At 46.4% G+C, this 136,394-nt stretch overlaps 3 protein-coding genes across 4 annotated transcripts in view; all 3 read left to right on the top strand.

Moving 5' to 3' along the window:
* GGA1 (golgi associated, gamma adaptin ear containing, ARF binding protein 1) overlaps positions 1 to 48,162 on the top strand; it is a 56,888-nt gene extending 8,726 nt beyond the window's left edge. The window contains exons 3-17 of the mRNA XM_083155908.1: positions 1,566 to 1,641; positions 3,616 to 3,714; positions 5,695 to 5,818; positions 6,127 to 6,230; positions 9,193 to 9,273; positions 12,777 to 12,914; positions 12,994 to 13,075; positions 23,875 to 23,982; positions 24,069 to 24,230; positions 26,973 to 27,034; positions 27,945 to 28,078; positions 40,963 to 41,117; positions 41,207 to 41,376; positions 41,483 to 41,593; positions 44,308 to 48,162. Of these exons, the coding sequence (XP_083012034.1) occupies positions 1,566 to 1,641; positions 3,616 to 3,714; positions 5,695 to 5,818; positions 6,127 to 6,230; positions 9,193 to 9,273; positions 12,777 to 12,914; positions 12,994 to 13,075; positions 23,875 to 23,982; positions 24,069 to 24,230; positions 26,973 to 27,034; positions 27,945 to 28,078; positions 40,963 to 41,117; positions 41,207 to 41,376; positions 41,483 to 41,593; positions 44,308 to 44,418 (1,717 nt within the window). The 3' untranslated portion in view covers positions 44,419 to 48,162. The remainder of the gene's footprint in view (positions 1 to 1,565; positions 1,642 to 3,615; positions 3,715 to 5,694; positions 5,819 to 6,126; positions 6,231 to 9,192; positions 9,274 to 12,776; positions 12,915 to 12,993; positions 13,076 to 23,874; positions 23,983 to 24,068; positions 24,231 to 26,972; positions 27,035 to 27,944; positions 28,079 to 40,962; positions 41,118 to 41,206; positions 41,377 to 41,482; positions 41,594 to 44,307) is intronic.
* A 10,360-nt stretch (positions 48,163 to 58,522) lies between these two features.
* LOC146025822 (SH3 domain-binding protein 1-like) lies at positions 58,523 to 115,065 on the top strand. 2 transcript variants are annotated; one of them, XM_083155906.1, is made up of 18 exons: positions 58,523 to 59,289; positions 77,953 to 77,995; positions 89,745 to 89,849; positions 90,011 to 90,087; positions 96,020 to 96,131; positions 98,011 to 98,087; positions 101,597 to 101,720; positions 102,081 to 102,149; positions 104,171 to 104,261; positions 106,036 to 106,175; positions 108,917 to 109,028; positions 109,121 to 109,202; positions 109,287 to 109,367; positions 110,534 to 110,647; positions 110,727 to 110,824; positions 111,764 to 111,884; positions 112,087 to 112,202; positions 113,707 to 115,065. In XM_083155906.1, exons 1-18 carry the CDS (start codon positions 59,234 to 59,236, stop codon positions 113,979 to 113,981), a joined length of 1,893 nt encoding a protein of 630 aa, XP_083012032.1. In that variant the 5' UTR covers positions 58,523 to 59,233; the 3' UTR covers positions 113,982 to 115,065. The 2 variants fall into 2 exon arrangements, with proteins under 2 accessions (XP_083012032.1, XP_083012033.1); XM_083155907.1 differs by having other exon boundaries at positions 58,527 to 59,289; positions 89,749 to 89,849.
* Positions 115,066 to 119,381: 4,316 nt separating this feature from the next.
* LOC146025820 (galectin-1-like) lies at positions 119,382 to 132,217 on the top strand. The gene is made up of 4 exons (XM_083155905.1): positions 119,382 to 119,490; positions 123,056 to 123,135; positions 130,322 to 130,493; positions 131,943 to 132,217. The coding sequence occupies exons 1-4, from the start codon at positions 119,479 to 119,481 to the stop codon at positions 132,084 to 132,086; spliced, it is 408 nt and encodes a 135-aa protein (XP_083012031.1). The 5' UTR covers positions 119,382 to 119,478; the 3' UTR covers positions 132,087 to 132,217.
* The last annotated feature ends 4,177 nt before the right edge of the window (positions 132,218 to 136,394 follow it).

The following is a 136,394-nucleotide window of genomic DNA, read 5'->3' as shown; positions in this document are numbered from 1 at the left end:
TGTTTTCCAGGTCCCGACAGCTGAACTCGTTATTCACTGACACATTTTAAAAGATCCACAAGTGAAGGGAATGTTTTCACCTGTGATTCTGTGTGGAGGCCTGGGCACCTGTGATTCTGTGTGGAGGCCTGGACACCTGTGATTCTGTGTGGGGGCCTGGACAAGGTTGAGAACCACTGATGTAGTTGGATTCTTAGGGCTAAATTGGTACTTGTTTCCTAGCACGGCCACAACGATCATGATCGTGGGCATCGTGAGGAAAAATCGGGTGCGATGGTCGCGACGCGATGCCCGCGATTTCCCCATAGGGAACAATGTTAAATGCCTCAATTTAGCCGCGATGCCCCCGATTTCCCATAAGAAACAATGTTAAATGGGTCAATTTACCCAAATCATCATAGGGAACAATGTTAAATGGGCCATAAACCCCCCCCCAAAACACCCCTGAACAGTGAAATATCCCCCCAAAAGTATTTTACGCCACCCCACGATCAACGCGAACCCGAAGTGTGGCGAGCGGCGGCGGTACGCGTCCTACAACCTTTTCATACCCCCACTATCCACGTCGGCGTGGAGTTGAGAATAGAATAGTGTGGCGAGCGCAGCGAGCCACCAAGCCCGAAGCGTGGCGAGCGCACGCGGATACCTGCGAAGGGACGCGTTTACCTGTGAAGGTATCCGCGGGGCTCGCTGCGCTCGCCACGCTTCGGGTACGGTGGCTCGCTACGCTCGCCACACTATTCTATTCTCAACTCCACGCCGACGTGGATAGTGGGGGTATGAAAAGGTCGGAGGACGCGTACCGCCGACCCTCGCGGGCTCGCTGCGCTCGCCACGCTTCGGGTTTGCGTTGATCGTGGGGTGGCGTAAAGTACTTTTGGGGGGACATTTCACTGTTCTGGGGTGTTTTTGGGGCTTTCTGGCCCATTTACCATTGTTCCCTATGATGATTTGGTGAAATTGAGGTATTTAACATTGTTCCCTATAAGAATCGGGGGCATCGCGGGTACATTGAGCCATTTAACATTGTTTCCTATGGGGAAATCGTGGGCATCGCGTCTGGACCATTTAAGGCTTTTTTAGCCGCATACGACGCGACCGACGCGATTTTGACTATTTTCAATGCATTTCAATGGGAAAATCGGGGGCATCGCGTCGGTCGCGTCGTATACCACTAAAAATGACACACGATGCCCGCGATTGTGGCCGTGCTAGGAAACAAGTACCGCTAAATTTACTAACATTACCCATACCAGCCAATCAGATTCTACTTCTCTATCTAGCTAGCACCTTCTAGAGCGGGCATTTCCAAACTGTGGCCCTGCAGCTGTTGTAAAACTACACATCCCAGCATGCCTTGCCAAAGTTTTAGCATTCCCTAATAGCAAAAGTGTGGCAAAGATAGGACTTGTAGTTTCCACAGCAGCTGCAGGGACATAGTTTGACCATGCCTGTTGTAGATAATAAAAGCAAGAATCTGATTGGTTGATGTAACAACTCTCACTTTAGTAAATTGACCCCTTTTTATTGCTCCAGTATGATGATGATTTGTACCTCTTATATAGGCCTCAACTCGCTACCAGACTTTTGGCACATAAGATCCAGTCCCCGCAGGAATGGGAGGCCATACAAGCTCTTACGGTAACGCTTTCTACTCCACGCTCATACCATTTCCATGTTACCATTCTTCATCTTCTTCCTTATTCATTAAATGCCTCATTCGTCTTTGTTTCCCGAGGATAGAGGTTATACTTTCTCTAACGTAGGTTCTGGAGACATTAAAGTACCTGATTACCTCATGTATTCTGCTGGTATTGCACCTGTGACTTCACACTAATCCCGCTACACGCCCTCCCCTGGGGTACAGCCGTGTGCAAGGACTGAGCCTTTGTATACGCTATAATACTGCTACACGCCCTCCCCTGGGGTACAGCCGTGTGTCTGCGTGTGCCAGGACTGAGCCTCTGTATATGCTGTAATACTGCTACACACCCTCCCCTGGAGTACAGCCGTGTGTCTGCGTGTGCCAGGACTGAGCCCCTGTATACGCTGTAATACCGCTACACGCCCTCGCCTGCGGTACAGCCGTGTATCTGCGTGTGCCAGGACTGCGCCTCTGTATACGCTGTAATACCGCTACACGCTCTCCCCTGGTGTACAGCCGTGTGTCTGCGTGTGCCAGGACTGAGCCTCTGTATACGCTGTAATACTGCTACACACCCTCCCCTGGAGTACAGCCGTGTGTCTGCGTGTGCCAGGACTGAGCCTCTGTATACGCTGTAATACCGCTACACGCCCTCCCCTGGGGTACAGCCGTGCGTCTGCGTGTGCCAGGACTGAGCCTCTGTATACGCTGTAATACCGCTACACGCCCTCCCCTGGGGTACAGCCGTGCGTCTGCGTGTGTCAGGACTGAGCCTCTGTATACGCTGTAATACCGCTACACGCCCTCCCCTGCGGTACAGCCGTGCGTCTGCGTGTGCCAGGACTGAGCCTCTGTATACGCTGTAATACAGCTACACGCCCTCCCCTGGTGTACAGCCGTGTGTCTGCGTGTGTCAGGTCTGAGCCTTTGTATACGCTGTAAATACAGCTACACGCCTTCCCCTGGTGTACAGCCGTGTGTCTGCGTGTGCCAGGACTGAGCCTCTGTATACGCTGTAATACCGCTACACGCCCTCCCCTGGGGTACAGCCGTGTGTCTGCGTGTGCCAGGACTGAGCCTCTGTATACGCTGTAATACCGCTACACGCCCTCCCCTGGTGTACAGCCTTGTGTCTGCGTGTGTCAGGACTGAGCCTCTGTATACGCTGTAATACCGCTACACGCCCTCCCCTGGTGTACAGCCGCGTGTCTGCGTGTGCCAGGAGTGAGCCTCTTTATGCTGTAATACCACTACACGCCCTCCCCTGGTGTACAGCCGTGCGTCTGCATGTGTCAGGACTGAGCCTCTGTATACGCAGTAATTCCGCTACACGCCCTCCCCTGGTGTACAGCCGTGCGTCTGCATGTGTCAGGACTGAGCCTCTTTATGCTGTAATACCGCTACACGCCCTCCCCTGGTGTACAGCCGTGTGTCTGCGTGTGCCAGGACTGCGCCTCTGTATACGCTGTAATTCCGCTACACGCCCTCCCCTGGTGTACAGCCGTGCGTCTGCGTGTCACTTCTTTAGTCCGCCAACCCTTTGGCAGTTGCATATTATCTGTCGTCTTATCACCTCTATAATGGCTTACTACCGCCACCAGCCAAGTCTCCTGTACATACTGCAATACTCCTGTTCCCATGACTAAAGGCCAACAGTGGCTGCTGCGCCAACCAAGGAGTGCAAGGGGAGATTGTGGTACACACATATTGCATACATGATCACCTGTATTTACTGTATGTGCTGGAACTACCTCCCGGGGATCAACAGCGCCGATTACAATAGGAATCTGGATGGGCTTGACACTAATTGTTTATGCTGATTCCTGGGCGCCCTATGCAAACAGCGCCGGAGATCACCCCAGAGATCGATCCAGCACATATTACATGATTACATGCATGTATGTATGTGCTCTGCGATACCTTTCTCATTGTATTGCCACTTGTTAATGTATAGTTTGTATTGGTCACAGGTGCTGGAAGCATGTATGAAGAATTGTGGGAAAAGGTTCCACAACGAGGTTGGGAAATTCCGGTTCCTTAATGAGCTGATAAAAGTTGTCTCTCCTAAGGTGAGTGTGAAAGCTCTGGGTCTGCTGGGTAGGTGAAAAGACGACAGCTGGTAGCAATAACAAAAATATAGAAAACCGCTCTCCCTCCTTATGCGTGCCACCATTTCCCCCGTCCCAGAGAAAATTCCCTGAAGCTGTAGGTGCATTTTACTGTGCCATGGTAATACGGCAGGCTGGTGAGGTCACTGGGTGAGCTGTTCCTATATGCTGGAGATTGGGAATAGAGCTTGTGCTACGGCTATGCCCATCAAGTACCCCGATAGCAGATCCTGGTCTTTCGGTAAATGGCCAATAGGGAAATTTCCTGTTCCAGTCAGTGGGGGGGAGGGGGGGACGATCATCGCCACCACCAGACTCCTACCATCTGGTGCCTGGAACCATGGTTACCTCTTCAGGCCCACCTGCTGGCACCTCAGTACGACCTGCTATGGTGTATGCATAGACACGCTGCTAACACAGCTGACTGGTGTTGGCTGGTTCCCAACTTGTCACTGACCGGGACTCTGCAATGGTGACTGGCAGAGGGCGGAGCTTGGAGATGCTGGATCCATTACCCTATACAGTAGTGACAAGAAGGGAGAAACAACCCCAAACTACTTTTGCGCCTTCACCAAAAAACACGTATTTATAAAAAGATGCTTAGAAATGCGGTTAACACTTCATGCTCCAGAAAACTCCAGTGTCAAACATGTAAAAGAAGCATATAACAGCATCCATAGCGGAATACAATTTTTTTTTAATACATATAATAAAAAACGAATGTAGGGAAAGGAACCCTTTAAAATTTTCCAATAAAATTCCAATGTAAGCAAAATGTGGAGATATACTTCAGATGTTAACTGGGGGACTGTGCGGAGGCTACTTTACCACTTGGAGACGGGAGATGCCAGACTGGGATCTTTCCTGCAGGAGACCTGGGACGGACGTTTATGCCAGTATACCTGTTTGAGAACTTTTCCAAATAGTTCTCCACGCCACTGGGTAATTACTAGCAAACCCCCTCTGTTAACATCTGAAGTATATCTCCACACTTTTGCTTACATTGAGAACGTGTTTAACCACATTGTTCTCATTGGAATTTGGTAATTTGCCATTGTTTGATCAGTTTATTGGAAAATTTGAAAGGGTTCCTTTCCCTACATTTGTTTTTTATTATAAGTATTAAAAAAAAATTGTATTCCGCTATGGATGTTGTTATATGCTTCTTTTACGTGTTTGACACTGGAATTTTCTGGAGCATGAAGTGTTAACCGCATTTCTAAGCATCTTTTTATAAATACGTGTTTTTTGGTGAAGGCGCAAAAGTAGTTTGGGGTTGTTTCTCCCTTCTTGTCACTACTGTTGTTATCACGGAGGTCTTTGTGGGATAACCTCCATAAACTGCCCTTGAGCTACACCTGTCAACTTCATCTAGGTGCGCACTATCTGTGAACTCAATCTTCTACTGTACATTACCCTATACAGGCAGCGAATGGGACTACTTTTATAGTATTCCTTTTGGTTACAAGATGAAGCCGTCGTCTTGAGGCAAAGGATGTTTTATTTGCTAATATATAAATCTTTAAAAGGACCCTCCCCTATTGCTAGGGGGCACAGCATACAGATGTTACAGCAGTCAGACACAAGGAGATGTACCCCTTACACGGGGCCATAGCCCTCCTTTTATCTTACTGAAACACACAATACCACACACACAGCACATGGTTGGCAGAACCAAGTAAGTGCACTTTACATTTAGATATAAATTTGTTTTACACTTTACATTGTGCCAAGCTCCCAAACCCTATAACACATTTTAATACATCTTAAATGCAGTCCTGCAGCCCAGAAGAGGCATTCCGGCTGCAGTGGCTCCTTTTCCCCTGCACTGGGAGCCGGCTATCTCGGTCTGTTTTACACTGGCGTTGTGTCAGTTTGTACTTAGACTTGCAGATGTATTAGACTATGTGTAATGCTCCTTACTATCTCGTTATTGTATAGTATCTTGGGAGCCGTTCTCCAGAAAAAGTAAAGCTAAAGATCTTGGAGCTACTGTACAGTTGGACCTTGGGTCTCCGTGATGAAGTGAAGATAGCAGAGGCCTACCAGATGCTGAAGAAGCAAGGTGGGTTGGTGTGAAGTGAAGGCCTTTTCCATACATGTTCCTGGCGGGTGGGAATGGGCGGTCCCTGTGCTTCCCACAACCTAACCCTAATCACCACCCCCCTAGTCTAGCGCTGCAAGACCGCACGTACTTACGATTGGCGTCGTCATACTAATCGGATGGAGTTCCAGCGCTGGTCTTGTGGCAGCTGTCAGGATTCAGTCAGAGGCATCCCGACAGCCTGGGTTTTACTGTATCCCTTTTATAGTAATTGTTGCAGGGTGACTACAATTCTAATCTCCTACAAGTAAATTACTTTGTTCTTTTAGGGATTTTAAAGGAAGATCCCAAGCTGCCAGCAGAAGCCATGCTACCTCCTCTACCCCCTCGGCCTAAGAATGCTATTTTTGATGAGGATGATGAGAAATCAAAGGTAATGATTGCTGGTTGGCACCACTGATGTACAGGCATTTTCCCATTTTCTATCAATCCAAGCCAAAGCGAAACAGCTGATCCCTCCCCACATAACCACTGTTACCTTCCTACGTCTGCTTTTCGTGTCTTAGAAGAAAGTCTTGCTATAACAGCTTAGCTTATAGTCAGGGTTTAGTTCAAATTTATTCTTCGGGGCAAGTCAGGGGCCACAGGGATAGCGCTGGGTAGTGGAGTGGGAGCGAGCGAGCGCATTCCAGCACCCGAAAGGTTAAACTTCTCCTGCCTCCAAGGGAGACAAGGCTCCTCCCCTCCTCTACCCCGCCTCCCGGCCAGGAAGCTCTGTTTTTTAGGTACTGGCAGGAGCCAACATGCACCTTGCATTTTGCAGCCTTATTTTTTAAACTTTTTTATTTTTTACACTGGAGTTGTGTCTGTTACATGGCAGCAGCGCAGGGGGTCTATCGGACCCCAGCGCTGCTGCTACATCACCCAGGCCCGGCAACTGCAGCACCATGCATCGGTGTGTGGCCTCGGGCACTTGGGAAACCACAGCCGTGGCCGAACACTGAGGACAACAGAATTAAGGTAACGCGATCCCCGTTGCTCCTGCTGGACCACCAGAAATGCAGGTGTGTGGGCTGGTAGCAGGGCCGCCCGGCATGCGCCGAATCCCCACCATTTTACCGAAGCTGCATGAGGTCCTCTTCCCTGGCAGAAATTTACTAGCAGGGGGAATGGGCTCTCCCTATACAGCCCCTTTCCTGGGGACAGTAGGACGGCATGCCCATACAGGGTCCTGCCACTGATCCTTTCCTGTCTGCCCACAGCACATGCAGCAGGGACACGGAGAGCTTATCAGCCACCCGGTGTTCCATTCCTTCACTGCCAGTCCTCCCTGTACCTCTGCTCCAAGGACACAGGTTACAGAGTTTATGCCCTGGGCAGCCATAGCTGCCGGACAGAAGTATTATTGTGTTAACTGTGCCTCTTTAAGCTGCCTGTTCACCGTGCAATAGCACTGCAATGTCTTCCGGGGGTAACCGTCCCAGTGACTCTGGGGCCCCAGCAACGAATGCCTTGTAGATCCTGTAATGCTGCCTATCCCCCCAGGACTATATCCAGGACAACTTATGCAGAAGCTGCTACAATGCGCAGGCGCCGCCCACAGCGGGAGTGGTTTGTAATCCCGCCTAAATACCGACATGGGGGGATGTGGATCGCCCCCCCCCTTGCTGGCACGGTGCCTTGCTACACTCAGCACACTAATTTATTCTCCCTCTATGGGTGTCGTGGACACCCACAAAGGGACAAAGTGCCGGGATTTCGGCAGTCGGGATTTCGACCGCCGGGATTCTGACCGCCGGCATTTGAACTGCATCCCCCAACAGCTACAGCCTCCTCTCAGAAGCCTGCTTGGGCCACGTCCCTTACTCAGGTGATGGCACAGCTAGTAGCTCTCATCTGCACTGCCCCAGCAGCTTGCGATGCTATTCTCGTCCCTGGCATCCACCCCCCCCCCCCTGTAGTGAAGCCCCCTTGGGTGAATGCTTTATCTGCCTCCGTACAGGGTCTCCAGAGAACCTTACAGGGTAGGACTGATAAGCACAAGGCTCCAGTCAGGGCTACCCCTTCTCATCAGCACACTTATACGGAGGAGGAGGATGAGCAGGATGACGAGTGGGGGAACTGGTAGATGATCAGGACGATGAAGAGGACCCCCATTCAGAGGGGGACGCCTCGTCACGCGTTGATGTGATGGCCTTGATCACAGCGGTAAAAGAGGCCCTGAATTTACAGGACCCATTTGATCCTCCGGCCCTACTTTTAAATGTCCTAAGCGGACCCTGGCCGTATTCCCCAAGTTTAAGGACTTGGAGGATACCCTCATGGAGGCCTGGGAGATACCCAATAGAAAGTTTACACTTCCTAGAAGGTTCACCTCCCTTCACCCCCTTCCTCAGGAGGATAGAGTCCGCTGGAAACGTCTACCAGAGTAGTCGCACATGTCGCAAAGCTTGTGGGATCCTCTACGCTCCCCATACTGACTGTGTCCCTCATCAGTTGGAGGAATTCCTAAAGCTCATTTATACCACTTCCGGTGCGGTGGCTAGGCCTGCCCTGGAATATGCTAAGGCCATGGTGGAATGGACAACCACCCTCGTTGCTACTGCTACAGAGGGGAGGGGGGGGGGGGGGCATGCAGATGACCTTTTGCCTACTATTGACATGATGCATCAGGCCACACTCTTTTTAGGAGAGGCTGCACTTGATGCACAGGTCACCTGTGACAGTTAGTGATTGGATTACATAGTGCACCGGCTGGGTGACTTGGAAAAACCTGAACTGTTGGTGGTACTTGGGAACCATTGCTCTATGGCAGGCATGTCCAAACTATGGCCCTCCAGCTGATGTGAAAATACACATCCCAGCATGCCTTGCCATAGTTTTAGCATTCTCTAATAGCAAAACTGTAGCAAGGCATGATGGGACTCGTAGTTTCACAACAGCTGGAGGGCCATAGTTTGGACATGCCTGGTCTATGGCATCTAATTCTTGACGAGTCACTTCAGCCATTCATCAGCCTTACGTGTCAGCACGTATGTGCTGGTCTCTGAGATTCGAGATCTCTTGACTTGAGCTGATGGGCTGCTCGCCATGTTGTATAGGTGGATCAGTTGTGCAAGGCAGGTACCTGGGCATCTGTACACCCCTATATAGTACCACCCCCTACTGACTGACGCCAGTGTGTAATATTCTGTGAGCACTATCTTCTGGTATTCTCTCCCGTTAGCTTGCTTTGGGTGATCCCGCATTCCTCAGATTGACAATAAAGCAAAGTTGCTGGAAAATCCCTTCCTCAAAGTCCATCTGGGGGCGCTTCCATTTCTTAGTGGCTTTGTTTTGCTTTGAGCGCAGATTTTGTGTGTGACGCGTACAAATAATGTTCTCTCCGTCCGCAGATGTTATCCCGCCTGCTGAAGAGCACTCACCCCGAGGACTTGCGCGCTGCTAACAAACTTATTAAGGAAATGGTGCAAGAGGTAAGAGATTTCTATCGTCTTCATTTTAATGTGGTAGAATGTCCACCATCCAGAACCCAGTTTGGCACAGATGCCATTTTATCCGCAGCACTGTCACAACCAAGGGGGTTATTCAGACCGGATCGCCGGGCTGCAAATAGGCGGCCCGGCTGATTATCGATTGACTGCACACGCATACTGCCATCCTGCAATAAAATCTAGCATCTTTTTTTGATCGTTGGCTGTTCACAACTTGATTGACGGGAAGCGGGCGGTTTCTATAGCACAGGCTGAGTAGGTCCTTATCACCATGGCCCCTATGCGACTTCTCCCCTCGGAGAGGTCACATACAATCCCCTTACAGCCACCCAGGACCCTCCTGAGCTGCATGATCGCATACGATACATCACATGCGGCCCTTCTGCCTGTGAGGTATTGCATGCGAACCCCGCTCCCTGCCGCCGGGAGTGGTTCCGACACAGAGGCCATACAGAATGTATGATGTCTGGATCCGACGCTCATGGGACCACTCATCAGATATTGTATGTAATACTGGCCGATTGTTGTGTTTTATTCACTAGTGGTAGCATGAGACTGAGTGTACAACCCACACAAGTGGCTCAGGTAGTGCAGCTCATCCAGGATGGCACATCAATGCGAGCTGTGGCAATAAGGTTTGCTGTGTCTGTCAGCGTAGTGTCCAGAGCATGGAGGCGCTACCAGGAGACAGGCCAGTACATCAGGAGATGTGGAGGAGGCCATAGAAGGGCAACAACCCAGCAGCAGGATCACTACCTCCGCCTTTGTGCAAGGAGGAACAGGAGGAGCACTGCCAGAGTCCTGCAAAATGACCTCCAGCAGGCCACAAATATGCATGTGTCTACTCAAACAGTCAGAAACAGACTCCATGAGGGTGGTGTGAGGGTCCGATACCCACAGGTGGGGGTTGTGCTTACAGCCCAACACTGTGCATTTGCCAGAGAACACCAAGATTGGCAAATTCGCCACTGGCACCCTGTGCTCTTCACAGATGAAAGCAGGTTCACACTGAGCACGTGACAGATATGACAGAGTTTGGAGACGCCAAGGAGAACGTTCTGCTGCCTGCAACATCCTCCAGCATGACCAGTTTGGCAGTGGGTCAGTAATGGTGTGGGGTGGCATTTTTTTTTTTGGGGGGGGGGGGGGGCGCACAGCCCTCCATGTGCTTGCCAGAGGTAGCCTGACTGCCATTAGGTACCGAGATGAGATCCTCAGACCCCTTGTGAGACCATATGCTGGTGCAGTTGGCCCTGGGTTCCTTCTAATGCAAGACAATGCTAAACCTCATGTGGCTGTAATGTGTCAGCAGTTCCTGCAAGACAAAGGCGTTGATGCTATGGACTGGCCCGTTCCCCAGACCTGAATCCAATTGAGCACATCTGGGACATCATGTCTCGCTCCATCCACCAACGCCACGTTGCACCACAGACTGTCCAGGAGTTGGTGGATGCTTTAGTCCAGGTCTGGGAGGAGATCCCTCAGGAGACCATCCGCCACCTCATCAGGAGCATGCCCAGGCGTTGTAGGGAAGTCATACAGGCATGTGGAGGCCACACACACATCCTGAGCCTCATTCTGACTTGTTTTAAGGACATTACATCAAAGTTGGATCAGCCTGTAGTGTGTTTTTCCACTTTAATTTTGAGAGTATTTATAATTTTGAGAGTATTTAATACAAATATTTCATTCATTCAGATCTAGGATGTGTTATGTCTGTGTTCCCTTTATTTTTTTGAGCAGTGTATTTGGACTGCTTACTTCAGGGGTGTCAAACTCAAATTCATCGGGGGCCGCATCAGCAGTTTGGTCACCCTCAAAGGGCCGGTTGTATCTGTAGGACTATGTGTCCACTCTTTATTATCATAATAGTGTCCTTCATGCAAGTATGTCCCAAATAATACCACTGTAACTCAGCAGTAGCATTTCCCTCCTGCTATTGCTGTGAACTGCAGTGCATTAAGGCACACGCTGCCTGCACAGGGGGGCAGCACTCAGTCTTAGGGCATATGTCCTGCTTATTATCATGGGACACAGCAATTAATGATGGGCTGCAATGTGCCAGTGCACACACACACACAGGCAGAGAGTTTGACACTTACCTGCTCTGATGCGTCCACTCCAGTCTGAGCTGCTCCTCCACCAAGGATACAGCTGCGCTCTCACACAGGCGCATTTCCCCCTCCCTCCTGTGAGTAGCGCTCCTCGCACTATCTATCCAGGAGTGGGGGGCAGCGTGCTCCCGGTCACTGTGCAGTGCACACTCAGCAGTAAGTGACCTGGAGCGCACAGCAGCAGCAGCACCATTCACCACGACGGACCTGCTCTTTCCTCTCTCTGGCTCCTATACAGCAGGTGGGAGCGGAGGAGGGGTTGATGACCGGCGGCACTGCGCTAGAGGGCAGACGTTCTCTGGCTTGTAGGCTGCCGCGCATGCGCTGAAGAGGCGGCTTTCTTGTTTGAAAAAAAAAATCGAGAATAAAAGGTGAAGGCTGGCGGCGGCTGCGCGGGCCACATGAAGAGGTCTGGCGGGCCGGTTTGGCCCGCGGGCCTTGTGTTTGACACCCCTGGCTTACTTTAATTGGTTTCTAACCTATGTGGGTTGAGTATATCTTGAGTTGAAAAATTGCAAGTAATTAGGTTGCACTGAACACTAGCCTGTGCCAGGACCTTTCTTCCTCTAAAGAACTGGCATGATGGGGTTTCTGGGGGGGAGGAGAATACCTGACAGTGCCAGCTCCAGAACCAACCTGCTATTCCATGGTCCAGTGTCTCACAGACTTCTTCTGGTGATAAGTGACCAACAATCTTATTTTCTCCCAGAGGGCTACATCCCTGCAGTCTCTCTGGCAAGGTCGTTGTCGCGTTTACAATGGAATGGGTGCTTTCAAAGCCACCATTTTCCCTCCAGCGGTCATCAGTATTCGATCCTGCTCAATTTATTGTGATTGGATCAAACAGACAGTATTTGAGGATTTCTACGTCTCATCTGTCCAGAGCGTGCCATGTCTGTGAATGGATTCTTTTTGTGCCAGTCTTTCAGGGTCCAGGGCGGGTTTGTACAGGGAATTGTCTTCCTTGCCTATCAAAGTTTTGGAACTGTAGGTGGTCTTGAGTGCTGAAGCTGCTCATACACTTGTGCGACTTCTCAGAGGGGGAGAACCGCTTCCCGGGCGGTAGGATTGCATACAATGCTCTTTTTGGGTTCTCTCTCCTCTGCCTCCCCCTTGTGTGGCTGCTGGGAAGCGGAGACTTGTGGTGGTCACAGATGGTCATCACCTGAATGCTCTTGTTTGGTTCTCTTTCCTCTGCTTCCCCCTCTAGGTAATCCCCCACCAAAATCTCGACCTCATATGAATTATATGATCTGTACACCTGTTGATACATACAGGGTTGTTTGATAAATCAGATTAGGTAAATGCCCCAGCTAGCACCCATGCCTGTCTGCGGTTGTTTTTTAGTTCTGCTTTACTCTTCTCTTCCAGGACCAGAAACGCATGGAGAAAGTCTCCAAACGAGTAAATGCCATTGAAGAAGTGAATAACAATGTGAAACTGCTGAGTGACATGCTGTGCACGTACAGAACTGGACAGTCTTCTGAGGGCAGTGAGGACCTCATGAAGGTTAGTGCAGTATTGTGATAGCCTAAGTCATGGGTTATGTGAGTACTGTACAGCAGTAAGTGACTCTCTCTACTGGCAGGAGCTGTATCAGCGCTGTGAGAGGATGAGGCCTACTCTGTTCCGCTTGGCCAGTGACACAGAAGACAACGACGAGGCTTTGGGTAAGAGAAGAAAGTGGGTGGGGAAAAAAATTCACCTGAAGAAAGCAAATAATCCCAGGGCTGTCTTAAAGTTAACATTTAGCTGATCATCTTCCCACCATTCTCCATAACCCGATGACACAACTATCTCTTTTAGCCCTAATACTACAGCCCCTAACACTCCATTTCTGCCACCCTGGTGGTGATATCTCAGTGACATGTTCCCTGATGCAGCACTGCTTATTGTGTACTTGTTCTACATGTCTTGTACTTAGGCGCTGCCGAACCTTTGTGGTGCTGTATAAATAATATATATATATATATATATATATATATATATATATATATATATATATATATATATATATATATATATATATATATATAATTTCAGTCAGCCATAACATTAAAACCACTGACTTAGGGAGTGAATATTATTCTTTGCTCTATAGGAGACAAAGGGCTGATGCTGGGTATAGGTTGGATGTAGGACCTGTCACCAAACAAGTTAAATCATCTATATTCATGTCTAGTGTCTTTGTGTCACCGAAACACAGCAACCAAGTGAAACTACATATCTTTCTCTCAGATAAGCTACCTTACTAGATTTCGAAGCATTTGCTTTGAGTTTGTTTTGTGTGTGTATGTGTGTTTCCTCTGGGTACTCCAGTTTCCTCCCACAATCTAAAAATATACTGGTAGGTTAATTGGATCGTGACTAAATTTAACCCAAGAAAATCTGTGTGTGCGTATACATGTGGTTGGGAATATATTGTAAGCTCCACTGGGGCCAGGGACTGATGTGAATGTTCAAATATTTTCTGTTTGCGCTACAGAATATTTGAAACATTTTTGAAAAACTTTCCCGTGAAGTTTATATCTCTGTTATAGAATGCATTATGGCGTTTGTTAGCAGAGTGCGTGCTTGCGCATTTTGCGCAATAAGGTACGATGCGTGTTCCGGAGGGCTGGAGCATTTGCTGACAGCCCTCCCTGTCGCCCTATTCAATGCTGCAGGGGCTAGCTGCTCCTGACAGCGATTCTTAACCCGCCGCAGGAAGCCGGGGGACGGCGGCAGGCAGGGAGATGGTAGCCTCCCTGCCTGCGCCAGACACTGTGGGGCAGAAACAGGGCTCCTGGGGACACAGGCAGCAGAAGCGCCCCTCCCCCCGGGAGAGCTGGCAGGGGACTGGGGTAGGGAGCCGCTCGTGCATATGTAATGAGCGGGAGCAGTGTGAAGTTAATATATGAATATCTAATGAGCGGCTCTCGACCACCTGCTGGCTGTTATTTGTAAAAAAAATAAAAATAATTAAATATAGATTCATGTGCAGTAAGCACATTAAAAAAAATAGCATGCCCCTTCACAGAAAACAAAATACTGATTTTTTTTACACCAAATAATAAAAAAACAACTTTATTTTAAAAGATCACAATTCAGTTCACCATAAAAAGATGGTGATTGCTACACGGTGACACACAGCGAAAATCACTTAGAAAGCAATTCGCCGTCTGCTCATTGAATACACTCACAGTGATTCACATTGAAAAACCACAGCGAATTGCGCCGGACGGCGAATTGTCCATCATTCACTCTTCGCAGTCGGCGAATAGTGCACATTGAATAGGGCGAATCACTTTTTCAGTAAAAAGATTTGCCTTAGAGCATGAAAATAGCACACATTCGCCGTAGAACATGGCGAATCAGCCTCAGTGAATACTGCCCTATGAATATGTGTTTTTCATACTGTACAAATTACGGTGACATACTGTATGTATGTGTTCTTCATGCTGTACAAATTACGGTGACATACTGTATGTATATGTGTGCTTCATGCTGTACAAATTACGGTGACATACTGTATGTATGTGTTCTTCATACTGTACAAATTACGGTGACATACTGTATGTATAGGTGTTCTTCATAATGTAAAAATTACGGTGTCCTACTGTATGTACGTGTGTTCTTCATACTGTACAAATTATGGTGACATACTGTATGTATATGTGTTCTTCATACTGTACAAATTACAGTGACATACTGTATGTATATGTGTTCTTCATGCTGTACAAATTACGGTGACATACTGTATGTATATGTGTTCTTCATGCTGTACAAATTACGGTGACATGCTGTATGTATGTGTGTTCTTCATGCTGTACAAATTACGGTGACATACTGTATGTATTTGTGTTCTTCATGCTGTACAAATTACAGTGACACACTATGTATGTATGTATGTATGTGTGTATGTGTGTACTTCATGCTGTACAAATTACGGTGACATACTGTATGTATGTATATGTGTGCTTCATGCTGTACAAATTACGGTGACATGCTGTATGTGTATGTGCTACATACTGTACAAATTACGGTGACATACTGTATGTATTTGTGTGCTTCATGCTGTACAAATTACGGTGACATGCTGTATGTATATGTGCTACATACTGTACAAATTACGGTGACATACTGTATGTATATGTGTTCTTCATGCTGTACAAATTACGGTGACATACTGTATGTATATGTGTTCTTCATGCTGTACAAATTACGGTGACATACTGTATGTATATGTGTTCTTCATGCTGTACAAATTACGGTGACATACTGTATGTATGTGTGCTTCATGCTGTACAAATTATGGTGGCATACTGTATGTATGTGTTCTTCATACTGTACAAATTACGGTGTCCTACTGTATGTACGTTTGTTCTTCATACTGTACAAATTACGGTGACATACTGTATATGCGCTTCATACTATGCAAATTACGGTGACACACTATGTATGTGTGCTACATACTGTGCAAATTACGGTGACATACTCTATGTATGTTCTTCATACTGTGCAAATTACAGTGACATACTGTATGTATATGTGTTCTTCATACTGTACAAATTACAGTGACATACTGTATGTATGTGTTCTTCATGCTGTACAAATTACGGTGACATACTGTATGTACGTGTGTTCTTCATACTGTGCAAATTACGGTGACATACTGTATGTATGTGTTCTTCATGCTGTACAAATTACGGTGACATGCTGTATGTATATGTGCTACATACTGTACAAATTACGGTGACATGCTGTATGTATGTGTGTTCTTCATACTGTACAAATTACGGTGACATGCTGTGTGTTCTTCATACTGTACAAATTACGGTGACATGCTGTATGTATGTGTTCTTCATACTGTACAAATTACGGTGACATGCTGTATGTACGTGTGTTCTTCATGCTGTACAAATTACGGTGACATACTGTATGTATATGTGTTCTTCATACTGTGCAAATTACGGTGACATACTGTATGTGTGCTACATACTGTACAAATTATGGTGACATACTGTATGTATATGTGTTCTTCATGCTGTACAAATTATGGTGACATACTGTATGTATATGTGCTACATACTGTACAAATTACGGTGACATACTGTATGTATATGTGTTCTTCATACTGTGCAAATTACGGTGACATGCTGTATGTATGTATGTATGTATATGTGTTCTTCATACTGTGCAAATTACGGTGACATGCTGTATGTACGTGTGTTCTTCATACTGTGCAAATTACGGTGACATACTGTATATGCGCTTCATACTATGCAAATTACGGTGACACACTATGTATGTGTGCTACATACTGTGCAAATTACGGTGACATACTCTATGTATGTTCTTCATACTGTGCAAATTACAGTGACATACTGTATGTATATGTGTTCTTCATACTGTACAAATTACAGTGACATACTGTATGTATGTGTTCTTCATGCTGTACAAATTACGGTGACATACTGTATGTACGTGTGTTCTTCATACTGTGCAAATTACGGTGACATACTGTATGTATGTGTTCTTCATGCCGTACAAATTACGGTGACATGCTGTATGTATATGTGCTACATACTGTACAAATTACGGTGACATGCTGTATGTATGTGTGTTCTTCATACTGTACAAATTACGGTGACATGCTGTGTGTTCTTCATACTGTACAAATTACGGTGACATGCTGTATGTATGTGTGTTCTTCATACTGTACAAATTACGGTGACATGCTGTATGTACGTGTGTTCTTCATGCTGTACAAATTACGGTGACATACTGTATGTATATGTGTTCTTCATACTGTGCAAATTACGGTGACATACTGTATGTGTGCTACATACTGTACAAATTATGGTGACATACTGTATGTATATGTGTTCTTCATGCTGTACAAATTATGGTGACATACTGTATGTATATGTGCTACATACTGTACAAATTACGGTGACATACTGTATGTATATGTGTTCTTCATACTGTGCAAATTACGGTGACATGCTGTATGTATGTATGTATATGTGTTCTTCATACTGTGCAAATTACGGTGACATGCTGTATGTACGTGTGTTCTTCATACTGTGCAAATTACGGTGACATGCTGTATGTACGTGTGTTCTTCATACTGTACAAATTACGGTGACATGCTGTATGTACGTGTGTTCTTCATGCTGTACAAATTATGGTGACATACTGTATGTATATGTTCTTCATGCTGTACAAATTACAGTGACATGCTGTATGTACGTGTGCTTCATGCTGTACAAATTATGGTGACATACTGTATGTATGTATATGTGCTACATACTGTACAAATTACGGTGACATACTGTATGTATATGAGTTCTTCATACTGTGCAAATTACGGTGACATGCTGTATGTATGTATGTATATGTGTTCTTCATACTGTGCAAATTACGGTGACATGCTGTATGTACGTGTGTTCTTCATGCTGTGCAAATTACGGTGACATGCTGTATGTACGTGTGTTCTTCATGCTGTGCAAATTACGGTGACATGCTGTATGTACGTGTGTTCTTCATGCTGTACAAATTACGGTGACATGCTGTATGTACGTGTGTTCTTCATGCTGTACAAATTACGGTGACATGCTGTATGTACGTGTGTTCTTCATGCTGTACAAATTACGGTGACATGCTGTATGTACGTGTGTTCTTCATGCTGTACAAATTACGGTGACATGCTGTATGTACGTGTGTTCTTCATGCTGTACAAATTACGGTGACATGCTGTATGTACGTGTGTTCTTCATGCTGTACAAATTACGGTGACATGCTGTATGTACGTGTGTTCTTCATGCTGTACAAATTACGGTGACATGCTGTATGTACGTGTGTTCTTCATGCTGTACAAATTACGGTGACATGCTGTATGTACGTGTGTTCTTCATGCTGTACAAATTACGGTGACATGCTGTATGTACGTGTGTTCTTCATGCTGTACAAATTACGGTGACATGCTGTATGTATATGTTCTTCATGCTGTACAAATTATGGTGACATACTGTATGTATATGTTCTTCATGCTGTACAAATTACAGTGACATGCTGTATGTACGTGTGCTTCATGCTGTACAAATTATGGTGACATACTGTATGTATATGAGTTCTTCATACTGTGCAAATTACGGTGACATGCTGTATGTATGTATATGTGTTCTTCATACTGTGCAAATTACGGTGACATGCTGTATGTACGTGTGTTCTTCATGCTGTGCAAATTACGGTGACATGCTGTATGTACGTGTGTTCTTCATGCTGTGCAAATTACGGTGACATGCTGTATGTACGTGTGTTCTTCATGCTGTACAAATTACGGTGACATGCTGTATGTACGTGTGTTCTTCATGCTGTACAAATTACGGTGACATGCTGTATGTACGTGTGTTCTTCATGCTGTACAAATTACGGTGACATGCTGTATGTACGTGTGTTCTTCATGCTGTACAAATTACGGTGACATGCTGTATGTACGTGTGTTCTTCATGCTGTACAAATTACGGTGACATGCTGTATGTACGTGTGTTCTTCATGCTGTACAAATTACGGTGACATGCTGTATGTACGTGTGTTCTTCATGCTGTACAAATTACGGTGACATGCTGTATGTACGTGTGTTCTTCATGCTGTACAAATTACGGTGACATGCTGTATGTACGTGTGTTCTTCATGCTGTACAAATTACGGTGACATGCTGTATGTACGTGTGTTCTTCATGCTGTACAAATTACGGTGACATGCTGTATGTACGTGTGTTCTTCATGCTGTACAAATTACGGTGACATGCTGTATGTACGTGTGTTCTTCATGCTGTACAAATTACGGTGACATGCTGTGTACGTGTGTTCTTCATGCTGTACAAATTACGGTGACATGCTGTGTATTTGTGTGCTTCATACTGTACAAATTATGGTGTCATACTGCATGTATCTGTGTTCTTCATACTGTACAAATTACGGTGACATACTGTATGTATATGTGCTACATACTGTACAAATTACGGTGACATGCTGTATGTATCGGTGTTCTTCATGCTGTACAAATTATGGTGACATACTGTATGTGTGTATGTGTTCTTCATACTGTACAAATTACGGTGACATGCTGTATGTATATGTGTTCTTCATACTGTACAAATTACGGTGTCATACTGTATGTATGTGTGTGTGCTTCACACTGTACAAATTACGGTGACACACTGTGTGTGTGCTTCATACTGTACAAATTACTGTGTCATACTGCATGTATCTGTGTTCTTCATACTGTACAAATTACGGTGACATACTGTATGTGTGCTACATACTGTACAAATTACGGTGACATACTGTATGTATATGTGTTTTTCATGCTGTACAAATTATGGTGACATACTGTATGTATATGTGCTACATACTGTACAAATTACGGTGACACACTATGTATATGTACTGTACTTCATACTGTGCAAATTACGGTGTCATACTGTATGTGCGTGTGTTCTTCATACTGTACAAATTACGGTGACATACTGTATGTGTTCTTCATGCTGTACAAATTACGGTGACATGCTGTATGTGTGTTCTTCATGCTGTACAAATTACGGTGACATACTGTATGTATATGTGCTTCATGCTGTACAAATTACGGTGACACACTATGTATATGTACTGTACTTCATACTGTACAAATTACGGTGACATGCTGTATGTACGTGTGTTCTTCATACTGTACAAATTACGGTGACATGCTGTATGTACGTGTGTTCTTCATGCTGTACAAATTACGGTGACATACTGTATGTACGTGTGTTCTTCATGCTGTACAAATTACGGTGACATACTGTATGTACTTGTGTTCTTCATACTGTACAAATTACGGTGACATACTGTGTATGTGTGCTTCATACTGTACAAATTACGGTGTCATACTGTATGTATGTGTGTGCTTCATACTGTACAAATTATGGTGTCATACTGCATGTATCTGTGTTCTTCATACTGTACAAATTACGGTGATACACTATGTATGTGTGTGTGCTTCATACTGTGCAAATTACGGTGTCATACTGTATGTATGTGTTCTTCGTGCTGTACAAATTATGGTGACATACTGTATGTATGTGTTCTTCATGCTGTACAAATTACAGTGACATACTGAATGTATGTTCTTCATACTGTACAAATTACGGTGACATACTGTATGTATAAGTGATCTTCATACTGTACAAATTACGGTGACCTACTGTATGTATATGTGCTACATACTGTACAAATTACGGTGACATACTGTATGTATGTGTTCTTCATACTGTACAAATTACGGTGACATGCTGTATGTATGTGTGTTCTTCATACTGTACAAATTACGGTGACATGCTGTATGTATGTGTTCTTCATGCTGTACAAATTACGGTGACATACTGTATGTATATGTGTTCTTCATACTGTGCAAATTACGGGGACATGCTGTATGTACGTGTGTTCTTCATACTGTGCAAATTACGGGGACATGCTGTATGTACGTGTGTTCTTCATACTGTGCAAATTACGGTGACATGCTGTATGTACGTGTGTTCTTCATACTGTACAATTTACGGTGACATGCTGTATGTACGTGTGTTCTTCATACTGTACAGATTACGGTGTCATACTGTATGTACGTGTGTTCTTCATACTGTACAAATAACGGTGACATGCTGTATGTATGTGTGTTCTTCATGCTGTACAAATTACGGTGACATGCTGTATGTATATGTGTTCTTCATGCTGTACAAATTACGGTGACATCCTGTGTATTTGTGTGCTTCATACTGTACAAATTACGGTGACATACTGTATGTATATGTGCTTCATACTGTACAAATTACGGTGACATACTGTATGTATATGTGTTCTTCATGCTGTACAAATTACGGTGACATACTGTATGTATATGTGTTCTTCATACTGTGCAAATTACGGTGTCATACTGTATGTATATGTGTGCTTCATACTGTACAAATTACGGTGACATACTGTATGTATATGTGTTCTTCATACTGTGCAAATTACGGTGTCATACTGTATGTATTTGTGTGCTTCATGCTGTACAAATTACGGTGTCATACTGTATGTATATGTCTTCTTCATACTGTGCAAATTACGGTGTCATACTGTATGTATGTGTGTGCTTCATACTGTACAAATTACGGTGACATACTGTATGTATATGTGTTCTTCATGCTGTACAAATTATGGTGACACACTCTGTATATGTACTGTACTTCATACTGTGCAAATTACGGTGACACACTATGTATATGTACTGTACTTCATACTGTGCAAATTACGGTGTCATACTGTATGTACGTGTGTTCTTCATACTGTACAAATTACGGTGACATGCTGTATGTACGTGTGTTCTTCATACTGTGCAAATTACGGTGACATGCTGTATGTACGTGTGTTCTTCATACTGTACAATTTACGGTGACATGCTGTATGTACGTGTGTTCTTCATACTGTACAGATTACGGTGTCATACTGTATGTACGTGTGTTCTTCATACTGTACAAATAACGGTGACATGCTGTATGTATGTGTGTTCTTCATGCTGTACAAATTACGGTGACATGCTGTATGTATGTGTGTTCTTCATGCTGTACAAATTACGGTGACATCCTGTGTATTTGTGTGCTTCATACTGTACAAATTACGGTGACATACTGTATGTATATGTGCTTCATACTGTACAAATTACGGTGACATACTGTATGTATATGTGTTCTTCATGCTGTACAAATTACGGTGACATACTGTATGTATATGTGTTCTTCATACTGTGCAAATTACGGTGTCATACTGTATGTATATGTGTGCTTCATACTGTACAAATTACGGTGTCATACTGTATGTATATGTGTTCTTCATGCTGTGCAAATTACGGTGTCATACTGTATGTATGTGTGTGCTTCATACTGTACAAATTACGGTGACATACTGTATGTATATGTGTTCTTCATGCTGTACAAATTATGGTGACACACTCTGTATATGTACTGTACTTCATACTGTGCAAATTACGGTGACACACTATGTATATGTACTGTACTTCATACTGTGCAAATTACGGTGTCATACTGTATGTGCGTGTGTTCTTCATACTGTACAAATAACGGTGACATACTGTATGTATATGTGTGCTTCATGCTGTACAAATTACGGTGTCATACTGTATGTATATGTGTGCTTCATGCTGTACAAATTACGGTGACATGCTGTATGTATATGTGTGCTTCATGCTGTACAAATTACGGTGACATGCTGTATGTATATGTGTGCTTCATGCTGTACAAATTACGGTGACATACTGTATGTGTGTGCTTCATACTGTACAAATTACGGTGACATACTGTATGTATATGTGTTCTTCATACTGTGCAAATTACGGTGTCATACTGTATGTATGTGTGCTTCATACTGTGCAAATTACGGTGTCATACTGTATGTATATGTGTGCTTCATACTGTGCAAATTACGGTGTCATACTGTATGTATGTGTGTGCTTCATACTGTACAAATTACGGTGTCATACTGTATGTATGTGTGTGCTTCATACTGTACAAATAACGGTGACATACTGTATGTATGTGTTCTTCATGCTGTACAAATTATGGTGACTTACTGTATGTATGTGTGCTTCATACTGTACAAATTACGGTCACATACTGTATGTATTTGTGTGCTTCAAGCTGTACAAACTACGGTCACATACTGTATGTATGTGTGCTTCATACGGTGACATACTGTATGTGTGTATGTATGTGTGCTTCATACGGTGACATACTGTATGTATGTGTGCTTCATACTGTGACATACTGTATGTATGTGTTCTTCATACTGTACAAATTACGGTGTCATACTGTATGTATATGTGTTCTTCATACTGTGCAAATTACGGTGTCATACTGTATGTATGTGTGCTTCATACTGTACAAATTACGGTGTCATACTGTATGTATATGTGTGCTTCATACTGTGCAAATTACGGTGTCATACTGTATGTATGTGTGCTTCATACTGTACAAATTACGGTGTCATACTGTATGTATATGTGTGCTTCATACTGTGCAAATTACGGTGTCATACTGTATGTATGTGTGTGCTTCATACTGTGCAAATTACGGTGACATACTGTATGTATGTGTTCTTCATGCTGTACAAATTATGGTGACTTACTGTATGTATGTGTGCTTCAGACTGTACAAATTACGGTCACATACTGTATGTATGTGTGCTTCATACGGTGACATACTGTATGTATGTATGTATGTATGTGTGCTTCATACGGTGACATACTGTATGTATGTGTGCTTCATACGGTGACATACTGTATGTGTTCTTCATGCTGTATAGATGGTTTGCCGTAGACAATCTTCGTTAGCAGCACAGTTCTAATTCTCGAGTTGTTGTTTATTTCCATTTTCTTATTCTTTATTTTGTAGCGGAAATCTTGCAGGCCAATGATAGCTTAACACAGGTCATCAATACTTACCGACAATTGGTGACAGGGGAGGAAGTAAATGGAGAAGTGTCATCTGCCAGCATGCCAGGTAAGGGGGGTCAGCAAGTCATTAGATGCCTCTTTTTCTGTGAGCTCCGTTCTTGCTTTAATCTCTTGTGTTTTCTTATCACTCAGCCAGCTCTTCTGCATTGCTTGATCTCTCAGGACTGGACATGACTCCAACAGCCACCCCTTCCTACCCTTCTGTTCCATCACAGCCCCTGCAGTACCCCTCCACGCTCCCTACGCAGCTCGCCACATCAGTGTCTCTGCTAGATGATGAGCTCATGACTCTAGGTAAGGAAGAAGGCTGTGGATGGAACATTTGACATTGCTTTTATATCTAGTAATGTTTAGATAAATTGATGATTTGTTAGTTGGAACAGACTGTGTCCTGTCCCCGTTCCATTCGGGGACAGGACACAGAGTTAATGATCAGGGTGGCAGAGGTTTGATATATTCTAAGAAAAGCAGATGAGGAGAGAGGGCCCTGCTCGTGAGAGCTTAGAAACATAGAATTTGACGGCAGATAAGAACCATTTTTCCCATCTAGTCTACCCCTTACATTCTAAAGGGGAGGGGCAGACAGACATGGGTGACACAGAAGGGGAGGGCCAGACAGACATGGGTGACACAGAAGGGGAGGGCCAGACAGACATGGGTGACAAAGAAGGGGAGGGCCAGACAGATATGGGTGACAAAGAAGGGGAGGGCCAGACAGACATGGGTGACAAAGAAGGGGAGGGCCAGACAGACATGGGTGACAAAGAAGGGGAGGGCCAGACAGACATGGGTGACACAGAAGGGGAGGGCCAGACAGACATGGGTGACACAGATGGGGAGGGCCAGACAGACATGGGTGACACAGATGGGGAGGGCCAGACAGACATGGGTGACACAGAAGGGGAGGGCCTGACAGACATGGGTGACACAGAAGGGGAGGGGCAGACGGGGGGGGGGTGACACAGAAGGGGAGGGGCATACAGGGGTGACACAGAAGGGGAAGAAGTGAGCAGAAACTAAAGGTTAGGCTCAAGTGTGCTCAGTTGAAGATCCTGCTTAATTGAGAATGCCCACCTAAGGTAAGGTGACTGCTCCTATTACTTTCCTGCCTAAGGCAGTCATCCTCATAGCCAAGCCCAACGCTACCCGCTCAGCACTGTTGCCGGCTCTGAGAGCCGCTCCGAGTACCGCCCGCCAACTTCCTCTGCCGCTGCTGCCGGGAGCCGCAGCCCGAGCCTGTCAAAATATGACAGGCAGCTGTGCCGGCAGCGGGCTCAGCACACCTCACAGGCAGCACAGCGGTGCCCTCTCGGTATAGTGTGTAGAGACGTTGCTGCTGTCAGTGGTCAGCCAGGAGGAGGCAGGTGCAGGAAGTGACTCCTTACAGATGTAGACACATTAAAGATTGGAGGAGCTGAGTGTAAGTAAGAAGATAACTAACCACTAATGAAGGGGGCCAACTGTGCATTGTAGAGCAGGAGGGGGGCATTCTGTATATGGGGAAATGCTCTGGGCGTTCTGTATATGGAGAAATGCTCTGGGCATTCTGTGTGTGGGGAACTGCTCTGGGCATTCTGTGTGTGGGGAACTGCTCTGGGCATTCTGTGTGTGGGGAACTGCTCTGGGCATTCTGTGTGTGGGGAACTGCTCTGGGCATTCTGTGTGTGGGGAACTGCTCTGGGCATTCTGTGTGTGGGGAACTGCTCTGGGCATTTTGTACGTGGGGAACTGCTCTGGGCATTTTGTACGTGGGGAACTGCTCTGGGCATTTTGTACGTGGGGAACTGCTCTGGGCATTTTGTACGTGGGGAACTGCTCTGGGCATTTTGTACGTGGGGAACTGCTCTGGGCATTTTGTACGTGGGGAACTGCTCTGGGCATTTTGTACGTGGGGAACTGCTCTGGGCATTTTGTACGTGGGGAACTGCTCTGGGCATTTTGTACGTAGGGAACTGCTCTGGGCATTTTGTATGTGGGGAACTGCTCTGGGCATTTTGTATGTGGGGAACTGCTCTGGGCATTTTGTACGTGGGGAACTGCTCTGGGCATTTTGTACGTGGGGAACTGCTCTGGGCATTTTGTACGTGGGGAACTGCTCTGGGCATTTTGTACGTGGGGAACTGCTCTGGGCATTTTGTACGTGGGGAACTGCTCTGGGCATTTTGTACGTGGGGAACTGCTCTGGGCATTTTGTACGTGGGGAACTGCTCTGGGCATTTTGTACGTGGGGAACTGCTCTGGGCATTTTGTACGTGGGGAACTGCTCTGGGCATTTTGTACGTGGGGAACTGCTCTGGGCATTTTGTACGTGGGGAACTGCTCTGGGCATTTTGTACGTGGGGAACTGCTCTGGGCATTCTGTACGTGGGGAACTGCTCTGGGCATTACCATTAAAGCACTGGAGTTATGGTTGCTGGAAATGGGCCTCTATATACCTATGTAGATATTCCTTTAAAAAACAGACTTTGCAGCTAGTATAGTAATTTACCACATTAACAATGTATAGTGTATTTCTGATTAATTTAATGTTATCTTCATTGAAAAAAAAAAAAAAAAAATACTTTTCTATCAAAAATAAGGACATTTCTAAGTAACCCCAAACTTTTGAACGGTAGTGTACTCCAGAAATGACAGCAGCCTCCTGATTGGATGGCTGAACACACTGCTAGTACTGACAGCAGCTTTCTGATTGGATGGCCCTAACATGCTTTAATACAGTACAAGTAGTAATTTTATACAAAGTGCTGTCTCCCAGTGTAATCGAGCTACAGGTTCATACACTTTATTATATTTCTTCAGTCAAAATTACTTGGAGTTTTATTCTGTTCATCCATTCAGTAGTGAAAGCTCCCCACACAGGGGGCTCAGATATTGGTTTGGGAAATCATGTGCAGTTTATGCATTATGAAAACTACTGGGGATATGCAGTGCGGTCACAATGTGAAAGTGAGATGAGCCGGTTATATAATGTGATGGGATTGTTATTTACAAAATAGCATTGTAGATGTGTTACACTACTCTGTGCTCTTCTTTTAGGTATAAATGATCCTGTCCCTGCTGCCCAAACTGTAGAGTCTTCATCGTGGAACAGTTTTCAGGTAATCGCCCGCTTTTGGCTGAGGGTCAGGTCAGCCCTGTATGGGAATAAGCAGCCCAGAACCACCGGCTGAGGGTCAGGTCAGCCCTGTATGGGAATAAGCAGCCCAGAACCACCAGTTGAGGGTCAGGTCAGCCCTGTATGGCAATCAGCAGCCCAGAACCACCAGTTGAGGGTCGGGTCAGCCCTGTATGACATTAAGCAGCCCAGAACCACCAGTTGAGGGTCGGGTCAGCCCTGTATGACATTAAGCAGCCCAGAACCACCGGCTGATGATCAGGTCAGCCCTGTATGGCAATCAGCAGCCCAGAACCACCAGTTGAGGGTCGGGTCAGCCCTGTATGGCAATCAGCAGCCCAGAACCACCAGTTGAGGGTCAGGTCAGTGTTGTATGGCAATAAGCAGCCCAGAACCACCAGCTTCCGGCTGAGGGTCAGGTCAGTGCTGTATGGCAATCGTCAGCCCAGAACCACCGGCTGAGGGTCAGGTCAGCCCTGTATGGCAATAAGCAGCCCAGAACCAACAGTGATCCTTTGTGACATCCTGTCATATTTGATAGCAGCTATCTGGGGTTACTGTTAAGCTCCGTACACATGAAGCAATATGATTGCTGAGCAATATATTGCTCAGTGTCTCAAGAGATGGTCTCTGATGAAAAGGAGACACTGTTGGAGGAAGCCGCAGGGGGACACAGCTCGTTGCCGGGAAGCTGCTCATGGTCCTGCGACCATTGCAGGGCTGGTCATGGGAGCGCGCTCCTAGGGACAGTCGCACCGTATGCACCAGGATATGCCCGGTGACTGTGTGTACGGGGCTTTACTGTGCCTATAGAGTGGAAGGTGTTGAGCGCCAGGGGTTGGTGTTCCCTTATTAATCTCACTTCCCACTAACCACTGATCTTTCTTCCATAGTCTTCAGAAACATACACTGACTCGTCCCTCCCTCAGACGGCAGCCCACGCTTCCAAAGCTTTGGACGAGCTTGATCTACTTGGAAAAACCCTTCTTGAGCAATCCCTGCCAGCCTCCACATTGCATGTCCGATGGTGAGGTTACTGTTATTTCTGTATTACTGAGATATATGGAAATAACTGGACTGTTCTTACTCGTGTGAGAGGGACAGAAATGCATCAAGTCATCCGTTAAGATCCGGTGTTCAGCGACGTCTTGTCTGAGCTTTAGTTAACTTAAAACCTTTTGTCCTGTATCAGGCTAGGGGAAGGTTGTGACCTTGGAGGATAGCTTGTAGATGATGTCATCAATGACCACATTCTACTTGCATTTCATGCACTGAGCCCCTAATCCAGCTTTATTACACTGTGGTCTCAGTTATCCGGCCTGTCACATGGTAGTGACCTGAGGAACAGCTAGGGATTACTTTAGTGCACAGTTTTCCTCTGGTTATCTGTCAAATCCCCAGTGTGTATGGACCTTAATACTACGGTAGATGGTCTATTGAATGGGACTCTTCATAATTTGGTCACTTTTTGTGGATGTCTTCATGTTTTCTTTTTTTTTGAATAAATTTTTATTTCCGGATAAAATGAAAGGAATACATGTAATATACATAATGCACTGTGATATAATATAGATATCAAGATACAAATCAGAATTACACATCCTCGTACGTTTAGCTCAAATTCAATTGACAAAGATATTAAAGCTCAGTTACAAAGGGAGCATTTCAGTATTCATATCAAATTCTGTAGATTATCAACATTTCACAGTATTTTCATTACCCGGGGTTTTCTAAACTATCTATCTATTAGATATAAGCAGAAAGACAAGAAGACGTAACAAAACAAGACAAGACGAAAGACGGGATGGGTAAGGGAAAGACGGTGGAGAGAGGGGACATATAAAATACTTATTCAAATATGGAATGTTAAGCATTATTTAGAAAATGGAAGGAGATAGTAGGGTTAGAGTTAGGGATATATCAAATACATCAGAGAGTCAGGATATATGAAAAAAAAATTTTTTTAGTAGTGTTTTAATAGTGTTCGAGCCGGGAGCCTTGCACTGGGTGTATTGAAACTTATTTCACAAAAATAGAGAGTTTTGGGCATCATCCAAGGTCTCAATAAAAGGGGACCATTTTTGACGGAATTTCCTTGGACCTCTCAACGGGTCTACACAAAAAATTTTCCATTCAAACAGAGCTGACTGCAGTAGCATATGCTTGACCATTTCAAGCCGAGGGGCATTGGGTGTGGTCCAGTGTTTTAGAACAGATTTCCTGGCCACTGTAATTATGATTACGATAAGTGGAAGAAAATTAGTATCTATTTTATTAGTGGGCCATTTTGAAAAGTTAAGGCCCATCAATGCTGCCGGCTCGAACGCAAAAGAAACATGGAAAATATCTTTAAGATATGACAATATTTTATTCCAGAATTTTCTTACTCTATGACAACCCCACATACAGTGTTGAAAGTCTGCTTTTGTCACAGAGCATTTGGGGCAAATACCGGTTTCAGAGGTGACCATATGACGTCTTCTATAGGGAGAGATATAAGCTCTATGAAGCGTATAAAAATGGACTTCTTGGTAGTAAGATGCCATTAGGGCTTTGTGTGAAACAGATAGAAGAGCGGTAAAGTCCTCCGAAGAAATCAACGAGGGGATGTCTTGCTGCCATTTGATTAAGAGGTTATTAAGCTGGGTGTTATTGGAGATATCAGGGTCAACAACAAGCTTATATAGAAATTTCAATTTATAGTTTCTGAATTGCAAATAGTCGAGTAATGAGTCAATGTTCGTGACTTGTGAGAGAAGTTTGGTTTTTCCAAGAGGTTTGTTAATGATCTGGAAAGACTTAAGATAGTGGCATATTTGTAGATACATAAATCTGTGCTTCTCCGGTAACTTGAATTTAGTAGAAAGGGTTTCAAATGAAAGTAGGCAGCCGCCTGGGTCGAAAATTTTTGAAGATGTGTCGAGGCCTTTTGCTTTCCACTGATAGAACCATGCATTTTCCAGGGATGGGGCAAAGTTAGGGTTACCCCACAGTGGTATAAATTGTGAGCTGTGAGGATTTCTAGATAATTTTTTATTCAGCAACAACCATGACTTATAAGTATCGGTAAATAAGATATGTGAATAAATTTCCTCAGGGATTTTAGATCGTGGAGATTGCAAAAGAGCGGCTGGGGAGTATGGGGAAAAAATAGCGTGTTCAATTTCTAAATCTGTATAAACTTCCTTATTGAGTAGCCAATCGCTAGAATACCTAAAAAATATAGCAAGTGAATAAGATAAAAGATCTGGAATCCCCAATCCACCGTTCGCTCTAGAAGACCTCAACCTCGTTTTTGCAATCCTAGGACGTTTCCCTTTCCAAATAAAATTAGAAAAAATCTGCTCTAAATTTTTAATGTCTAGTTTTTTCAGGGCCAAGGGTATCATTTGCATGCAATACAAGATCTTGGGAAAGGCAATCGATTTAATAATGGCTGCTCTACCCAGTAACGACAGAGGGAGGGAAGACCATGATTGAAGTTAAGTTTAATTTCAGAGATTACTGGTGGGAAGTTAAGAGAATACATCTGCTCTAATTGGGCTGGGATTTTAATACCTAAGTATTTGAAATGTTTATTGTTAATCAAAAAGGGAATTTGGATAGCTTCCAGAGCTTTTGGGTCATAGGCGCCTAGTGGGACTAATTCCGATTTTGTCCAATTAACCTGAAATCCTGATCTTATTCCAAAAGATTTTATTAAATTTAAAATGGCCGGGATAGTCGGGGTGGGCTTAGAAATAAAAATAAGAGCGTCGTCCGCAAAAAGGGCTATCTTAAGTTCTTGTTGTTTAATAGTTATACCTTGAATCAGGGGAGAGGAACGGATCGCTGCTGCTAAAGGCTCAACGGCCAAGTCAAAAAGGATAGGGGAAAGGGGACATCCCTGCCTTGTGCCTCTTTGTAGGGTGAAATATGTAGAACATAGGCCATTACAATTAACTGAGGATCTAGGAGTGTTATATAAGATTTGAATTATTTCAACAAATTGATCTGGGAAGCCAAAGTTTTTCAGGGTTTTGTAAAGGTGAGGCCAAAGGACCATATCGAATGCCTTCTCTGCGTCGAGAGCCAAAACCATATTGGGTAGGCCATCTGACGCAGAGAAGGCACCCGAATTCTTAATAGCAGCCACTACTCTTCTAACATTAGTCACGGCATGCCTCCCCGTCACAAAGCCCGACTGATCTTTATGTATCAGAAAGGGAAGGATGGGTTTCATTCTTTCCGACAGAATTTTTGTAAAAATTTTAAAATCAATGTTAAGAAGAGAGATCGGTCTATATGAGCCTGGGAGGCTAAGATCTCTTCCCTGTTTAGGAATGACCTTTATGGTCGCATCAGAAAAATAAATTGGGAGGGTGCCAGATGTTATTATAAAATTAAAAAATTGGGTTAGAGGGTGGGAAATATAGTCTGAGAGGATTTTAAAAAATTCTGTTGAAAAGCCGTCAGGGCCCGGGGCTTTGGCTTGTTTTAGTTGATTTATCGCCCATTTCACCTCTTCGATTGTAATTTTGGATATCAAAGTCTCCGAATATTGTGCAGGTAATTGAGGCAAAGGCAATAGGTCCCAGGAAGTTTGTTCAGATGGAAGGGAGTTTGTATTGTCATGGGTTTGTGGGGTAGAGTAGAGCTTTTCATAGTAGTCTTTCATGGTTTCAGCAATCTGTTCCTCGTTCCTAGTCAGATCACCACTGTCTAGGCGCAGAGGGTGGATCGTATTTATCTGTCTAGGTCCTCTTAGCAGATTAGTCATCATCTTACCTATCTTGTTCCCATGGGCATAAAATTTAGCATCTACGTTAAATTGATATTTATCCCCATGTATTTTTAAATATTCTTTAAGGGTTAGTTGCGCATTTTGGAGGTTTTTCCTATTCAAAAGTGAGGGGTCAAGTTTAAAATTTTGGTAGGCACAAGTAAGGTTATTTTGTAAGGAAATATAGTCCTCTTTATATTTCTTCTTTAATTTACTGGAGTAAGCTATCAGATCTACCCTTATTACAGACTTAGCAGTCATCCAATAAATGTCTGGTTTGGAAGTTTCATATTCTTCATTGGTTTTAGCATATCTTTTCCAAAAAGATATTAATTTATCTTTAAAGGAGTGGGATTTAATTAAATGGGATGGAAATTTCCATGAGGGAGGTTTCTTTAAACGAGGTTCAAGAGATAGAGTAATTGAAATTAAACCATGGTCTGATAGCAAAGGGGGGGAAATTTTGGGGTTATTAATTTTCGTGATTAGATTTTCCGCAATAAGGATATAGTCCAATCTAGACCATGTTTGGTGAGTAAGGGATTGACAGGTAAACTCAGAACCTGTGGGGTTCAGGGTTCTCCAGGAATCGAGAAGATGAAGGGATTTCAAAATATAAGGTATTCCGACTCTAGGCGAAGAAGGGGAACGTTTTGGAGTAGGGTATCTATCTAACACATAGGATGCAACGAGGTTGAGGTCTCCACAAACTATTAGGTTTTCCTGATCATATCCGAGCAATATCGAAATCAGATTAGTAAAAAATATTCTGTCATATTTAGTAGGAGCATAAACATTAGCCACTGTTAATACTACATTACCCAGCGAAAGCCTTGAGATGACATACTTGCCCCCAGAGTCGGCTTTAAGTAAGTCAGCTGTCAGCTGGAGATTTTTACGTGCCAGTGTAATCACACCACAAGATTTTGATGTGTGGGAGGCCGATCCAACAACTTTCCAGCCCAGTATATTTAATTTTTTAACCTCCTCTGGAAGCAGGTGTGTCTCCTGTAAGCAGGCGACATCCACATTTTGTTTCGTTAAATAGGTCAGAAGTTTACGGCGTTTGGCCGGAGTGTGTATACCACGAATATTTAAAGAAGCAATATTAATAGCCATATTGTCCTAAGTAATACAAAATCAATACCTTCCATTTCTTTGCATAGGTGATATAAAAGGGAAACACATTAGGGAGAGGGTAGACATAGACAGAGACAAACATAAAAACAACATAGATGCAGCAATAATCAAAAACAGTAACTTTTGGACTTCCTACATTGATAATGTCACAGTAACACCATGACAACATTATATTAATTATGTCATAAAATGACAGGTAGGAGGGCATCTCTTCGAAAATATGAGATGCTCTCATGTCAGGGGCAGCAAAGCTCCATTTCCAGAGGGGGGGGATATGTAGGGTTAACCTTACAAAGCGGCAACTTAGGTTGAACATCAAAACTTATTATTAGTTCTTCCAAAGCATTTAGGAGGGAGGAAGAAGGGGAAAGGTTCAAATAAAACCGTTAGTAGGAAATAGCAAGGATATTTTCCTTCAGGTGTGAGGTGTATCAGAAATATCTTCCTGTAGTTCCCGAGTTGGGCCTGATGAGAGGAAGCTTTCGGCTTTTTTGGGATCCTTAAAATCCTTAAAACCCGTAGGGGTAACGATCCTTAGGGTAGCAGGATACATAACGTAGAATTTTCTTTTTTCATTAACTAGTTTAGTGCACACAGGGGTGAAAGCCCGTCGAGCCCTGGATATTTCCATTGAAAAGTCCTGAAATACCCTTAAGGGGTGTTGTTCCCACATAATAGGTTGAATCTTGCGGGAGGCAGACCAAATGGCTTGTCTGTGTAAGAAATTTAGCACTTTGAAAATAACCACTCTAGGTTTCAATGAAGTGTTTTCCTGCGGAGTAGCGGGGCCCAGTCTGTGGATTCTTTCAATAACGAGGTCGGCACAGATTTGCTCTATTTGTAATATCTTAGGCAAAGTGTGCCTGACTAAGCGCTCTAGTGCGGATCCTTTGACCGACTCAGGGATCCCTGCTATACGCAGGTTATTGCGTCGCAGTCTATTTTCAATATTTTGGAGAGAGTCAGTAAGTCGTATGTTTTCTTGAGAGATAGTGGCTACTGTGCGCTTCAACTCATGGATGTCATCAGAGTTGCTACTAATGCGGGATTCCGCCTCAGAGACCCTGGTCGTTAGACCTGAGATTTGCGCGGTGATATCTTGTACTGCCTGGTTTAGCAGTGGGGAGACGGTAGATTGTATAGCGGCAATAAGGTCCCTGTAATGTAGCGCAGCTAGGCTAGCGCTGTCTGAAATACCTGTGCCCTTCATTCTGTCCTCGGGAATTGGCTTCTTAGACGCTGGAAGGGATACTGCGTCTTTCTCCTCCGCCGCCATGTTGTCTCCGCGGCGTTTGTCTTGTCGCTGCTGTAACGGAGCTGAGGGCTGTTGTTTACCCGTCGCGGCTGGACCAAGAAATTTGTCCATGTCGGAGGATTGTCTGCGGGGGGATCGGGACCGGGTTCTGGTAGGTTTCGGCAGTTTGATGCTGTGTTTAATCCCTCTGTCAACGGAGCTGCGTGGATGTGCTGCTCATCCACTCATGCCGGAAGCGGAAGTCCTCGGATGTCTTCTTCATGTTACACAATAGTCTTCTCAATTGGCATGACCTCTGTTGATGTCCTACTTGACCTTTTTCACAGGCATCCCCATCCTTGGTTCTCTAAACACACTAATGCTGGACATACACTTGAGCAACTTGCATCTAACCATTCAACTAGCTGATTGGTTGGATTAAAAATCTGGTCCTGAATGGGAGCGAATGACAATCAGCAATTTGCTCACTTATCCAAGAAAATGGACAAAAGCATTCAGTCAAATTGTTTAAATCAAACAGATTCAACTACAGCACCTCGTCTGACTGACCTGGCAGTACAGCTACGGGACCTCGTCTAAGCGACAAGTTTTGTCCATCTCCAGATTTTGGGAGCAAATTGCTGATGTAGTTGCCCAAATATATACAGTTTAGCATTGTTTAAAAAAAAAAAATAAAAAAAAAAAGATTTATCGTTTCTTTCAACTGTTCTATGGTTTCACATACATTTGACACAATTTTGTCCAGTATATAAATCCTATGACTTGTTGGCTGGTTCTTAGTCAGAGGCTGCTGGTACATTTGTGCCAAATACCGCTATGGACCTTTCTATGGTGTACAGCCAGGCGCTTGTCGGTGCAAGGACTGCACCCTCCTTCATCCACTAGGTGTCACTGGATTTACACTAGGGAATAGAAGGTGACCACAGGGAGCATGGGAACTTTAAATATAAATTAGTGTGACCAACTCCTCCCCTTCTACTTACCCTTCCAGGCAATCATAAAGATTGTGCCCGAAAGGGCGCATGACACATTTTGGCTCACTCCTGGGCTTTTTTTGTAATTAGGGCACAAAGCAGCAAGAATTGCCATTGAGGACAGGGAGATAGTTGCTGCTACTATCTGCCTGTGACGCGGGAGCCGGCTGCTGCCGCGGTATGCACCCGGCTCCCCGGCTGACAGAGACCACCGTCTCTGGAGATGTAACGGGCACCGCTCATACGAGGCGCACGCCTGATCCTCCTCCACCCCACCGCCGACGGCAGTGCCGCAGCACTGTAAGTATTACCCTGCCTCCCTGTTAGAGCGGAGGTCAGGGAACACAAGTGGTGGTGCAGCAGAGGGTTTATTTTAAACCTGGCGCCATTATGGAGACGGAGCTGCCGGGAGGGGGGCGGAGTCACCGCGCGGTGCTCCCAGCAGCCCTGGCAATCCCTGGCGTTCCTGTATGTCGCGGCGGCCATTTTCTTTGTACTTTGGCACCGCTGAACACGCTGCTGGAGGCTCCTCTGTCGCACTGTAGATCCCATCACAGGCTACAGTTGGGAGATTTCTTGTCTCCTGGTGACCGTCCTGCTGAAAGCTCTACCCGGTCTGTAAATTACAGTGGGGTTTAGAGCTAGGTGAAGACTGTTTGGGCTGTGTTCAAATAGGCTTTAGGCTCTGGGACAGCTCCTTTCTTTCACTGTCTCTCCCTCCAGTACTTCTGACTGGCAAACCTACATCTACTCTCTGTATAAGTGTGGTACTGTGTACTTATTGTTACAATGGCAGGGGGTAACTCCAAGAGAGTTGCTTGCAAGAAGTGTAATGCAAAATTTACACCACCTACAGAGGGAGTTTTACTTTGTGATAAATGCAGTTAACCCCCCGCTGGCAGTCTCCTGTGCATACCCCTGTCCGGGCATCACTTGCTGATGTCATGTCCCAGTTATCTTCTGAGCTCTCAGCAGCTCAAAAAGATAGAGACATCCAGAAACCAGCAGGTCTCTAGAACGTCTGCTGTAGAAGGCTTAAAAAAAAGCTCTGGCCCCAGGGCCAGCAGAGGGCGCTGATGCATCCTCTTCAAGCGAGGTGTCTTCAAGGGCATTAAACCCCCCCCCCCCCTCTTTTACAAAGAAAGAGGTTGCTTCCACAGTCTGTGGATTTAGGTGATTATGATGATATGCCTGATCTTGCGGAGGGTGAGTTTGCTCCCCCAGAGGAGGAGGAAGATGTTTTAGCATTTGATACGCAAGAACCTGAACAAGCCTCCTAGGGCTTAGAAGATTTAATTGAGATGGTAAAGATTGCTTGTAATGTGAGGAAACTGAGATCCCTGTCCGTCCTTCTCTTTTTGGAAAGAAGCAAAAGCAATCTTCCACTTTTCCTCCAGCTGAGGAACTGGATGACCATGTTCTGCAGGTCTGGTGTCATCCTGACAAAAAATGTCAGGTACCTCGGAGGTTTTGGTCTAATTACCCTCTTCAGCCTGAGGGTAGAAAGAAGAATGAAATACCACCAATGGTGGATTCATCTGTATCTCGACTGTCAAAGAAGACCGTCCTGCCGTTCCCAGGGGCTACCACCCTTAAGGACACCTCGGACCGTAAGTTAGAGGTATCCTTAAAATACATTTTTTTCTGAGGCTGGTGTTCTACAGCAACCGGCTCAGGTCGGATTCTGGGTAAATAAGGGGTACTTGTGAGTTATCTGGGCGTCCGATTTTGGTACTAGATCGCATGCGATATCGCATGCGATTTGCATGCGATTTAGCATGCGATTTGCATAAGATTTGCTATTCATTTCATTACCCCACTATCCCCAAAGTGTGTCTATCAACGTGAACCCGAAGCGTGGCGAGCGCAGCGAGCCCGCGAGGGGCGGCGGTACGTGTCCTCCGACCTTTTCATGCCCTACTATCCACTAGGGCGTGGAGTGAGAATAGAATAGTGTGGCGAGCGCAGCGAGCCACCGAGCCCGAATCGTGGCGAGCGGACGCGGACACCTTCACAGGTATCCACGTGCCCTTGCGGGCTTCACAGGTGTCCGCGTCCCCTCGCGGGGCTCGCTGCGCTCGCCACGCTTCGGGCTCGGTGGCTCGCTGCGCTCGCCACACTATTCTATTCTCACTCCACACCCTAGTGGATAGTAGGGCATGAAAAGGTCGGAGGACGCGTACCGCCGCCCCTCGCGGGCTCGCTGCGCTCGCCACGCTTCGGGTTCACGTTGATAGACACACTTTGGGGATAGTGGGGTAATGAAATGAATAGCAAATCTTATGCAAATCGCATGCTAAATCGCATGCAAATCGTAAATCGCATGCGATATCGCATGCAAATCGCATGCAAATCGTAAGTACCCAAATCGGACGCCCAGATAACTCACAAGTACCAAATAAGGCAATGGGGGTATGGGCCTCACAGATTTCAGCAGAAGGTAATGAGGGTTTGCTGAACAAATCCAGGAGCCTTCTACTTTTAATGAAAGCCTCATCAGATATTTGTATGGTTGCAGCCAGAATTTCTGCACTGTCCATATCAGCTTGCAGAGCTCTTTAGCTACGCCAATGGCAGGCAGATGCATAGTCCTAACGAGCAGTGTAGGCTCTTGCATTCAATGATGATGTTTTGTTCGGGCCGGAGCTTGATAAGTGGATATCCCAGGCAACAGGAGGTGACTCTCACTTTCTTCCTTCAGCAGCTACTAGTAGGACTCTACAAAGGCTTCCTTTCGGTCCTTTCGTCCCACTAGCAGATTCAGAGGACGTTCCAGGGGTTGGGCTTCGTCACAGAGAGGTTCCAGAGGACGTGGAAGAAGCGCCTCTGCAACCAGCCAGGAACCCAAGTCCACCAAGCCCACTGCATGACAGTCTCCCGCCCCATCTGGGGGATTCCAGGGTCGGGGCTCGACTGATGTCCTTCTGTCACGTCTGGCTGCGGTCTTGTCAGGACTCGTGGGTAAGGGATCTTGTAGCCCAAGGCTACAAGATTCACTTTCATTTGTATCCCCCAAGCAGGTTCTTCAAGACCGGTTTACCGCTCTCTCAGGAAAAAGCACTACTTCTGTTGTCGGCTGTCTCCAAACTGCGGACAATGGGAGTTGTGATTCCGGTACCTGAAGATCAGCGTACTTAGGGATACTACTCCAGTCTTTTTCTCGTGCCAAAGCCGGATGGCTCAGTACCACCTATATTAAACCTGTACTTACAGGTGGTCAAATTCAAGATGGAGTCCCTGAAGTCGGTGATACAGGGTTTGGAACAGGGAGAATTCCTGGTATCGCTCTATATCAGGGATGCGTACCTACACATCCCCATTTGGCTTCCTCACCAGGCTTTCCTTTGATTTGCGGTACAAAATCATCACTGGCAGTTCCAGGCCCTGCCGATCGGTCTCTCTTCTGCACCCAAGGTCTTCACCATGGTGATGTCAGTGATGATGGAGGTCCTCCACTTTCAGGGGGTGAGCATTATCCCTTATTTGGACTATCTTCTGCTGAAGAGCCATTCGAGGGATACCCTATTGTCCAATATCCTTCTCACACAGAAGGCTCTCCTTTCTCATGGGTGGATCCTGAACTTCGCAAAGTCCCAGCTCCAACCCTCTCAACGCCATCTGTTCCTGGGGATGACTCTGGACACCCACCAGATGAGGGTTTTCCTTCCATCTGACAAGATTCAGTCCTTGCAGGCCCTAGTCCGGATGGTGCTACGTCGCCAGGTATCGGTACATCTTTGTACCAGACTCCTAGGAAAGATAGTGGCCTCCTTCGAGGCAATCCAATATGGTCTCTTCCACTCGCGACCGTTCCAATTGTCTCTCCTCCATCAGTGGTCAGGGTCACACCTGCATCTACAACAGCAGGTGACTCTTATCATCTCGAGCATGTCTGTCTCTACTGTGGTGGCTTAACTCCGAAAACCTCCTAAAGGGCAGGAGGTTTGGAATCTGTGAATGGATTCTCCTCACCACAGACACCAGTCTTCGGGGCTGGGAAGCTGTCACTCTGGATCACCTGTTCCAGGGGTTATGAACGAGACAAGAAAGCCTGATCTCCATCAATGTGCTGGAACTCAGAGCCTTGTACTATGCCCTCTTGCAGGCAAGACCTCTTTTGCAGGACAGGAGCCATCGGAGTCCAGTCCGACAATGCCACAGCCATTGCCCAGGCCTTGTCAGCCGTCTTCATACCCGGAGTAGACAGGAAGTTGGCCTCCCAATTAAGTCAGCAGGATGTACACCAAGGAGAATGGTGTCAACCCACAGGTGTTTCAGACCTAAGTGTGTTGTTGGGGCCATCGGCAGGTGGACCTGATGGCATACCTTCACAATTTCCAGCTTCCCAAGTACTTTGTGCAGACTCTAGACCCACAGGCCGTTGGGGTGGATGTGCTGGTCGCTCCTTGGCCTTTTCAGTTTGTGTACCTGTTTCCTCCATTGTCATTGATACCTCGGGTATTACAACGCATACAGAGGGAGTCACGGCCTTTCTAATACTGCCGGACTGGCCTTATCGATCTTGGTACACGAACCTGAAAGCTCTGCTGGTTGACAAGCGACACTACCACCGGATTTGGAGGTCTTATGTGGCTTGATGCAAGGGGTGTGGGGTTTCCACTACCCTGTTCAAGAAAGCTAGACTTCTCCTATTTCTACAGGCGGGTTTGAATTCCGGTTTAAAGCTAAATTCCCTGAAGGTTCAGGTCTTGGCCCTCTCCATATTTTTCCAAAAACGGTTGGCTTTCATTCCAGAAGTACAAACTTTCTTCTAAGGTGTGCTGAGGTTATTCATCCACCAACGGTGCCCTGGGACCTAGACTTGGTTCTCAGATACTTACAATCGTCAGTGTTCAAAACTTTAGAAGACGTAAACCTCCGTTACCTTACTTGGAAGGTGGTTCTTCTGTTGGCTCTGGCTTCGGCCAGAAGAGTCTCTGAATTGGGAGCGCTCTCTTGTCGTTCTCCCTTCCTTCAGTTTCATCTGGATAGAGCAGGTAGTCTCAGCGTTCCACGTAAACCTACCCATTGTGGTCCCAGCCTTTTCTGATGCTTCACCAGAGGAAAGGTCCTTGGACGTGGTTAGGGCCCTGCGCATCTATGTCTCTTGCACGCCCTCTTTTCGCAAGTCGGATGTCTTGTTTGTCACCTATGACCCTGTACGTCGTGGGTGGCCAGCTTCCAAACAGACGCTTGCCAGATGGATCCGTCTGACCATCCATCAGGTGTACATTGCTGGGTCTCAGACGCCCCCTACTACCATAGGAGCGCATTCCACTAGATCAGTGGGTCCCTCATGGGTGGATGCCCTATTGGTTTCTCTCCACCAGCTCTGCCGAGCTGCTACGTGGTCGGGTCGTCAAACCTTTGTTCGTTTCTATAGGTTTAATACCTTTGCGGTGCTAGCTTCACAGTTTGGCCACTTTGTATTAAGGGGTTCTCAGCGCTCTCTCCCGCCTGTTGGGAGCTCTGGGACTATCCAGTGTCGTACTAACGCTATATGTCTGAGTAGTCACCACCCAGGAATGGCCAGCAATGCCGGCTTGTGTCACATGGGCTGTGTGACGTTCTAGGTAATTAGACATAGGCACAGTAGAAAACCAATTGCACAGCTGTGCGACCATCTGCATTGTGTCTAAAGCTGCCGTTTGGTTTTAGAGGTTCCACTTCTACCTTAATCTTGAAGATCTATATAACTGTGATGATGAGGCTGTTATCCTATCTGCTTCCATCATGAGTGATACAATGCCAGGGCTGTCATCTGTTTCTTCTCCTTACAGGGAAAAGCCTCAACAGAAGCCCAGCCTGCGAGATCTGCAGAGTAAAAGTGCACCTCAGCCTGTCCCCATGGGTGCGGAGCAACCTGCAGCATCACCTGTGAAGACTGACCTCTCCCTGACTAATGTTACTGTGCCTCTGGAGTCCATCAGACCTAGTACGGATCAGTGTTTTTGTTTCTTTACTATTGTTCTATATTTCTAGGCTCTGTGTTACTAGCGGCCCACTGTCATTATCCCCTTGCAGGTAGCATCCTCCCAGTCACAGTTTATGACAAGCGCAGTTTCCGCGTGCTATTCCATTTTGCACAAGATGCCCCTCCCGGAAGGCCGGATGTCCTGATCGTAGTAATCTCCATGCTGAGCACAGCCCCTCTGCCTGTCACTGGAATCAGTTTTCAGGCTGCTGTTCCAAAGGTTGTATTACTTTGACTTCACATCCCCTCTCTCCAGTCTCACCTGTGTGCACGTATCGCATATCATTGACGTTCTCTAATAAATATTTATATTTCTGATTGTAAAGACGATGAAGGTAAAGCTGCAGCCTGCATCTGGCATCGAACTTCCTGCATTTAACCCCATCCTGCCTCCATCCGCTGTCACTCAGGTGCTGCTGCTATCCAACCCAACACAGGTATGATACCAAGGCACAACTTACCTACATACCAGCACACAGGTGCGATGCAGAGCCACCACTTACCTACATACCAGCACACAGGTGCATTTCAGAGATACCACTTACCTACATACCAGCACACAGGTGCGATGCAGAGATACCACTTACCTACATACCAGCACACAGGTGCGATGCAGAGCCACCACTTACCTACATACCAGCACACAGGTGCGATGCAGAGCCACTACATACCAGCATACAGGTCCGATGCAGAGCCATCACTTACCTACATACCAGCACACAGGTGCGATGCAGAACCACCACTTACCTACATACCAGCACACCGGTGCGATGCAGAGCCACCACTTACCTACATACCAGCACACCGGTGCATTGCAGAGCCACCACTTACCTACATACCAGCACACCGGTGCATTGCAGAGATACCACTTACCTACATACCAGCACAGAGGTGCATTGCAGAGATACCACTTACCGACCTACCAGCATACAGGTCAGATGCAGAACCACCACTTACCTACATAGCAGCATACAGGTCAGTTGCAGAGCCACTACTTACCTACATACCAGCACACAGGTGCGATGCAGAGCCACCACTTACCTACATACCAGCACACAGGTGCGATGCAGAGCCACCACATACCTATATACCAGCACACAGGTGCGATGCAGAGCCACCACTTACCTAAATACCAGCACACAGGTGACCTACATACCAGCACACAGGTGCATTGCAGAACCACCACATCCCTACATACCAGCACACAGGTGCAATGCAGAGCCACCACTTACCTACATACCAGCACACAGGTGCGATGCAGAGCCACCACTTACCTACATACCAGTACACAGGTGCATTGCAGAGCCACCACTTACCTACATACCAGCACACAGGTGCATTGCAGAGCCACCACTTACCTACATACCAGCACACAGGTGCGATGCAGAGCCACTACATACCTGCATACAGGTCCGATGCAGAACCACCACTTACCTACATACCATCACACAGGTGCGATGCAGAGCCACCACTTACCTACATACCAGCACACAGGTGCGATGCAGAGCCACCACTTACCTACATACCAGCACACAGGTGCGATGCAGAGCCACCACTTACCTACATACCAGCACACAGGTGCGATGCAGAGCCACTACATACCTGCATACAGGTCCGATGCAGAGCCACCACTTACCTACATACCAGCACACGGGTGCGATGCAGAGCCACCACTTACCTACATACCAGCACTCGGGTGCGATGCAGAGCCACCACTTACCTACATACCAGCACCCAGTTGCGATGCAGAGCCACCACTTACCTACATACCAGCACACAGGTGCGATGCAGAGCCACCACTTACCTACATACCAGCACACAGGTGCGATGCAGAGCCACCACTTACCTACATACCAGCACACAGGTGCGATGCAGAGCCACCACATCCCTACATAACACCACACAGGTGCGATGCAGAGCCACCACTTACCTACATACCAGCACTCGGGTGCGATGCAGAGCCACCACTTACCTACATACCAGCACACAGGTGCGATGCAGAGCCACCACTTGCCTACATACCAGCACCCAGTTGCGATGCAGAGCCACCACTTACCTACATACCAGCACCCAGTTGCGATGCAGAGCCACCACTTACCTACATACCAGCACACAGGTGCGATGCAGAGCCACCACTTACCTACATACCAGCACACAGGTGCGATGCAGAGCCACCACTTACCTACATACCAGCACACGGGTGCGATGCAGAGCCACCACTTACCTACATACCAGCACACGGGTGCGAAGCAGAGCCACCACTTACCTACATACCAGCACACGGGTGCGAAGCAGAGCCACCACTTACCTACATACCAGCACACGGTGTGATGCAGAGCTACAACATCCCTACATACCAGCACTCAGGTGTGATGCAGAGCTAACACTTACCTACATACCAGCACATAGGTGCGATGCAGAGCCACCACTTACCTACATACCTGCACATAGGTGCGATGCAGAGCCACCACATCCCTACATACCAGCACACAGGTGTGATGCAGAGCCACCACATCCCTACATACCAGCACTCAGGTGTGATGCAGAGCCACCACATCCCTACATACCAGCACTCAGGTGTGAGGCAGAGCCACCACTTACCTACATATCTGCACATAGGTGCGATGCAGAGCCACCACTTACCTGCATACCAGCACATGGGTGCGATGCAGAGCCACCACTTACCTACATACCAGCACACGGGTGCGAAGCAGAGCCACCACTTACCTACATACCAGCACACGGGTGCGAAGCAGAGCCACCACTTACCTACATACCAGCACACGGGTGTGATGCAGAGCCACCACATCCCTACATACCAGCACTCAGGTGTGATGCAGAGCTAACACTTACCTACATACCAGCACATAGGTGCGATGCAGAGCCACCACTTACCTACATACCTGCACATAGGTGCAATGCAGAGCCACCACATCCCTACATACCAGCACACAGGTGTGATGCAGAGCCATCACATCCCTACATACCAGCACTCAGGTGTGATGCAGAGCCACCACATCCCTACATACCAGCACTCAGGTGTGAGGCAGAGCCACCACTTACCTACATATCTGCACATAGTTGCGATGCAGAACCACTACTTTACCTGTGTTTCTTATGACATGCCTCTCATCTTCTCTGTCATAAACAGGAGAGGGTTCGCTTACGATACAAACTTGCCTATACCCAAGGAGAGGAGACCTTTGAAGAGATGGGAGATGTAGAAGACTTCCCTCCTGTGGAGAAGTGGGGTCACCTGTAGGATATATTTAGGAGATATCGGAGACTTTGTATGTGAAGGCATCAGGCCTCTACTTGTCTGACAGTGGCGGCCGGACGCTGGCCCAGCAAGACTGCACTTCCCAATCTTCTGAATTCTGTGGCTGCTCTTTAGTCAGAGTTTGTATCCAAAGCACCTATCTAGACCCGCGTGCCCCGGAGATTCCGCGGCTCATCACAAAGTTGCTACTATTTTATTTTTGTTACCCTTGTCATTTACCTTTATTCAGTTCTTCTGTAACGGATAAGGATTGTGCAGCTAGTGCATTACAATAACTTTCTTTTACCGTAAGGACCTGATTGTATTTCTGACTGATCACTGTTACACCGCCTACAATTCTGCATAATGTCATTTGTTTTCTGTACCCATCTGAGCTTTATGTTATTTAATGTACCGTGTTCTTCCCCACGGAATGCTCTCGTACGTTATCTGCAGGAATCCACGTCTGCCCTTCTCTCGGTTCCTCCCTCTCTCACCATCATTTTGATTTGTTTGATCGGTCTGCCTTTCTCCATTATGAAGCGCGCCCTGTGCTGCCGAAGTTTAATTACCAAATGAGACCGCAGAAGTCAAGTTATCAATTCTAATTGGGAGGGGCCCATTATCCCTAAAGTATATGACCTAGCTGTCATCACAGTCCAGGGTCCCTAAGCCGTGATTGAGACCGCAGGATGAGAGAGGTTATGGTGTAGCTGGAGCCATTGACCGGCGGTGCGAGCAAGCGCGGGCTGTTTTTCCACTAGGAAAGTACATTTTTAGTTTTAGATTTATTTGCCCTTTTCAATGTTGGTTTCCACCAGCCGGTAACAGATCCTGCAGACGTTCTGCTACAAATTCTTTTCCCCTTTTTACTTCCGTTGGGTGGAAGGGGTCTGCGCTAAAGCTCGCTGGTTATGTGCAGGGTAGGTGGCCGGATAGCAAAATGTACTGGCAGGAGATCATTTATAATCCATCGTCAGGGTCTCCTTCCTCCTCACCCTCCTTCCCCTATTTCACATCCTTCAGCAATATCTCCTAGCTGGGCTTCTAGGTGCTGCGCTGCTAGTGGTTTGGGGCTCATTTTTAATGATTTGAAAGAAAGGGGTTTAGTAGGTAAAATGTGACTTTTTTTTTTTCTTTTCATTCTGTTTTTCATCTGTTGTTCTTAGTCATAACCGTGAGCCGCATCCTGTGCTTGGCTTCCTCACGGCGCTTTGTGGTCTCCTAATGACTGATGACAGAAGTCTGCTGTAACGCAAGTGACCACATCTCCTCCAGAGTCACGCTGCACAGCAACCTCTGTACAGGGTTGAGGTCTTCTGCTTCACTTCTGTATACTGTCAGTAAATAGAATGCGGGCAGTGTCTCTACTGGTCTGCTCTAACGAGAGTTAATCCCCCCTACGGAGAGTGCTATCTTGCCCAATGTTGTCCCATCACGACTTCATTTCCTAACCTGCACTGGGATATTGTTTGACATTTGCAGCATTAAGAGTGGGCATGCGGTGGTCCTGAGAGATGGTCACACGCATACACAACGTTGCGGCCCGTGCCCTAAGTTTAGTGATGTACTACGGCAAACATGAATTACCCAGCTCTGAAAATTACCAGTATATATATTTTATGTCCAATGTGATTTACTCTCCATGTTTTTATTTTGAGTGTTACTTTGTTGCTAGGAATTTGTTGAGGAAACTGCAATAACATCACTTCCCTTCTCGGCCGATCACGTGCATGGAGCAATGTCCTTATCCAGAAAAGGAGAAGTTCTACTGATCCTAATAAGCCTTATGTTGATTGATATATTTTGGTAAAGATTTATAAGAGAATCGAGAAATAACGATTGGTGTCTGAGGGCAGAAATTTTACAGATGACCAATAAAGTTGTTTTTAATCTGCAGACAATTGTAGCGGCTATTTATGCATAACTCAGCGCTGGGGAAAAGCAAGCCCTCCATCGTATGAGTACAATAGGCATCTGTTACTGTCCTGCACTGTCGTCCCATACACACTCTGGGACTTACAGCACACAGGATAAATAAAAGCTTTATTTGTCTGGCACCCATAAGGGATACTGGGGTAGCTTAGTACAATGGGGTATAGACTGGGTCCAAAGGAGCCAATGCACATAAAACTTCAACTGAGTGTGCTGGCTCCCTTTAGCGGAGACCTCTGTAGCAATGCGGCATAACAGCAGTGGGAACATAAGGACCCTCTCTAGGGGTATCCCATACAGTAGTTCCCCTGTGTGGACTGGACAGCAGTTGGGGTGCTTGCACTTAATTTTAAAGCCTCTGGAAGACATTGCCAGTGTAAAATAACAAGCAGGCTCTGGCGCTACTGTTGGGGGCGGAGCCTACGCAGAGCAGGACCAGTGGCTCCCTGGTGCCTTTTCTCTCTGCCTCGCAGCACTGCAGCGGGACTCCAGCTACTACAGAGACCCTCAAGATCATCGCTGAAAAACTGGTACAGGGGTGTTGATTGGGGAGCAGTCGGACTGGGGCATGAAGGGCCCACCAGGGAAATGCACTCATAGGTACCCACTGAGGAGTGTGGCCTCCTGATCAGAGAGGCGTGGCTAGTCATCAACGGTGCCAAATGTGCCGTTCAAACAAGGTCAGTTTCACGCAACTGCGATAATAATTTACAGATGGGGCCATCCCCATCATTATTGGCAATTCGCCAGCTGCTGGGATCTAGCGGCTGGCAAATAACACAACTGTGCATGCGCGAGTGTCTCACACGCGTCCATATCCGGGTATTGGGTGCGCGTCACTGACGCACGTGCGGCACATTCCTACATCGCGGGGGTGGCGATTACCACGATGGGAGCTGCCCTGAAGAGAGCAACTCCATCTGTTCATGTTGCTTTGTGGACAGTGCCATAGTTCTAAGAATGTCCAATAACATCCAAAGCCACTGATTGCCATAGTTGTCATATTTATGCAGATCTCTATCTGTGCTGGAGTACAGGTGTTTATCATAAACGCCTGTTCTCCAGCACAGATACAGATCTGCAGAAATATAAATTAGAATGAAAGTAACAGGGAAATACATTCTCCCTAGAGCCTTAAAAGAAGAAGCTGGAAAATAAAGTACAGTAACGGGGCTTGTCCCTGTTCCTTTATTTTCCAACTTCTTCCATCAGCCTCTGCCATTACACGCACACAAAAGTGGTGCAAATACTAGGGGCGCTCGGGTACAACATTTTTGAAACCTGCTTGTGCTCCAACAGTGGACTGCGGGTCCAGCGTAGCAGGCGGGAATCTGATCTGGCAGCATGTACCGCGGGCCATATGCTCCGTGCATACTGGGTAGCTAGGCAGGGGCCGGGCGGGTCTTGCATTTTACATCATGACAGCGCGAACATCATGACAACTTGGGTCATGTGATGTCCGTCTGTCTGCCCGCTGCCCAGTGGTGTAGCTAGATGCAACGGTGCCCAGAGCAAGGGCATATTTTGCGCATCCCCTCACATCCCAGTATATACCCCCGCACGCAAATCCCGGGCCATGCACCCCAGTATATACCCCCGCACGAAAATCCCGGGTCACCCCAGTATATACCCCCCGCATGCACATCCCAGGTTACCCCAGTATATCCTCCTGCCCCTTAAACATTAATGCCACATGGAATGAGCCAAAATTTACATTATAACTGGACAAAAATGGAATGTAGAAATAGGGGCGCAATAGATACTCATAAATTTGTGCCAACTGTCCTCTTTTTTTATTTATAGAGTGTGATCTTTCTCAAAGTTGTTGGTTTCCAGCCATGGTGTGCAGAAAAACAAAAAAAAGAAAAGTAAACAACAATAAATATCATTTTTTTGTTTTGTTTTGTTTCTTATTTCATAACCGAGTTTTTATTTAATGCGGGAGTGGTTTGTTTCCATGAAGCGTACTGAAACTCACGGTAAGTTGGATGGTATCAAGCTTATAGCGGTTTCTTTGATACGGTTCTAAGAAGCTCCACTTCCTTAAGACGGTGAAAGTGATCTGCTTTTGCCATCAATTGTTCAAAATCGTGAAAGAATGTATCCACATGTGTTCAAAAAAAGGAAAACCACTTGTGTGTAGTACGTAAGTACTGAATTTGTGTTATTGGTGAGTGAGGGGCTGAAAGAATATATTTAGCAGTATACCTCACTTTACCCTCTTACAAGTGATAGAAAACATATAAAGGTTTCTTTATTCTACATACTTCATGGCAACCTTAACAATGGGTTTATCCCTTCTTCCCCTTTAATTAGACAGGTAGTTTTTTTCATCCCTAGGATCCAGCCCCTCCTCTTCCTGTATATAACACTCCTCCTCCCCATGTCCTCTAGTCTTTTTCCTGTCTCCTTATGTAGTACAGGTAGTTTGTGTAGGTTTGTTGTTTTTATTTCATTATAGTAGACTGGTATGCTACTATACTGGGCAGTATCTGGGGTTGGCGGTGCTTTGCCCCTTTTAAGAATTTGGTCCGGGCCGGCGGCTTAAGGACACTGACCTGCGGCATGGAGGCTCTTTTCCTGGTGGGTCGAGCGCACATCTTGCCGGCAGAGTGATGGAGGCATCCTGGCTGGCGTGCGCCTCCTCAGCAGCTGCGGGGAAGCACGCTGCGGCTCCGGAGACTCACAAAGCCGCATCATCAAGGCGCACCGGGAGTCGCGTGCTGTGAGCAGGCTGCGTGCGCATCTCCTGGCGGAGGGGATGTCGCACATGGTACGCGCCGGGAGGTGCGCCATAACAGTCAGCCTTATTGTGCGTAGCGCGTGAGTGGTCTGTGCGCGTGTCACCCGGGTGGTGACGCCGCACGTGGTATGCGCCGGGGGTGCGTTATTCAGCAAAGGCCCTGTTGCGCGCGGCTTGCGTTCCAGCAGGCCGCGTGCATTCCAAATGAGCGGAAGAGCTCATATATAAAGCGCCTAGCTGGTGTAACAGGCGCTGGGGATTTCTTGACAACATGGAGTCTGCTATGCTGGAGGATGCCTCTCAGAGAGCTAGTACTGCACTGCCCAGTTAAGTCCTCTATGGAGGACTGGTTCTTTATTATTCTCTTTGCTTATGCTAGTAACTAATAGGGTCCTTCTCTGTTATAGTGTGCCTTCTGTGTCCAAGAAGAAGACATGTAAAAATAAGAACACTGCTAAGAGTTGATCAGCATGTGACAAATCTTTTGTAGGGGAAGATGCCCTTTGTCAAGACTGTGCTAAGAAATCCACTGGGCCCTCTGCTTCTTCTCAGTTGGCCGAGCTTATGGCATGGATGAAGAAACATTTTGTTACCAAGGATGAGTTTGTAGGTAGCAAGAGAGCTAGGTCTCAGTCTGGCAATCAGGATTTGGATGTGGACTCTGTTGCAGCATCTGATGATGCGGGCTCTGACGGTTCCACCGTGGAGTCAGGAGAAGTAGTTGAGGATGAACGTCTATTTAATTTGGATTTGGTACAGTTGGTACTTAAGGATCTTTACAAGACTCTTAATTATAAAGAACCTGTTAAATCTGAATATGATACCCTGTTTGAGGATAGAACCAGGAAGGGTAGATGCTTTCCGGTCCACAAAGTAGTTAAGGACATTTTAACTAAGGAATGGCTCGGCATTGATAAGAGGATAGAGGCATTAAAAAGGGTGGACCCTATGTACCCTATCGATGAAGAGGAATTCCTTAAATGGTACAGCATTCCTAAGAAAGATGCTGCTGTGACTGAGGTTACCACGAAGACCACCATTCTATTGGAGGATGGGGCGTCTTTAAAGGACTCTATGGATAAAAAAAAATGGAGAGTGCCCTCAAGAGACTACATATTGCCAGCTCTATATCCGTGAAATCAGGTGTGGCTGTAGCATCTTTGGCCAGGGTGCTTAGGCTGTGGTGTGCATCTCTTCAGGAAGACCTGCAGGAGAAAGAGTCTCGGGACCAGATGAGCAAAAGTCTGGCCCAAATGCATTTGGCCATAGATTATATCTGTGAGGCGTCTCCTGACATTCTAGATTTTTCAGCAAAATCAGTCACATCGTGGGTAGTGGCTCGCAGGGCTCTTTGGCTCAAATCTTGGCCTGCTGACTCCCATTCTAAAAGTAATTTGGCCACTCTCCCTTATGAAGGTTCCTTTTTGTTTGGGAATAAGTTGGATCTGATGATCCAGAGAATGACTGGTGGGAAGTCGGTTAGACTACCACAAGACAATAGGGGTAGATATGTTAATTACCCATATAGACAGTCATTCAGACAGGCCAGGTCCTACAGGCACGGCAGGCGCTTTAGGGACAGATATGCGTCCGGAACCTCTCTGGCATTTTTTTTACCAGTCACTCCGAAGAGGTGGACAAAAGCAGTGATGGCATGCCTCCCGTGGTAAAGATCTAAGTGGCGGGCAGACTAATGCAGTTCGCACATTTTTGGGAAAAATCAGTTCGAGACAAGTGGGTCCTACAGATAGTTGCCACGGGATACCGCCTAGAATTTTTTTGCAAAGCCAAGATTGGCAAGATTTTTAATTTCAAAACTTCCTCCTCCAGGTGCAGAGAGAGAAGCTCTTCAGTTAAATTTAAAGGATCTCATCGACTCCGGTGCGGTCGAAGAAGTTCCACTTACAGAAAGAGAATTGTGGTTTTATTCGCGTATATTCGTAGTAACCAAAGCGTCCGGAGGGTTCAGGACCATTAGAGATTTGAGGCATCTCAACGACAGAATAAGAAAGGAAAAATTCCACATGGAGACTACCAAGTCAATCCTCATGGGATTAAGGAAAGGGGACTACCTAGTGTCCATAGACCTCAGGGACGCCTACTTTCATATCCCTATTGCAGTTCAGGACTGAAAGTTTTTCTAAGATTTTGCATAGAAGACAGACATTTCCAATTTACCTGTCTGCCATTTGGCCTTACATCCTCCCCAAGAGTGTTCATGAAAGTCCTGGTGGTTCTAATCGAGAGTCTCAGAAAAATAAAAATAATGATCTGGGCGTACTTGGACTATATATTAATCGCGGCTCGGTCAGAAGCAGAAGCCTGTGAGGCAACAAACTCCATCTTGGAGTTTCTTCAGGAACACGGCGGGAAAAAAAATTGGAAAAAAAGTCCTCTGACTTCTACTCAGAAAATTCAGTATTTAGGAATTCTCATAAAAACGGTCGAGTTCCAAGTATCTCTCTCAAGGAAAAGATGCGACAAAATACAGCAATTGATTCTGTCCAGAAGAGAAAGGGACAAAGTGTCACTGAGGACAGCAATGAGTTTGCTGGGTATGATGGCCTCGACGGTGGAAATTGTGACCTGGGCGAGGTGGAGGATGAGACCATTACAATGGGAACTTCAAATATACCGGAAGTCATTTTTCTCTGGAGCATCGAATAAAAATCCCAGCAAGAGTGGTAAAATCTCTAGATTGGTGGGAAGGAGATCGGCTGGCGTGAAGGACACTCTCTGGTAAGCCCTTGATACAAGGTGATAACTACAGATGCCAGCCCAACAGGCTGGGGGGCACACGGCCTGGGGAAAATGTGTCAAGGCGTATAGTCACACCAAGAAGCAGAGTGGTCTTCCAACCACAGAGAACTAAGAGCTGTTTGGCAGGCAATCTTTTTTTCAAGAAGATCTAGCGGCGTTTCATCTGCGCATATTTTGAGACAACATCACGACTGTATCTTCTATCAACAGGCAGGGAGGTACTCGAAGTCCGGCCCTGTTAGAGGAGGTTCAAAACATTATGACCTGGGCCGAAGAACATCTAAAGTCTAACGGCTCTCCACGTTCCAGGAGAGGACAACCAGATAGAGGATTGTCTGAGCAGGAAAGGTCCCATTCCAGGGGAAAGGGAGTTGAACAACACGATATTCCATCAGGTAGTCCGAAGGTTCGGGCAACCAGAAATAGATCTGATTGCGTCAGCGGTCAACAAGACGACCCCTCTGTTCTTTTCTCGTTACCCAGCTCAAGGCTTATGCGGGATAGATGCACTGTCCCAGAAGTGGCAATTTTCCTGCGCTTATGTTTTTCCTCCTTTACAGAGAGTGCTGTGGAAGATCAGGATGCAGGTCCAAGTAATCGCCATCCTTCCATACTGGCCCAGAAGGGCGTGGTTTCCAATGCTGGAGAGTATGGCGGTGGAAGATCCGTGGTTCCCACCGGAGTCACCAAAACTCCTGAGACAAGGTCTCATTCAGTGTCAAAACCCGCAGGCTCTGAGTTTAGCGGGGTGGAATTTGAGAGGCAGCAATTGAAAGATAAAGGTCTCTCTCCAGAAGTGGTTGATATTCTTCTTCAGGCTCAGAAGAAGGTCTCATCCATACCTTACTATCGTATTTGGAAGATCTTTGTGGAATGGTCTAAAGGGAAATTCATATTTCCGAATGCGAGTATGTCAGATATACTTCAGTTCCTGTGTGATGGCTTTAATAAGGGACTGGCAGTTTCAACTCTGAAGGTGCATATTTCGGCATTGAGTGTTTTACTGGATAAGAAGTTAGCTGAGCATGATTTGATTAAAAGATTCTGCCAAGCAATCAAAATAATTCGACCGAGAGTCAGGTCTACAGTTCCCCAGTGGGATTTGAATTTAGTTTTGAATGGATTTATGTCTCCTCCATTTGAACCTTTGGACAGGGCTAGTCTTAAGTTTCTAACGTGGAAGATGGTTTTTCTCGTTGCTATTACTTCGGCCAGGAGAGTGGGTGAGATGCAGGCATTGTGGATAGAAGACCCATATAAGAATATTTCCTGATAAAGTGGTTTTGAAGACAAATTCATCTTTTTTGCCAAAAGTAATTTCATCTTTTCATTATTTTACCTTCTTTTTACCCGAATCCTACTAATCGGAGAGAAGACAATCTCCACACCTTGGACGTGGTTAGGGCATGTAATATTTATTTAAAGAGAACCAAGGACTTTAGGAAAACAATGGCGTTATTTGTGATTCCTCAGGGAGCAAAGAGAGGATTTGCTCCGTCCAAACAACCCATAGCAAGATGGTTGAAAGAAGTTATTTGTTTTACGTACAAAAAAGTTGGTAGTCAAGTTCCTGAGGGCATTAAGGCACATTCCCGAGGGCCATGGCAGCATCCTGGGCAAGAGAGGCAAGCGTTTCAGCCAAGGAGATTTGTCAAGCCGCCACATGGTCATCACTGCATACTTTCTCAAAGCACTATTCCCTGAATGTGTCAGAGAGCAGTTTCGATAGCGAGGTCCTTCGCCAAGCTATGGCATGAGGTATTGTATTCCCGCCCTTGTTGCTTTGGTACATCCCATTGTTAAGGCTGCCATGAAGAAAGCATTGGATTATACTCACGATAATTTATTTTCTTCTGAATACTTCATGGCAGCCCATGAATTGCCCTCCCTGTGTATGTTTTTTCCTAGGATCAATATCAGAGACACTCAAAAGACTAGATGACATGGGGAGGAGGAGTGCTATATAGAGGGATGAAAAAAACTACCTGTCTAATTAAAGGGGAAGAAGGGATAAACCCATTGTTAAGGCTGCCAGGAAATATTCTGAAGAAAAGGAATTATCGTGAGTATAATCCGAAGCTTTATAATAAAGGGCGTACCCGCACTCACGGTGTGATATGTGGTTTTCAAACCTATAAAGGTTTCTTTATATGTTTGAAGAAAACTTCATGTGATCGTAATTGGATGCTCTGTGATCTGGTAGCTCCAGTTATTTAACGTGCTTAAGAAAAATAAAAAGGTTCAATGTGTGGTTGAATATATTCGATATTAAAGATTTCCACCAACAATAAATCACCATTATTGGCGTACCTTACAAATCCCTTCAAATCGGGGAGACAGCGCCCGTAGCGTTTTTTTTTGACTTCCCTAAGGTTAGCGCAAGTGTAGAGTAGGCAGATTGATTGGAAGATAAAGGCTAAGCTGTCACTGGGTCAGGGGTTTGGGGACTGTGCAAGCTGGCACTGTGTCTTGGGGGGGGTGTCTGTGTAATCTGTCATGCGGAAAAGAGGGGGTAACAATCCACTGCTCTCCACTGTTGTGGCCCCTAGCAACTGAAACCATTGCTCCCTGTCACACTCACGAAGGGGGCTTTCACAATTTTGCCATGGGGCCCACAAGAATCTAGTTACGCCCCTAGTGACGGTGGTGGTGGATGACCGTCCCTGATCACGGTGTGTGCCATACTGTGTAATGGGCATTAAGGTGTGTTCAGTAATGGGTATTACGGTGTGTTCCATAGTGTGTAATGCCTCCTTTTGTGAGACCATGCCCCCTTTTTGCTGCGCAAGGGCCCCGTCTGCTATGGATGGGCCTGTGTGCTCAAAATGCCAGGGCGATTTCTGGTCCCAGTCAGGCCCTGCATGCAGGCAATCTGACTAGATTGTGACGTCATGTGCTAATGATCTGAATGGGCAATGGTCGACACACAGGAAAGTGCATCCTTATGGGGCATACACACAGGTGATCTAGACGAATTGCTTAGAAAATAAGGAAAACTTGCCCCGTGTCTGTGCCACCTTACTAAAGTCTAGTTAAGCTATGTTTAGAACTCCCCTTGATCTATTCTTTTTCATAAAAAAAAAAGACCAGATTTGTTTGAAATGATCTTTCCCCATTAAATCTATACGGTTTTCGATCTTGTAACTTGCTGAATTTGAGAGATTCCATAGCTTTCTTTTAAGAGTTCTCTTCAGTCTCCCTATTAATGATCGGTAGTTGCTTGCATCTTCCTTACTTCCACTTTTGTGCAGTGGGACTATGTTCGCGCTTTTTGAGTCTTCTGGAGTTACTGTAGCTAGTGAATGGTTGAATAATTCTGTTAATGGTGCCACCAGTGCTCTTTTTATACTCAGTACTATTTTTCTGGAAAAATAGGTTCAGGAACTCCAGGTTTTGGGGTGGACCAATTGTATAAAAATAGAGAGAGATGTATATATTGTATTCAGAAACAAAGGCAGTCAGGTTGGGGACATTAAAATAAAACTTAACTTATGGAAAGTACATTTTGGCCCAGAACCGGTTCAGGAACTGAGTTCCTGCTGTAAATGAGCTATATACAGTATAATGAATATGATCTATCAGTCCATCAGTAGTCTTATTACACCTTTTGTGGGTGATTCGGACCCTCTCGGTGCGGGCCAAATTTGCTACCCCGCGGGATTGTCTGAATCAGGCCCTTTATGCACTGACTGGGCCTTTACTTCTTACTCTCCTGTCTAACACGATACATTTCTTTGTCTTCAGTATCCAGCATCTTCTCTCCTTCTGTTGCTGAACCACTCCGGCTTCCTTTTCCTTATGCTAGAAACGTGTATGGACCCGTTTACAACCAAGTGAATGCCGTGAGCACGAGCGTGTGTAGTGCCAGACCCGCCGCCAGTTCCTGGCCCCTGCAGGTGTGCTGTGAGCCCAAATTATTCTACATTCATCTCGTCCACAAATAAACCCTTTTGTAATATGAAATCGGGGAATGTCAGCTCACTGACCCAGTGTTGCTATTAAGGCTACAGGTGAGATTGAAACACCTTCGAAAGCATTTTATACATACTCCATAAAACATGATCATCTCAAAAGAGCTAAAATACACAATGGTCTAAGCATTCTCATCCTCAATCCCCAAGGCACACTAAGACTGGGTACACCTATAGATATATCTGCACACACAAAATAAATTATATCTATCTATCTATCTATCTATTTATCTATCTATATATATATATATATATATATATATATATATATATATATATATATATATATATATATATATATCAGTATTTCCCCCATGCGGCTCTCCCATCCAGTGGTCTCTCGCTCACTGGTTATATGAGATTTTGTTAATGTGTTTATATTTCCGCCCTCATGCAGCTCCCCCAGAGTGGGATGTCTGGCCAGATGCCTCCTCCCCTGCCTCCCAGACAGGTGACAGCTGCCCGCTTACCCTGCGCACTACAGTGCGCGCACACCTCCGGCTCTTTAGCCGCTTGGATATGATGGCAATGACCGTGGGGCCCGGGCCCGTTTGCCACTGTAAAGAGCATGGCAATGGCCCAGGCTGCGGTCCTGGGATACAAAGCCATGAAGTCTCTGAGGTGAGCGGCGCTACACAGTCTGTGGCTGCAGGATTGGTGGACACACCACACACACAGACATTGGGCCCCTTCTGACGCATATGCCCACTGATGGGGTCCAAGGCCTGGCATGTGCACCCCGCCCCAAACCACCTGGCAATGGTTCCCCTCCGTGGTAATGAGAATGAAACCCCTGGTAAGGAGCATGCAACCCCCAGGCAAAAAGATGTAGCCCCCTGGCAACGAGCACATGGGTAAGTGGGCATTATGGTGTGGGGTATAATAAGTAATGGGCACCACGGTGTGCTGTATAACATGGAATGGGAATTATAGTGAACAGCATAATATGTAATGGCCATTACGGTGTGGGGCGTAATGGCCATTACGGTGTGGGGTGTAATATGTAATGGGCATTACGGTGTGGGGCGTAATATGTAATGGGCTTTATGGTGTGGGGCCTATTATGTAATCTGCGTTATGTTGTGCTGTGTAATATGCAATGGGCTTATTGGCATTTGCAGTGTGTGACAGTGTGTCTCATTTAGGTTTTTTGTTAAAACTCAAATTGATCACTTCATCCATGAGGCACCGACTAGAGGGGTGCAGCCAAAATATCTGACTAAAATATTTTGTTTAACGATAGGTGATGGGGGGGGGGGGGGGGGGGGGGGTTTCCAAATTTGTCAGTCCCGGGCCCCACAATTTCTGATGGCATTCCTGTCCATTTGAGAAGGAATTTACTTTTCCAAACGAACCAGAATAAGGGCCTATATCCCAGATGCTTCGGATAAATGGGTTGCACGGATGAGGGAACCTTTTTACATATCTCGTGGTCTGAAACCTGACAATATTTGTCAAGAAATAATCCCCTTCCTCTTGTGCCCATTTGACACCGCTATTCCTTCTGATCCCACTTCCTACTTCCCTTAACTCTCCCCACTCTTACCTGACCCCAAAACATTTCCTCACATATATTGTGCTGTGACGTTAAATAGCTGTTGATTGGAAAAAGCCCTCTCCATCCCCCATGCAGGTGATTCTATCTTATATCCGGTATGTTCCCCCCACCATTTGACCCCTAATACATAGACACTCTGATACTTTAGTACATGGGTCCTCAAACTGCGGCCCTCCAGACGTTGTGAAACTACAAATCCCAGCATGCCTTGACACAGTTTTAACACTCCCTTATAGCAAAACTGTGGCAAGGCATTCTGGGATTTGTAGTTTCACAACATCTGGAGGGCCACAGTTTGAGGACCCATGCTTTAGTATTTTGTAGTGGACGACGGATGGTGTAATGGTTCGCATTACCGCCTCACAGCACTGAGGTCATGGGTTCCATTCCCACTGTGTGGAGTTTGTATATTCTCCCTGTGCTTGTCGAGAACACTGACCCTGTGTAGCACTGTGTGCTGCTGAGTGAATATCCTGAGTGATCTACATTGCTCAGATTGCTCAGCAAGATCTCTCCGTGTGTAGGCCCCATAAGATTGTCAGCAGCAGGACAAGCCGAGGACACACATGTACCCAGTTACAGGGACAGATGAGAGGACTTATGTCTTATGTCTGCTGTATATCGAGGTGTTGATGCAACAAACAACCTCTAGTAAGTATCAGGTGGAGATACGGAATCTGAGTTTCCTCATTGTAGGTGCATTGCAGGAAGAGTCAGACTGTCACACTTCCTGAGACTGCAGAGAAGAGACGGCACAGTGTGAGAGACTGCAGAGAAGAGACGACACGGTGAGAGAGACTGCAGAGAAGAGACAGCTCAGTGAGAGAGACTGCAGAGAAGAGACGGCACAGTGTGAGAGACTGCAGAGAAGAGACGGCATAGTGTGAGAGACTGCAGAGAAGAGACGGCATAGTGTGAGAGAGACTGCAGAGAAGAGACAGCTCAGTGAGAGAGACTTTAGAGAATAGACAGCTCAGTGAGAGAGACTTTAGAGAAGAGACAGCTCAGTGAGAGACTTTAGAGAAGAGACAGCTCAGTGAGAGAGACTGCAGAGAAGAGACGGCACAGTGAGAGAGACTGCAGAGAAGAGACAGCCCAGTGAGAGAGACTGCAGAGAAGATACAGCTCAGTGAGAGACGGCAGAATAGGGACCGCACACTGAGTTATTGCACAGAAGAGACAGCACCGTGAGAGAGACTGCAGAGAAGAGACAGCACAGTGAGAGAGACTGCAGAGAAGAGACGGCACAGTGAGAGACAGCAGAGAAGAGACAGCACAGTGAGAGAGACTGCAGAGAAGAGACAGCACAGTGAGAGAGACTGCAGAGAAGAGACGGCACAGTGAGAGAGACTGCAGAGAAGAGACAGCACAGTGAGAGAGACTGCAGAGAAGAGACAGCACAGTGAGCGAGACTGCAGAGAAGAGACGGCACAGTGAGAGAGACTGCAGAGAAGAGACAGCTCAGTGAGAGACTGCAGAATAGGGACCGCACACTGAGTTATTGCACAGAAGAGACAGCACCGTGAGAGAGACTGCAGAGAAGAGACAGCTCAGTGAGAGAGACTGCAGAAAAGAGACAGCTCAGTGAGAGAGACTGCAGAATAGGGACCGCACACCGAGTTATTGCATAGAAGGGACAGCACAGTGACAGAGACAGCACAAGACATACAGTACTATTCTGCAATCCCGTAGACCTGTTGCACATGTGAACTAGAGACTGTGAGAAGTCAGAGAGTCATTTATCAGAAACAAGTCAGTCCTTCCGCTGACCTGAGAGGAGGAGGAGACAGCCTCACCCAGGAAGGGAGAAACCCAGAAGAACCTCAGCATAAGGACCGAGACACCTGCAACATGATACAGAGGCATCTCAACAGAATGAGACAGCTGGCCACCCATGGTCCAGGGAGGTAAGTGACTGCTGGTTCTCCTGGATCACTGTCAGCACATGCGGTATAGTAGGCGGTGACCTAGATAGACCTATAGTGTGCGTGTATGTATATAATATACTAGTAAGCCCACTCAAAGCAAATGCTTCGAAAGCTAGTGTGCTACCTTGTGATTGCCTCTGTGTTTGTGCATGTGTGAAAGAGAGAGATGTAGTTTCACTCGCTGCCAACAGATGGCAGAGTTTTGTGGACACATAATAAGATGCTAGACATATATATGTATATACACACACACCCTGAGGTTCCTACACACACACACACACACACACACGAACACACTGGAGACCGCACAGGAACTATTCCTTCATATAATGGCAGAAGAGAAGCCCCTCTCTTCTCTGCAGTCTCTCACTGTGCTGTCCCTTCTCTGCAGTCTGTCACTGTGCTGTCCCTTCTCTGCAGTCTCTCACTGTGCTGTCCCTTCTCTGCAGTCTCTCACTGTGCTGTCCCTTCTCTGCAGTCTCCCACTGTGCTGTCCCTTATCTGCAGTCTCTCACTGTGCTGTCCCTTCTCTGCAGTCTCTCACTGTGCTGTCCCTTCTCTGCAGTCTCTCACTGTGCTGTCTCTTCCCTGCAGTCTCTCACTGTGCTGTCCCTTCTCTGTAGTCTCTCACTGTGCTGTCTCTTCTCTGCAGTCTCTCACTGTGCTGTCCCTTCTATGCAATCTCTCACTGTGCTGTCCCTTCCTTGCAGTCTCTCCCTGTGCTGTCTCTTCTCTGCAGTCTCTCACTGTGCTGTCCCTTCTCTGCAGTCTCTCACTGTGCTGTCTCTTCTCTGCAGTCTCTCACTGTGCTGTCCCTTCTCGGCAGTCTCTCACTGTGCTGTCTCTTCTCTGCAGTCTCTCACTGTGCTGTCCCTTCTCTGCAGTCTCTCACTGTGCTGTCCCTTCCCTGCAGTCTCTCACTGTGCTGTCCCTTCCCTGCAGTCTCTCACTGTGCTGTCCCTTCTCTGCAGTCTCTCACTGTGCTGTCCCTTCTCTGCAGTCTCTCACTGTGCTGTCCCTTCCCTGCAGTCTCTCACTGTGCTGTCCCTTCCCTGCAGTCTCTCACTGTGCTGTCCCTTCCCTGCAGTCTCTCACTGTGCTGTCCCTTCCCTGCAGTCTCTCACTGTGCTGTCCCTTCCCTGCAGTCTCTCACTGTGCTGTCCCTTCCCTGCAGTCTCTCACTGTGCTGTCCCTTCCCTGCAGTCTCTCACTGTGCTGTCCCTTCCTTGCAGTCTCTCACTGTGCTGTCCCTTCCCTGCAGTCTCTCACTGTGCTGTCCCTTCCCTGCAGTCTCTCACTGTGCTGTCCCTTCCCTGCAGTCTCTCACTGTGCTGTCCCTTCCCTGCAGTCTCTCACTGTGCTGTCCCTTCCCTGCAGTTTCTCACTGTGCTGTCCCTTCTCTGCAGTCTCTCACTGTGCAGTCCCTTCCCTGCAGTCTCTCACTGTGCAGTCCCTTCCCTGCAGTCTCTCACTGTGCAGTCCCTTCCCTGCAGTCTGTCACTGTGCTGTCCCTTCCTTGCAGTCTCTCACTGTGCTGTCCCTTCCCTGCCACTGTCACCAATTTTCATTCAATTCCTCCTGCTACAATGTTCTTATTCTGTTCCATACAACCATCTCCGCCTGTCCCAGGCACGATATCAGCGGGTACATAAACCACCTTTACCCACTATGTAGAGGTTAAAGTACAGACTTGTATATTGGCTTAAATCTTTGTCTGCATTCCTCCTAACATCATAAATGTGCAGCTTACTATACAGCGCCTGATATCAATCATACTATGCACACACAGACACACACATGCATGCATACACATACAGAAACACACCTGCATGCACACACAGACATGCATGCATTCACTTCCAGGCACATGCATACCCAGATAGACACACAGACACACATACATACATACATACATACATACATACAGGCATGCATTCATACCATAGTTACCCCCCCCCCCCCCCCCTGCATTCTGCAGGAGACTCCCTGACATAACAGCAATCTCCCTCTCTCCCTCATTAGTCTAGTAATCTCCCTCATGTCACCTAGCCCACATTACACTGTTACATTTTTGGGGAAAAAAGGAATGAGCGATAAGGTGCGTACACACGGATAGATTTGGGCAACGATTCAATGTCTTTAACAATTTCTTCTGAACTTCTGCACAAACGATTTGGTGTCAAATGATGAACGATTGAGCAAACGATTACACATGAACGATTGATCTTTAACGATGGTGGAGGGAGACAGTCAATCAGCCCTACCAAATCGTTCATCCTGCACACACATGAAACGATTGGTACACATCGCTAACCATTGGTCACTGATCTTTCTGCATGCCAACGACCGGCGGGTACGCGCGTCGTCGATATATATTGTTCATACACAAGGAACGATTTGAGCGATTGGTCGTTTCAATCAGTCGGGAACGCCCAGATCTTTTGCCAAATCTTTCCGTGTGTACGCACCAATAGATACATTTACAGTGAATCATCAGCACCATTTCCCAGCACTTTACCAAGTATAGTAGCTCTTACTAACTGCACAGGGGCTCATCTACATTTGTATATAAGTCATTTTAAATTACATACCCACAATTCTAGGTGCCACGTTCACAATCTTTCTTCACAATCTCTCCATATATGGAACTAGACACGCCCTTTGGGTGGAGCATGACACGCCCCCTCAATGGGGCACTGCAAAATTCTACGACCAACTATAATCTCCCTGAAACTTGTTTTCAAAAGTAGGCAAGTATGATGCATACACATCCAGACACATGCATACCCAGATACACACTCATGCATGCATGCATGCATGCATGCATACCCAGTCAGACACACACACACACACACACACACAGAAATGCATGCATACACATTCACAGAAATGCATACCCAGATATATATAGACACACAGATAAATATATACACACAGATAGATACATACATGCATGCATTCATACATACACAGACAGACATGCATACCCAAATATATACAGACACAGATAAATATATACACACAGATACATGCATGCATATACAGACAGACATGCAGACACACACACACAGTGGCGTAACTATGCCTCCGCAGCCCCCGCTGTGGTGGGGAGGAGCAGAGTAACTATGGGCGCCGGGGGGGGCTGCGGTGCTATAGTTACCCGCAGCGCTGCTGCCCGGCCTCATCTGCGGTCACTGTCCCGTCACTCGCTCCCGGCGCCGGCTCTGGCTGATAATGAAAAGTGACACTTAGAAAATGGCTGCCCCCGTATTGCAGACAGTTTTGGCAGCCATTTTCTAAGAGTCACTTTTCATTATCAGCAGGAGCCGGCGCCGGGAGCGAGTGACGGGACTGATGCGGCCGGGCAGCAGCGCAGCGGAGACTGAGGAAGACTGGACTGGATGGGACAGTGACAGCAGATGCGTCTCTGTCTGGTATGGGTATGGGGAGGGGCGCCGAGGGGAGGGAGAGGGGGAGGGGGGCGCTGAAAAAGTTTGGCGGGGGGGGGGGGCGCAAAATATATAGTTACGCCACTGCGCACACACACATGCATACCCAGATACACACACACACACACAAGAAAGCCCTCACAGATAGATAAATATACACACAGACAGTCAGACACACACACACAGACGCATGCACACACACGGATATTTATTATATCCCTTTCTATGATGGTTATTCTGGTTGAGTCGCTCGGATGCGCATACGCACCCTTGTGAGTCAACCTATCCCCGCCTTGCAAATGGCGGCACGTCGGCCCACCATTGGCAAGGCGCGTTCCTTCGCACTGGCTGCGAATGGCCGTTCACATAGACTCCCATTCGCAGCATGCATGGATCGCCGACCATGGAATGATGTGGAACGTGCACGCACATGTACGAGGAATCTGAGGCACCCTTACATATGGACAGTCCGTGTATTTGCAGAGTTGGTGCACGCACCCCGCGTACGCACATGCGCAGAAATTAACATGCGGAACGGGCAGCTGCGAACTGACCTGAGTAGGGTTCTATGTAAGTAGATGCATATACTGATGACACCGGGGGATGCTGTGATAGACCACGCCCCTCTGTTCAAGGCCACACCCAGTCAGATTTCCCCACCCCTTTCCAGAACATCCTGATGTCACAATACCAAATGTTGGGAGGGATGTGAGAAATCCCCTTCATTGGTTTTACCTGCGTGTTCTCCAAGTATATCCCAATGCTCCCAGCGTGGCAGAGCGTTTCCTACTGGCAGAGATGGGTTAGGAGGAGTATTCCCATTTCCCAACACACCCAGAGAAGTGTCCCAACATGTAGCCTGTACGGGGTGTGTAGCTGATACACACGGGCTGGAGGATGTGTCTCATGCAGACGAATCCCGATGCATCTTCTGTCAGATAAACATTCTCAGCTTCCCCATAGTGAGGAGGACAAGAAGGGTTATTTATCAAAGTGGGGAAAGGATGTGCAAATCCATGTACAGTAATTCTCCCACTATTACATATATGTGGATACATACATGAATACATTTATACCTATACATACATACCTTCATTTATACCTACACATACATCATACATACATTCATATATACATACTGTGGCAAGGACAAACACGGGGAGCCAGATGAAGACTTAGGGCTGCATTTATCAACTAATATTTGCAGCTAAATCCCCGAAAACACACGTTTTCGGGGGTTAACCGCAAATATTAAGTATTCCCCTAATGTATCACAGGGGACCGCAGCAGGAATCTCCGATCCCTGCTGTGATCCCCCCCTGCAGCGCCACCGGCTGCATCCCCCTTAGGTTTCTATGGGGGATGCGTAGCTGCCCGATGTATCAACATCGGGCAGCCCGGCATCGCACCCCTGGGCTATGGCCATTCTGATATGGCAATAGCCCATTGTTGTCTATGGCTACACATAGCACTGCCCGAGGGTCGCGGGGGGGGGGGGGGTCACCGCATAACCGCGCATGCGCAGACCCCCCCGGCTTCCGGCTCCGGGCATCGCAGGAACAGGCTCCTTTTGGAGCCCTGTCCCTGCGCACAGCTGGTGATAAATTCAGGTGATAGGATCGCATTTTACAATGCGATCCTGGGCGGTAATATTCCTCCCAGATTGCATTGTAAATGCGATCAATGATAAATGGGGGCCTTAATCTGTAAAAAGTAGACCGTAAATGTACAGCCCTGATTGGGGATAAGATCAGTGTAATAGCAGGTTACCCCTAATTAAGGTGGAGAATAGGAGGCTCTTATCCCCAATAAGGCCTGCACATTTACTACTACGAACGCTGGTGGAGGGGACACAGATATTGGATGGGATGCTCTAAACCAGAAATGCGGTAAAAGCCACGTTATCATTTTTACCGCATTTCTGTATCCTCTAACCCCCCCTCCGCAGTGGCAGCGCTGCGGAGGGAATCACCAGCAAAAGCTGGTGATTCCCTGCAGAGGCCTATGGGCTTCTTACCGCAGCGTTGTGTGAGTGATCCATAATGGATCCCTCCCAGCATGCCCTGCGGCCTGCTCCGGCACTCTGCGCAGACTGACTCCCGGGTCTCAGACCTGGAAGTCCAGCGATGTGGCCGCATCACAAGGGACCACTCTTATGGGAAGAGCTGTCCCTTGTGTTAATGATCACATGTGTTAGAGCATATGCAATTATTAACAATGCGGTACCCGGCGAAGGGGGACTGCGGATGTTAGAACACCCCGCCCATTGTTGTATTTATACACATTCCCTCTATTGCTGCTGAATACGCAGTGTGGGGACACCACATACTGTAGGTGTCTTGTCTCCATTAGTTACCACTGAGCGCATTTGATACTCTTTCTACTTTTCTCTTTATTTTGAACAGCAGGTCACAGCATATCAGGTTAAATCCATATGCAATTATTATGGGCAGTAGCATAAAGGCAATCTCAGCAGAACAGGCTCTTGCAAGGTTACAATGACTCCTACCATTAGCCCACACAACCCAGCCTATCGCTTGGGTAGGTAATCCACCATTTAAGAGCAAGGTGACTCTGCCCTGGAAACCCTTATATCAGGAAATCCCAGGTGCTGCGGATTACACACCTGGGATTCTGCTCCTAAAACCTGGTCTGGAACCTCCACATTACTTTCATGTGGAGAAATGCTGTCTCTGCCACACTCATCCCCATTAGCTTCAACCACCCTGTGAAGCTATACAACTTTAAGGTGGGCTCTCTGCCTTGCCCACCCCTACTTGTGTCATCCGCCCAGGTACACAGCCCTCCACCACTTTCCAGGGGACGCCCACCTTGTCGCCTTCATCTTCCCCTAGCTTCACCATAGGGTTGCTTGGAGAATCAGGATATTCAAACCTCCTGGAAAAGAGCATTGGCATTGAGGTGCTGTTTCCCCGGACGATGCCTCACCTCAAATTTAATGGCTGCAAGGCCAAAAACCAACAGGTCACACTAGCATTCACCCTTTTGTTTGTATGCATCCACTGTAAGGGTGCATGGTCTGTGACCAACAAAAACTCTCGTCCCAACAAATAATACCTTAAGGACTTAACTGCCCACTTAATGGCCAATGACTCCTGCTCTACATTTGAGTACTTGCGCTCTCTGGGCAATATTTTATGGCTAAGGTAGAGGATGGGTTTCTCCTCTCGATCTACCACATGGGAAAGGACTCCTAATCCTGTCCCAGAGGCATCCGTCTGTAACACAAATTGTTTTTTTAAAGTTGGGAGACCGGCTCGGTACACAAAGCTCATCTTAACCCCTGCCAAGCTGTTTCCACTGGTCTAGAACACAATATCTTGTCTGGGACTATTTTTCAAGACCTTTGGTTAGTGAAGCCGCTCGGCAAATTCTCAAATGAACCTGCGATAATATCCCACCAAACCGAGGAAAGTTGTGACTTACATTTAGGTTTAGACCAGGTGAGGACTGCTTCTACCTTACTAGGCTGAGGTTTAACCTGTCCTCGGCCTACAGTGTACCCCAAATACTTGGCTCAATGGCACATTTCTCAGGATTGCGGTAAACCCTTGTGCCCGTAGAGACTGTAAGGCAGCTTCTACCTTTGGTCAGTGTGACTCCTAGTCAGAGCTGAAAATAACAATGTTGTCTAAATATGCAGCCGCATATTCCCTGTGGGGCCACAGCATCTTATTCATAGCTCTGTGGGGCACCATGTAACCCAAATGGGAGTACTTTATACTGGAATAAGCCTTCCCTACCTCTGGGGTAGGGAAGGCTGTTTTTGCCTTAGCAGCTTCTGTTAACGGAATCTGCCATAACCTTTTGTCAAATCAAGTGTAGTGAGATACTAACTATTGGCTAAAATATCTACCAACTCATCAACCCGGGCCATCGGGTAAGCATCAAACTTGGACACTTGATTTAGTTTTAGGAAGTCATTGCAGAACCTTAAAGCACCTGAAGGCTTAGGTACTCGGACAATTGGATTATTCCACTCACTGGTGGATTCCTCTATAACCCCTAGGCATAACAGCTCTTCCACCTCCTGCTTTACTGCTACCCGATTTGCTTCGAGTATGCGATATGGCCTTTTTTTAATGACCACCCCGGGTGGAGTCTCAACATCATGTTGGATGATCTGTGTCTTTACATCTATGGCAGAATACACATCTTGCTAACGCTTCACCAAGTTCACCACTTCCCATTTCTGTCCAGGAGTATGCGTGACTTAAATAGGAACCTGGCATTCTGGAATCTTTTTAGCTACCAAAAAGGGGCTGACAGGCAGGTTCCTTCCAGGGTTTTAACAGATTTACATGGTAGGTTTCTACCTCCCTCCCTTTACGCTCCTGTCGGACCCTGTAATGTGTGAAGGAACAAAGGACAAAAACTGCACTGAAATACCGTTTAAAGACATGCGGTGTGAAAGGGGTTTTAGCCGGCAGACCCGTTTTTAGAAACGTTTTAAAATACCTGGTCAAAGCCAGTTTTGCGGTCTGAAAACAGCATAAGGGAAGCATTTCTTGGGATTAGTTAAGTTTGAGAGGGTAGCAGTCTACTGAATGATAGTAGAAGTGATTATACTGTAGGTATTGCTGATATGATCGGAGTCTTTAATTCAAGATCCAGCGAGTCTATAAAGGCTATTTACTTGAATAAAAATTCAAATTTGCCAAAATACAGTAAATTTAGTAGCTTAGATTTCAAATCCGTTATAGAGGGGGCAGAGGCGGCAATCCAATGCATTAATAATTGCTCCTTTGCTATAGTCAGTATTATGACTAACAAGGGGACATTTTTTGAGAAAGAAGAAGGACTCCGATTATTGAAGTTCAAGCATAGGCAGGCTACAGGATCTAATCGGAAGGAGGTTTGGAATAGAGAATTTATATAATGAATGTTTTTTCTCCAGAATTTAAGTATTTTTGAGCACGACCAGAAGCAATGAAAGAATTTGGCATTCCACATTTTGCACTTAGGACACTCGCCAGAGGCTTCGGGAGACATAAATTTGCTTTGGGCTGGTGCTATATATAAGCAGTGAATAACTGTGTACCTCTTGTAAGTAGCATGAATGTAGAATTGTCATAGTGTTAGGGTACTGCTTGTTCATTAGGGGAAATTCACTCAGGGAAATTAAGGGACCATTTTTGACTTAATAATTCCAAATGAGAGTCAGGCAAGTGATTGATATGCCATATAAGTGTTTTAAGTGGTGGTGTAGAATTCCAAAAAGATGTGACAATGGGTCATTGTCTGATTGAGACATGATGATAGGTAGGAGAGGTGTAATGTAAGGTCTGGATTGCAAAAACATTAAAAAAAGGTGCTTATTAGGTAAGTAGTATGTACGTTGTAATGTAGCGAAGGATAAATGGTGACTCCCGGGTCAAATAATTTAGTAGCCAGGTCTAGGCCTTTGTGTCTCCAGATGTTGTAAAATGAGTTTTGTAATGAGGGGGGGGAGTTAGGGTTTCCCCTCATTGGGATAAATGGGGTATGTTTATGGTCACTATGCAGTTTTTTTGTTTATCTCTTGCCATGCATCCTATGTACTTTTGAAAATAATATGATTCCGGATATCAGGTGGGATTAAGTTGGGTGGGGTGTGCAGGAGTGCACTAGAAGAAAAAGAGAATAGGTGGTTGTCTAGATCTGCATCCGTGTACATAGAATTATTATAGAGCCTGTCGGAGCAGAGGCAGAAATCTGGGAGGCAATTTAGTCATCTGCCGCCGGGCTCCTGCTCTCAAGGAGGGCACCTCTCCACCACTGCCAGTTTAAATCCATTAATTGAAAGCAATCAAAATCGCTTCTGTGGCTGAGTTCTGAAATATATATGTGTCCTCCCTCTTTCTGTATATACATACAGTATATAATATATATTTCATAACAGACTATATATATTTTGAATAATGTTGTGTGTGTGTGTGTGGGGGGGGGGGGGGGGGCACGGCACCAATATTCATCTTGCCTCCGGGCAACTGGGACAAACTTACGCCACTGTGTCGGAGATGTATCTGAAGTGCACCGACCAAGCGTAAAATTGAAAGTTGGGTATTTTTAGGCCTCCTCTCATTTTAGGGTGCATAAGTTTATTAAGAGACATCCTTGGTGGGGCGTGGCTTGGACCGGCATGTGAGCGGATGCTGGGTCTGTGAGCTCCGCTAGAATCTTTGAAAAAATCCTGCTTTGGAGATCCTGGGCGCTGCCTTCCCCCCCTGTACAGCCCTCTGAGACCCTCCAGATACCTACCAGCCCTCCGGTGCAGTCCAGCGCTGCGCAGGTATCCCGGCACGAGACATCCAGGCCGGGCGCGGCGGCGTCTCCCCGGTCCCGGCGCCATCTTGGATCCAGGTGTGCAGACGATCCAGCTGCCGGCGGTGGCTATCCCGAGGTGTGACTCACCTGGAACGCTACCTCTAGCCTCCGGGCGGCGATTGAAGGACTGGCCGGGCCCCAGGCGACACCAGCAGAGATTCGGGCGGCTGAGGAGAGACCGCGCTAGCCGCGCTGTATAGACGCCACCATCAGACCGCACACGCGACGTGGGGCTGTGAAGGAGGGGACCCCCCCACGGAGACTTGGAAGCCAGACAGCCGGTGAGATAAAACCAGGGGTGAGACAGTGGGTGAAGAACTGAGGGTACCAGACGAGGCTCCCCCCTTATATGCCACATACCACCTGAGCAACCTGGGAGTACTTGGAGGAGGGGAGGCCTCAGAGGATTAAAACAGCCGCCATTTCCTGATACCCTGAGAAGCTGTACTTACTCAAGGCAGTCTGCAACAGGTATCAAACATAAGCATAGTTGCAGAGGCCCTTGTCTGGTCAACACCAAACGCCTTCTACTACTACAGCACTGCATCGATCTGCCCCTCTGTCCCCTGCTGTACACCCCTTTGCCTATCAAGACACAGTCTGCACTTTAACTTTAACTATAGTGAAGGATCCGTCCTGCACCCTTCTAATACCCCAGCTGCAGTGGAGTCTGACTGCCAACACTGTCCACTCAAGTCACATCACTGCATAAATTAGCTTCAGACCGGGGGCGGTTATCAAGTACAGAGAGGTGACGAGCCAGTACAGCTCAGTTTTACCCTACTCGCTAAACATGGGCAAAACAGGACATGCCTCGGCAGCTTCTAAGCTTGAAAAATTTGCCAGGGGCCCACAGTCTACCACCCCGCCGCAACCTGAGGACTCCCCGTCCCCACCTGATGGAGACACTGGCTCTGCATCCGTGGCACCCCCAGCCCAATCCACCCAACAAATCCTTGAGGCGATAGCAGCGTCTGAGCACAGGGTCACAGATAAAATAGGGCAAGTCCAGTCGGATATTACCCTGATAAGGCACGATATGCAGAAACTTCGTGAGAGGGTTGGTGAGACGGAACACAGAATATCAGACTTGGAAGACATTGCCACTCCCCTTAAAACCACGGTTGCAGAATTGGCGGCGCAAGTGGACACTGTAAAGGCCAAATTGTCTGATATGGAGGGCCGTCTTAGACGTAATAATGTGCGTCTGGTGGGTCTTCCCGAGAGGGCCGAGGGACCTGCTCCGGAACAGTTCCTAGAATCCTGGCTGCTCAAGCTTTTTAGACGTGAGGACTTTACCCCACAGTTCTCGGTTGAACGGGCCCATCGTTTACCTTCTAGAGCTCCGCCACCGGGCTCCCCGGCCCGTACATTTATTGCCCGCTTTCTCAACTACAAGGATAGAGACGCCTTGCTACGCCTGGCCAGGACACAAGGCCCACTAAAATTTGAAAATCATACTGTATCGGTCTACCCAGACTTTGCAGTCGAGGTCCAGAAATCAAGATCCCTGTTCATTAACATCAAGAAACGTCTGAGAGAAAGACAGATCCAATACTCCATGATATTTCCGGCTCGCCTCCGTGTGGTGCATGCGGACACTACTCACTTCTTTAATACAGCCAGAGAGGCTGAGGTGTGGCTGGAACGCATTCCTAGACCACGTGACTGAACTCTTGGATCTCTATCTGATGCTGCTGACACGTAATCCTGTTCTGCTGTGGTGGTAATGTTTGACAATATGACTACTAGTTAACATATCGCAGTAGACAGGAGGGTCTTTACTAATAAATATAATGGATATATGATATATGGTGGGTGGGGATACGCGCTTAGGGTATCCAACGATACCAGTACATATTATCTAGCGGAGCCCATGCAGGTAAATAGCTTGTAGGAATAACTGTTTCCTATACCCTCTTGGGTTCCATTTGGTAGTGCACAATTTCTTTTCTTGTGTAACTTTAGTGTTTGTTAGTTTGGTTTAAGGGAATAGGTATATCTAGTTGGGTAGATATGCAGGGAGGGGGGTTTGAGGGTTTGTTTCATATAATAGGTTTATTGTGTCTTGGTCTCTATTTAAGTGTTGCGAGTAGCTATGTGAATATACTTGTGTTTGGGAGGGAATGTGGTCTGGGCCTGGGTGGGGGGGCGGATGGGCGGAAATTCTTTTTGCTGGGTCAGGACTGGGGGCCGTTTCTTAGTATAGCAACTGCATATAATAATCTCTTGCAACTAGGTCCATGGCTGCTCACGGGGACGGCTTGAGGCTGCTCAGCTGGAATGTAAGGGGGATGAATCACCGTATTAAACGGGCCTTGGTCTTTAATCAGCTTAAAAGTCACAAAGTGGATATTGCCTGTATTTCAGAAACACACATCACAGGTAGCAAAACCCTAGCACTGAAGAAACCGTGGGTGGGCTTTATGTATCACTCAACCTTCTCGAATAATGCTAGAGGGGTCTCTGTTTTAATTAGAAAAACCGTTAATTTTCAACTGGTTCATAGTCAAATTGATCAGTATGGTAGATACGTTTTCTTAAGAGCCTATGTTAACCGCAAGCTATTAAATATCCTTGCGGTGTACATACCGCCCCCCTACAACAATGAGGTAATGAAATTAGCTATGTCATTTGTTTCTCTGTCCCCTGGCACTCCAGTGTTATGCTTAGGCGACTTCAACAACTATTTAGATAAACAACTTGATAAATGGAACAAACTGACGCCCCCTAGCATCTTACCTCAGACTCAGCCTACCCCGTTTGCTAGACTGATAGACGAGTTGGGCCTTATAGATATATGGAGAGTGCGGAATCCCCTGACGCGCCACTTCTCGTGCCATTCGGCCAGTGTTAATGCCCTATCCAGAATTGACCTCGCTCTTATATCCCCTGACCTATCTCCAAAAATCCTGGAGGTTATCTACCTGCAAAGGGGTATCTCCGACCACTCACCGTTGATGGTGGTGTTGGAAAATCAAGGGACCTCCCCATCTGGTAGATGGAAGCTCAATCCCTTTTGGTTGACACTACTGAAGGACGACAGGGGTTTGACAGATGACTGGCAGACTTTCGAGACTTGCAATGAATCATACAATGACCCAACTGTAAAACATGACGCCTTTAAGGCATATATGAGAGGGACTTTTATAAAAAAAATAGCCAACATTAAGAAAGCTAGCAGGCGGGAAGAGCTAAGATTGGAGGCAGAATGCAAGTCTAGGGAGGAGGGCTATATTATCTCAAGGACCCCGGCCGACCGCATACTTTGGGATACTTCGAGAAGACAATGGGCCACCTATTTGCGAGACAAGGCCAAGCGTAAATTATTATTCAATCAACATTCTATGTATGCTCAGGCGGAGGTGGGGGGCAGCTACTTGGCGTACCTTAGCAGGGATGAGAGGGGGGCGGGCACCATTCAGTGTGTCAAAAATAGCAATGGCGAACTTCTGTACTCCACCCCAGAGATAGCACAGGAATTTAAAACATATTATGAAAAATTATATGCCACCAAAGCCAATTATAGCTTGGAACAATTAAGCGGCTATTTAGATAAACTTTCTTTGCCCCAGCTGTCATCCTCCTCGGTTGCGGCCCTAGAGGCCCCGATCTCCCATACTGAGATTGAGACTGCATTGGCGTCCTTCCCTAACAGGAAGGCACCAGGGGGAGACGGCATTCCTATTGAAGTGTATAAAAAATATAGAGAACATTTTATTCCCTATCTGCTGAAATTATATAATGCCCTATTTGAGAAGGGAGCTCTCCCCCTCTCTATGAGAGAGGCAACAATTATAGTTATCCTTAAGCCAGGCAAGGACCCCACAGCCCCGGAATCCTATCGCCCTATATCTCTTCTCACCTCAGATATTAAAATACTGGCAAAGATCCTCGCCCTTCGGCTCAACACTGTTATTTCATCGATCATTCACAGTGACCAGACTGGCTTTATGCCTAATAAATCGACCACGCAGAACTTGCGCAGACTCTTTTGTCATCTGCAGAGAGGTGACGTGGCCGGGTCGGGGGCAGTGGTGGTGTCCTTGGACGCCGCCAAGGCCTTTGACTCGGTCGAATGGTCATATCTGTGGGAGGTCATGCGTAGGTTTGCCTTCGGCCCCAACTTTATAAGTTGGGTAAACCTGCTCTATTTTGAGCCCAAAGCTCGGTTATCTGTTAATGGCAGTCTGTCTGACGGGTTTGAGCTGGGAAGAGGGACTAGGCAGGGCTGCCCGCTCTCCCCGACCCTGTTTGCTCTTGCAATAGAGCCACTGGCTTGCCTAATTAGGAATAACTCTGCGATTAGGGGGATACGGGTAGGGGGGCATCCGGATGTTGTAGCATTGTATGCAGATGATATGCTGTTGTTTCTGGATGATGCTGGCCCCTCCCTTGCGGCCCTACTTGATACAGTCAATACTTTCGGAGTGTTCTCCGGTCTATTAATCAACTGGGATAAATCCAACATTTTTCCACTCTCAGGTAAAGTACCGGAGCACCCACCGATCAGCTCCCCCCTACAGTGGACTACCCGCTTTAAATACCTAGGCATCTGGATAACCCCTGTTAGTAAAGACTATGTTCTCCATAATATAATCCCAATTACGAGCACTTTTCAAAATAAAATACATGTCTGGAAAAAACTTCCCTTGTCCGTGACCGGTCGAATTAACCTACTTAAAATGTCTATCCAGCCTAAATACCTGTACGCCCTCCAGCATGCTCCTGTATATGTACCTAAAAAAATCTTTACTAAAATTAATAGTTTGATTATCTCCTTTATCTGGGGGAATAGGGCACCAAGGGTGGCTTTCAAAACTCTTACTAGAACCCGCGCTGAGGGTGGGCTAGGCCTTCCAAATCTTCGCTTGTATTATTTGGCATCCCAGTTGGTTCACATTTCGGAGTGGATTAGCGGAAAAGGGGGCTCCACTTTCCCTAACATGTGCGATGAACTTTTGGGGATAGGTCGTCTCCCGTTGCATTTCCTATTGGCAGATGGCTCAATAAGGGGACTTCCTCCATTATTTAGACAGTGTAGGCTAGTGTGGAAACAGGCCCACGTCATGTTTGACTGGAAAGACATAGATTGTGAAGCTCCTCTCTGGGACAACGCTACATTTAATGAGCTCCTTACCATCTCCGATGACAATATATGGCGGAGGGCGGGGGTAATTTCTATACAGCAGATATTTGTGGAGGGCACCCTTAAATCCCTTCAACAATTATGTACGGAATTTCATGTCTCGAATAGGGCCTTCTTCAGGTATTTTCAGTTAAGGCACGCGGTACAGACTCAGTTTCATGGCAACACGCCAGTTATGTCTAACTCACCGGTTAAACAAATGCTAATGGGATTAGGGCAACGTAAAAGGGTCTCAACAATATATGCGGTTCTAAACTCTCGGGCGAACCTCGAAACATTAGTTAAACTAAAGGGAGGTTGGGAGGAGGATCTGGGTCCTATTACCGACGAACAATGGACACAAATACTTGAAACGGTAAAAGCCTCGACTCCATGTGTGAGATTTCAACAGATATCATTCTACATTTTACATAGGTCCTACCGTACCCCATCACTACTATATAGAGCTGGGCTCAGGGATAACTCGAACTGCCCCAGGTGCGGTGCAGAAAACGCCAACTTCTGGCATATGCTGTGGGTTTGCCCTAGGGTGCTTGACTTCTGGGAAAAAGTGTGGAGTGGTATTCGCCTGACGGTGCCCTCTCTCCCTCCATTCACGCCTCCCCTGTGCATATTTGCGCTGGACTTGGATGAGACTTGCTCCCCTGCTATATATAAATATATATTATGTCTAATTACTCTGGCTAAGACAATTGTAGCACGTAACTGGTGTGCCGTGTCCGCTCCTAGTGTTCAACATTGGAGTGCCCTAGTTAATCAAGTTTCAGAGCACGAACGATTTCTCTTTCAACAACGGGAGTCCCTCCCAAAATACCATGCCAAATGGGACAGTTGGAATGACTCCGCTCTGGCCCTTGGCCCTCCCCCTGATCTGGGTGATGACTAAGTGGCCCCACTACGATATTCAATTGGCTCCCCTTTGCCCCCCCCCCCCCCTCTCCTATGGGTCCGACTCAATGGGACCACGCCGGTCTGGGTGTGGCCCCCCCGCCTCCTCGTAACTTTAACTTTAACGCTATGCTCGCTAATTAACCATCCAAATGTATAAATTTTTTTCTTATTCTCTATCTACTACTCGGGCTTACCAAGCCACTTAGTAATAGACAGTATGCCAAATAAAAGACCAAGACACAAATTGTTGTTAGAGTAATTCACAATGTTTTTCTTTATTTTTCTCTCTTTCTTTTCTTTTCTCTTCTTTATTGTAAAGGTTTCATTGATATATTTAAGTACAAAGTGCACAATGTCCCATATGTCAATTTTTGCTCTAGAATGTTCAAGAAATGTATAATACAACAGATATTCCACAAGACCATATAACTGTAATTCTACAGCACTGTACTACAATGCATTGTCATGCTTGTTATTTCTTTCTTTTCTGTATGTATGTTAAAAGAAAAAAAATTTTTTAATAAAAGACATACCTGATTTAAAAAAAAAAAAAGAGACATCCTTGGTCTTTTTCCACACCATAAGAATCTAGACATACTGTACTCCTGTTCAGAGCCTTCCAGATCATGGGCAGATAATAAGCAAGGGATCATTTGAAGATAATAGAATATCTTAGGAAAGATGACACTCTTCAGTACTGCCGCCCTACCTAGCAAAGATATAGGTCATTTGGAAGTTCTTGTGTTTGCGGGAAGCTTTCCAAATTCCAACTCTATGAATATAGTTTAGGCAGCAAAACGGCGCGGGCGTGCGCCTGACTGTCTAGGAGGTGGGCCCACCCTGTGTATCCTTTCAATCACAATATCTTTTCACTTCTCTGCGATGCCTAGGAGTTGTGAAAGGGAAGTTGAAGCACATGTGTTCAATGCTGGACCCTTTACTGTTTCGGGGATACCTATCACTCTTATGTTATTACGTCTGGAGCGAGTTTCCATTTCGTCCAGACGATTCCATAATTGATGGGTTTCTTTTTGTAGCTTAATGACATCTGTTTGAGCTAAATGCAAGTCATGACAAATGGCTCCTACCCTGTTCTCAGTGTCTGAGACTGAGAGATGCTGCATCTGCTGAGTAATCTCCAGTACTGCGATATTAAGGAGGGAAGTCATGGTGGATTTAATGGCATCCACCATGTCCCCATATGTGTCAGGTGTATCAGGGTTGCGCTGTACCTGAGGAGTATCAGTGTCCTCTTGTATAGCCGCAGTTTTCTTTGAGACCGGACAGAGAGGAGGCTGGCTTGGGTCCGGCGCCATGTTAGGTTCAGCACGGCACTTCTCATTGCGTTGCGGCTGGGGCTTCGATGCGGCGCCGCTCGAAGCCAGAAAATTCTCCATGGCGTGCAGGGGTATGGGAGGTAGAGGAGCAGTGCTGGAGAGAGCCAAGGTCACGGCTCAGTTTAGCAAGTTTGCGGGCAAAAGCATGGAGCGGCGGTGTCAGTCAGCTCCGTCCATGCAGCCGGAAGCGGAAGTCCCCATACTTGCCTACTTTTGAAAACTAGTTTCAGGGAGATTATATTTGGTAATAGAATTTTGCAAAGCGCCCCATTGAGGGGCGTGTCATGCTCCACCCAAAGGGCGTGTCTAGTTCCATATATGGTGAGATTGTGAACGTGGCACCTAGAAGCGTGGGTGTGTACTGCTACATCTGAGAGTAATCTTTTAGAATCACTTACACAGATGAAGCCCCTCTCTTTCATTGCTGGGGCTTGCCAGAACGTCCCTGCTGGCGAGCGCTGGTGAAAAGGGACTGGGATGTGCGTGCGTCTCACACGCACGTGCGACCCAGTCGCTGGGTGGCATGACCCTGCCCGTCTCCGCTTCAGGGAGATTGGCAGGGTTAGGGGGAGTTCGGAGCACCGGTGGGGACTGGCGACGGGGCCGAGGGAGGCAGCGGACGGCGGCAGGGAGCTCTGTCGGAACGGGGTGCATGACCGTCTCATGCGCACGCGCCCCCTTCCGACAGCTGTCGGGGCCTGGCGGCTAGCGGGGGTTGGCGATAGAATCGCATGAGCTGGGGATAGAATCTCATGAGCAGCGCTCCATCTGTATCTAAATGTAGATGAGAAAGCATTAATAGATACTATACTTGGTAAAGTGCTGGGAAATGGCGCTGATGATTCAATGTAAATGTATCTGTCTCTCATTCCTTTTTTCCCAAAAAAATGTAACAGTGTAATGTGGGCTAGGTGACATGAGGGAGATTGCCAGACTAATGAGGGAGAGAGGGAGATTGCTGCTATTTCAGGGAGTCTCCTGCAGAATGCAGGAGGGGAGGTAACTATGATGTAACAGTGTAATGTGGGCTAGGTGACATGGGGGAGATTGCTAGACTAATTAGGGAGAGAGGGAGATTGCTGCACAATGCAGGAGGGGAGGTAACTATGATGTAACAGTGTAATGTGGGCTAGGTGACATGAGGGAGATTGCTAGACTAATGAAGGAGATGGGGAGATTGCTGCTATGTCAGGGAGTCTCCTGCAGAATGTAGGAGGGGAGGTAACTATGATGTAACAGTGTTATGGGGGCTAGGTGACATGAGGGAGATTGCTAGACTAATGAAGGAGATGGGGAGATTGCTGTTATGTCAGGGAGTCTCCTGCAGAATGCAGTAGGGGAGGTTATTATGAGACACTTCCCTGTAACCTCTTACAAATGCCTTTAAATCACCAATCACTTTGCAGATGATTCCATTATAATTCATTATTGCTTCATTTAGGCTGTTGTTCTCTATTTTAACTTAATTAAATCTGAATTCTCCTTTTAGGTCGCAAGATGTTACAGACTTACTGACTGAAGATTTACTTCCGGTATGAACTTTATATTATTCGTTTTATATTGCAGTTAATGACAAACATTGATTTCAGTGTCATCAGCCCCTGCCCCAGTGGTGCTTACACTCTAGGGCCCTTATTCATATCGCTTTGGTCCCCAGCACGTTTGCACATGCCCATGCTTTCCATAGCTGTCCAGGCCACTTTCCCGAGCCTGACATTCCATCCCAGACTCGCAGCTTCCACGGCTGTGGTGGAATCACTGAGTTTCTCAGGAGAGGCATCCCTTATCCAGTTAACCTGTAAATACACACTCTCTGTGGGATTCTCAGTGTCTGGAGGGAACCCCAGCTGGGTTCCTGCATCTGGGAATGTGTGGCTGCTGGAACGAGGGGGTTTGAGGGGGAAGCTGCAATATTGGTCCCTCTGTCCCTATGCTGGCAGCGAGTTGGGTGCACAGCTGCCCACACAGACCCTTCATCCAGTATAACCCTGGTCACATCCCTATCTGACATATCTGCAGTGCATACCACACCCACCGGGTCACTCTGTATACATGGTACAACATTCCCAACAGTAGTACCAGACATCATATGATCAATATAAACACCCTTAAAACGACCTGGGGAACAGGTGATTTAGGGTGGAGTGAAAAAGTTAAAATTGAGATATTCAAAATCGGCTAGTGTGGAAAAGTTGTGACTTGACCTGAATAAGAAACGTGCAAAAGGGTTTTGCTCTATGTCAATATCTTCTGTGCCGGCAAGAGAACTAAAATTTCACTTTTTAGATGAAAATAACGAAACCTATGAAGAAGCTGCGATCTAGATACAATAATGTTAGTACATCTTAGAGTGGTTCATTAATATACTTTAGCATAGTAAAAAAAAGTACGAGCTTGTTCTAGTGCAAAGTGACTGACTTTGGCGGGAGAAAAAAATCCCTGATAACTGACCCGTTTTCATGGTCACAATTGTGAATATTGTGTGTTTTTAACCCAAATTTTTTATTTTTATTTTGGAGAGGATGCTCTGTAATTGAAGTAACCAAGAAAAACACTTGGTGCAAAAAATCCGGGTAAATCCCTTTTGTTTGCCCTTTATAGAATAGTGCACCTCTGTGTCTCCTAATGTCAACTCTTTACTGAATGCTCCAGTAAGTTCAGTAACAATGCATTACGCTCTGTTCTTTAGTTACAGGATTTGAAACACTTCTGTTTATTGTCTTTAATTGTGACAGTTTATTTTACTTTAAATATTGGAAAGATCAGTCACTGATCTTTCCAAAATGGGGTATCAAGCTTTCCCCCAACCATGGACATCTTGCTAATTGGTAACATTCCCCCAGTTCTCTCAGCAGTATCCCAGGAGTCACAAAGGGACTCTAGACATGAAATCCTGCATGATACTGACTGAAGGCTTTGCACTCATCGTCCCATGCCTGGGTGAGCTGCCTGATCATCTCCCTGCGGGTATGGCTGTGGCAGGAGATACCTTGCAGCCGGCATTCTGTTAGTTGCCCTGTACACATCATCCTCATCTGGGTCAATATACCCACTTGGCTCCTCCGGTACTGTAGAGGATTGGTACTCTGCAGCCTCCCTGACTGCTATGCACCCTACAGTCCCTGATCCTAGCAGAGACGTCAGACCTCTGAGCATCTGTAGTAATGTCCTCAACCAAGCCGGTATTTACTTTGCTTTCCCTGTCCATTTCCCAGACCGGGAAATAGTCGTGACGCAGTCAAATTGAAATTTACCTCCCCATTCACAGGCTGCCAGTTGAGTTTAGCTAGCTCCAACTGGAGTTTGCGGTCTGCTTCTTTCTGGCAGTTTCCTCCTTTGCTGCATTCTGCAGCCTCCCATTCGTGAAACTGCTTTATCAGCTTCAGCACCAACGCATTATCCGGCTCTTTCACATACAGATCCAAGACAGAGCAGCAATTGGAAGCATACAATCCATGGTGTGTTGGGCCTGCAATCTGCTTCTCCTCTTCCTCTAATCTGGAACCTGAATGATTCCCAACTTCAGACCTGGAATCCGCTTGATTCCCCCCAGCTAACTGCTGCTGGTCTGCATCTCTGAAGATAGGAAATAGATGGACCAGTTTATGGTCCGTTCATCTGTTCCCTGGTCTGCCCCTTGGCAGGCTCCACTTGGCTGATATCAGAGACCACATCACGATCCAACTTCACACTATTAATTTCCGTAGAAAGTAAATGTTCAGTACGAAGTCCACCTCCTGCTACCTCAGTAGCCATGGCCGATGAACTCTCCTGCATGAGTCCGCCATCGAGATGCTCTGTATAATCCACACACACAGTCATAGGTCAATCTCCACTTAATCTGTGCCTCCTTATACTGTAAGTAGCTGCCATTCTGCTGCAGTTACTTCTCCAAAATAATAAAACAGGGATGAGGAACAGAAAATGCTTTTACTGTGACTTTCGCTACTACATAAGCCTTGAGTTCCGGTATCTGGTGAATTGTAAAGACTTAAGTTATCCAAATAAAAAAATAAAAAAAAACTTTTTGAAATATCCCACCGCTGGCCATCAGTTTGTCACGATCCTAGGCACTGCGATTTCCACAGATATGGCAATCTGCGAATCCCTGCCACGTGACACAGTTACTGAGTACAGTTACTCATCCTAATTATGGGCCTTATTCTGATCGGTGCGGCCGGATCCGAATACGCAGCCAGGACCGTGCGTGCGAAACCCCGCCTTCCATACGGATCGCCAACTCCGTCCGTACGCGGTAAGAAGCTGCCGAACGGACCGCACGTGTATTTTTCATGGAATACGCCTCCTCCATCTCAGGGAACCTCCCCCATCATTCGATGGTCACAGACCATTGAATGCAGGACCGAGTGCTCCACCAGCTCCCGCAACCTCAGACCACACGGACATTTTTCCGTGCAAAAGCAGGGATCTGGGCGGGCAGCTGACATCCGGCGATGTCATATGTCCGCCCCCTACATGTGCGTCACGGCCGCATTACCATACGTACGCCCAGCGTTTGCATGGGAACGCCCATGAAACGTGGGGCGTATGCATATGGTAATGAGCCCAAATAGCCCTTCACGCCCCTCTCCACCCCCTGGTCAGAGTGTTCACATTTCATGCGGGACTTGGCCGTACGCCCCGCTCGCACATGCGCAGAGACGCCTCTGCACATGCGCAGACACAAAACATCGGCGGCACGAACGCACGCGGATATTACCGCACCAACCAGAATAAGGGCCTATGTGATCTAGGCATGGAGGTCTGGTAAATGTCTTCTCAGGCCAGGAAGACGTCAAGAAAGTAATTTCGTTAGAAATTCAGGATGAACCCTTATAAGAGACAGTTCCCATTTAAAACAACAAAATCATCACCAATCGTACATGCCATAATTCTACTAAATGCACCATCGGAAGACAAAGGCGTAAGTGAAAACACGTTGTGCCATTTTTTTTCCGGTGATTTAGATTGATTTGTAATCTCACTCAAAATTGATTCTTCGTAAATTGCCACTATATTCTTAGCTGCTGCATAATGGAGGTCAAGTTCCACAGGTAAACATGAAATTAAGGGGCCAATTTATCACACATCACATTTACAATGTGTTCTCGGCGGAATATTACCACCCAGGATATTACCGAAAGGATCCGGTCCCTGTGTTCTATATCCCATAGGCTACAATGGGCTTTCGCCATCTCAGAATGGTGTTGATACATCGAGCAGCTTCACACAACCCATAGTAACTTATAGGGGGACACGGCCAGCGGAGATTCCTGCTGCGGTCCCTCCTTCATACAGTTATGCTCATAAGTTTACATACCCTAGCAGAATTTGTGATTTTCTGGCCATTTGTCAGAGAATATGAATGATAACTCAAACTTTTCTTTCACTCATGGTTAGTGGATGGGTGAAGCCATTTATTGTCAATTAACTGTGTTTACTCTTTTTAAATCTTAATGACAACAGAAACTACCCAAATTATCCTGATCAGAAGTTTACATACCCTGAAGATTTTGGCCTGATAACATGCACACAAGTTGACGAAAACTGGTTTGAATGGCTACTAAAGGTAACCACCCTCACCTGTGATCTGTTTGCTTGTAATCAGTGTGTGTGTATAAAAGGTCAGTGAGTTTCTGGTCTCCTGAAAGACCCTTGAATCTTTCATCCAGTGCTGCACTGACGTGTCTGGATTCTGAGTCATGGGGAAAGCAAAAGAATTGTCAAAGGATCTGCGGTAAAAGGTAATTAAACTGTATAAAACAGGAAAGGGATATAAAAAGATATCCAAGCAATTGAGAATGCCAACCAGCAGTGTTAAAACTCTCTAATTAAGAAGTGGAAAATGAGGGATTCTGTGGAAACCAAATCACGGTCAGGTAGACCAACAAAAATTCAGCCACAACTGCCAGGAAAATCGTTTGGGATGCAAAGAAAAATCCACAAATAACTTCAGCTGAAATACAGGACTCTGAAAAAAGTGGTACAGTTGTTTCAAGATGCACAATAAGGAGGCATTTGAAGAAAAATGGGCGGCATGGTCGAGTCGCCAGAAGAAAGCCATTACTACGCAAATGCCACAAAGCATCCCACTTACAATACTCCAAACAGCACAGAGACAAGCCTCAAAACTTCTGGAACAAAGTCATTTGGAGCGATGAGACCAAAATTGAACTAAAGAGCCTCATCCACAACTACCACAAAAGACTTCAAGCTGTCATTGATGTTAAAGGGGGCATTACACGGTATTAAGAACTGTGGTATGTAAACTTTTGATCAGGGTCATTTGGGTAGTTTCTGTTGTCATTATGATTTAGTAGTATAGGGGGGTAGATTTCGCACTGGATGGCTGCTTATTGGTACAATGTACTTGGAATTTACAAATAAGACAGGTAAGCTCCTATACCCAGATTCAGTAGGCTTAAGAACAGCTATCAGAAAATGATTGGGTAGGAGGTGCTCCCCAAAGTCAGAAGCAACATAAATTTACACATAGAAAAAGAAGACTTAAGTTGGGGGCACTAATAAGAAAAGAAGGGATGTAATATGATTTGTTATTCTATTAAAACTTAACGTTTATTTATTTACACTTAGAAGAAGGTCCTCTAGTATCCTCTCAGTTTATATATCTGAGCCGGGTATGGGAGGAAAATAATAATATTCCACCACTACATAAATTAACATACAGACTTACAAACATGAAACACACACACAGAGTGCTCGTAGAATACCCAGTAAATAGGTTAATTCCAGGTAATTATTGTCCCAAATGCAGAGCTGTATTATTCAATTTCCATACAGTCTCAATATTGGATTTTAGTAGGAGAAATAGAGAGCTGTTAGCTTATTATCTCCACCTATCCTCTTACTTTCACTATCTTGTTTCAGAGGATAGTGGTTCGGAGATTTCAAGGTGTTGAAGCTTGTTAGCTCTGAAGTGATAGTTTTCACTATTTCCTTCTGCTGCTTGCTCACATCTGCACGGCAACACTGGTGTTTAAATAACATTTACAGTGTCGCTGTTCATCTGCCAGTCAAGTGAGAGAGGAAAGAAAAAGAGAAGGAAAAAAGAAGAGGAGTATTTAGTGCAACCAATTTGGATACAAGCTAGATACTAATAAATTGTGAATTTATTGGCTTTGATACACACCAGCTATTATGTATACAACAAATTGGTGCAATGTATCCGTTGGTTTGCACTGTCAAGAAAAGTTCTGAATAGAGATTAACAGGATATTAATTCTCAAACAAATTCTGCTATCATTCCATCTTTTAGTAAAGCGGATGGGTGATGAGAGATCTGATGGGATATCTGTTAATTTGCAGAAATAGTCTAGAAAAGAAAAACTTCCTGCTCCTTTGCGTTTAACATGTGGCTATACACCTGATATCATGTACATTGCAGGAATAATGCCACCGGTCCCGCTAGTGGCCCTTATTCTGGTTGGTGCGGCCAGAGCCGCACACGGGGCTCCGGCCGCACAAACCAATCCCCGCCCACCCTACGGATCGCCACGGCCGTCCGTACACGGACGGCTGGCGATCCGCATAAAAATGGTGGAGGCGTACGCCTCCACCATGGTGGGAGCTGCCCCCTGCATTCGATGGTCGTCGACCATCGAAGGCAGGTCCGCACGCCCCGGCAGCTCCCGCAAGCTGAGACCACACGGACAATCGTCCGTGTGGTAGCTTGTATGGGGGCTGAAAGCTGACATCCGGCGACGTCAGCTTTCCGCCCCCATGAGTTGCGTCATGCCCTCATTACCATGCGTACGCCCCACGTTTGCATGGGAACGCCCATGAAACGCGGGGCGTATACATAGGGAAATGAGGGCATGAAGCCCCTCACTCCCCTATACGCCCCCTTTGCGGCGTAGTAACGTTATGTGCGGCGAATTCGCCTGCACATGCGCAGATTGACCTCTGCGCATGTGCAGACGGAAAACATCGGCGGTACGGCCGCACGCGGGCCGTACCGCTCGAAACAGAATAAGGGCCAGTGAGAGGAGTTTTATAGAAAGTTTAAGGTGCTTGTTTAAACATAGATATTTGTGGCACAATTTATGAACTTTAGATTGTTCCCTATAAAATTGCTACTTATATCGTATAGTCTATAGCACTAACTGGAGTCATAAATTACGTCCTTGTAGCCAGTAATAGCAGTTCTATTCCGAATATCTGCCCATATATCTAATAATGTAAATTTCTCTATAAATCCTCAATTTTCTCAATGCAAATAACCGCAGATAGGAGACAAAAATTTCAATTATAGCAGAAGTATACTAAACAAATGACAGAACGGGGTTAAGTTGCAGCGGTGATATTTCATTAGGAGGTATTTGCTACAGACAATATATAACCAGTTTTAGCATGGATACTGTTCAAATTAGCAGGTAACTTTCAGTGGGGATATTTTACTTATCTGGAGATGCTTTCTCCCCCCACTCGTGCGAGCCAGGTACCGTCCTAAGTATCACCGATCTGGATTAAAGTGCCTCCCGCCGCGTGTACTGGTGTGCTCGTGGCACTTGCTTTTCTGGAGATGTCCTGTCCGTTCCCCGTTAGCACAGGACAGGCTCCGGCTGCAGGAGCGGGTCTGTCATTTGGTGGTTCTCCGTGCGGTGGTCAGGGAACGTGCAGTCAGAATGCGCTTCGTCAGTGTGTCAATTCTCCGCTACCAAAGGGTAGGCTGTGACTGCAGGAGCAGACCTGTCACTCGGCGTTCCTCTGTGCGGTCGTTAGGGATCGTGGGGTCTGGATGCGCTCTGTCAGCGTGTCAGTTCCCCGCTACCATAGGGCAGGCCCTGGCTACAGGAGCGGACCTGGTACTGGGTATCACTCTGTGTGGTGATGTTGGAGTCGTGGAAAACGCGTTTCACCCGTGGTGGGCTTGATCAAGCCCACCACGGGTGAAACGCGTTTTCCACGACTCCAACATCACCACACAGAGTGATACCCAGTACCAGGTCCGCTCCTGTAGCCAGGGCCTGCCCTATGGTAGCGGGGAACTGACACGCTGACAGAGCGCATCCAGACCCCACGATCCCTAACGACCGCACAGAGGAACGCCGAGTGACAGGTCTGCTCCTGCAGTCACAGCCTACCCTTTGGTAGCGGAGAATTGACACACTGACGAAGCGCATTCTGACTGCACGTTCCCTGACCACCGCACGGAGAACCACCGAATGACAGACCCGCTCCTGCAGCCGGAGCCTGTCCTGTGCTAACGGGGAACGGACAGGACATCTCCAGAAAAGCAAGTGCCACGAGCACACCAGTACACGCGGCGGGAGGCACTTTAATCCAGATCGGTGATACTTAGGACGGTACCTGGCTCGCACGAGTGGGGGGAGAAAGCATCTCCAGATAAGTAAAATATCCCCACTGAAAGTTACCTGCTAATTTGAACAGTATCCATGCTAAAACTGGTTATATATTGTCTGTAGCAAATACCTCCTAATGAAATATCACCGCTGCAACTTAACCCCGTTCTGTCATTTGTTTAGTATACTTCTGCTATAATTGAAATTTTTGTCTCCTATCTGCGGTTATTTGCATTGAGAAAATTGAGGATTTATAGAGAAATTTACATTATTAGATATATGGGCAGATATTCGGAATAGAACTGCTATTACTGGCTACAAGGACGTAATTTATGACTCCAGTTAGTGCTATAGACTATACGATATAAGTAGCAATTTTATAGGGAACAATCTAAAGTTCATAAATTGTGCCACAAATATCTATGTTTAAACAAGCACCTTAAACTTTCTATAAAACTCCTCTCACTAGCGGGACCGGTGGCATTATTCCTGCAATGTACATGATATCAGGTGTATAGCCACATGTTAAACGCAAAGGAGCAGGAAGTTTTTCTTTTCTAGACTATTTCTGCAAATTAACAGATATCCCATCAGATCTCTCATCACCCATCCGCTTTACTAAAAGATGGAATGATAGCAGAATTTGTTTGAGAATTAATATCCTGTTAATCTCTATTCAGAACTTTTCTTGACAGTGCAAACCAACGGATACATTGCACCAATTTGTTGTATACATAATAGCTGGTGTGTATCAAAGCCAATAAATTCACAATTTATTAGTATCTAGCTTGTATCCAAATTGGTTGCACTAAATACTCCTCTTCTTTTTTCCTTCTCTTTTTCTTTCCTCTCTCACTTGACTGGCAGATGAACAGCGACACTGTAAATGTTATTTAAACACCAGTGTTGCCGTGCAGATGTGAGCAAGCAGCAGAAGGAAATAGTGAAAACTATCACTTCAGAGCTAACAAGCTTCAACACCTTGAAATCTCCGAACCACTATCCTCTGAAACAAGATAGTGAAAGTAAGAGGATAGGTGGAGATAATAAGCTAACAGCTCTCTATTTCTCCTACTAAAATCCAATATTGAGACTGTATGGAAATTGAATAATACAGCTCTGCATTTGGGACAATAATTACCTGGAATTAACCTATTTACTGGGTATTCTACGAGCACTCTGTGTGTGTGTTTCATGTTTGTAAGTCTGTATGTTAATTTATGTAGTGGTGGAATATTATTATTTTCCTCCCCATTTTAGTCCCATACCCGGCTCAGATATATAAACTGAGAGGATACTAGAGGACCTTCTTCTAAGTGTAAATAAATAAACGTTAAGTTTTAATAGAATAACAAATCATATTACATCCCTTCTTTTCTTATTAGTGCCCCCAACTTAAGTCTTCTTTTTCTATGTGTAAATTTATGTCATTATGATTTAAAAAGAGTAACACAGTTAATAAATAGCTTCTCCCAACCACTAACCATAAGTGAAAGAAAAGTTTGTGAGTTATCATTTATATTCTTTGACAAATCCCAAATTCTTCTAGGGTATGTAAACTTATAAGCACATTTGTACATTCGGGTGATACCTAATATTTGTGTCTAATTCAGGGGTTCCCAATCTTTTTTGAATCAGGGCACCCTAGAGTTTCAGAACTTTTTTCACGGCACCCCTAGGCCAAACAAAATTTAATTAGATTGGGTATATATTCGATTCTTAGGATGATTTATGTGGTAAAGGGCAGGATTTGCTTCTGTTTGTACACATTTTATGATTGGCAGGTACCAGCACTGGTTTTGCTCATAAATAACTAACCATTAATAGTTACATAGTTACATAGTAGGTAAGGCTGAAAAAAGACTTGCGTCCATCTAGTTCAACCTGGTATAGATATCCATTGCTGATTTGGTAGGTTCTGGTATTTTACAGACAATTTATATTTCTTATTTGTACCCATGGATGTTTTTCTCCAGTAAATGTTTGTCCAACTTTGCCTTGAACGCATTTAATGAGCCAGCCGTTACCACCTCTCTGGGAAGAGAGTTCCAGAGTTTGACTGTTCTGACCGTAAAGAAATTCTTTCTACTAGCTGAATGAAATCTTTTTTCTTCTAATCTATACTCATTTGAGTTAGTCCTGGACCCCCAACCAAAGGCACCCCTGCATGTGTCCCGAGGCACCCCAGGGAGCCACGGCACACAGTTTGGGAACCTCTGGTCTAATTCCTGAAAACTGATATTTTTGTATAAAATATCAAATATTGTATGATAAAAGAGCCCCTTGGTTAGGAGTGGTTGAGGGGAACACCAAGGTATAGAATGCAGAAAGCAGGCATAGAGTAGTCTACATTGTTTCTGGGGTCAGAGATGGAGATAATAGAACAAACAGAAGACATCTTAGTAGCAGGTAGGGGGCAGTATTCGGAATGCCCTTTTTAGGAATGTGCAGCAAATCCTGTTTAGGATTCGCTGCACATTCGCCGCGTTCCGGAGGGCTGGAGCTATCGCTGCCAGCCCTCCTTGTCTCCCTATTCAACGCTGCAGGGGCTCGCTGCCCCTGATGGCGAATTTTAACCGCCGCAGGGAGCCAGGGACGGCGGCAGAATGGTCTGAGGTGAAATATGGGTGGGATATTAGGTACTAGCTCAAACAAAAAGGGGGGGGGGGGAAATACGTAACAGGGGCTGTATCGGTCAAGTGGGAGAATGCTAGTTGCACATTGCAATAAGGGGTGGAGTATTCCACCTATAGGTGAGTTGTTAGAATCTAAAAATTTACTTTTATTCAGTATGGGATAAAATAGTTACTAATAGTTACAGATACTTAAGTGTGACCCGGGCACAGATACTCAAGTGTGACCCAATACATGCTTATATGTCTATATGTTTGTGTGTTAAACGTCTGTCTAGTAACTATTTTATCCCATACTGAATAAAAGTTAATTTTTAGATTCTAACAACTCACCTATAGGTGGAATACTCCACCCCTTATTGCAATGTGCAACTAGCATTCTCCCACTTGACCGATACAGCCCCTGTTATGTATTCCCCCCCCCCCCACCTTTTTGTTTGAGCTAGTACCTAATATCCCACCCATATTTCACCTCAGACCATTCTAAATTCAGACTGAAGTTTTCAACTGATTACGATTCGTAATCACAAAATTAAAGAGTGCCCCAACAAAAGAGAGAGTCGTTCCTCCTTTTCTTTCTGGAATTAAAGACCTCAGAATACTCAGAAGTGGTCCAGCTCAATAACCGAAATCTCCCTCCTGTCCAAAATCTTCTGGTGCTTATGCCTTTCAAAGGTACAATTTTTTTTGGAATTATCATTTTTTTTTTTTTGTCCCTTTTGGGTGGAAGTGGGAATCCTAATTAAAGAGGTGCTGCATCAACCCAGACCCTGCACTAGCCCTACTTCACCGGTAACCCCTTGCGGTACCCATATATGACCATTATTTCCTCCTCCTATTGCCCACACAGCCTGCAGTATAGTGTTGTAACCAAAGTACATCTGCCATAGCATACACTGCCATAACATACTCTGCATGTAACTAAGCTTAGACCTTCCCTAGGTCCTGTGATAAAATCCTCCGTAGCTCACACAAATCTTACTGCAGGTTTGTGGTTCTGTCTCCATACTGTACATCCATCATGGTTGCTGGATATAGTTTTAACCATTATACAACTCTCCATATGTACAATGTATTTTTCACTTCCATACATCCAAAGAGATCATTATTATACAAAGCCATTTATTTATGAATTGCGATGGCTTATTTACAATGGGTTTAACCTCTTGTATCTTCATTCAGCCATTTATTTTGTACATCTGTTTGTGTAGTTGATACTGTACGATTTGTTTTGGAACCTCTATTAATGACTTGCATGCTATTCATACACATAACATTCTCCGTAATGTTCTCCCTGGGTAACTGACTCTTGTGCTCCACCCAAGGCAGACCAGCAGGTGGAGATTATGAAGAAGGTGGCTCACCTGGTGGGAAAGCGCCTGGCCAGTTGTATGCAGGGTCAGACCGGCTCGGACATGGACAAGAGGCTGGTGAGCTGGTTCTCAGTAATATGTCTTCTTCTGATTTGCAGCCATTCTGGAATTAGTGATGTTGTTGATGGAGTCATGACCAGTTGAACGATATGTCCTTAATGTTAATATGTTTTTTGTATTTGGAAATACATGAGAGATATTGATCTCTATCTTTGCAGAAGAAACTTGCCTTGATGTCTCTATCATTAGCCATGGCTGACTGTATGAAGGACATGGAGAGTGAGTCAAGTCTGAGGTAAGACATTTGGAAGGACAAACTCTTCGTAAAAACTAATTTTCCTGGAAATAAACTGGTCCATCTATTTCCTATCCAAACCAAGATGCACATTTCATGTAGAACATCTATAGCGTGAGCCCAAGCCATCCATTAAAACTGAAAGATCTGCATCTGAATAAGTAAACCTGGTGTGGGCATGTGTGCTGTACAATGCGTCCGTGTTGTATTGTGTGAGCGGGGGCTAATATGAGGGAGGTGTTTGCACATGGCGAGTATCTCACCACACAAAGTGACATTGGCATGACCGGTGAATCATTAGATGCTCAGCCGGGACGAGATGAATATCCTGCACTCAGCAACCCATATGCAACATGACAGTCCATATCCTACCTACATGGCGGAACAAAATTCTACATGGTGGCCCATACCCTACGTGATGGCTCAAATCATACATATTGGCCCATTTCCAACATGGCAGTCCATATCCTAGCGACCCATATCCTATGTGACAGTACCTATACTACCTACATGGCGGCCCATATCCAACATAGTGACCCATATCCAACATGGCAGCCCATATTCTACATGGCGGCCCCATATATACATGGTGGTCCATATCCGAACTACATGGCAGGCCAAAATCCTACATGATGGCTCATATCCTACATAGCGACCCATTTCCAACATGGAGGTCCCAAATCCTACACAGCAACCAATATCCTTTATGGCAGTCCATATCCTACCTACATGGTGGCCCATCTCCCACATAATGGATATAGCAGTCCATATCCTACATAACAACCCATATCCTAGGTGGCGGTCCATATCCTACCTACATGGCAGTCCATATCCTAAATAGCGACCCATATCCTATGTGACAGTACCTATGCTATCTACGTGGTGACCCATATCCAACAAAGTGACCCATATCCTACATGGCGGCCCAGATTCTACATGATGGGTCATATCTTACATAGCAACCCATTTGCAACATGAAATTCCATATCCTACCTACATGGTGGTCCCAAGTCCTACACAGCAACCAATATCCTTTATGGCAGTCCATGACCTACCCATATGGTGGCCCATATCCTACATAGCGACCCATAGCCGACATAGCGGTCCACATCCTACCTACATGGCAGACCCATATCCTATGTGACAGTGCATAACCTACTGAAATTGCAGCCATATGCTACATAGTGACCAATATCCTACATGACAGCCCATATCCTACATAGTGACCCCATATACTACAAGGTGATCCATATCCTACCTACATGGCAGCCCCAAACCCTACATGGCGGCCCATATCCTACATGATGGCTCATATCCTACATTGCGACGCATGTACAACATGGCAGTCCATGTCCTACCTACATGGCAGTCCCAAATCCTACACAATGACCAATATGCTTTATGGCAGTCCATATCCTACCTACATGGTGGCTCATATACTACATAGCAACCCATGTCCTACATGGCGACCCATATCCTGCCTACATGGTGGTCCATATCCTGCATAGCAACCCGTTTCCAAAATGGCAGTCCATATCCTACCTACACGGTGGCCCATATCCAACAAATCAACCCATAGCTTACATGGCAGTCCATATTTTGACTACATGGCAGACCCAAATCATACATAGCAACCCATATCCTATGTGGCAGTTCATATCCTACCTATATGGTGACCCATATCCTACATACTGTAGCGAACCATATCCAACATGGCAGTCCATATCCTACCTACATGGCAGCCCATACATAGTGACCCATATCCTACATGGCGACCCATATCCTACATGTTGACCCATATCCAACATGGCAGTCCATATCCTACCTAAGGCGGTCCAAAATCCTACGCAGTGACCACTATCTTTTATGGCAGTCCATATCCTACCTACTGTACATGGCGACCCATATCCTACATAGCAACCCATTTCCAACATGGCAGTGCATACCCTACCTACATGATGGCCTATATCCTACAGAGCGACCCATAGCTGACATGGCCGTCCATATCCTACCTACATGGCAGACCCAAATCCTACATAGTGACCATATCCTATGTGATAGACTACAGAGCCTGCCTTAGGCATAGGCCAACTAGGCAATTGCCTAGGGCATTTGGAATGCCTAGGGGCATCAGCAGCTTCTGCTGATTAAAATGATATGCAGCATGCCTATATTCTGTGTGTGAGTGAGGCTGTATCTGCATATGAAATAGTGTATTCATGGAAATTACTGTAACATAGCATTCCGTATGCAGGTACAGCCACAGTCGCACACAGAATATAGGCATGCTGCATATCATTTTACTCATCAGAAGCTCCTTGTGTGTGCTGGTCATAACATTGCAAATAAGATGAATTTTCAGCTAAAAAGGCACCGAATGGGTGCGCTGGTTCTATTTAAAATATTGCGGGTAGGGACACCAAAATGATGACTGCTATGATGAGGGTTGATGGTGCTGGGAAAGGGGAGCAGGGTCAGAGATGGAACTAGTGGCGGTGCTAGGGGGCAACAGTCAAAATCTTGCCTAGGGCATCATTTAGGCTAGGGCCGGCTCTGATAGACTATATCCTACATAGCAACCAATATTCTTCATTGCAGTCCATATCCTACCTACATGGTGACCCATATCCTACATCGTGATTCATATCCTACATGGCAGCCCATATCCTACATGGCAGCCCATATCCAACATGGCAGCCCATATCCTACATGGTAGTCCATATCCTACATGGTGGCCCCATATACTACATGGTGGCCCCATATACTACATGGTGGCCCCATATACTACATGGTGGCCCCATATACTACATGGTGGCCCCATATACTACATGGTGGCCCCATATACTACATGGTGGCCCCATATACTACATGGTGGCCCCATATACTACATGGTGGCCCCATATACTACATGGTGGCCCCATTTCTTACATGGTGGCCCATATCCTACATGGCCCATATCCTACATACATGGCGGTCGGAAATCCTACACAGTGACCACTATGCTTTATGGCAGTCCATACCCTACCATATCCTACATAGCAACTCCTATCCGAAATAGTGACCCATAGCCTACATACAGTAATGGCCCAAATCCTACATACTGTAGCAACCCATATTCTACATGGCGACCCATATCTTACATAATGGCTCATATCCCACATAGCAGTCCATATCCTACCTAAATGGTGGCCCATATCCTACATAGCGACCCGTTTCCAACATAACAACCCATATCCTATCTATATGGTGGCCCATATCCTACATAGCGACCCATATCATATGTGGTGATTCATATCCTACCTACATTGTGGCCCATATCCAACATAGTAGTCCATATTCTACATGGCGACCCCATTCATATACTATATGGTTGTTCATATCCTAAATAACAACCCATATCCTATGTGGTCCATATCCTACCTACATGGCAGCCAATATCCTACATACAGTAGCGGTACATATCCTACCTACATGGCAGCCAATATCCTACATACAGTAGCGGTACATATCCTACCTACATGGCAGCCAATATCCTACATACAGTAGCGGTACATATCCTACCTACATGGCAGCCCATATCCTACATACAGTAGCGGTACATATCCTACCTACATGGCGGCCCCAAATCCTACATAGCAGTCCATATCCTATGTGATAATCCATATACTACCTACATGGTGGACTCTAAACAGCGAACGATATCCTTCATAGCAGTCAATATTTTCCTACATGGCAGTCCATATCCTACATAGGGACCCATATCTTACATGATGGTTCATATTCTACAAAGCAGTCCATATTCTACCTTCATGGTGGCCCAAATCCTGCATAGCAAGCTATATCCAACATGGTAGTTCATATTCTATCTACATGGCCGCCCATATCCTACATATCGACCCCTATCTTACATGGTGGCCCATTTCCTACCTACATGGCAGACCCAAATCCTACATAGCGACCCATAAGCTATGTGACAGTCCATATCCTACCTACAGGGCAGGCCCAAATCTACATTGCAACACATATCCCATGTGACAGTCCATATCCCACTTAGATGGTGGATTTAAATCTACATAGTGACCCATATCCTATATGGCAGTCCATAACCTACATACATAGTGACTCATATCCTATATAGACACAAAAATGTATATCAGCGCTAAACTTCACAAACACACCAACCCTTGAGTAAATATCTTTTTGGTGTGGACCATATACACTGCTGCGTATAAATGCTCTTTACTTAGATTTATATTCACAACAGGTCCAAGCAGCGTATGTAATAGGAAATACCTATTCCCAAAAAGTGCAAGAATACAAAACAAAAAATACATACAGTTTAACGTGCTTGAAACAATGTATATAAAAATAAATGATTTAATATACTAAATCTCACTGGCCAGTGATAACAACACACAAATAAATGCAAAATGTATTACATTAAAATATAAAAACAATAAATCTAGGAACTCCTCAACTTCCAGCCATCATTATTATGAGGAGTTCCTAACTTTGTTTTGATATTTTAATGTAATACATTTTGCATTTATTTGTGTATTGTGATCACTGGCCAGTGAGATTTACTATATTAAATCATTTATTTTTTTTATATACATTGTTTCAGTCCATAACCTACATACACGGTGACCCATATCCTATATAGCGATCCATATCCTACATGGCAGTCCATATCCTACCTACATGATGGCCCGTATCCTACATGGCAGTCCATGTCTTACCTACATGATGGCCCGTATCCTACATGGCAGTCCATGTCTTACCTACATGATGGCCCATATCCTACATGGCAGTCTATGTCTTACCTACATGATGGCCCGTATCCTACATGGCAGTCCATATCCTACCTACATGATGGCCCATATCCTACATGGCAGTCCATATCCTACCTACATGATGGCCCATATCCTACATGGCAGTCCATATCCTACCTACATGATGGCCCGTATCCTACATGACAGTCCATATCCTACCTACATGATGGCCCATATCCTACATGGCAGTCCATATCCTACCTACATGATGGCCCATATCCTACATGGCAGTCCATATCCTACCTACATGATGGGCCATATACTACATGGCAGTCCATATCCTACCTACATGATGGCCCGTATCCTACATGGCAGTCCATATCCTACCTACATGATGGCCCATATCCTACATGGCAGTCCATATCCTACCTACATGATGGCCCATATCCTACATGGCAGTCCATGTCTTACCTACATGATGGCCCGTATCCTACATGGCAGTCCATATCCTACCTACATGATGGCCCATATCCTACATGGCAGTCCATATCCTACCTACATGATGGCCCATATCCTACATGGCAGTCCATATCCTACCTACATGATGGCCCATATCCTACATGGCAGTCCATATCCTACCTACATGATGGCCCATATCCTACATGGCAGTCCATATCCTACCGACATGATGGCCCATATCCTACATGGCAGTCCATATCCTACCTACATGATGGCCCATATACTACATAGTGACCCATATCCTACATGGCAGTGTATATTCTACATAGTGACCCATATCCTACATGGCAGTCCATATCCTACCTACTTGGTGGCCCATATACTACATAGTGACCCATATCCTACATGGCAGGCTTATATCCTACATATTGGTTCATTTCCTACATGGTGGACCATATCATATCCATTACAGAGAGCGGATCAGTCACATCAGCCCCTGCCCCAATGGTGGTTACACTCTATATTCCCTAGCACATGTACACACACATTACAGAGAGCGTATCAGTCACATCAGCCCCTGCCCCAGCGGTGGTTACACTCTATATTCCCTATCACATGTACATACACATTACAGAGAGCGGATCAGTCACATCAGTCTCTAGTATAGAAAGAGAGAACACAATTTTCGCTGCTATTTGCAGGAGGACGTTGGAGATGGGGTGCTGCGTGGAAGGATCACTGGCACAGTCACTGGCAGAGTTTGAAATGAATATGGAGAAAGATGTTTTGCAGCCACTGAACAAGTTGAGTGAGGTAAAATAACTTCTTAATCATTATCACACTACACCCTATACAGAGCTGGCCCTAACCAATCTGATGCAACCTACCTACCCCCCTAAACCTACCTTACTACACTGCCTAATATAACCCTCATACACCACTTCTACCACCTACACACCTACCATGCTACACCTACCTTACTAAACTGGCTAATATAACCCTCATACACCACTACTACCACCTACAAACCTACCTATCCTGCTATACCTACCTTACTACACTGCCTAATATAACCCTCATACACCACTACTACCACCTACACACCTACCTACTCCCCTACACCTACCTTACTACATTGCCTAATATCACCCTCATACACCACTGCTACCACCTATACACCTACCTACCCTCCTACACCTACCTTACTACACTGCCTAATATCACCCTCATATACCACTACTACCACCTATACACCTACCTATTCTCCTACACCTACCTTACTACACTGCCTAATATCACCCTCATATACCACTACTACCACCTACACACTTACCTACCCTCCTACACCTACCTTACTACACTGCCTAATATCACCCTCATATACTACTACTACCACCTATACACCTACCTATCCTCCTACACCTACCTTACTACACTGCCTAATATCACCCTCATACACCACTACTAATAGCTACACACCTACCTACCCTCCTACACCTACCTTACTACACTGCCTAATATCACCTACCTACCCTCCTACAGCTACCTTACTACACTGCCTAATATCACCCTCATACACCACTACTACCACCTACACACCTAGCTACCCTCCTATACCTACCTTACTAAACTGCCTAATATCACCCTCATATACCACTCCTGCCACCTACACACCTGCCTACCCTAGTACACCTACCTTACTACACTGCCTAATATCACCCTCATTCATCACTACTAATACCTACACAACTACCTACCCTCATACACCTACCTTACTACGCTGCCTAATATCACCCTCATTCACCACTACTACCACCTACACACTTACCTACCCTTCTACACCTACCTTAATACACTGCCAAATATCACCCTCATATACAACTACTACCACCTACACACCTACCTACCCTCATACACCTACCTTACTACACTGCCTAATATCACCCTCATACACCACTACTACCACCATCACACCTTCCTACCCTATTACACCTACCTTACTACACTGCCTAATATCACCCTCATACACCACTGCTACCACCTACACACCTACCTACCCTGTTACACCTACCTTACTACACTGCCTAATATCACCCTCATATACTACTACTACAACCTACAGACCTACCGACCCTCCTACACCTACCTTACTACACTGCCTAATATCACCCCATATACTACTACTATAACCTACAGACCTACCTACCCTGCTACATCCACATTACTACACTGCCTAATATCACCCTCATATACTACTACTATAACCTACAGACCTACCGACCCTCCTACACCTAAGTTACTACACTGCCTAATATCACCCCATATACTACTACTATAACCTACAGACCTACCTACCCTGCTACATCCACATTACTACACTGCCTAATATCACCCTCATATACTACTACTATAACCTACAGACCTACTGACCCTCCTACACCTACCTTAATACACTGCCTAATATCACCATTGTTCTACACTACTGTCACCTACACCACCACATACCCTCCTACACCTCCCTTACTACACTGCCTCAAATCACCCTCTTATACCACTCCTGCCACCTACACACCCTTCTACACCTACCTTACTACACTGCCTAATATCACCTTTGTTCGCTATTATTACCACCTACACACCTACCTACAATTACCTGTGCCCCAGCACGTGTAATTCCATCTCTTACCCTCAGGAAGAATTACCTACTATTCTAAAGCACAGGAAACAGGTGCAGAAACTGCTTACTGAATGGAACAGCACGAAGAGTAGGTGAGTACATCAATGTATATACCACATATCCATACCATTCAAAGGGATATATAGATAATATACAGTATGCGTATACCATGCATCTGTTATACGCACAGGGGTATATAGATAATATATGCGTATGCTGTGTATCTGTTATACACACAGGGGTATATAGATAATATATGCATACACCGTGTACCTGTTGTACACACAGGGGTATATAGATAATATATGCGTATACCGTGTATCTGTTGTACACACAGTGGTATATAGATAATATATGCGTATACCGTGTACCTGTTGTACGCACAGTGGTATATAGATAATATATGCGTATACCGTGTATCTGTGGTACACACAGTGGTATATAGATAATCTATGCGTATGCTGTGTATCTGTTATACGCACAGTGGTATATAGATAACATATGCGTATGCTGTGTATCTGTTATACGCACAGGGGTATATAGATAATATATGCGTATACCATGCATCTGTTATACGCACAGGGGTATATAGATAATCTATGCGTATGCTGTGTATCTGTTATACGCACAGTGGTATATAGATAACATATGCGTATGCTGTGTATCTGTTATACGCACAGGGGTATATAGATAATATATGCGTATACCATGCATCTGTTATACACACAGGGGTATATAGATAATATATGCGTATACTGTGTATCTGTGGTACACACAGGGGTATATAGATAATATATGCGTATACCGTGTATCTGTTGTACACACAGTGGTATATAGATAATATATGCGTATACTGTGTATCTGTTGTACACACAGGGGTATATAGATAATATATGCGTATGCTGTGTATCCGTTATACACACAGGGGTATATAGATAATATATGCGTATGCCGTGTATCTGTTGTACACACAGTGGTATATAGATAATATATGCGTATGCTGTGTATCTGTGGTATATAGATAATATATGCGTATACCGTGTATCTGTTGTACGCACAGTGGTATATAGATAATATATGTGTATACCGTGTACCTGTTATACACACAGGGGTATATAGATAATATACTGTATGCATATACCGTGTATCTGTTGTACACACAGGGGTATATAGATAATATATGTGCATACCGTGTATCCGTTATACACACAGGGGTATATAGATAATATATGTGTATACCGTGTATCTGTTGTACACACAGTGGCATATAGATAATATTTGCATACCGTGTATCTGTTGTACACACAGTGGTATATAGATAATATATGTGCATACCGTATATCTGTTGTACACACAGTGGTATATAGATAATATATTTATATACCGTGTATCTGTTGTACACACAGGGGTATATAGATAATATATGCGTATGCTGTGTATCCGTTATACACACAGGGGTATATAGATAATATATGCGTATACCGTGTACCTGTTATACACACAGTGGTATATAGATAATATATGTGTATACGGTGTATCTATTATAAGCACAGGGGTATATAGATAATATATGCGTATACCGTGTACCTGTTGTACACACAGTGGTATATAGATAATATATGTGTATACTGTGTACCTGTGGTACACACAGTGGTATATAGATAATATATGTAGGAAGTACCATCCACCAGGGCCGGCCTTAGGCATAGGCTAACTAGGCAATTGCCTAGGGCATTTGGAATGCCTACAGGCATCAGCAGCTTCTGCTGATTAAAATGATATGCAGCATGTATATTCTGTGTGTGAGTGAGGCTGTATCTGCATATGAAATAGTGTATTCATGGAAATCACTGTAACATAGCATTCCGTATGCAGGTACAGCCACAGTCGCACACAGAATATAGGCATGCAGCATATTATTTTAATCATCGGAAGCTCCTTGTGTGTGCTGGCCATAACAATGCAAATAAGATAAATTTTCAGCAAAAAAGGCACCCAACGTTAGCAGAACTGACCAGGAGCTGCATGGCCTATTGAGGCAAGATGTATGAGGAAACATCTGTATCCAAGCAGAGGCAGAGGTCACAGTGTTAGCGGCTGTGCGAGTGCTGTCTGCGGATGGGTTGGTTGTGCAATAGTGTTCGGCATATGTGTAAGGGGCATTATGTGTGTCATGTAAAAATGCATTAATAATGCGCGACATATGTGTAACAGGCATTATGTGTGTCATGTGTATAAGGGCATTAATAATGTGCAACATATGTGTAAGGGGCATAATGGGTGTCATTATGTGTATGAAGGATAAGGACATTATAAGGACATTAATAATGTGTGTCATGTGTAAGGTTCATTACTGTGTGGTATTATCAGGGGTGCCGAGAGAATGGGGTAGGGGGTACAAATTACCCAGGCCAGAGTCTGATGGGAGGGCCCAGTGGGGGCCCCGGGCCGCCTCCCCTTAAGTGCAGCTGCAGCTCTTCTCCTCTGCCCAGCACACACTGCTTTGTGCTGGGTTGCAGTGTGGCCATGGAGGTGGTTAAAATACAATATTTTCTCAGGATTTTTTTCTAAGGGTATAATGTGAATAAGGTGAGGAGTAATGTATATAAGGTAAAGTGGTACTACTGTGTGATGTAACATGAATAAGGGACACCATTGCATGATATAATGTGAATAAAGTTGCACTACTGTGTGGCATAATTTGAATTGGGGGTACTATTGTGTGGCCATGCCCCCATGCAAGAACACACCCCTGTATGGGCTGCGCACCGAATGTGTGCACTGTTTCTATTTAAAATATTGCGGGTAGGAGCACCAAAATGATGACTGCTATGATGAGGGTTGATGGTGCTGGGAAAGGGGAGCAGGGTCAGAGGCGGAACTAGTGGCGGTGCTTGGGGGCACCAGCCAAAATCTTGCCTAGGGCGTCATTTAGGCTAGGGCCGGCTCTGCCATCCACCTACCTTTACTACACTAATCACAAGCTTTCCCTATACTGGCTGACAGACCCTGGACTTCTTCGTTTCATCCCTGGGAGTATGGCTACAAATGACCAGAATGATGCGACAGCCGTGCGGAATGCTGGGTAAAAGCAAATATGGCAAATGTGGTTAAACCCCCAAAATTGGGGATTTACCACATTTTCACAAACGCATACCCCGCCCTATTTCACGTTGTAGTTCTCCCAGTTCACATTGTAGCTGGGGTGTAGGAGACATTATGTACAATCCGGGCAGCGACTATCTAATCACAGGGCAGCGATCAGCTCTGAATCAGGCCCTTGGTTATGATGGTGGGTGGGTTCAGCGTTGGGTGCAGCAAGGCCTGGTTACAGAGCATGTACAGTATATAGGACATGTTATAATACATAGGTACTGTAGCTCAGAATATAGACAGTGATGTGCTATATAGCATGATACAGGGGCTGATATTTATCACATAGGGCAGAAATTTGTAAGTGGTGAAAAACACCTGTGGGGAATTAGCAATTCCAATTTAATAATCGGGGGTCGGAATACTGTAGTTCTGATTTTCACCGATAAGGGGAAAAAAACAGAACTAATTGAATACCCCTCAAATTCTTGGTACCTCCTCCCTACAGACTGACCCAAGCCCAGAAGAATGTTTCAGCCGGCCAGGGTGGGGCGAGTGCAGCAACGCCAGCCAAACTGGAGAGTCTGAAGGAGGAGGAAGAGGATCTAAGGAGGAGACTGGAGCAGAGCAAGGTCTCTCCATGCCTATATCATAATGTGGGGAATCATATTAGCAGCAATTAGAACATACCGGGTACATAAGGCACCCTTATCACACACACACGTGAATGTAGGGGGTTATTCAGAGTTGAATTACACACACACACAGACACGCAGGCACAGACATGCAGACACACACGCAGACACACACACGTGCACACACAGACATGCAGGCACGATTACACACACCGACACGCATGCACAGCCACGCATACACACACACGCACACATACAGTATGTAATAGAGCGTACACAAGGATGTAGATAAGGTTGGCAAATACAGAACATGGGAAATTGCCTTGAGACGTGGTCTAATCACATTTTCTGTTGCAGGATGATTATCTATCTGATCTCTGTTACTTCAGCGCCAAGGAGGCAGAGTATGAAAATTTCTTTGTGCGGGTAAGAGCCACACTGACACTTCTAGAACCATATACAGCACTGGTCCCTTTATTATATACACCTGATCAGAAATGCAAATATCTAATCAGTCAATGAAGAGCGAGTGCAGATAGTGCGAGCGACAGTAAACTTCAAGGCAGTAGGTTTGTATGATCCTTGCACAATTTAGGTAGGTCAGTGAACAGTTAATAGGTTTGAGTCTAGGAGTTAATTTGAATAGGGGGAGTGTTAGGGAGGAGCTAGCGGAAATTTTGTCTATGCAGGAGTTTCATCTGCCTCTTTTTCTCTGGAATTTCCCTGGCCTCCCGCCCCACGTAATGTAAACCACATGGACAAGACAGTAGGTATACAACATATTTCGAGGAGCATGTCAATGCATATCTGATTTTATAGGCTTTGCCTGAGAATGGGTGTCTGAATGTGTCCCCCGCAATTAAATAGTTGCAAGTTGCACATCCCAGACACTTAAAACACACGGCTTTTCTGGTAAGGAAATGTTGTGGTTTGTGGACTCCTCGGCCTGTAATGTCCGTCTTCACCAAAAGGTCTTTGAGGTTTGGACCTCTTATATAGCTGGGCATCAGTCTCACTCCTTCCAGGCTTTTTAATTCAGGGTCGCTGTTGACAATCGGCCAAATCGATTTAATTTTCTTGACCATATCCGGACTTCTGTCTGTTTAGTGCGTTACCCATGTAAACTTTTGCTTGGTGTTCTTATTCAATCTGTTGGTATTTCTTAGCAATTCTTGCCTGGTCTTCTTACATGCTTTATCTCTTGCTTTCATGAGATCCTCCTTTCTGTATCCCCTTGCGAGGAATTTTTCTACCATCCCTGTCAATTGTATGTCCCTGGTGTCACTGTTGCTGTTTATGCGACATACCCTTAGGAATTGCAAATATGGCAAGCTTTGAACCGTATGTTTGGGATGAAAGCTCTGGTAGTGTAACATTGTATTGCGGTCCGTTGGTTTGGTATATGGTTGTGTTTCCAATTTCCCATCTTTCACCACAATTTGTACATCCAGGAAGTTAATTTTCTCTGTGCTCATGGAATATGTCAATTTTACCGGAGTTGTCGACTTGTTGTGTCGTTCAATAATCTCTGTTAATTCTATCTCCGTACCCATCCATAGAATGATGATGTCATCTATATATCTGAGGTATAACAGTATTTTTGAACTGATGTCGGTATCGCCCAGAAACAATTGCTTCTCTACTGCGTACATATATGTATTTGCGTAGACTGGTGCTGCCGGTGATCCCATGGCACACCCATAGCTTTGATTAAAGAATTGGATATCATACAAGAAACAATTATGCGTTAGAGTAAAATTAAGCAGTTGCAAAAAGAAATTAATTTGTGGACCTGTGTACAAAGGATTTCCCGTGATGAGTTCTTGTACTGCTTGTAATCCTTGTCCATGCGGAATGCATGTGTATAGGTTGGTAACATCTATACTTGCCAGGATCAGATTGGCAGGGACTTCTTCTATCTCTGTCAATTTTGAAAGCAACATAGTGGTGTCCTTTAAGTATGTGGTTGTAGCTTGTACACATGGCTGTAAATAATGGTCCACAAAAATGGCCAATGGTTCGCACAGAGACCCACGGGCTGATATGATAGGTCTGCCCGGGGGCCTCTGCGCGTCCTTATGGACCTTCGGGATCGTATAGAAAATAGCTGTCTTGGGCTTCTCCTTAAGCAACTGTTTCTTTAAATTTGGAGAGATAATGTCATCTTGTTCAACTGTTTTTAGGATATTATCCAATTCTTTAGTGTACATCTCTGTTGGATTCTCCTTCAGTAATTTGTACACACACTCATCCAATAGTTGCCGATTGCATTCCGCCCTGTATTCATCGATCCCCTGTATGACAATGGATCCCCCCTTGTCTGCCCCCCGTATAACAATATCCTCTCTAAGGCTGAGATTTTTTAGGGCCTGTCTCTCTATATATATATATATAATGTGGGTGATAGCACGGATACTGAGCATGCATTACTCTGCGTCTCTCCCCAGCTTCTGGAGTTGCAGGCGGAATATCATAAGAAGTCGCTGGGCCACCTGACGGAGGCGCTTGGGGAGCTGAGAGACACCCTGAAGGAGAATGGTTAGTAGTCTGCCCATAGTCAGCGCACATACTGTATGTATAATACACACACCATGGCCAACTTCAATATGCTGTCACACACCATGGGCCAACTCCAATATGCCGTCACACACCATGGGCCAACTCCAATATGCCGTCACACACCATGGGCCAACTCCAATATGCCGTCACACACCATGGGCCAACTCCAATATGCCGTCACACACCATGGGCCAACTCCAATATGCCGTCACACACCATGGGCCAACTCCAATATGCCGTCACACACCATGGGCCAACTCCAATATGCCGTCACACACCATGGGCCACCTCCAATATGCCGTCACACACCATGGGCCACCTCCAATATGCCGTCACACACCATGGGCCACCTCCAATATGCCGTCACACACCATGGGCCACCTCCAATATGCCGTCACACACCATGGGCCACCTCCAATATGCCGTCACACACCATGGGCCACCTCCAATATGCCGTCACACACCATGGGCCAACTCCAATATGCCGTCACACACCATGGGCTCTCACCATAGATGCTCTCACCATCTATCTCTCAACTTCCTTGTAGTGCTTCCTACATATTGCAGATCACATTAATTACACTGAATTAAATAGACATAATGAGGGTTATTACAGGTAATAAAATCTTGCATTTTGAACAACCTTTTATTTGTTTTAGAGCTGAATTCTAATGTTTTTGACTCCTGACCTTGGTGTGTTCTGCATATCTAACATGTGCCGCACCTAAAGAAGCCTTTTGATTTGATCCTATTTGATTTATTTTCTCTTTACCAATTTGTTTCTTATATTGGTGGACTTTCTATGTATAAATTTAGATTTATCAGGAACAATCTCTTTAAGTATAGGGTCAGCTCTTAAAATATGCCAGTGTTTATGTATAATTTTCTCTACTTTCTTATGGTTTTGTCCATAAATAATTTTACATAAATAATGTGAATTGCTCCTGGACCACCAACCCGTGGCACACCTGCAAGTGTCCGGAGGCACCCCAGGGAGCCACGGCACACAGTTTGGGAACCACTGGTATAGGAGTTACTATCTGTCAGTTTATTATAATTCCCTCTTGCCATGATCATAAGGTCCAAAAAATGCTTTTTATCCTTTTTATTTATATTGAATGTTAATTTTATATTTGCTAGAGATGTGCAAGCTCTGATTTACTCTGATTTCAAAGCAGGATCTTATTGGCTATAAACTGTCAACAACTGTCATGTGATTTGGGATAGCCAATAAGATCCTGCTTTGAAATCAGAGTAAATCAGAACCTGCACATCTCTAATATTTGCTGCATTCTGGTTCAAGTATTCACAAAAAGGTTTTAAATCATTTTGAGTGCATTCCCACAAAAAAGAATATTGTCTATGAACTTTATCCACAATGGAATATGTTGAAGAAATGGGTGTCCTCCCACCACCCCATAAAGACTTTGGCGTATATGACAGAGCAAAACGTGACCCCATGGCGTTATTAAAGATGCAACTAAATTTTTACTTACCAATCATTTTTTAATTATCAATAATCAACAGTGGCTCCTTAGATAATATTATCAATGAGATGACACAATTTAAACCTGTCAAGTGCCCACTTTCCTGTAAATATTTCGCCACAGCTCAGGGATTAAGCCCTTCAGTGCCGTGGCGTCTATTTTGTCCAAGTGGGAAGTGGTCTCTAGCCACAGCCAGCTTATCTTGTCTTCCCCATCTGTGACCTCTATTTCCCCATCCATACTCTAATGTCAATTTTTAATTTCAGGTCAGCTTCCAGGGAAGCAAACCATTGCGGAGGTGTATGGTGTACCCCTGGAAACGCACCTCTCTCGGTTTGAGTGTCAGATTGCCTTGCCCATATCTGCCTGTGTGAGGATGCTGCTAACACATGGAATGCAGGAGGAGGTCAGTGTCCGGTGGGTTGTGATTGCCATGGATAGGGCATGACCTAAAGGAGCCATTTACTAGTGGGAAAATCTATGTGGGTGTGGTTTGTCCGATGTGGGCATGGCTTGTTTAATGTGGGTGTGGTTTATCTAATGTGGGCATGGTTTGATTAATTATATCCAGAATGTTGTCAGACTGTGGGCCAGATGCGCTAAGCTTCAAAAGTGATAAAATGGAGAGTGATAAACAGCCAGCCAATCAGCTCCTGCCTGACATTTTTCAAACACAGTCTTTGACATGGCAGGCAGGAGCTGGTTGTTTATCACTCCCCATTTTATCACTTTTTAAGCATTAGTGCATCTCGGGCCTGTATCTTTAAGGTAAATAGTTCCTTTTTCTCAGTGTATGGGCTGCCATATAGGATCTGAGGTAACTGCATATAGTACAATCCAAACTTATAAATGGCAATCAGCGGTATACTTAAAGGTAAAAATAGTCACTGCAGGGCCACCACTAGGCAGGTCTAGGCATTTGCCTAGGGCGCCGGCCACTGGAGGGCGGCAGTTCGCCCCTCGCGCAAAGGGGGTCCATGCCGGCTTCTGACAGAAGTCTGCAGTGGTTTCCTTGCCGCGCGGGTACCTCCTGCAGCGCTGAGTATAAAGCTTAAGCTGGCGGCGGTGGGGGGTCCCTTCAGTGAATAAGAAATCACTAGCGCTATGGATTCAGCCAATCAGCGTGCGCCGCGCGGCCAGTGTTTTCAAAACAAGCGCTTCCTGCAGGGCTGGCTCCTGTCAGACGCCAGCCTGGACCCCCCTGCCCGCTCCCCAGACGGCGCAACAGGTACCCCGGCACCGGGGCGCCCCCACCCCGACTCGCCTGGGGCGCTCCGGTGCCTTGCACTGGCCCTGAGTCACTGGGAACCGTGTGTATCATAATCGCCACATCCAGTGTATGGTTCCACCATGTATGCCACGAGGGAATCAGGATATCCATGTCCATTCCTGGAGCAGCTCATGGTTTGAAGAGCTGCCATCTGTGGTAGATAGCCCAGGCAGCCACAGAGTGTTCCCGGGTCATCGCTGGACATGTGGGGATCGGATGTAGACAAAACTGTCGGCATTCAAATCAAAACGGTCCCAAATGAGTATAGAAGGAAGTCCCTAAACATGTCTCATCACATCTGTGGCACGTATATAATAAGCACAATATACAATGCAGGGTTCTGAGGAAAACGTCTACAATGTGTAGCCCATAGGCTACAGCGGGATACCGCCATCTTCATACCGCCAGCTAAATGTGGCAGCATTGCATCCCCATAGAAACCTATGGTGGGGATGATGGGACCATAGCAGGTATCCAAGCTAATATTTGGGATACATGGCTGTTTGTATAGCACACACATATTCCGCAGTGCAGTACAGAGACTATTATTACCAGCTATTTATATAGCGCACGCATACTGTATTCCGCAGCGCTGTACAGAGAATATTATTACCAGTTATTATACAGCGCACACATATTCCGCAGCGCTGTACAGAGAATATTATTACCAGTTATTATATAGCGCACACATATTCCGCAGTGTTGCACAGAGAATATTATTACCAGTTATTATATAGCGCACACATATTCTGCAGCGCTGTACAGAGACTATTATTACCAGCTATTTATATAGCACACACATATTCCGCAGCGCTGTACAGAGACTATTATTACCAGTTATTTATATAGCACACACATATTCCGCAGCGCTGTACAGAGAATATTACTACCGGTTATTATATAGCGCACACATATTCCGCAGCGCTGTACAGAGAATATTCACATCTGTCCCTGCCCCGGTGGAGTTTACACTATGGGCCTTATTCTAGTTCCCCCTTTCTGTCAAAATCCTTCTTAGATGGACAAAACCATGTGCACTGCAGGAGGACAGATGTAAAATGTGCAGAGAGAATTAGATTTGGGTGAGTTATGTTGTTTCTGTGCAGGGTAAATACTGACTGCTTTATTTTTACACTGCAATATAGATCTCACTTTGAAGTAAAACCCCACCCAAATCTAATTCTCTCTGCACAAGTAACATCTGCCCCACCTGCAGTGCACATGGTTTTGTCCATCTAAGAAGGATTTTGTCAGAAAGAGTGAACTAGAATAAGGCCGTATATTCCCTACCACATGTACACGCACACACAGACATTCTAGGTTTAACATTGATGGGAGCCAGTTAACCTCCCAGCATATTTTTGGGTTGTGAGAGGAAACCGGAATACCCGGAGGAAACCCACACATGAATATAGGGGAGAATATACAAACTCTGCACAGTTAGGGCCATAGTGGGAATAGAACCCATGACCTTAGTGCTGTGAGGAGGTAATAGATACAGAGGTAATGGAGTCATCTGCCGCTGTGCTCCTGCTACCACTGGGGCACCTCCACTTCCCTGCAAGTTTAAGTCCGTTAATTGATAGCCATTGATATCGCTTCTGTGGCTGACTCCACCTCCTAGCAGGATAGATAGACGTCACACTCTCTTTATTTTGAAAAGAATAAACATAACATTCATATACTGTACACACATGCATACATGTATTTATATAAGGTGGTGTGTGTGTGTTTGTAGGGGGCACCAATATTTATCTTGGGACAAACTTACGCCACTGGTGCTTTATTGTATCATAGGCCTGGAACTATCCACCCAATCTCTGGGCCCAGCTACAGTAGACATTAGTATGTTGTCTTCTGTCATCCTCCTTTACCAGGGACTATTCCGATTGGCTGCAGGAGCCTCGGTCCTGAAGAGAATTAAGGCCAATCTTGGTGCAGGGGACAGCGACTTGGCTGAATTTGTGTCGGAACCTCATGCGGTGGCAGGTAGGTTACTTTCTGCATACACTTCAGTGTCCTGATTGTTCTTCTCTTCCCCTCCCACTGATCTGCTAATCACAGTGTGATCCGGTCCCTAGGTGCATTAAAGTCATATCTCCGGGAGCTTCCAGAACCACTGATGACATCAGAACTCTTTGATGATTGGATGCAAGCGGCGAGGTAGAAGACAATGTTACTGTGCATAGTGATGTCATACGTTCTGCCATATACCCCTCGTGGTCTCATATCCGCTTTCTCTCCAAGCATAAAGGAGCCAGAAAAGCTTCAGGAGTATTACCTGGAGGTGTGCCGGAAGCTGCCCCCCAATAACTACAACAACCTCAGGTATGTTACAGGTGACCAGGCAGGTGTGTAAGTGAATGCCATGTTGTGACCAGATGCCTGCCCTCACTGGCTACACCCTCTAGATCCACAGATAACGGATTCTGGTGTCATCGTCATCTGTGGGCGGTGGACGCCGGCCTGATACGGTTAAATCACCCATACAAAACCAAGCTTTTTACAGGTGAACTACAAGTATGTTTTTTTTTTTTAGCATTCTTTTTACAGGTGGACTACAAGTCCAAGGGGGCAATTAATGCCCCGCATGCTGGGACTTGTGGTTCGCCAAGTCCCAGCATGCGGGGGAGGTCGGCTGGGACTTGTAGTTCACCTGCAAAAAGCAATGTTTTTATGCGTGATTTAACCGTATCAGGCCGGCGTCCACCGCCCACGGTCGCCGGTGACAGCCCCGGGCTTCAGCCCTGGATGGGCTGACCAGCCACGTTAAGCATGATACGGCTGTAAAAAGTGTCCCCCCGCTGTGGCATGACACCACGGGCTGTTGGAGCCCGGTGCTGGTTCCAAAATACGGGGGACCCCAGTTTTTTTGTCCCACGTAATTTTAGAGCCAGGACCGGTCCAAGAGTCCAGCGATGGTTTCAGAAATACGGGGGACCCCTACGTTTTTTTTGTCCCCCTGTATTTTTCTGGCTCAATTAGCCCGGGGCAGGCTATGCTCAGGAGGGGGGGGGGGACCCCACGCCATTTTTTTTTTTTATTAAACTTTCACACATTTTTTAAGACAGGACCATGCACAGATCTCAATGATTTGCCCATCACAACCCGGTCTGCTCGTGTGGCGATTTTTAGTAACGTTTTCTCGAATTGGCATCTCATTAAATATATGATTTGTATACTTTATAATGGTAAAACATCTGGATGCGAGTTCCGGCGTTACTAAAAATTGCCACTTCAGAGTGCGCGATTTTGCGGCAAAAATGCACAACATTTGACACATTTTGCATCTCATTAACTATGCGATTTTAGAAAAAGTGCAAAAACTGCCGTTTTTTTTACGAAAATATCACCAAAAAATTAAATCTCTTTCTATTAAATGTCACCCTCTGGGTCACACACCAATGTGTCATGTCCCTGTCACCCGGCTCATGGTATTTAAGGGGAGTCTAGCGTTCCTCCATTCTGCGTCACTCTCTCATCTCTTTACTCAGATACGTAATAAAGTTCCTGGCGAAGCTGGCAGAGCACCAAGGGGTGAACAAGATGACACCCAGTAATATAGCGATTGTGCTGGGTCCCAACCTGTTATGGGCCAGAAGTGATGGGTATGTATATGGGTATTAGAAACCCGTATAGTTCTTTGTATAGTGGACTGGCACCATCCTGATCCTCACCTGATTTCAGAAACCCGTCACTGCTGGACATCGCCTCTGCGTTTCCTATACTGGTGGTCAGCGTGGTGGAAGGTCTGATTACCTGCGCTTCAGATGTCTTCCCAGGAGGTGAGACAGACTCTCCACAGGAACCTCACACTGACACATCGACCTGGCTGTATAGCACATTACAGCGTATGAGGGGGAGGGGAGCTGTTCGGGAACATGGGTCTATATGTGACAGGACAGTATATACAGTGTATGAAGGGATGGGAGGTGTATGGGGACATGGGGGTCTATATGTGACAGGACAGTATATACAGTGTATGAGGGGAGGGGAGCTGTTTGGGAACATGGGTCTATATGTGACAGGACAGTATATACAGTGTATGAGGGGAGCTGTTCGGGAACATGGGTCTATATGTGACAGGACAGTATATACAGTGTATGAGGGGAGGGGAGCTGTACGGGGACATGGGTCTATATGTGACAGGACAGTATAGGGCAGGACAGGCCAACCTGTGACTTTCCAGATGTTGTGAAACTACAAATCCCAGCATGCCTTGCCACAGTTTTAACACTCCCTTATAGCAAAACTGTGGCAAGGCATGATGGGATTTGTAGTTTGACAACATCTGGAGAGCCACAGGTTGGCCAGGCCTGGTATAGGGGATCCCAGCACTGTCACATATAGCACATTATAGTGTATGAGGGGCCACACAGCACAAAGCCCGCTGCTTGCCCATCACGTGCTGCAAGCACCGTTGAGGAAGGAGCTGAGACTCAGCTCCTGGAAGTCATATAAATCCCAGCGGCCGCGTCGGTGACTGAGATCCCACAAGAGGAGCACCTCGGCAGGCGGCGCTGGCAGCGGCTGTGCAGTGGGGAAGCCAGAGTCACAGCTGAATCATGCTGCGATCCAATATCAGTACCAGTGGTGTGCAATATCCCATAGGAGAGTGTGGGGGCCCCTGATGTGTGAGGGCCCCGGCACAGCAACCCCTCCTGCACAGCAACCCCTCTGGTCATGACCTTTGATTGATCATTCATATTTTTTCCATGTTGTAGATGTAGATTTTGGGGTTCCAGACTCTGTGATTACGACTGCACCTCCACCACAGAACCAGGTTCCACTGAGTCCTGACTCTCACCTGAAGTTGGTTTCCTCTTTAGCAGCTACAGCAGAAAAGTGAGTGTTGGAAGACACACAGACTCACACTTGGCACACATACGGAAGTGACCTGTGCTTTCCATACACCTTAATTGCAAGGGGGCATATATAATACTGTGTAGAAACCCATGTGTGGCCCAATCTCCCCAGTGCAACTTACTCTGGATGACGGGTTTGCCCCTTCTTATTGATAACATTCCCCGGTTTATGTCCTTCACAGAGGTACTGAAATTCAAGAACAAGTTTCAATCAACTCTTTAAAGGCCGTGGCCCCTACAGAAGAGGGTGGTAATACACCCGCAGACGTAGACTCCAGTCCGTCTACAGCACGTAAAGGTGAGTTGGTAGCCATGCCAAGCATACAGTACCCCCAGCCAGATTCACAAGTAACTTTGTGTCTGGAACAAACCTGGTCAGGGCCAGATTAAGGGGCGGGTCGGACAGGGGGTCAGTACCCCATGGCCCCTTTTATCTAGGGGCCCCCTGTGGTTGGCATGTATTTTTCCAAAAAAGTATTTTTCCTTAGCTAAAGGTTTTGTGAGTGGGGAAGGGCTGCAGCTTTGCCTATTTGCCAATGTGACAATGATTAATGGTGCTGAGCATGGGGTGCCAAGGCACACTGACTGCAGAAGTGTGCAGTGCATTACTGGGAGTTGACTAGGTCCGATGAGACTTTGCACAAGAGGTCAAAGGCTGAAAGGCTTGTGCTGAGCTCTGATTGGTGGAACTCATCATATGCTTCTCGGGCCCATGGAGGACAGCAGCATCGGCGGCCTCATCATGGGAGGGTTTTTAATTAGAGGCAGCGCTGAGCCTGTCAGGGCTCCTACAGAGTATAGTACTGAGGGACAAACACAGGCTTTTCATGTGGTGTTTATATATATATATATATATATATATATATATATATATATATATATATATATATATATACACACGCACACAAGAGAGGGGGTTAGACTCTGAATTGCGCTTAAAATTGTGTGCGGCACCCCCAAAATTCCTCCTGTTAGTGAGGAACAATAAACGACATACAAAAAAGAAGAACGATTGGAGGGCGCAACCTATTCCTTCCTGTGTACCTCCCAGCTTGTAAACTAATAAAATCAGAAATACATTCTGAAGATCGTTTTCTTGTGTTCAATGTTGAATGTGTTCGCAATAATCATGCACAATCCTTTTCAAGATGAATTGTCTTTTTATTGCATAAAAACCCAACGCGTTTCGTCACTAAGACTTCATCAGGGGTAAAACTGGGAATGTTACAGAAGAGAAGAGGGGGATTTTATGATCTTCATAATAAATTCAAAAAGATTCTAAAACATGTTAATTCATTGGTATACTGTATTATGTTACATACCCAATCAAAAGATTATATGAGCAGCGGTCCTAGCGAGAGTCTTTGCTGATCGCTGTGGTTTTTTTATTCAACATTTAAAAACATATCTAAATATGGTAATAACAAAAATAAGTCTATAATAAAGAAAAGAAAAAGAGGAAGGAGCTAGCAATGGGTGGGGTCTAAAATTCCATCAGACCCCTCCCATTGCTAGCTCCTACCTCTTTTTTTTCTCTCCTTTTTTCTTTATTATAGACTAATTTTTATTATTACCGTTTTTAGATGTTTTTAAATGTTGAATAAAAAAAAACCACAGCGATCAGCAAAGACTCTCGCTAGGACCGAGAGTTTCCAGCCAGTAATGACAAGTGGGAGTGTCTAACGTGACCCCAGGCCCCCCAAAGGCTTAATCCGGCCCTGAACCAGGTGCTATGCAACGTTGATGTGTATGAAATGAAAGTGTACTATTCAGCTTCTAAACTAGTATTCTTTCTACTGTAGTGAAGAGAGCGGCTCCGCTACGTCCCATGGTCGCTCCGCCTGTGCAGCCGCGAGGATCCCCCAGCACTGACACTTCTGATCACTTCCAGAACCCCAGACCCATTCCTAGAAGAAATTTTGGTGGCAGCCTCAGAGTACCCAACATGCCTCCACCTAATCCACCTCAACTGGTCCAGGATTCTAATGTAACATCTGAGGGAAGTGACGCAGAGTCATCCAAAAAGCCACCTCCCAGACCCCTGCCTAGAAATCGAATTCAATCTACAGACAACTAAAGGAAGATGGCTCCTTCCATTGTCTCAGGAACATCGGCATCCGCCGGCCACTCTGCACTGACTCTCACTGGTGGTGTCACAACCCCCCAATATCAGGCCTTATTGCTATAAATAACTCTTGGGACTGGTGCCTGTGTCGTGACAAATCTACGCTTTATACATTTTGTAAGAATTAAAATGGTTTTCATTCAAAGTCCTGATTACCTGGTGTAATGATGGAAATGGGAAAGGCTGTCGGCATCATCAGGAACGGTAACGTTCATATGGCAAATATCCATTGTGAGCCTGTAAGCCGACCTCTAACCTGAGCGAACGATGAGTTTATGGGAGGTCAAGATCATTTCCACAGGGGAGGGGAGCCCATTGCCATAACTATAATGTATCACAGCAGGCAGGTGGCAGAAGAGCTGTGAGGAACATCTCTGAATGTAAGTCACATGGTGACAAGCTATCGGTCCAAGCCTAAAACACAAAGGGGGGAGGGAGGTTGTCATTGTAATTGTGTTCTGGAGAACATCGCTTCCTCCCCAAGTTCAGTACCAGACCCCACACATGGGTAATATGACAATGGCACTATTAGGGTGATGCCAGCCTTATTTCTTGTGCCATCCATGATTGCCAGCTATTGTGCACTACCAGTGTTCCCATCACTAAAAGGCCATTTACCGCCCAGCAAAATAAATTACCCAAAAGAGTGTCATCCCATCAGCTGACAGAACAACCTCATCTAGTCTATGCAAGTGCCTTACATCAAATATGTGGGTAACACTAAAGGCCCCCAAAACAGGTGAGACAAAATAAGAGGACGTCACCCGACAATGGGTCCAAATCCGACCAGATAGCATGTAAATTATGCAGAGAGGACAACCTTGTGTGTGATGTACCTTTGGCAGAGAGGACAACCTTGTGTGTGATGTACCATATGCAGAGAGGATAACCTTGTGTGGGATGTACCATATGCAGAGAGGACAGCCTTGTGTGTGATGTACCATATGCAGAGAGGACAGCCTTGTGTGTGATGTACCATTGGCAGAGAGGACAACCTTGTGTGTGATGTACCATATGCAGAGAGGACAGCCTTGTGTGTGATGTCAATTATGCAGAGAGGATAACCTTGTGTGTGATGTACCTTGAGCAGAGAGGACAGCCTTGTGTGTGATGTACCTTGTGTGTGATATACCTTAGACAGAGAGGACAGCTTTTTGCATGATATAATTTGTGCAGAGAGGACAGCCTTGTGTGTGATGTACCTTGTGCAGAGAGGACAACCTTGTGTGTGATGTACCTTGTGCAGAAAGGACAACCTTGTGTGTGATATACCATATGCAGAGAGGACAGCCTTGTGTGGGATGTACCTTGGGCAAGCAGGACAGCCTTGTTTGTGATAAGCCTTGTTTGTGATGTACCTTGGGCAGAGAGGACAGCTTTCTGCATGATATAACTTGTGCAGAGAGGACAACCTTATGTGTGATGTATCTTGGGCAGAGAGGACAACCTTGGGTGTGATGCAACTTGTGCAGAGGAAAACCTTGTTTGTGATGCACATTGTGCAGAGAGGACAGCCTTGTGTGTAATATACGTTGGGCAGAGAGGACATCCTTGTGTGGGATGTACCTTGGGAAGAGAGGACAACATTGTATGTGATGTACCTTGTGCAGAGAGGACAGCCTTGTGTGTGATATACGTTGGGCAGAGAGGACAGCCTTGTGTGTGATGTATTTTGTGCAGAGAGGACAGCCTTGTGTGTGATGTACCTTGTGCAGAGAGGACAGCCTTGTGTGTGATATACGTTGGGCAGAGAGGACAGCCTTGTGTGTGATGTATTTTGTGCAGAGAGGACAGCCTTGTGTGTGATGTACCTTGTGCAGAGAGGACAACCTTGTGTGTGATATACCTTGGGCAGAGAGGACAGCCTCGGGTGTGATGCAACTTGTGCAGAGGAAAACCTTGTTTGTGATGCACATTGTGCAGAGAGGACAGCCTTGTGTGTAATATACGTTGGGCAGAGAGGACATCCTAGTTTGGGATGTACCTTGGGAAGAGAGGACATTGTATGTGATGTACCTTGTGCAGAGAGGACAGCCTTGTGTGTGATCTACGTTGGGCAGAGAGGACAGCCTTGTGTGTGATGTATTTTGTGCAGAGAGGACAGCCTTGTGTGTGATGTACCTTGTGCAGAGAGGACAACCTTGTGTGTGATATACCTTGGGCAGAGAGGACAGCCTCGGGTGTGATGCAACTTGTGCAGAGGAAAACCTTGTTTGTGATGCACATTGTGCAGAGAGGACAGCCTTGTGTGTAATATACGTTGGGCAGAGAGGACATCCTAGTTTGGGATGTACCTTGGGAAGAGAGGACATTGTATGTGATGTACCTTGTGCAGAGAGGACAGCCTTGTGTGTGATCTACGTTGGGCAGAGAGGACAGCCTTGTGTGTGATGTATTTTGTGCAGAGAGGACAGCCTTGTGTGTGATGTACCTTGTGCAGAGAGGACAACCTTGTGTGTGATATACCTTGGGCAGAGAGGACAGCCTCGGGTGTGATGCAACTTGTGCAGAGGAAAACCTTGTTTGTGATGCACATTGTGCAGAGAGGACAGCCTTGTGTGTAATATACGTTGGGCAGAGAGGACATCCTAGTTTGGGATGTACCTTGGGAAGAGAGGACATTGTATGTGATGTACCTTGTGCAGAGAGGACAGCCTTGTGTGTGATCTACGTTGGGCAGAGAGGACAGCCTTGTGTGTGATGTATTTTGTGCAGAGAGGACAGCCTTGTGTGTGATGTACCTTGTGCAGAGAGGACAACCTTGTGTGTGATATACCCTGGGCAGAGAGGACAGTCTTGTGTGTGATGTACCTTGTGCAGAAAGGACAGCCTTGTGTGTGATGTACCTTGTGCAGAGAGGACAGCCTTGTGCGTGTGATGTTCCTTGGGCAGAGAGGACAGCCTTGTGCGTGTTATGTTCCTTGGGCAGAGAGGACAACCTTGTGTGTTGTCCTCTCTGAACAAGCCTGCAGGATATGCTGCAGCATCAGGTGATCACTGGAGAGACTGGGGAATCTGTGCTGTGATCTGCACACACACAGGACTAACGATATCCAGACCTGGAGCAGAGTGACAGTCTGGAGAGATACTTTAGAGGTAGAAATAGTATTTGTTTTACTTTGATCATGACACCTATTCTGACCCTCCTCCTGGTGCCTAAACCTTTCCACCCCTTCTACAGTATGACCCTCCCCGTAGGGCCTAACCCTATCCACCCCTTCTACAGTATGACTCTCCCTCTAGTGCCTAACCCTATCCACCCCTTCTACAGTCTGACCTCCCCCTAGTGTCTAACCCTATCCACCCCTTCTACAGTCTGACCTCCCCCTAGTGTCTAACCCTATCCACCCCTTCTACAGTATGACTCTCCCTCTAGTGCCTAACCCTATCCACCCCTCCTACAGTCTGACCTCCCCCTAGTGTCTAACCCTATCCACCCCTCCTACAGTCTGATCTCCCCCTAGTGTCTAACCCTATCCACCCCTCCTACAGTCTGATCTCCCCTAGTGTCTAACCCTATCCATCCATCCTACAGTCTGATCTCCCCCTAGTGTCTAACCCTATCCACCCCTCCTACAGTCTGATCTCCCCTAGTGTCTAACCTTATCCACCCCTCCTACAGTCTGACCTCCCCCTAGTGTCTAACCCTATCCACCCCTCCTACAGTCTGACCTCCCCTAGTGTCTAACCTTATCCACCCCTCCTCCAGTATGACCTCCCCCTAGTGTTTAACCCTATCCACCCCCTCCTTCAGTCTGACCTGCCCCTAGTGCCTAACCCTATCCACCCCCTCCTACAGTCTATTATGGATTTTGTGGAATAAAAACTGTTTATTTGTGATCGTGCCTGACTTGGATTACTTCATTGTTGACCAGTGTATCCTGGAGTGAAAAGAAACCTTTCAGTGAAAATAGGGCACCATTTTAAGGTGAGCTTGTACTCCATGGGAATGGGAACATATGATGATCTGAATGTTACCTTTACATGCACAATAGGGCCTGTTGTACAGGTCAGTTGAAAGGGATATCTTATTCACTAAACATTTCTCAGTGGAAATTGTCATTGATTTGCTTCTTCCTGTTTTCCATGCTCTGTGCGGATCCTCACCCGTGGAGAAAATATCCAATGGAAGGGATAAGATAGAGACCGCGCACCAGTGTTCACCATTCGTTGTTTTGTTGCTTGTATTTCGGGTTGGTATCCCTAGGTAATACACGGTGCAGCAGCCTGTATAGGCGCGGCTAAATTTTCTTCTTTATTTTGTGACCTATTATACAGAGACTATGACAATGACTGCAATATAATAGAGAGAGCACTACATTGACCATCATACTATACAGACACCATCACAATGATTACCATATAATGCAGAGAATATCACAGTGACCACCAAATAAAAGAGATGATTGCAGGGACTGTCAGATAAAACAGAGGCCATCGCAGTGACCACCATATTACTGCTTTATATTACAGAGAGCATCACATTGACCACCATATAATATAGAGGCCATCGTTGTGACCAACATATAACACACAAGCCATTGCTTTGAACACCATATAATACAGAGGCCATTGCAGTGATCACCATATAGTAAAGAGGCCATCGCAGTGACCACCAGATAATACAGAGGCCATCGCAGTGACCACCAGATAATACAGAGGCCATCGCAGTGACCACCAGATAATACAGAGCCCATCGCAGTGACCACCAGATAATACAGAGGCCATCGCAGTGACCACCATATAGTAAAGAGACCATCGCAGTGACCACCATATAATACAGACTCCATTGCAGTGAACACCAGATAATACAGAGACCATCGCAGTGACCACCAGATTATACAGAGGCCATCGCAGTGACCACCATATAATACAGAGGTTATCACAGTGACCACCATATAATACAGAGGCCATCGCTGTGACCACCATATAGTAAAGAGGCCATCGCAGTGACCACCATATAATACAGAGGCCATCACAGTGACCACCATATAACAAATTCCTCCAACTGAGTATAGTTGAGAGGTATGTAATCTTTATTACTTTATTTCTCTTCCAGTGACTGTAGCTCTTCGTCCCCCGGCTGCTTTCCTCTATGTTAATGACAGGACACCGTAACTAAGATTAGACTATACGCAGTGATTTAAAGAAAACCATAAATAAAACACAGGGAGTGGACATTTGTAGCCGCACAATGCTCTGCTTGATACAGTCGGGGCTTTGTGTCTTTTTGGCTCATTCCCTGCATTTTATTCAGATACATTTATGGAATTATCATCTGGAAATAATTTTCTCAAACTCAATTTGTCGTCCAAGTTTTGTTAAGTGTTGGGTGTGGTAAGCCACACCCATGCATTCTGATTGGGTGAGGAGGCTACCCTTTATTCTACATATATAGCTGTGCAAGTGCAGCTGCTGCTCAGTGACTCGGTTCTGTAATAGAAGGACAATGGCAGCTGATGTGAGTATTACATTATGGTGGCTGCAGAGCAATGTGTTTATCTACTAATCTTTATCTGTGTCAGCTCCTGCTTCTCCCTCTCCTTCCAGCTGCATGAACCATCCCATATAAATAGAGTGGGGAGTGGGAGATTCCAAATAACAGTTCTGTCCTGGTAGATGCCGCACCCAGGAGAGTCTGCACTGGGGTAATACTGTATGCTGGGGATGGGTGGGACCCCTTCTGCTGATTCCCAGGAGAGTCTGCACTGGGGTAATACTGTATGCTGGGGGTGGATGGGACCCCATCTGCTGAGTCCCAGGAGAGTCTGCACTGGGGTAATACTGTATGCTGGGGATGGATGTGACCCCATCTGCTGATTCCCAGGAGAGTTTGCACTGGGGTAATACTGTATGCTGGGGATGGATGGGGCCCCATCTGCTGATTCCCAGGAGAGTCTGCACTGGGGTAATACTGTATGCTGGGGATGGATGGGACCCCATCTGCTGAGTCCCAGGAGAGTCTGCACTGGGGTAATACTGTATGCTGAGGATGGATGGGGCCCCATCTGCTGAGTCCCAGGAGAGTCTGCACTGGGGTAATACTGTATGCTGGGGATGGATGGATGGGACCTTATCTGCTGAGTCCCAGGAGAGTCTGCACTGGGGTAATACAGTATGCTGGGGATGGGTGGGACCCCATCTGCTGATTCCCAGAAGAGTCTGCTGGGGATGGATGGGACCCCATCTGCTGATTCCTAGGAGAGTCTGCACTGGGGTAATAGTATATTATAGTATAGTATATTATAGTATATATGTATGTTGTAAGTCCGTATACATTTTAACCTCTTTAATTTCGCATTTATTGGTGGTGTATCCCATATCCGGATATTAATAAAGATTATAGGGGATACTCCACTTTTTGAGAATTTACTCCAATAAACCACCTAATAAATTGGTGGTTTATATTAACAATTTCTTGGTGTGCATCCATATAACTAGCTCTCCCATCTCGTTTTTTCTTGTTCTGAATATATTTAGTTGACAGGATAGCACCCCCGCTAAAAGAATATTAATTATAATTAAGCGGATCAGACCCGTAAAAATTAGGGTCCTATTGTCTGTGTGCAGATCTCAACCCAACCCATCTCTTCTCAAATCTGGGGTAATAGTGTATGCTGGGGATGGATGGGACCCCATCTGCTGGGGTAATACTGTCTGCTGGGGATGGATGGATGGATGGGACCCCCATATGGTGATTCCCAGGAGAGTCTGCACTGGGGTAATACTGTATGCTGGGGATGGGTGGGACCCCATCTGCTGATACCCAGGAGAGTCTGCACTGGGGTAATACTGTATGCTGGTGGTGGATGGGACCCCCATATGGTGATTCCCAGGAGAGTCTGCACTGGGGTAATACTGTATGCTGGGGATGGATGGGACCCCATCTGCTGATACCCAGGAGAGTCTGCACTGGGGTAATACTGTATGCTGGGGGTGGATGGGACCCCCATATGGTGATTCCCAGGAGAGTCTGCACTGGGGTAATACTGTATGTTGGGGATGGATGGATGGGACCCCATCTGCTGAGTCCCAGGAGAGTCTGCACTGGGGTAATATGATGAGGATGAATCTGATATTTATACAGTGTGACTATCACAAGTTGTGTATTTAGCTCATTGCTTCCCTTCTGAACCAGCTGACAGTGACTCACATCATGGCAGCTGTTGTTCCGTTATTAGGTCAGATGTTTGCTGTATAGATGTCTTTTTATACAGTACCTATATACATACCTATACACTCGTACCTATATACAGTACATACCTATACACACATACAGTACCTATATACAGTACATACCTATACACACATACAGTGCCTACATACCTATACACACATACAGTGCCTATATACAGTACATACCTATACACACGTACAGTACCTATATACAGTACATACCTATACACACGTACAGTACCTATATACAGTACATACCTATACACATATACAGTACATACCTATACACACACATACAGTACCTATATATACATACCTTTACACATGTACAGTACCTGTATGCATTACCTATATACATACCTAACTATACACATATACATTACCTATATACATACCTATACACATGTACAGTACCTGTATACATACTACACATGTACAGTACCTGTATATATACTATACACGCATACAGTACCTTTATACATACCTATACACATATACAGTACATATCCACACAATAACTGTATACACACGTACAGTACCTGTATACATAATTATACACATATACAGTACCTATATACATACCTATACAGTACCTGTATATTATTATTATTATATTTTTTATTTATAAGGTGCCACAAGTGGTACGCAGCGCCGTACATATAGAACACATTAGAACAGTACAGGGTATGCAGTACTAGACATAACAGTGACAGAAAAACAAAAACAGAGCACAATTCACAGCACAAATCTTGGTACACAATCATACCTCCCAACTTGTGTCCGGATGAAATAGGGACACTCGCGCGGCGAAGCCGCGCGAGCGTCCGAAAAGGGGGCGGGGCGTATGCAAATGAGGGCGCGGCTTATGCTAATTAGCCGCGACCTCATTTTCATACGAGAATAGACGCTGTGCGCATGCGCACAGCGTCTATTCTACTAGATTGGGGGGTCTCCCAACTGCCACCCCCCGCAGCGGGACAATGCCTGCCGCGGGTGGGACGTCGGGACAGGACCCGAAAATCGGGACTGTCCCGACGGAATCGTGACAGTTGGGAGGTATGCACAATACAGCTGGGATATAGGGCAGTGAGTGAGAAGAGATGCATGTATAGGTTGTAGGTGAGTAAGAGAGCTGTAGTTGAAATACAAGAAGAGTGCTGTGAGAACAGGAGGGAGGAGGGCCCTGCTCTAAGGAGCTTACAATCTAGAAGGAGGGGGAGACAGACAGGTGACATGATGTACAGGTAAGGAGACCTGAGGCAAGAAGTGAGCATGGCAGGGATGGGCAGGACCTGAGGCAGCAGGTAAAGAGAATGGACAAAGAAGTCCTCTCCCTCCTCCTATACATACATGTACAGTACCTGTTACACCATCTGTGCTGCTCAAACCAATGCAAGGTGGTTTGAACTGCAGGGACATCACACGCAGATTAGGTTCACAGACACTAAGGCCCACAATCCTGAGGGCCCAAAAAGGGGTCTGGCCAATACACAAAGTGGGTCAGGGAAGCAAGATATGGCAGTTACATAACACTGAGGGAGTAGAGGACGTGGGGTTTAGAAATGTGGTCATATCAGGGAGCCGGCCACAGAGAGGTGTATGCCGGGCACACTAGGGGCATGCGGAGCACGGTCAGAGCTTCACTTTACAGACTTGGATGAGAACTTCACAGAGGGATAGCAAATGGTCTGGTATTCCTATTGGAGTGGCCAGGACCTCTGTCCAGTTGGTATATGACCGGCAGCACGTTCTGGGTAATGCTAATTGCACAACCAATTATTTATTTATTTCCCCAAATAAAGCTTATATTCTGTGTACCCGTCTCATATGTCCGTTCTGTCCATGTACAGGGAGTGGTTTTGTCCAATCTGAATCTGGCACCCAGCCACTGTGTAGAAATCAAGGCATTTATCCCTCAAGACTGTAATGGGTAAGATATGATGTTGGATTACAGAATTTATTATGGAGCAGCCATGAGCAATGCTCGCTACTGATTTATGTGTTGCTCAGGTGCACCCTTATACTGTATTCTTCCCGGGGGGGAAGGGGGAGGGGGATGAGGTGGTAGGAGGCAGGAGGAAGCAAGATGAGGTGAGAAGAGGAAGGTGGAAGCAGGAGGAGGCTGGATTAAGTGAGAGGAGGCAGCTGGAGGAGAGAGGATGCAGAATGAAGTGAGAGAAGGCATGATGAGGCTGGATGAGTTGAAATGGAGTGAGAGGAGGCAGGATGAGGTGGGATGGAGTGAGAGAAGGCAGGATGAGGTGAAATGGAGTGAGAGGAGGCAGGATGAGGTGAAATGGAGTGAGAGAAGGCAGGATGAGGTGGGATGGAGTGAGAGGAGGATGCAGGATGAAGTGAGAGAAGGCGGGATGAGGCAGGGTGAGGTGGGATGTAGTGAGATACAGTAAGGCAGGGTGAGGCTGGAGGAGGTGGGATGGAGTAAGAGAAGGCGGGATGAGGCGGGATGAGGCTGGGGGAGGCAGGATGAGATGAGAAGAGATGAATTGAGCTAAAGCAAGAGGATGCAGGCTTAGGTGACTTGATGTGAGATGAGGCACGCTTATAGGACCACATACTGGGCAGGTTAATAGGGCCACACATGCAAAGGCTGTACTTTGGACGGTAGAGATGACGAAAGATGTACGACATGCACAGCCCCCAGTGTGATCTATAGGGACTACAGGGACACACGCAGCCCCCACTGTGATCTATCGGCACTGCAGGGACACACGCAGCCCCCACTGTGATCTATTGGCACTGCAGGGACACCATAGGTGTGCGGAGCCCATTTATATGGGGGTGCACCGTTAAAGGGGTGGGTCTAGCACCGCCTATTGGGCATGTCTAACACAGCTCCTTTTTTTGTGTCTAACACCACCAATCAGGCGTATCTACTGTCATCTTTTGGCACTCGCTACAATATAAAATGTCTCCCAGACACACCATAATAATAATAATAATAATAATAATAATAATAATGATATTTATATAGCACTTTTCTCCCAATAGGACTCAAAGTGCTTCACACATTGTCTTTACAGCTCGAAATACAAAACAAGCTTAACAGTAGATGTCAGTGAAATGCTTGAGTAAATAAGTATGTCTTTAGTCTATTTTTAAAGGATTCTATAGTGGGCGCTTCTCGCACTGTGCGAGGAAGAGAGTTCCACAGAGTTGGAGCAGCATAGTTGAAAGCTCGACCCCCCGATGAATTCAGGGAGATTCTGGGTACTGTTAGTAGTCCTTCTTCAGTGGATCGTAGTAATCGAGTAGGACAGTAAGGGATCAGCAGCTGTTGCAGGTACCTTGGGCCCTGGTCATGTAGGGCCTTGAAAGTGAGTAAGCCAATCTTGAAAACGATTCGCCATTTTACAGGTAGCCAGTGAAGGGAGTAGAGAATGGGAGTTATGTGGCAGGAGCGGGGCTGGTTAGTTAATAGTCTGGCGGCTGCATTTTGTACCAGCTGCAAGCGGTGCAATTCTTTTGCTGGAAGACCCAGGTAGAGAGCATTGCAGTAGTCTAGTCGTGATGATATAAATGCATGTATGACTTTAGGAAGGTCTTCTGAGGGAATTAAATGCTTGATTCTGGCTATGTTTCTCAGATGAAAGAATGAGGATTTGATTGTGGCTGACACCTGATGTTTAAGTGTCAGGCCATTATCCAGGACAACACCAAGATTCCGCACATGATCAGAGTTTTTTAGTGCTGTGCCCCCCAGCTTAAGACCTGTCAGTTGGCTATGCTGCCGTCTTGTCCTGTGATTTATCATCAGGACTTCTGTTTTATCTGGGTTCAGTCTCAGCCAACTGGCACTCATCCACTCCTGGAGCTCAGCTAGGCAGCCATTTAAGGTTGTTATTGTGTTAACGGTGCCTGGAGCAAAGGACAGGTACAGTTGGGTATCATCTGCATAGCAGTGGTAGACCAGGCCGTGACGTCTGATTATGTCACCAAGTGGAAGCATGTATACTGCAAAAAGCATGGGAGATAGTATAGAGCCCTGTGGGACACCACAAGACAACGGCACTGGTGGTGAAGAGTATACTCCCGATGCAACTCTCTGTGACCTGCCAGCGAGAAATGATTTGAACCAGCTAAGGACTGTGCCACCCAGGCCACAGAAATTCTTCAGGCGCTCAATTAGAATCCCATGGTCAATGGTGTCAAATGCTGCAGAGAGGTCCAGAAGGATTAGGATTGAACAGTCTCCTCTATCCCTTGCATTTAGAAGATCATTGATCACACATACCAGAGCTGTTTCTGTGCTATGTCTTCTCCTGAATCCTGACTGGAATGGATCATAAATGTCATGGGTTAACAGGTGGGTCTCTAGTTGAGTTGCAACCACTTTCTCAATAACCTTTCCTAGAAAAGGAAGATTTGATACTGGCCTGTAGTTGGTCATGCAGTCAGGGTCTAAATTAGATTTTTTAAGAAGTGGTCTGACTATTGCTTCCTTTAGTGGTTCGGGAAAAACGCCTGTCTGCAAAGAGCATTGAACTATTTTTGCAAATGCAGGGCCGATTATTTCCATACACCCTAAAAGAAGCTTGGATGGGGCAGGGTCCAGATCACAGGAGGAGGGACGCAACAGTCTGGAAATTCCAGCAATGTATTGTACATCCACTTGGTCAAAGATGTCCCATGAAGGCAAGTGTCTTAAACTGGTAGGCTTGGTCTGTTGGAACTCCTTTGGTGTCACTGTGGGGATTCCAGCCCGGATGATAGATACTTTATCTGCAAAGAATTTAGCAAACTCATTGCATCTTGACTGCGAGAGGGTTACATCAGGCTGCCTATCTCCTGCCTATTTCAGTTTTAATCTTCCAATTACTCTGTGTAACAGTACAGGCAAATAAAGTAAAAAATATGCAGATATGTAGTGATATGACAATGGTCTTACAATTACCAAAGCAAAACACACATACTGTAATTGATTGATGGGCGCTTCATTTAATGGAATACAGTTGTAAAAAGCAAACGTCTTTGGTAAAAGGTATTACTGGTATTGCTAGCGGCAGGAGGGGTTCATAAGGGTGGTCACAGCATTAGGGGGTGCCTGTGCACCCCCAACACTCAATGTGCGCACACCTATGAGGGACACGCGCAGCCCCCACTGTGATCTATGGGCACCGCAGGGACACGCGCAGCCCCCACTGTGATCTATGGGCACCGCAGGGACACGCGCAGCCCCCACTGTGATCTATGGGCACCGCAGGGACACGCGCAGCCCCCACTGTGATCTATGGGCACCGCAGGAACACGCGCAGCCCCCACTGTGATCTATGGGCACCGCAGGGACACGCGCAGCCCCCACTGTGATCTATCGGCACCGCAGGGACACGCGCAGCCCCCACTGTGATCTATGGGCACCGCAGGGACACGCGCAGCCCCCACTGTGATCTATGGGCACCGCAGGGACACACGCAGCCCCCACTGTGATCTATGGGCACCGCAGGAACACGCGCAGCCCCCACTGTGATATATGGCCACCGCAGGGACACGCGCAGCCCCCACTGTGATCTATGGGCACCGCAGGGACACGCGCAGCCCCCACTGTGATCTATGGGCACCGCAGGGACACGCGCAGCCCCCACTGTGATCTATGGGCACCGCAGGGACACGCGCAGCCCCCACTGTGATCTATGGGCACCGCAGGGACACGCGCAGCCCCCACTGTGATCTATGGGCACCGCAGGGACACGCGCAGCCCCCACTGTGATCTATGGGCACCGCAGGGACACGCGCAGCCCCCACTGTGATCTATGGGCACCGCAGGGACACGCGCAGCCCCCACTGTGATCTATGGGCACCGCAGGGACACGCGCAGCCCCCACTGTGATCTATCGGCACCGCAGGGACAGGCACAGCCCCCACTGTGATCTATCGGCATCGCAGGGACACGCGCAGCCCCCACTGTGATCTATCGGCATCGCAGGGACAGGCGCAGCCCCCACTGTGATCTATCGGCATCGCAGGGACAGGCACAGCCCCCACTGTGATCTATCGGCATCGCAGGGACACGCGCAGCCCCCACTGTGATCTATCGGCACCGCAGGGACACTCGCAGCCCCCACTGTGATCTATCGGCACCGCAGGGACACGCGCAGCCCCCACTGTGATCTATGGGCACCGCAGGGACCCGCGCAGCCCCCACTGTGATCTATGGGCACCGCAGGGACCCGCGCAGCCCCCACTGTGATCTATCGGCACTGCAGGGACACGCGCAGCCCCCACTGTGATCTATGGGCACTGCAGGGACCCGCGCAGCCCCCACTGTGATCTATGGGCACTGCAGGGACCCGCGCAGCCCCCACTGTGATCTATGGGCACTGCAGGGACCCGCGCAGCCCCCACTGTGATCTATGGGCACTGCAGGGACCCGCGCAGCCCCCACTGTGATCTATGGGCACTGCAGGGACCCACGCAGCCCCCACTGTGATCTATCGGCACTGCAGAGACACACGCAGCCCTCACTGTGATCTATCGGCACTGCAGGGACACACCCAGCCCCCACTGTGATCTATGGGCACTGCAGAGACACACGCAGCCCTCACTGTGATCTATCGGCACTGCAGAGACACACGCAGCCCTCACTGTGATCTATCGGCACTGCAGGGACACACGCAGCCCCCACTGTGACCTATGGGCACTGCAGAGACACACGCAGCCCTCACTGTGATCTATCGGCACTGCAGGGACCCGCGCGGCCCCTACTGCAGAAATCTGGAGAAAATGTTTCTGTTCTTTGTATGAGCAGATCCCATCTGAGAGTCTGTGATAATGCTGTGCATGGAAAGCTCTGGCATTCTGCAGTGTATTGGGCCGTCTGCCAGTATATTCTTGGGACTGTGAGTCACAGGGTGAGGAGGGACGGGAGACCGCAGCTCAGCATTTTATCCTGTAGGGGGCTCTATGTGCTTACAATTGTCAGAACCAAAAAGCCGCTTATGTACTGTTCAGCACAAGTATTATGTGTAATCTATGCCCAGGCTGCTGGAGATGCCCTATTATTACGGGTGTGGTATGGGACTCCGACAGTCGGGATCCCGACAGTCATTAGGCCGACGCCGGGATCCCGACTGCCCGGACTCAGAAAGCATGGCGAGCGCAAAAAAAGCGAAAATAGCAGGGCATTTTGTCAGTCAGGATCCCGACGTCGGTAAATCACTGTCGGAATCCCGACGGTCGGGAACCCGCCTGGCACCCATTATGACAACAGATATAGGGCCTCATTAATGTCTGCGTGCATTTCTTAATGCAGCTGCCATTTTGTTAGGCTATGGAATTGCTAATTATCGCAACTGAAGCTGCCGCCCAGAAAATTCATCATTCATCCAGTATGGGCACATCTCTCCCAACCTCCTCCATTCTTGCGGTGGTATTAGGCAGCTGAGCTACGCTTCCAGACAGAGGTGTAAGGCCGGGATCCTGGAGGCTCATATTCACTACCAACACCCCCCCCCCCCCCCAGCAATCTTTCCAGGGAATGCTAGCCAATGCGACCGCAGCACCTAAGATCACCCCCAGATTCCTGTGACACTAGCCAATAAGAATCAGCCATGGTCGGCGGCACATGTCCCCTGTGCTCCCTGTTTAGTCCTGCCTTCTGTTGTCACCTGTATTTACGCTCCTGCTTCCAGACTAACAGACCATATAGATGTATGAAGCACTTAGAACTCGTCTTATAAGGGGGATCCCAGCTGGTTCTTCTCCAGTCAGTACCTGCACTTCCTATATCCTTGGCTGTCCTGCGGGTTCTCATAGGGGTGGATGTCTTCTGCATGTATGCATGTGCAGTATGGACGGTGTAATGGTTAGCATTACTGCCTCACAGCACTGAGGTCATGGGTTAGATTCCCACCATGGCCCCAACTGTGCAGAGTTTGTATATTCTCCCCGTATTTGCATGGGTTTCCTCCAGGTACTCCGGTTTCCTCCCACAATCCAAAAATAAACTGTTAGGCTAATTGGTAGGGAATATAGATTGTAATCTCCACTGGGGCAGGGATTGATGTGAATGTTACAATATTCTCTGTAAAGCGCTGCAGAATATGTGTGCGCTATATAAGAAACTGTTAATAAACAAATAAATAAATGTATGCTGTATGGGATCAGCCTGTCCAATGAGATCCTTCATACTGAGAGCCTTATGCGATCAGCCTGTCCAATGAGATCCTTCATACTGAGAGCCTAATGCGATCAGCCTGTCCAATCAGATTCTTCATACTAAGAGCCGTATGTGCTCAGCCTGTCCAATCAGATCCTTCACACTGAGAGCCGTATGTACTCAGCCTGTCCAATCAGATCCTTCATACTGAGAGCCGTATGTGCTCAGCCTGTCCAATCAGATCCTTCACACTGACTGAGAGCCGTATGTGCTCAGCCTGTCCAATCAGATCCTTCACACTGAGAGCCGTATGTGCTCAGCCTGTCCAATCACATCCTTCTCACTGTGCGCCGTATGCGATCAGCCTGTCCAATTAGATCCTTCATACTGAGAGCTGTATGTGCTCAGCCTGCCCAATCAGATCCTTCATACTAACGCAGAACCATATGCAATCAGTCTGTCCACACTTTATATAGTGCGGCGAGCCACCGAGCCCGAAGTGCGGCGGGCAACGCGAGGGGACACGGATTACGTTACATGTATTCAGTGTCAGCTCGCCACGCTTTGGGCTCGGTGGCTCGTTGCGCTCGCCACACTATATCAACTCCAGGCCGACGTGAATAGTGGGGGTATGAAAAGGTCGGGATGATGCGTTCCACCGCTCGCCATGCTTCGGTGTGGCGTGGATACTGGGGGGGGGGGGGGCCTCAATCTCATACAACTGTATAGTAAAGTAAATGGAATTGCACCCTACACAATCGCATGCGATTTTGCGGTGCAATGTGATCTCACCGCTGGGGGGGGATAGCAGTGAAAACATTACATAAGAAAACACATCACATGCAAAAACATGCATGCAATGTGATGCAATTTCACTATGGTACCGTACGTAGTGAAACTGGGCACCCTGCTAGGAAACAAGTACGCCACTATTCTGTGATACATTACACAGATCTAACCTTTTACCAGATGTAAAACAACTTTAACTTTTGCTTATATTCAGCTTTGCCATAAACTTGGGAAAAGATGCTACAAACCTTCTGTTACATTTCAACGCTCGGTTCCAGCTTCACGGAGACACCAATAAAATAATCTGCAACTCAAAGGAGGCTGATGCCTGGGGAACGGAACAGAGAGAAAATGCCTTTCCCTTCCAGCAGGGGGCAGAGACTACGGTAAGAGGGACTGTCAGCATTATCTGTGGCTACATTTAAATCCAGGTGTGCTCAAACTATTTTACTTTGGGACTCCATCACACAATAAATGTTACTGTATAATGACCGCTAATGTGACAGTGAGGTATTGGGTGACGGAGATGGAAGAGGGCGGAAGTAGGTGACAGGGGGAATGGAAGATGGAGGCAGCAGGGGACAGAGGGATGGAAGAGGAAGGCAATGGATGACAGGGGAATGGTAGATGGTGGAAGAGGGAGGCAGCAGGGGACAGGGTGGATGGAAGAGGGAGGCAATGGATGACAGGGTGATGATAGGCAGAGGCAGTAGGTGACAGGGCAATGGAAGAGAGAGGCAGTAGGTAATGGGGGTGAAAGAGGGAGGCATTGGGTGAGCGGGATGAAAAAGGGACACAGTGGATGACACAGTAGGTGACAGGGGGTAGAAGAGGGCAGCTGGTGATAGGAGGATGGAAAATGGAGGTGACGGGAGTGGAAGAGGGAGACAGTGGGTGGAAGGAAGAAGTATGCAGTGGGAAATGGGGGTGGAAGAGGGAGGCAGTGGATGATGGGGGTGGAAGAGGGACACAGAGTGGGACTTAATAGGTAACAGGGTGATGGAACAGGGAGGCAGTGGGTGAAAGATGGAAGAGGAATGCAGTGGGTGACAGGGGGATGGAAAGTAGAGGAAGAGCATTGCATTGGGGGCGGAGCTGGGTGGGACAGGAGAAGCAGAGCACTGGGGTGGGGGCGGAGCTTTTGCTGGGTAGAACAGGAAAGGCAGAGCACAGGGTTGGGGGCAGAGATGCTGCTGGGTGGGACAGTAATAGAAGAGCACTGGGTTGCGGGCAGAGCTTCTACTGAGCAAGACAATAGATGAAGAGCACTGCATTAGAGGTGGAACTGGGTGGGACAGCAGAGGCTGAACACTGGAGTGGGGGTAGAGCTTCTGCTGGGATGGACAGGAGAGGCAAAGCACTGCTGTGTGGGTGGAGCTGCTGCTGGGCAGGACAGAAGATGCAGAGCACTGGGGTGGGGTCAGAGCTTCTGCTGGGATGGACAGGAGAGACAGAGCACTGGGGTGGGGCCTCTGCTGGACAGGACAGCAGAGCACACAGGTGGCGGTGGACCTGCTGCTGGGTGGTACGGGAGAGACAGAGCATTGGGGTTGAGGCGGAGCAACATGATGACTCCTCCGCTCTCTGCCAGTGATCCAAGGAGTCTGAAGGAACAATTCAGCTGAATTTTCAGACTCCCTGGATCAATGGCTGAGAGATCAGAGGCATCATTAGCCTGATGGTCAGCAACATGGAGCTGCGACCCCATGCTGAGATGATCTGACCAGTGTGATGTGGGATGATCTGACCAACATGACTAGTCAGTATCACCTGGAAGGGTTGTGGTTTTTTCTTCAGCCTTTTAGGTCAATGTATTCCCTTCCTTTGTTTTCCAGATCTGCTTTGAGTACCAGGCGGATAAGCTTGTGGTGAAGTTATCTTCAGGAGAGCAGTTTACCTTTCCTGTCCGAATGTCCCTGGATTCAATCTCATTCCTCTCTTTGGAAGGTATTCAGATGAAGTCCATCACGGTGGAATAATTCCTCACGCTATAACGAGCTGCCTGGACCCTCATTCCCCCATTATTAGGCAGATTCCATCTGGTACCTGGTGAGAGCTGGGTGAGCAGTTCCTCCATTTAAATTGCATAATAAAGTGCTCAACCTCTCCATATTGTCTAGTGACCCTGTGCTGTGGGCTTATTGGGGGTGATTCTGCGTTGGTCGAATGGGGCCGATGGTGGGGGGTCTGCGCATGTGGGGTGGGCAGCTAATCACATGAAGTCAGCGCACACCCGCTTTTCAACGGCATAAATAAAAGTCAGTTTTCACAGATTAATTTCCAAAGGGGAGAAAACTCGACGGTGTCTTTTCCCTTCGTCTGTATGCGAGGGGTTGGTTTTCTTAGACATGTTACTGAGGGGATGTGGGCAGCACTGGCGGGACGGCCATTCTGCAGGGTGGCGGGCGGTGTTTTCTCGCTAACCAGTGAGAGGGTCTGAATCAGGCCCATAGTGGGAGATGGAGGGATGGAAATAACATTTTGCCAGACTGACCTCCCCTACAATGGAGTTGATCCTATTGATCATAGTCGCCAATGCAAATCATCACAACAACAGATGCACTTTACAGCACCTTGCACCCTTCTCAATTAATAAAATCAACCCCAATGTGTTGGGGGACGGAGAAAGGTTTAAGTTAGACACTACAATGGAAGTAGAGTCAGGCCCTGGGCTTCCTCTTGTAATGCTGGCATGACTGGATCTTCACAAAAGTATGCAGCTGAGACAACGCCGGCACTAGCGGAGAACATTGGCCTGAACGTTCTAGCAATCTGCTGATAATACCCATTTCCGGAATGGATTCGCTCTGCCACCTGGAATGCCAGCTAAAACTATAAGTCAGATGGTACACCCTCCTGATGTCATTGGGGGTGATCCCTCCTCCTGGGCCAAGTGGTTCTTATCTTCCATCAAATTCTGTTTTCATTGTTTCATCACATTTCTTGGGGCACCACCTATCACAATTAGATATGAGTTATACCAGAGATGCCCAATGTCCATATACCAGAGATTCTACCCCAGTGCACATATGCCAGGTGTTGGCGAGGGCACATTAGGGCTAGATGTTACCTTCCATTCTCTCTATGTCCTTCTCAAGCTGTAGCAGAGGTTCAGCCCATACACACAGGAAATGCCTTCCCGTGACAACCACGATTAAGAATAATCCAGCAGATGTATTGCAGGTGAGTAGGAAGATGTGGATTTATGGAACAGCAGAAAATAGTGCTCAGCATACTGTACTAATGACGCACAATTAAAATAGTACATTGGTTAGCAATACCGCAACACTCCTTTATCCTAATTGCTACAGAACCTCTTGGGATACGAATATATAGAAAATATAGGCAGTGGGATCTGCAGGCACCACATATGGGAGGAGCTCACTAGAACTAAACATAGAGGAGATCCACAAGTAGCTTTGCAAAGTCAATACAAATAAATCACTAGGGCCAGATGGGATTCATCCTAGGGTTGTAATGGAACTAAAAGTGTGTACACACGATGAGATTTGGCGGCCACCGACATCAATTCAATATCAGTGGCTGACGGGACCCGGCAGCAGGGAGGAATGGATGGAGCCGGGGTTGGTGGTAGTGGTGGTGGTGGGGGGGGGGGCGGGGCGTAATGCTCTTGTATAGTAGAAATAGACTGGACTGCACAGTTTACTTCTACTTTCGAACCCGCGATATCATGCATCGTGATCGAATGCGGGCTCACATGGTGCTATTTGCTATCGATTTTGACTATATAGCAATTCGCACCATCTGTGCACTCCATAAGGGAGGAATTAGCAAATCCTCTGCAGTACATATTTGAGAAATCATTTGCATCTGGTTAGGTACCTGGACTGGAGATTAGTGGAAGTAGTACCAATATTCAAAAGAAGGAAATAGATGACCCAGCAAGTTTTAGACCAATAAGCTTTACATTGATTGTGGGGAATATTATTTGAGGGAATTTTAAGGGATGGTATCCAGAAATATTTAGAGGGGCATTGTATAATCAGTAGAAACCAGCATGAGTTTGTAAAACTTGTTCTTGCCAAACCAAATCCGTTTTTACGAGGAGGTCAGTCAGAACCTAAATACGGGGTATGCTGTAGATGTGATCTACCTGGACTTGGTGCCACATGAGAGGTTGATCGACAAAATTGAGAATTTGGATCTAGGGGTTAAAATTTGTAGCTGGGTCAGAAACTGGCTGCTGGATAGAGAACAGGAAGTGGTGGTAAATGGGGCATTTTCAGGTTGGATACCTGTCCAAAATTTCTTAGCACAGATCTCTACGTGTGTATGCCCCTTAAGAGAGACATTCTAAACATCATGTACATATATATTGAGGGCCAATATAAGGAACATTTCACCCCCTATTTACTGTGAGGTCAGAGACTAGGACACGTAGGCATGCTCTCAGGCTGGTGGAGAGAAGATTTCACACCCTCCGAAGGAAAGGTGTTTTTACAGTTATGGCAGTAAAAATATGGAACTCACTTCCAGAAGAGGTGGTGTCAGCAGGCACAATAAATATATTTAAATTAAAGTTGGACAAGCATTGATTGGGAAAAAAAACATCCAGGGCTACGCTCGATAAACAAAATTTAGCCCAAAGTGGAATCGAAAAAAAAAAAAAAAGGAGGTTGAACTTGATGGACACACGTCTTCTGTCCACCTAAAACTAATACAGTATGTTACTATGGAAAAGTGAAGGCTGTAATTACACACGTACTGAAGGTGCACGCGTGATCTGGAAAAACCCCTTACGCACATTATGCACCACAATAGTAGGACCCCTTATACTATCTACTACTAGTTCCCCTTACATATTCACATTATGCCACATAGTAGGAGCTAAAAATCATGGACAGAGAGAGTGACAGCAGCGACAGAGTGAGGGACGACGGGGACAGAGTCACAGAGTGAGGGACGGCGGGGACAGAGTCAAAGAGTGAGGGACGGCGGGGACAGAGTCACAGCGTGAGGGACGGCGGGGACAGAGTCACAGAGTGAGGGACGGCGGGGACAGAGTCACAGAGTGAGGGACGGCGGGGACAGAGTCACAGAGTGAGGGACGGCGGGGACAGAGTCACAGGGTGAGGGACGACGGGGACAGAGTCACAGGGTGAGGGACGGCGGGGACAGAGTCACAGGGTGAGGGACGGCGGGGACAGAGTCACAGGGTGAGGGACGGCGGGGACAGAGTGAGGGACGGCAGGGACAGAGTCACAGAGTGAGGGACGGCGGGGACAGAGTCACAGAGTGAGGGACGGCGGGGACAGAGTCACAGAGTGAGGGACGGCGGGGACAGAGTCACAGAGTGAGGGACGGCGGGGACAGAGTCACAGAGTGAGGGACGGCGGGGACAGAGTCACAGAGTGAGGGACGGCGGGGACAGAGTCACAGAGGCCCTTATTCTGATCGGTGCGGCCGGATCCGAATATGCGGCCAGGACCGTGCGTGCGAAACCCCGCCTTCCATACGGATCGCCAACTCCATCCGTACGCGGCAAGAAGCTGTCCGAACGGACCGCACGTGTATTTTTCATGGAATACGCCTCCTCCATCTCAGGGAACCTCCCCCATCATTCGATGGTCGCAGACCATCGAATGCAGGACCGAGTGTTCCACCAGCTCCCGCAACCTCAGACCACACGGACAAGCAGGGATCTGGGCGGGCAGCTGACATCCGGCGATGTCATATGTCCGCCCCCTACACGTGCGTCACGGCCGCATTACCATACGTACGCCCAGCGTTTGCATGGGAACGCCCATGAAACGCGGGGCGTACGCATATGGTAATGAGCCCAAATAGCCCTTCACGCCCCTTTCCACCCCCTGGTCGGAGTGTTCACATTTCTTGCGGGATTTGGCCGTACGCCCCGCTCACACATGCGCAGAGACGCCTCTGCACATGCGCAGACACAAAACATCGGCGGCACGAACGCACACGGATATTACCGCACCAACCAGAATAAGGGCCAGAGTGAGGGACAGCGGGGACAGAGTCACAGAGGGCCTTATTCTGATCGGTGCGGCCCGATCAGAAATATGCGGTCATGTCCGTGCAGGCGAATCCCCGCCTTCCATACGGATCGCCACCTCCGTCCGTATGCGGATATGTGGCGATCCGCATGAAATTGGACGGGGATACGCCTCCTCCGTCTTGGGAGCAGCCCCTGCATTCGATGGTCGCCGAACATCGAATGCAGGGGCGCACGCTCCACCAGGTCCCGCCACACAAGACCACACGGACACTTGTCCGTGTGAAATCATGTATGGGGGCGGGCAGCT

Source organism: Crinia signifera, chromosome 8 (genome assembly GCF_055691185.1).
Source record: "Crinia signifera chromosome 8, ASM5569118v1, whole genome shotgun sequence".
In the NCBI taxonomy this organism is placed as follows: domain Eukaryota; kingdom Metazoa; phylum Chordata; class Amphibia; order Anura; family Myobatrachidae; genus Crinia; species Crinia signifera.
Note: the sequence above shows the minus strand (reverse complement) of the source record. Positions and strands in the feature narration are given on the sequence as shown.

Excerpts from the sequence above, each read along its gene's own strand:
- LOC146025822 (XM_083155906.1), top strand. The coding sequence starts at position 59,234 with ATGATACAGAGGCATCTCAACAGAATGAGACAGCTGGCCACCCATGGT. Across the intron at positions 90,088-96,019 it reads GAGAGTGAGTCAAGTCTGAG|GAGGACGTTGGAGATGGGGT; the intron begins GTAAGACATTTG and ends TGCTATTTGCAG. Across the intron at positions 109,368-110,533 it reads AATAACTACAACAACCTCAG|ATACGTAATAAAGTTCCTGG; the intron begins GTATGTTACAGG and ends CTCTTTACTCAG.
- LOC146025820 (XM_083155905.1), top strand. Across the intron at positions 123,136-130,321 it reads ATCCCTCAAGACTGTAATGG|CTTTGCCATAAACTTGGGAA; the intron begins GTAAGATATGAT and ends GCTTATATTCAG. Across the intron at positions 130,494-131,942 it reads AGCAGGGGGCAGAGACTACG|ATCTGCTTTGAGTACCAGGC; the intron begins GTAAGAGGGACT and ends TTTGTTTTCCAG.